Source organism: Sturnira hondurensis, unplaced genomic scaffold, assembly GCF_014824575.4.
Source record: "Sturnira hondurensis isolate 20B ecotype Veracruz unplaced genomic scaffold, ASM1482457v3 Scaffold0001872, whole genome shotgun sequence".
NCBI classification, from domain to species: Eukaryota; Metazoa; Chordata; class Mammalia; order Chiroptera; family Phyllostomidae; genus Sturnira; species Sturnira hondurensis.
In genome coordinates, this window is record NW_028074503.1 from 10,307,243 (window position 1) to 10,448,324 (window position 141,082).

A 141,082-nucleotide genomic window follows, 5' to 3' on the forward strand; every position below is an offset into this window, starting at 1 on the left:
ATGGTCGATGTACCTGTGGCTCGAGCTTGTAATGAAAATAAAGCCTATAATCTTTAACAAAGTTGGAAACTAAAAATAGGACAATTGTTGCCTTGGACAGATTTGGTTATAGGTTTACAGTTGACTCAGCCACTTGAATTGCATCCAATAGAAGGGCTTAGAAAGAGCATTCTCAAGTGGAATTCAAATGAACCAAGCTTAAACATAATAGCTTTAGTGACTATTTGCCACCTATCAGTCACTGAAGTAAGAAATTAATGGGATTAAGTCGTTTGCTCTTCACCATGTCCCATTGAGAGGGGAACTGCTGTAGCCACACAAGACAGATGAGAAAACCAAAGTGGGAGGTTGTTCTTACTTTCCCAAGGTCTGTATTTGCTAAGGAGTAAAGCTGTGGGTTCAGACCTGGGCAGGAGCCATTTACACCAGACCTCCCGACGCAGTCCTGTTTGCAGAGATTCCAGTCTATTATCCACTCGTGAACTTGTCAACTCCAAATCATACGCCCTTAACCTTATTACTAAGAACATATCACCACCTAAAGTATTTAAGCATTACACTTGATATCTCAATCCTGGTGTTGATTTTGAAATCAATGTTTTAGTTTAAAATTATAACTTTTGTTTTAAAATCTGAAAGATTACTTATGCCAAACTTCTAAACACAGTACCCGATTTTCATTTTCGGGGAACTGTGAGATACTTCCGCAAGTGGCCCAAGTGACCGAATCGAGCTGGTAAGTCTTCCTGTTCTCCACCGCCGCCTGGGGTCCTTCTGCTTTCCACCGTCTCGCTCCGTCACCATCGACCAGTAGCAAGAGCTCTCCAGACATTTTGAAACGTGTAGCTCACCCACTCATCATTTAGCCACGATTAACCACGTATTAAACACCACATTCCAAGCACTTTAAAGCCCGTTATCTCGGTTGAATACCATAAAAGAATCCTGTTATGAAAAGAGATTTGTCCATGACCAACAAGTGGGGACACAGGAAATCTTATCCACGTTTTATCAGAGGTTTTACTGATTTAAGGTTTTTTTTTTAGCCTCAATTTTAGACAGCATTGTGACAAACTAAAGGACTTTCTAATCAATAAAAATTTGTCCTAAATGACTAAAAATTTCAAGAAAACCCATCCATCTTGATTCTCTGGATAAGGTAAAGACTACTAAAAAATCAGCAACTGTTTTAATTAAGATGTATTTCCTGAATACCTTTAGTACCTTAGGTTAAATTTAGTACCTTAGGTAAATTATCATCATTAACTTGCCTGATTCTAATTCTCCTTAGCTAAAAAAAAAAAAAAAAAAAGAGTTTAATGCTAACTCCAATTCCACTGATACCTCATGACAAAATGCTAATTTCAACATTCTATAGGCAAATTGCAAAGATAGCATAGATGCAATATTGTACTCCTGACGCCCTCTAGTGGATGTAGTTGGCTTCAAGGATCACTTGCAAGGTTTTACTGACACCTGCCTTAGGAAGGAATGAGGCATCCCTTCACCCTATGCTCTGTCCCCTCCAGTTTCTCCTCCTTTACTCTCTGGTCTTGTCTAGCTTCCCAAGATATGAGGACAATGTCACTCAGTGTTAAAGCGAATAAAACTTTATTTACAGGAACAGGTGTTTATTTACAAAACAGCCACACCCATTTACTTACATATTGTTTGTTGGCTTTTGTGCTATAATGGAAGAGCCAAGTAGTTGCAATAGAGACTAATATATTATCTGCCACTTTGCCAAGTTCGCCACCAAGCTCTACTCTATGAGTGTAACACCATTTCTGGAAACACTTCGGCTAAGAATGACAGGATTCTATCAAATATGCTTGGGAAACTCCATGAATGCCCATGAAACCTCTTTATTTGAGCAATAAGGAAACCTCTTTAATTTCATTGCTCCTTAATTGAGTCAGGGAACTCATTTTTCACTAACACCTTTAACATCCTATTCAGTGGAACACATTTTGGGAAATAGTTTTATACTATTGTGCTTAAAGATGTACGTCTTATGTTCTGATCAATCTTCTGTCTTCACCTACTTACATTGTGATCAAATATTATATTGAGTGTACTCTAAAAACATTTCAGTTTCAACTCTAAAGAGCAATCATGATAGACACCAGTGCCTGTTCTTTCTACCCCGATAAGAATCATCTCGGTTTTGCAGTAATTTGTTTCCAAACCTTAAACTTCCTGACACCAAAGGGTCACAGAAACCCAAGCTTACCTTTTCTATACACTCCTTCCACTTGATGCCAAACTGTTCCTCATGGGACTGTGTGTCCCAGCTGAAACTTCTAAGGCGCCAGGTGCACTTTGGGCTTACTCCTCGGCCTGTATACAGACCCCTTGCCCCTCCTTGTTGCAAGGCTTCCTGAAGCCCTGCATAGAGCCCTATAGCCCCTCCCTGCTAGTCCCACCAGCATTCCTCACCCGTCTTGCAGGCCCTGTTCCTGTGTCCCATGCCATTTAAGCTTTGCCCTCACAAGCTGCCTGGCAAACCTTACATTTTAAAGATACTGTAGTTTTGGGTATGCCATTAGGGTACCTACATGTGTCTGCGGTTTCCTGCCATCTCCTGGAACTAGATCTCAGGGTATGATGCTCTAATGAAACAGTTTCAGTTGAAAGTTATGTGGGCTGCACAAGCCTCAAAATACTCCAGTTTTCTAAGCAGCGGATTCACAAGGTAATTTCTGTGAGAAGGCGTTTCCTTAGCTTTGTGCTGAATGGTCCCTATTCCTGGCTGCTCCGGCAAGGCCCTACCAAACAGCCTCAAATGTCATGCCCATCATCAGAGCTGTTTTGCCAGCTTCCTTGTGGAACGCTTTCACGGTTAGGGTCAATTTTGTCTGTTTACAGTGATTTCAACTCACCCTTCAGCTCTCTCTCGTCTCTCCACGCCTTTCTGGATTCCCGTGTTCCCCTCCCCCACTCACCGCAAAGGCAGAGGCTTGAGATAGAATTTAGTGCTACATTTTTCACTTACAGATAATTTGAGGTTAGTAGTAATCTCGTCTAGTTATGCTAAAAGCATGAGTTAGGTGGGATTTCACTTGCTCTTCTTATTTATTGATTTGCATAGTTATTTGGAGAATGAATGGAAAAATTTCCATTTACAGACACCACTGTCTTAAGGCAACCTGAAAGTACTAAACTCCCAGGTTTTGTCTGAAAATGTCTTAGCTTCACTTCCATTCTTAAAAGTTTTATTGCTGAGTTTGGAATTCTGGCTTGGCAGTTAAGTTTCTTTCAACCCTCTGAAGCTACCCCCCTATCTTCTGGCTTCCAATATTTTGGTGAAGTAAGTTTTGTCTTCTGTAATCAATACTATTTTCTTTTTAAAAAATATATTTATTTACTTTTAGAGAGGGGAAGGGAGGGAGAAACATCAATGTGTGGTTACTCCTTGAATACCCCCTGCTGGGGACCTGGCCTGCAAACCAGGCATGTGCCCTGACTGGGAATCCATCCAGCGACCAACCTTTTGGTTCTCAAGCTGGTGCTCAATCTACTGAGCCACACCAGCCAGGGCAAGACTATTTTTCATGTCTTTAATTTCCAGCAATTTCACTACAATGCATCTGGATACACAGGCTTCTTTTCATGTTGTTTGGAACTTACTGAACTACTTGAATCTCTAACTTGATATCCATCTTGGAAAATTCTGATTCTCTTCAAATACTGCTTTTGCCCCATTATCTCTCCTCTTTCCAGGGCGCCAAACAAACAGTTAAGACTTTCTCACGGAATCCCACAGGTCTCTGACTTTTTTTTCACCTCCTTTCCATCTTTTCCCACTCCTTGCTTCAGATTAGATGATTTCTCCTGACCTGTACTTACTGCTTCAAAGTACGTCAAGTACAGGGCTCTCTGCCTCTCAGATGCTGTTTCTTCAGTGGTCAAATACTGCAAGGCTACGTAGTCCCAAATGATGGTCTCATCTCTTTCAACTTTCTTCTGGATTTCAGTCTTCTAGTAACTGACTATATTGGCAACATTTTGTTTTTAGTAAGATTTTTTCTTCTATTTTCTTCAAATTTTTTACTTTTCTTCAGCAGGAATGCTAAATTACCAGTTCCATAACCAGCCCCAGAGTCTTCAACGTGGTAATTTTTAATAGGTACAATAAGCACTGATCTTCCTTTCTCCCAGGATTATAAGGACATTCAAACTTGTAACCGCACACCAGACATAACACATTTAAAGACAGTATTCATTTGCTCATGTATCACTGACCACAAGGACTGTAGGAACAACTACTTCACTTTTGGAGGCAAAAATGATAACGCTTTCTTAGGAAATTGGTTGGGTGCCTGCCATAGAAATACGATTGGCATTCATTTTAAATAAAAAATATATTAGGTCATCAGAATGAAAAAAGAGCATCTAATAATTCTATACAGTGAATAGCATGTCTTTATTCTATTTACAGTACATTTGTTATAAATATAATACACTTTTGAAAAGCTTATTTTTAATTAACTTGAGATTTATATTTTAAACAGATCAACTCAATTGTTAAAGTTACATAATAAAGAATATGATAATTTAAATGACAAAAATCTCATATTGTGAATAGTACACACTATGCTTAAGTGAAGAAAAAGTCAAACTCCTTTCAAAACTATATTCAAAGCATCAGGAAAATTTTTCTTTTTACAAAGTCATGTATAAGCCGGAAGAACCACCAGATACTGACGTACGATGATTCTATAACCAAAGTTCGAAACTGATTTTAGAGAACTGTGTGAAGCAGGATAGGAAAATTTGTATTTAATACTCCATTAAACTTCACAGTAAAGCTGGAACTTGACTAATGGCTTAACTGGAGTTTTCCCAACAAGGCTCTTCCTTCTGCAAAATCGCCTCCTAATATCCGCACACCATTGACAGTTTGTAACAGCAGACTTGGACGCTGGTTTTTAAGACGGGGCTTAATAAGGTGCATGGGTATGTTGAAATTCTGTATTATGAGCATGTAAATTATTACCAGGTTTAAAGAAATACAAAAAAAGGAGTATCGGTATTCTCAGTCCAACGCATTTTGCATCATCAACAAACTGTCAAGTATTTTGCAGTGATCTGATACCAACCTCCAGAACAAGTCAGGTTATTTCAAATACCACTGTAAAACCCAGTCATTAAAATAAAACTAATTCCTGTGGCTTTCAATACAACTTTACAAGTTGTCACACATTATTAATGATGATCAGGGCAGGCATGGAGTTCTGCTGACTCGTTTCAAACACTGTAACTTGGTCCGATAGCTTGGCAAATACCCTAAAGGTTCCAAGGTTATAAACACCAGTATGGACAAAGCATGCTTTCAGCTGCAAACTGTGAATCTCCTCGCCTTTAAGCTGCAGTTTATATTGTGTTTGTCCAAGCCACGTAAATGATCCATGGATTTCCAATGATTCTGGACTAAGAAAGGAGGAAAAGGGTAAGTTGGAGGGGCTTTTTCTTTATAATTTTTTCCCCAAAGTCCCAATAACACATCCCTTTCATCTAGCAATTTTATTTTTAGAAATCACTTTATGAAGCCAACTGCTTATTAATATAACAGCGATGGCAATGCTGTTATTACTATTGCTGTAACAGCTAACACTTATTAACAGTTACTATGTTGTAGGTATGAGACTATGAGTAAATCATCTTACTTAACACTCAAAACAGCAGTTAGTAAATGATGGAACCTGATTTCAAACCTGAGCTTTTAACTACCCCTTGGTTATCCACACATAAAAGTAAATGTGTATACAAGAATGCTTATAATACTAAAGTGTTTATAATACTGAGAAATGGAAAGCAACCCAGTATCTATAAGAAGGCAATAGTTACTTAATTTATAATACACATAATCATATACATTCTGTGTCTGGATTTCACAGAGCTGCTTCAGAACCTGTTTGGGATGTTACATAAAATCAGTATACATTTCACATTATTTTTCTAAATATCCAAAAATTTCTCAATTCCAAAAACCATCTAGCTCTTGGATTACTGGATATAGAAGTACGAGCCTGCATTTTTAAAAATTAAATATTATTTATAATCAGGAAAAAAAAACAAAATAATAAGCCTTCTCTCACAAACTTGCTGGTTTTCAATCTTATTCGAGTTCTTTCTCACAAACGAACTTGTACACAAACATTTAGCTCTGGCCACATTCATTCGCTGCTTTCGGAAATGCTTTCCCTTCGTCACCACGGTAACGCCACTCCACGCCTCTCCTCTCACACATCCGTAATGCCAAACAACAACAAATCAAGGGAAGCCTGGATAAACTTTCTCTCTCTATGTTAGTGATTATTTGCATAATTTCAAAATATTAAATTGTTCTCAAATCAATCTGAAACTACAAATAATCTTGCACTAAATAATCTGTACCTGGTGGTTTTGTGCCGAAGATCAACTATGACATCGACATCAGCCTTAGAACAATTGGAAAGTAAAAGGGTGACCGGTACTAAACAAAGGCTATGGAAGAAAAACAAACAAACAAACAAACAAATAAATTAGCTGTGTTTCTAAAACCCCCAAAGAGCAACTTTGAAGAAGATAACACTTCAGAGCACCTAACAGAGCATAAGCCCCTTGAAACAATTAAATTCAAGGAAGGAAAAAAACTGAGTTTCAAAATCACTTAAAACAAACTGTATAAATAAGAAGTAAAGCATATTCATACAATGTTGAATAAATATAAGGAAACATACATCCACGAAACCATTTTATTTCAATTTTTATAGCTAATCTTAAAAACCTAAGATATTTCTTGATGGTTATTTCTCAAAATGAAAAAGAGAAGTAAATAATCTCAATTACAAAAGATCAATGGAGGAAAAGAATCACAAAAATGCCAATAGCTAACCCTCTTCTCTCATGTTTCTTCAAAATTACTTTTTGAAGAAAAAAATTGTAAAACTTGTAAGGGGAAGCAAAGACATGACTACCAATTTGGGGGTGGACTAAGAGGGGAATTCTGAGTTGCTAGAAATATTCCATTTCTTCAATAGAGATGATTATGTGGCTGTTAGCTTTGTGGGGGGGGGGGGAAATCATGGCAGCCATACATTTCTGTTTTTGAGCATTTTTTTTACAATGAAAATGTTTAAAAATGGTTAGCACAATCAAGTTTCTTTTTAAATATTTCTAAAGTCGGGTCTCTGGCACGGTTTTAATGGGTCCAGTACCCTTTGCATGCGCCCTTGGCCAGCTCCTTCTCCTTCCTGTCAGTAGTTATCCTCAAATCTCACGTTTTAAAAATTCTGCACCCTGTATTCTCTCACCTCCTAATTACTCTGATTCGTTAACCTTGCGCCTATGACACTCCAAAACCCGTGAAGCTGTTGAACATTCTCCCTCCTTTCTTCTCTCCGTTTTGACAGTGGGGAGGCCACTTCTACAGCCCAAAGCTAATTTTGTCATTCTCTGGTGTGTTTGACTTTCCACCTACTAAAGATTCTATTGCTCTTCTTGTATCCCATCATTTCTTCAAGATCATACACATATCCATACATTAACTAGTAAGAAAATAGTAATGTTGAACGGATATGTCCTGATCACCATTCACAGACCAGCTTCTTGGAAGGGTGTCTACACCAAGTTTCTTTACTCACTTACCTCCCATTCTCTCCCCAACCATGCTTCCACCCCCACTATACAGTAACGTTCTTCTCAAAAATCATCAGTGACCTCTCTAGTGTAGGATCCAACGAACAACGCTTTGGTCCACTTTACTACTGGACATTGCTGCAGCATCGCCGATCACTCACCACCTTCTCCCTCCCTGAAGTGCTCCCACTCAACCTTTGAGATGCCACTTGCTCCCTCACTGGTCTTCTGTTTTTTTCGTTTCCCTCATTATTTGACTGCTACTTCCTGATCAGTCCTCTTCACAGACCCCTTTCTTCTTCCTTAACTCCCCTTTCAGATGTCATTCTGCAGGTCACCATTCTCTTTTGTTCTATCGCAGCCCAACTACACTTGCCCAGATGACTTCTCCAGAGTTCACACCACCGATGGTCACTTACTGACTGGCTCTAACAGACTTCTCTCCACATTTTCGTACACACGAAAACTAGCAACTTTCTCAAGTGTCATCTGATTTAGATATTTTTACTTTCAGAATCTTAAGTTTATGTAATTAAGCTATTTACGAAAATTATAAATACATCATTCTTCAGGAAGTGTACCACTTAATAAATCTTAGGTAAACAATGCTGTCAAAATATGAACTATTTGACATGTCTTATAGTAACGTCTTAGGTTTAATTTTTGGGTCTAAAACAAACCAAGTGACAGAATACTTTTTCCTTGTTTTTCACTTAAAGATAAACCTGCTCAACAAAAGGAAGCATGTGGCAACCGAAGTGGCTGAGGCGCTATCCATCTTGAATCACAGCAGCAACATATAATAATTGTGGTAAAGGGTAAATTACTTAAGATCAGTATCTATACACTTGATATTATTCTAAATTTTTCTTCAATATTTGTGTTAATGCCATTGTCAAAATAAATAAATGTGTGTTTGTATGGTATAACAATTTTTAACTAAAAAACCCTCAAACCTTTTTTGATGAAATGGATGATTAAACGATTCCGGATAGCGAAGACTTGTTTTAATGATATTAGAAAGCTGCTCTACTGATGGTCTCGAAGAGACTGTAGTGTTTTCTGGCCTGAAAAATTTCAACAGTTCCATTTCTGGCGGCTCCTGAGAAAAGAATAGGAAAAAACATATGACAATTAAAAACACTACCTTGTTATAATAAAGAATAATGTATACAAATAAAAAAGTTAAGACTCAATAAAGTAAAGCATGAAAAATACTATTTTTGCTGTTATTTAAACAAACAGTTGGAACCATTTGCAATATGATCTAGGATCAAGAAAGTAAGATGTGGCCCTGGCCGGACGGCTCAGTTCTTTGGAGCATCATCCCATGCACCAAAATGGCTGCAGGTTCAATTCCTGGTCAGGGCACATGTCTAGGTTTCAGGTTCAATCCCCAGTCAGGGAGCATGCAGGAGGCAACCAATCAATGTTTCTCTCTCACACTGATGTTTCTCTCTCTGTCTCTCTCCCTCCTCCTCTCTCTAAAATCAATTAGCATATATTGTTGGTAAGGATTAAAATAAACAAGTAAACAGAAACTATGATCTGAAATCATTCATTCATTCCCTACATATCATGTGCTAGAGTTAGACAAGTATTCCAGCAAGTTCACCTATTAGCTCTATGATTTCATATAAGTTATTTAATACATTAAGATAATTTCCTCATATGTAAAAAGGAGTTCTTGATCATTTCAAAAGTTGTGTTTCTCATATGGTAAAACTGCTTAGTACTCAGTCTACAATTATTCCATTGTATTGCATCTGTTTTAATATTTGAAATAGCCCTGGCTGGTGTGGCTAAGTAGTTTGAGTGCCAGCCTGTGGACCTAAGGGCTGCGAGTTCAGTTCCCAGTCAGGCCACATGCCTGGGTTGTAGGCCAGGTCCACATTAGGGAGGGTACAAGAGGCAACTACACAGTGATGATTCTGTCCCTCTTTCTCCTTCTCTTGCCCTCTCTATAAAAATAAATAAATTAAATCTTTAAAAAATCACTGAAATATAACTACCTTAAAACTTTATTTTGAAAATATATTGCTGTGTTTTATATGTTATAGTGCTTCAACTATTAACTAAAGGGTTACTGTGCTTGTAAAAGTATTAACACTGATGGTGTCAGGCACACTGTATACATTTCAATAAATATCATTATCATCTAAACGAAAATACAGAATAACATTCCATTTCTACTACTTATTTCCCTTGGCTACTCCATTTTCATTCATTTCCCAGGAAAATTTTGATTTTTAATTTCCTGCTAGTCAGTTTGGATTCTGATCTGTACCAGGGATTGGCAAACTACAGCCCATTAGTCAAATCCAGCTTGCCTCTTGTTTTTGTAAAGAACTTCTGGTTGAAACGTAGCAACAGCCTATCTGTTTGCTTTTGTTGCTTTTGGGCCCCAACAACACAGATGAGTAATTATGATAAAAACCTTTATTATCTGGCTTCTTTCCCAACCCGCAGAAACAGCTGATCACTGATCTATACAGTTGCAAAATCAAGAACTAAATTTGCTTTTTCCATTAAGTCAGAAAAAAAGTGACTAGAGGTCTTTGATTAGAAGAGACGAGTATACTTCTGGGGAGCTGGTTTTATTTTATTTCTTAAACTGGGTCCTAATATATTAGAGTGCCCTTCAATCTGTAAAATTCAATGAGCTATTCACTACTGTCTATTTATGTTATACTTTATCAAAAAGTTCAAAACATATATTATTTAATGTATTCTACTCGTCAAAAAACAATCTATTGTTTGAGACTTTAAAAATTATACTGAATAAATTCCAATATAACACCAATCAGGAGAAAAAGATGTAAACAATGGCTACAAAAGGAGACTAAAAACTGACAAGATATTCTCAGTTTATCTCTCTCCCAGCTGAAACAGCTTAAGAGTAGCAAGAAGTATATTCACAATTCATGCTAAAGAATTTGTACCAGTAGTTTCATAAGGATTTGATTTTACTTTATGACAGTTTAGCCACAAGAAGGGAAGCTGTAAAGTACTACTCTTTGTTTTATAAGTGAATAGGTAAGCTAAAGTTCATGAAGTTATGCAAGCAATTTGCATGAGGTCATCAATCTGAAAATCTTTAGACCTCAAATCTATTATTCACAGTATAATAAAACCACCGTATCGTCCAAGCTTAGTTATATAAAGAGACTATAAATACTTCAAAGGTAAAATACAAAGAAATAAAAAAGTTACATATACAGTATATAAAATGGGAATATAACAAGGTTAAATTTTATAGCAATCACTTTGTTTCATTTTCTAAGTGCCAACCTTGCTACTGTTTGAGATGTTCCAAATTATCAAGTTTATGGCATTTACAACTAAAACTCAGGAATTCTGTATTAATCAAAAGTAGAACAATTATTTTCTTAAAATGAGAAATAAATATGGGGCTAAATTTGATATATTCATTAAACCTAATGGAAAATTACCATTAGTAACTATCAAAATAAAAACTGATTCAAATTATAGAATCACCAGTGGAAGCTAACACTAGTGGACCTTACTAGTGGGCTAGTAAGCTTAATGACAAATCAGATATTTATATAGTCTTAGGTTATCTCTCCACAAATTCTTTATTATTACAAAAGGAAAAACAATAACTTTACCGGGGAGAAACATGGCAAACACTATTTTAATAACTGATCCATCACTGATAATGGGATAAATTAATATCATGTGCTTTGTGATGTAATAATACACTGACAAGGTGATAACATCACTTATGCAGTATTTCTGCCATAAAAATCCATAACCTTAATCTAATCATGATGAAGCACAAGAAAAATCCAGAGGTATTATTATACATTAAAATAACTGGCTCATGGTCTTAAAAAAACGTTAAAGTCATAACTGTCAAAGACACAAGAAATGATTCCAGATTAAAGGAGACTGAAGAGACATGACAACTAAATACAACGTGTGATCCTGAACTGAATGCTACACAGAAAAAACCAAACAGCTATAAAAATATTATTGAGAATTTTGGTGACATCTGAATATGGACTGTATATTAAGAGTAATGCATCAATATTAAAATTCCTGGTTTCAATCACTGTCTTTGTGCTTATGTGTAAGACATTATCTTTGTTTTTAGAAATACTAGAGTGACAGGATGTCTGCATTTTACTCGGAAGTAATTACTTGAACTTGATCAAGAAAAAAAATTAATTTGTATGTATATAGAGAAAGAATGATAAAGCAAATAAGGGAAAATGCTAACTATTTGAGAACCTGAGTGAAAGATATAGAGTCCTTTCTACTATTCTTGCAGTTTTTCTGCATTATTTCAAAATAAAAGTAGTCAAAAATAAAGGGGATAAAAGCTTGAAAATAAATATCTATTACTTATAAATACAGCATAAGGTAACTATTTGAATTAGTGGACTAAATGTGCTTAAATATTGTTCACAGTACTATGAGAGCTTTTTGGAAAGAGCACATAGTATTTCAGGAAAAAAAGAGAAACCACATTAGACACCATCCCCAGCGGCTGCACAACTCCAGAGTGGTGCCCCGGGAATTCTGCAGTGGCCTGGGCCGACTACAACAAATAAGGAAACACAGAGAACGATGTCCTCCCAAACAAATCAATTCTTTATGTAGTATGAATTCTAGATTCAATAAGAGTATATCGGGAAAACTCAAGTCCATAATTGCATCTTAATACTCTTTTAAGTGCTAACAAATTTTAAAAGCAATTTATGTTAATTTCTGATTTTAATCATCTTATGTCACCAACCCAATATAAAAGTTTGTGCAAACCAGTCCTCATCAAAAATATAAAACCAGCCAAATACAACTCTCCATAAGTTTATAGGAAAGCCCCAAAGCAAACTGTTATTACCTGTTTCTGAGGATATGAAAAGGCTTCTTTTCCTACAGTGTGAAGAATAACATGATGCTGACCTTCCAAAATAAGCTGCTTACTGTCTTCCACTACGTAAGCCTAAGATACAAAGCACAAAAAAACGTTACCCTGCTTAGCAGTAACCTCAAAAGCAACCACCAAGCTCTTTCCCAGCCACTGTGGAATTGCGTGAAGGTAGAGGCCGCATTCAATGTTGGGTGCATTCAACATTTGTTTCCACCAATAACCCACCGCTACGACCAAGGAGGCATTGCTGCTGGAGGTGTAATGGACATCGACACTGCTTTATAAGAGGTGCGAAAGACCACCCTCATCCACAATGACTCAGCATGCGAATTCGTGAAACTACCAGAGCCACAGGCAAGTGCCAAGCCCATCTTTGTGTACTTGCATCCAACTGTGATGAGCTATATATGTCACGTTGGCAGGAGCCCTTTGTGCTGAACACCAAATCAATACAATTACAGACGATGACAGGAGGGGAATAGATTGGCCAATGTAAAACTGACAGAAAGGCAAAGCCCCATAATGCGGTTGGTTGCAGTTGGGTGGTGGTTAAGGATTATGGCAAAGAGTCTCAAGCCAAGGATGTCATCGAGGAGTATTTCAAGTGCAAGAAATGAACAAATAAACTTGGCTTCTGTTTCTAAAAGAAAGAAAAGTAACCACTGCAGTATTTGATGGAAGGTAGAAATATTATGGCTAATATCACCTATCAATTACCTACACTCACGGTTGTGTCAGCATTAACACTTTACTTATTCACTGAATCTATAAAGTATGTGTCAAAATCTGTTTTGCATCAATGTAAGTGCTGGCTTGGGTATTTCAGAAATACATCTTGAATTCTTTTCCAATTTTCTCTAGAGCTCTTAAGAAACTGGTCAAAAAAACCCCCAACAGAACAATGTCATAGCAACAAGCTTTTTTTACTGGAATACCAACACAAAGGCAGAAGGCATCACATATTCTTCCTTTTGAAACACCCCAGGGTTTAATCACATAGAAGAGTAAGATCAGTGAGTACAAACATAAATATATAAACGGAAATGTCACACCCTTAGAGCTCTTAAGTGTAAGTACATATGCTTTTAAAAGAGGCTTTTTTCCCTACGTAGTAAACTGATTTCATCTGTATCAAAATACTTGTTCCAGCATATAACTCTTCTCCCACTTGAATTGCTTCTGTCCCCCCCAAAATATAATCTGTACATGGCTAATATATTGTTATTATCGCATTATGCAAACACAAAGCTTAATTTTTTGACAATTGCAATTTTTTTACTATTAGATTAAATAGAAAAATTACTATATGCTATATAGCAATGCCAATGCTGCCAGAATGCTATAAAAATTTCTAAGTGTTTACTTTCAATTTCTGTACTTGGAGTAGGGCTGCACAAAAGCACAGGACATCCAGGGTCTGCTCAGAATCTTTGCACGCACAACCCAGAAATGCAAGAGGAGTTAATCACCTGACGGGGTGACCTTTAATCAAGTCAAGAGAGGCTGACAGCTGACAGACGAGGTCCTTAGACGTGTCACACTTCTTTTCCGACAGTCTAATGGAACTAAGTAAAAATGACCCACAGACATGGCCTAATCCTGAAATGTATTCTCCTCCTTGCACAAAGGCTTAACTTTTTAAAACAAACCTTTATTTTTAGTTAAGATTGGTTAGGAGTTGTAATATGGCCCATTTTCCATTTTTTTCCACAAAAAGTCGCCACGCTCTGAAGTATTCTCCTGAATCACATTTTATTCAAGAGTCCCTATGCTTCCTGGGTATGCCATTCTACAGCTTACATGAATCCTCAGGGTTTTTTATTTAATAGTCATTTTTGCATAATCCAGTGCCCTGGTTAAAGAAAACCTACCATGTTTTCCAATGAGTAAGTAATAAACATTATCAGGTACCAGCCACTACCAAACTTCGAGTCTCACTCTTTAATCTATTGAAACTTCCATTTTCTACAGCCAAGGAGCATCACAATCTTCGACATGTTTCTTCTTCACGTGATCAGCAATACTAGTGGTGAGTGGGCTTTTATTCAGGGCTGCTTTTTAAAGAGGTAACACTTTTCTCCCCAACCAAGGTTACTACGGACTTAACAACGAGTACAGAGTACAAAGCATACATTACTCAAACTGCTGTCTCAGAAATACTACAAACTGTTACACGGCAGAAATCTGTGGAATGACAGCCACAAATGCCAAGGGTCTATTATATGTTCATTGAATGATGGGTAGTAGTTGGTTTACATTAGGGGTAATACTGCTGAGACTGAAAATAGGATTCTTTTGATTCTAAACTTCAGGAACATTTGATTTCAAGCTAATAATGTGTAGCTAATACTGTTATATTAACACCTTCTATAATCACCAAAAGCATCAATTTACATAAAAGTACATTAATTGAAACATGAAAAGGAATACTCATGCCTGCTTAATTTCAAAAATGTTTACTAAACATGTGATTGAGTAAAAAGAACACTCTAGAATATCTAAATCTGTTTAAAATACATTGATCATCTGCTATGGTCAGACCTTTATGTGAGCCCTTTTATCAAATAACACAGAACCAAACTTCACACGGGTCAGGTGAATATCACTCACTGCTCAGGATCCTTCATTTTACTGTAGAATCATTACATATACATACATATGCCAAACTGTGAACCAAAATGGCAGTGGATTAGGTGGATATTATACTCATCTCCTCCCAAAACTAAACTGGAATTACAGCTAAAATACAGAACAATCAACCTGAATAACCCACTGAAGACTAGTTGAACACAAGTCTTACAATCAAGGATTTATGGAAGAAGCCACACCAAGACTGACAGGAATGGCGGAGATGCAGGCCCCGCTCCCATGGGCTGCGGTAGGGATTTCAGAGGGGTATCTCAGCTGCAAAGGTTCCCCCGGAGGAGCTGGAGTTAAGACCCCATGCCAGGTTCCCCAGCCCAGAGAAAGAGTTGGGAAGACGTGCCCGCATAACATCTGGATGAAAATCAGTGGGGAATCTGTCTGCCAGGGAGACAGGAGTTTGCTAGCAACGCAAGTGCCCTCCTGTAGAGCTTATACACAAATCTCGCCTACAGCCTCACATCTGGGTTCTGGGGGAAGGAAGGTGAAGGGGAATGAAGGTGTATGGGGAAAGGCTGGGGTGTGCAGCTCTAGGGAGAGAGCTGATGGACCGCCGCCAGGCCCGGTGTGCTGAGATACACCACGGAGGTCATGTTCTTTAGGTGGAGCGCTCCCATCCTTACGGCATCACCCTGGGGGACACAGCAGCTCCCACCCTTTGGACTCCTTGTCACATCCTGCAGGGCTCATACCCTGCTGAGGATTCAGCTGCCTGTGTTGGGGTATATAGGTCTGGACACACTCGGGGGATGTCAGCAACTGAGAGAGGTGGCTTTGGGGTGCATCTCCCCTTAACAAAGATCTGCTAACCCTTCCCCTAAGGCTCCAGGTGGCCCAACCCTCTCTGCTGGTGGTACCATCCTGCCAAGGACAGGGCAGAATCTGAGACAGACTGAGTTGTATGGTCCTGGGGTGGGGATAACTCCTCCCACCTTCCCCCAAGCCTGACTGGCACCTCCCCCTACTGGGAAATCCACGAGTGCCACCCCACAACTTGCAGAGCCACTGTCCTGCTGAGATCAATCTCCTGATAAAATCTTAAGCAGACTGGGTTGTGTGGCTCTAGGACAGGGACACAAGGTCCATTCCAGGAGTCCCCAGATCAAGTGATCAAGAAGACAGTACCACTGGTTCTACAGGGGGTACCTACTACATCAGGCCACACTTCCAAAACCAGGTGTCATAGCAGACTGACTTAATACATAGAAACAAACACAAAGGGGCAGGCAAAATAGGGAGACAAAGAAAAATGCCCCAAATGAGCCCTGGCTGGTGTAGCTCAGTGGACTGAGTGAGGGCGCGAACCAAACAACTGTGGTTTGATTCCCAGTCAGGGCACATGCCTGGGTTGCAGGCCAGTTCCCAGCAGGGGACACACGATAGGCAACCATACATTGATATTTCTCTCCCTCCCTTCTTCCCTTCCCCTCTACAGATAAAAGACATTTAAAAAATCTTTTAAAAAACTTTTTTAGTTAAAAAAAAAAAAAGCCCCAAATGAAAGAATAGGAGAAACTTCCAGAAAAAGAACTAAATGAAATAGAGGTAAGCAACTTATCAGATATAGATGTCAAATCAATGGTTACAATGATGCTCAAGGAACTCAGGGCTTTGACAAAGAGATATCTAGCATAAATACAAAGGACATAGAAACCATACAAAAAGAACCAGTCAGAAATAAAGAATACAATGCAGTGGTACTTCGGTACTCACGGTTAATTCATTCTAGAACTCACAATGAGTGCTCAAACCGAGTACCGAATGCAATGAGTGATGAAGCGTTTTCCCTGGCAGGGAGTGTCATGACTCATAAAAGTTCTAGCAAGTATGACGAGTCCCAAACAAGCACTGAGTGCTGAAACATTTTTGAATCATCAAAATGTGATGAGTACAGGGTTTGATGAGTTTTGAAGCCAACGAGTACTAAAGTATGACTGTATCTGAAATAAATATACTAGAATGAATAAACAGTAGGTTGGATGAAGCAGAGCATCCACCAGCACTTTGGAAGACAGGATAGCCAAAAATAAACACAGAACCCACCTGCCACTCAAAAAAAAACAACCAAAAAACAAAAAAAGCTAGCCCTGGCTGGTGTAACTCAGTGGATTGAGCATGGGCCTGTGAAGCAAAGGGTCACTGGTTCGATTCCCAGTCAGGGCACATGCCTCGGTTGCAGGTCAGGTCCCCAGTGGAGGACACATGGGAGGCAACCACACATTGATGTTTCTCTCCCACTCTTTCTCCTTCCCTTCCCCTCTCTCTAAAAATAAATATATTTTTTTAAAAGCCAGAAAAAATGAGGATAGTATAAGGGACCTTTTTGACAACAACAAAGCACAGCTAACATCTGCACCCTAAGGGTATCGGAAGGAGGAGAGAGAAAGCAAGAGGTCAAGAAACTATTTGAAAAAATAATAATGGAAAATTTCCCTAACCTAGTGAAACAAACAGTCACAAACGTTTAGGAACAGCAGTCCCAAACTATACTACAAGGCCATAGTAATTCAAACAGCATGGTACCGTCATAAAAACAAACATATAGATCAATGGAACAGGACAGAGAACCCAGAAATAAACCTACACCTTTACTGACAAAGGAGGCAATAAAATACAATGGGATAAAGACAGTCTATTCAATAAATGGTGTTTGGAAAATTAGACAGATGCATGCAAAAATATAAATAAATCAGACTACCTTCTTACACCATACACAAGAATAAACTCAAAATGGATTAAAGACTTAAATGTAAGACTCAAAACCATAAAAATCTCATAAGAAAGCATAGTCAGTGAACTCTTGGACACTTCTTGTAGCAATACCTTTCTGGTATGTTTTCTTAGGCAAGGGAAAGAAAAGAAAAAATAAACAAATGGGACTACATCAAACTACAGAGTTTTTGCAAAGCTAAAGAAACCATTGACCAAATGGAAAAAACACCCTAAAGAATGGAAGAACATATTCACCAATGATACATCTGATAAGGGGTTTTTAATACCCAAAATTTATAAAGAACTTATAGAACACCAAAAACAACAACAACAACAAAAAAAACGATTCAACTCAAAAAATGGGCAAAGGACCTGAACAGGCACTTCTCCAAAGAGGACACAGATGGTTAAAAGACATATGAAAAGATGCCTAACATTACTATAATCAGAGAAATTCAAACTAAAACCCCCATGAGCTACCACCTCACACCTGTCAGAATGACTGTCATCAATAAATCAACAAACAACAAGTGCTGGCAAAGATGCGGAGAAAAGGGAACCCTAGTGCACTGTCAGTGGGAACGCAGACTGGTGCCGCCACTGTAGAAAACAGTATGGAGTTACCTCAAAAAAATTAAAAATGGAACTGCCTTATGATCCAGCGATTCCACTTCTGGGAATATATCTGAAGAAGCCCCAACCACTGGTTTGAAAGAATGTATGTACCCCTATGTTCACTGTAGCATTCGGTGGAATAGGCAAGATTTGGAACTAGCTCAAGTCCCCATTCATCGAAGAGTGGGAAAAAAGCTGTGGTACATTTACACAATGAAATATGACTAGGCTATAAAAAAGAAGGAAATCTTACCTTTTACAACACTGTGGCTGTACCTGGAGAGTATTATGCTAAGTGAAATAAGCCAGTCAGAAAAAAACAAATAGCATATGATTTCACTTACATGTGCAATCTAATAAACAAAGAAAATAGGAATAGGCTTATAGATACAGAAAACAGACAGACAGACTGTTAGAGGGGAGGAGGACTCGGGGGCTGAGTGAAAAGGAAAGTGGGGTGGGCGGAGGTAAAGAGGGTAAAGGAGGGGATAAATGTGGCAGAAGGAGATTTGATTCTGGGTGGTGAACACACAATACAGAGATGATGTATTACAGAATTGTAGACTATAGCATGAGTTTTTATAGAATGAACACTCACACTGTATACATTTTATAGAAACCTACACTATGTATTTTATTTGGATATGATTTTCAAAAGAAAAATAAATTATTTTCAAATAAGACCAACAGTCAGATAATTATTAGGAATTACTGTTAATTTGGTTGAGACAATAGTACTGTGGGACTGAATTAAACAAGAAAGCCTTTATGTGCTACAAGTACATACAGAAGCATTTACAGATAAAATACCGTATCATTTAAAAAATATGCTACAGCATAAAATAAAGGAAGGTAAAACTAAAACAAAGGAGAGGGAAATGGAAAGATGAAAAATGAATAGCAACAAATCAGTGACGGGTATCAAGAGGTTTACGGTGCTACTTTTCCTTTTTTCAATGTTTGAAAACGCCCGTAATAAAGAGTTTAATAATAATACTGGCTTCCATGAAGCTTATCATGTCTACAGTAATCTCAGCACCATTTCAAACTAACAATAATAGAGACAAAGGTGATCTAATTTGAATGAATTCTTCCTTTATGCAAAAAAGTCATTACAGAAATGTTAAACTATAAAACAACTTTAATATTGAAATGGAACATTTAAAGAGGAAAACATAAAGGGCGGGTTACACTTGTTCTTCAGCTTAAGAATCAAGTATCTATAAGCAAAGTTTGCTGAAATAATATAACAACATACCTTCCATAACACGACCACATTCAAATCCACCTCACTGCACTTCTGAATTAACCTCACCGCATCTTCTACTGACTGTTTCTCTGTATGCACTGACGGCGGGGCTTGCGCTTTCCTCAGCTCAGAGGATAAACTTCGATAAAAGAAATCTGCACACGGACTTGCTGAACTTATTATCTGTGAAGAGAAAAATCACTTGTCTACACAACTGTTCTCCATTAAAATACATCCTGCCAAATTTGTCTTTCTGTAACTTACAGAAAGGCTCACTCAATAATGTCTTGTCAATTTGTTGAATACAGGGGGGGCCACATTTAGATCTAAAATATCTCATCCAGATCACCCTAAATCTTAAAGGTGCTACTTCAAAGTAATCTACAATGACATTAGGTCTGACCTTCCAAGCATCCAGGGAGGATGAATGTGTAGGTCAAAGAAAACGAATAAAAAGATAAATTGTAGAAAAGTAGTTTTTTTTATTATTAAAATAACAGAAGTATTTCTCATTCAAATACTTAGAACACTAAGGCAATATCCAATCAAGCAGAATACATATAGAGCCACTGGTATTAATTTGGTTTTTATACTTGAGAATATGAGAAGAGAATTTTAAATGGGCTCAGAACTATGGTATTTCACTTAATTAAGAGAATACTGTATTTCATTGTAAAATCTCTTATAACGATTTCCTGAATTATATGCTACATTATGTAGATATTACACTTTAAGTTAATTAATTATTAATAAACATAGACATTTTCCTCATTAGGAGTAATTTTTTCCCCACAGTTTTCTCATTTATCTATATTGTTTGGTAAGCTTTATTTACTCAAGCAGGTGCATCAAAAGGGAAAAATGCCCCTGTTTCTGTCTTCAATTCTCCTATACAAAAGTATTTAGCAACACATACAATAAAAATTACAACCTGAATAAAAATTACAACCTGAATATAATTTAAGGGTCCTGATGATGTTTCTAGGAATGTCAAATTTAGAAATGAAATTAACAAAACAAAAAAATGAAATCCTGAAAGCTGAATTCAAACGTTCAGGAAGAACAGTATCTATAAAAGTCATACTTGTTTTGGAATTATTGGACTTTCGGGGCTCTGAGCTATTTCTCAATAGCTGCTTCTCCAAAATACCAAAAGACAGTCACAAAGAGTAAGTAGATGAAGGTAAATGATAATTAGGAATATGAAAGTATAAGGATGTTTGAAATTATCAATAAAAATAACAAAAGGAAGAAATAATTAAAATAATAGTGCATAACTACATGGAATTTCACAACCTAGGTCCAGTTTTCCCCTCAGCTGATTCCCAGATCACCTCTTCAGATTATCTGTGGGGCTCACAGAAAATGCAAATCCCTGTACTCCACTCAAGATGTAATGAATCAGAGGTTTTGCACATTTTTGAAAGCTGGAAAACTACTGCTCCAGGGGATTCCTATAAATAATGAAGTTGAGAGTATCACTGCTCTAGACAGTAATACATTTAGTATCACAAAACACCTTATTACTTGGGTCTCAAAACCATATAATATACCAAAATTCAAAGGATTATCATCTGTATGTTCCACTGTGACCACTTTCTCTGACAGTTTACTTCATATAATAATGTTTCTTTTTTTTTTAATCCTAAGGATTATACTTATTTCCTGTGATCAAAAGGAACTTATTTTAACTAAATAATTAAAATGGTATAAATCTATTTTTAAAAAAGATTTTACTTATTTTTCAAGAGGGGAAAGAAGGGAGAAAGAGAGGGAGAGAAACATCAATGTGTGGTTTCTTCCTGTTCAACCCCTACAGGGGACCTGGCCCTCAACCCAGGCATGTGCCCTAACTGGGAATCGAATCGGTGACCCTTTGGTTTGCAGGCCAGCACTCAATCCACTGAGCCACACCAGCCAGGGAAAAATGGTATTAATCTATATAGCATTTTTGCCCTGTTTTCGTGTATGAAGTCAAGCGTCAAAACCCAACAAAGTTCATCCACCAAATAATCTGGGGATTTCTAAAGCAACAGTTTTGCCCCAATAGGCAGATATTCCAGAACTCTGACTTTGAAAATCAAATGCTACTGTGCATATTTGCATACCTGTTCATTTCCAAAGATGATATCTGCAAAGGTGTATTTTTCTGAGGACTGTGTGGCAACTAAAAAAAAACAAGGGGGAAAATAAACCAATCATATCACTGGCATGAAATATAAAATGACCATTCAGAAATGTTAAAATAAAATAAATTTGTTAAAATAAAATACATTTACCTTCTTTTTCCTTACATCGTATTGCCTTGAAGCAAAACTTTCCCTTTTCCCTACTGCCAAGTTTGGCATCTAGAAAGAAAAGAGAAACTTTCAAAGACCTTTTTTAGCTTATAACATGGTAAAAAGCAACTAACTCACTATTCAGAATTCCTCAAACTGGAAAATAATGCATAATTATAAATAATATTTAATAAAAAGCACCTCTGATTTCATCTCAATGAAGTAAATCTAACTCTGCTCTTAAAAAGGATAAAAGGAACATGTTCTTGAAACACATGTTCACATGTGTCTGTGTGTCTGTACCTATCGATCTGACAGTACAGATCAACAGAAGTGTGAAATACAAGAACCTGGAGGCACAGTCCCACCACTCTACCATTTCTTCATTTCTTTTCATTATTTCTTCATAATATGCATGATTTATACTAGTACTATTCTATGCATACGCTTTGCTATGATGTATCTTTCCACCACTGTAAATACCTCTAAAATGCTCATATATTTTAATGACCACAAAGTACTCTTAATTGCAGCTAAATTTATAGTAAAGCCACACTGAATTTTGTACTAGTAAGCACAATCTTGCAATAAACTGCTTTGACTACATGGATTTTCCCATATTGTAAGTTAATTCCTTTGGATAAATTACAAAAATAAGAATAGCCATGAGGCTAAGGGTTTAAAAACATCTTTATACCTTTTGAATATGTATCATACAATACTTTTCCAGAAAGAGCAAAAATCATTTTCCAAGCTTCACTCTACATTACTACATAATCCCATTACTGGCAAGATAATAAACTGATAAATATTCTAGAAAATAACTTGTCAATATATATCACAACTATGCATATTCTTTTTTTAATGTTATGTAAGTATGGAAATACACAGAAGAGCCCATCAGTACATAGGTATGGTTATTCACAAAAAACCCTAGCTTTCCAATGGCAAAGGAAACAAAGAAAAACTTCCTTTTTAGTCTATATGTTCCTGTACTGTTTGAAACTTTGAAAGGGATCATGTATCCAGGCACCAATTTTACAAATGAATAAAGACAAAAAAAATGCAAATAGGAAGGTGTGGAAGGGAACAAAAAAGTGGAAAAGAATCAATTAAAATAAGTAATTTGATTTAAATTCAAATCAACTAATGAAGGCACAATTTAACACTTAATAATGTTAATTATAAGAGAGACACCCACAATCTTAGATTATGATACTACTCTGAAAAAAAAAATCAAGCAATGAAGGTATGTCAGAATTTCCTATTAAGAGAAAAAGACACAAACCTTTGTTTTCAGAGAGATTTACAGATTTCTGTAACCTCCAGTGTTTGCTACTACTTGATACTTGAACTATATGGAATTCCTTAACACCTGCTTCACTCTATGAAAAATAAATGAAACAATCATTGAGGATTTAAGAGTATCAACAGAGTATTCCAATAAAAATAATATTCACACTGGTACCAAACTCAGTATCGATTAACGTAAGATGAAAATTTAATTTTAAAATAAGTTAACAATATACATTTCACGAAGTTTAAGTTACTTAAATCCCCTTTTTAATATTCTTAGAGAAGCCAACATTTCATCTAAGAAATAAGTTTGGCCCTGGCCGGCATGGCTCAGTTGGTTAAAGCATCAACCACAGACCAAAAGGTCAGAGGTTCGATCCCCAGTTGGAGCACATGCAAGAGGGCAACCATTCAATGTTTCTCCCACTGATGTTTCTCTCTTTCACATGGATATTTTTCTCTCTCTCTTCCCCTTCCTCTCTCTCTAAAAGCAATGAAAAAATATCATCAGGCAAGGATTAAAAAGAAGTAAGAAATATGCTTATATTGCATTCCTAGTGGAAAATTTTAAAGCACTAGAAATATTCAGTTATTAGATCTATCATAATGAGTTACTGATAGTGTTTAACAAATCAAAAATTACTTGCTGTCAATATTTAATCAAAACATTATTATTGTCTTTTTATTTCTTCTGATCTTTCTGAGCTATCCCCTTTCCATTAAGGCAAAAACAAAGCAAAACAAAAAAACCCTACAATACAGAATCCCAATACACAGCCAATATACATAGAATAAAGTTATTTAAACTGCATATAATTTTTTTTCTCCTGAATAAGAGAAAATTTGAAATTAAAATTACCTTATTCTTACAAATAATGATTTTTTGGGAAAGATCATCAAAGCATTAATACATTAATCCTATATATCTAAAAAGAAGGAATCTTACATATCTATGAAGCTAAAAACAAATTACACTGTAGAATTAATAACATTTCAAATAAGTATCTGATCTGAATCAATCTGAAGCTAATATTCTATTTTAATTATAAGATCACATTCCCTTCTTCAAGAATTTTTTTTTATTTCAAATACATAAACAGGAATGGTAAAATGTTTGAAATACTTTATTTTTTCAAGATTTTTATTTATTTTATTTTTAGAGAGAGGAAAAGGGAAGATGAAAGAGTGGGAGAGAAACATCAATGTGTGGTTGCTTCTTGCATACCGCTGACTGGGGCCCTGGCCTGCAACCCAGGCATGTGCCCTGACTAGGAATTGAACCAACCACCCTTTGGTTCACAGGCTGGCACTCAATCCACGGAGCCACACCAGCCAGGGCTGAAATGCTTTGTATCAAGAATATGGTACTGTCAGAAATGTATGTGAAGGGTTATCAAACTAACACTGAATGTGAAATCCTCATAGAACTTCATAAATGTAATTACAGCAAGAGATTCTCAATGGTGAGACTAGAAAATACTTTATGAGGTCTCTTCTAGGTTGAATTACTGGCATGTGGCGCTATATATCATATGAATATGTGCCATGTTTATGCCACCAGGCCCTTTTAACTTAAAGAAATACTTAAAATTACAAAGCTAATACAAAATTAAGATGATTTCACACTCTATTCTATAAAAACATCAATAAATTCTTAGCTTACACTATATTGTAATCAAAGAAAAAATCCATTACTAAAACTAAAGAAATACTGCAAACAGAATTCGAAACAAAACTGAGTTTTAAACCAACTTACAGTATTGATATTTTCTACATCCACAAAGACTAGCATATTGCCTCCTCTGCCCTCCTCATCCTCAAGAGAATTACTTCTGCGGACAGTGGCTCGTACACTCAAAGATCGGCTGGTACAAATAACTGCTGTGTGTCTTAATATTCTGTGACTAAAGAAATAAAGAATTGCAAATTTAATCTAAAAACCTCTCCTTGTGTTATGATTCTTTAATTCCAAATAAAGCTTTTAAAACCTCATCACTGTTAGGACCAAGCAAACACACAAACAAAAAGAGTACAATAAAGTAAAATGATCTAGTTGGCTTAAGTTCAATTTCTTCTTCTCAATTTGGAAGGATACCATTAGTCTCCCTGACTCCAGGCACTTTCCCTGCTCATCAAACTCATCTGTGTAGCACATGAAAGTAACCTTCATGTAGTAATGTCCTGATTATGCCCCTTCTCTGCCAGTGGTTTCAAAGTAACTGAAGGTCTACAAAGTAAACTCCCAACTTTCACCTGGCATTCAAATGTACATTTCAAGGTTCATTCCCCTTTACTTCCTTTATGTATGTTTTACATTGTGGCCAAACTAGCTCATTCAGGTCGGAAATCTTGTAAATCTTCATTCATACATACAGCTTCGTAAAGACCCACTATTCCCTTGCCTATTTCCCTTGATATGCAAATTCTGAAACTTTACTTTACTCCTTGGAAGCTCATTTCACCTCTACTACATTCTACATAGTCTTTCCTAATTGCCTTGGCCAGAGTACTCTCTATCATCTTGAGGAAAATTAGTACTTACTGAGGATGTAAAATGTATTTATACACTTACAAATACTATTTCATTTCTCTAAAAACAATTACTTCTAGTAATTTTGTAAAAATGACAAAAGCATTATCACTTAACTAAAATATTCTGCTACATAATATAACAGCCTACAGTCCTTGTGAGAGCCAGTTAGATTTGATTTCTTCAGTGATGCCCATTATAACACCATGCTACTCATCTGTTCAGCAAATACATGTACACTTTTTCTCATACATTCTCGTGGGGCAGGGGAGGGGCGGGGGCAAGGGCATCAATATAGAAAGAAAGGTAAAATAATTTTCTTAAAACAGGATGACTGTAGACAGGTTGTCTTCACATACAAGGCGAATTTCATTATCACGTGGAAACTGTCCAGAATAGCTAATTGTATGAAAGAATCATGAAGTTTATAGATAGAGAAGCCACTAAAAAAATATAGCTTTTTTTCACTTCCAGCCTCTTAGAACTCACAGCTAGCTATATTAGGAACAACCTCAAATATAAACACTATACAAAACTGTGTAATTTCTTAATGAACAATGAATGACATGTTAACAAATATCGACGTTTATTTGAATTTGTGCATATACATTAGACGTAGAGGTTACATTTTTTAAAAAGTTTTACAACACTCACCGTACTTTAGGCTGCTTTTTAACACCTTCATAGTAAAACAGAAAGTTAATTTCATGGACACCTTCTTCATCAGGCCCACGTAACCACATTGGTAGCTGAACTGAAGCTCCAGGCAGAAGAACAGTGTCAGGAAGGGGAACAGGAATCACCTCTGGGTGACTCCCTGTGCCAATGCCAAAGTCTGTAGAAGAAGCTGATGATGTGAGTGCTGTACACACAGAGGTAGAATCTGTCACAACAGTCTTGTAAGCACTACAGTTCTCAGAAGCTGAGGGACTTAGTGGTGTTAGAATAGCCGTGTTACCACCAAAAGTAAAGAACTCTGGATGTTTACAAACAACCTTCAATCCAGTAAGAGGACATTTGCTGACATTGACAAATTCTACATATGCTTTTCGGATTTCTCCACAGAGAAGCCCTGTAGGAAAATGTATAAAGAACACCTGCATTGGAGGGAAAAAATATTATTATATTGTCTGTTAAAAATTCCAACCCCCAATGAATGACACTTTAAGATGCTGTTATTCTTTACAAAAGATTTGCAAATATTTTATTAACTCTCTTTGATAGTTCCATGAATATGTGGTAATTTACAACTCCATTTAAGAGGATGAAACAGAAACCTATGTTTCTCAGTCACAGATTTCAAAGTCATGAATTAAAGGTAAAATGTCAGTAACAAGAGGGTTACTGGCAAAACTTTCGTAACTGTATGGATTATGGACAAGAGAGGTCACAAGTAATTCAACATGGTTATATGAACAATCATGTCCAAAGTCCTTACCAATGTCAACTTGAAAAGTAGCTCAACTATTTATACACCATTAAAATGAAAAAATACATTATAGGTCTTAGAGGGAAGAATATGCACCCATCATTTCCTATCCAAAATCTGAAAACCCCAAAAGCTCCAAAGAACCTTAAGCTTTTAGTAACTCATGTGGAAACAAAAGCTGACTCAGTTAATGAGGACTTCTTATAGTCTTTCCCATTTAGTGTGAGATTCATATGGTTCACAGTTCCTCTGGGATTGCCAGCCATAACTTCATTAGAACATTTTTCCTCATACTGTTTGTCTTTATATCTCTCCATTTTCAGATGTTGTCAGTGTAGTTCTGACATTTATACTTAAGGATCCTTTAAATGCAAATAACTTACTGGGTGATTTTGTTAGCCCATGTTTCTGCCTCTTTAGTATAGGTCCACAATTCCTTATCTGAAATCCTGAGGCCAGATGTGTTTTGGAAGTCACCTTTTGTCTTAATTGTTAGAAATTGTGTGTATATCCATATTTATGCCTATAGTGTTATATAACTCTGTTGAGTTTGTTTTGATAAATACATAATGAAGAGATTATTTCACTAGACACTGTAGATGAGTAAATTCTTTCACTACTCCCTTAAACTCTTCAAATTCCATAAGATATCAGGAATAGAAATATTCTACTTTTTTAAAAAATCAATATTAATGCCTATCACTGTTTATTCAAACATAATAATAGGTCTCTTAACTCACCATCATGACATGTTTGAAAATAGTGAGTGATGTTTACAGAACTGAACGTTAGTCAGTTCACAGGCTTGAAGCTTTCTACTATGCCTGCTTTCCACCCCTTTTCAGGTCTCTATTTGTTCCCAAACCTTAAACTAAACATTATGTAAACTGCTTCCATCTATACCTGAAAGTATCATTTTTCTCTGTAGATAAAATCTAGACATATATTGTACTGAAGATTACTTGACAATTATCTTTAGATTCCCACTCAGAAGCAACCAAAACCGGCAATTAAAAATGACAACTAATGAATGTGGCTGAATAAATGAAAAACAAAATGACACTCTTATTAGAAAACCTATACCAACACAAACAATCCATAGCAACAGCCTCTGACCTAAATCCACTCCCCTCAAAATAGTGAATAAATGTGTATTTGTATGTTTTCAATTAAGGTAAAATATTTAGAAAATTGATCTATTGTGGTTTTTAAATCAACCAAACACCAGTTGTTATTATGTAGAATAAGATGTCCTCTGCTAAAATAGCCTCTTCAAGGAAAACTGCATCTATATCAATTAATTTTTTAAAAACCACTATGGTACACAAGAAAAAAAGAATAGGACTACCAGTACCAAAACCAAGATGAATTTAAATTGAAACATCATCTAATTCAACCTTCCTCATTTTATAAATGAAGAAAATTTCTAAGGTCAGTTAATTAGAGATGGGACTTAGGCAGAGGCCTAAAAGTAAAACTCTATCCATAACAACAGATTATCTGAGAAGCACTGCATTTAAAAACCATCTGTACATTTAAGAATCATAACTGAACATTTAATTGATACAATATAATGACTATTATAACCTAGCAGAATCAATAAAAACTGAGTACTTTGCTATGCTCTACTGACTGGTCTCAACTTTAACCAGAGGATAGAATCTTCCCTTTTGAAAGTAAGCTCTAGAAAATTCTTATGTGTATAATTCCAAGCAAAATGTTTTATTAGTGACTTCTAAACTAGAAAGGGTGAATAGCCCTAAAATAGTATTTGGATCCCAATTCATTTCAACCCATTTTCAGTCTTAGAACTCCTACCTGGAGTAATGCAATCCTACTAAAAATTCAATACATTACTGTGGGACTTGGACAAGCTTGGACAATAATGGCACAAGTATAAGAAAAAGAAAAGACTCTGAGAAGGACTGAGCTTGCTGTATTAAAAAAAAAAAGATGATAAAGCAAGAGTACGGTACTGACACAGAAAGGGATGAGGGAATAGCACTAAGCAGAATAGATATCACCCAAAACAAAACTAAAACTAAACTAAACTAAACTGAACAGGGTATGGGTACTTTCAGGATATTAGTATATTAGAAAGAAGGTATAACATCTTCAATTAATGGTCACTGAGACTAGAAACAAACTTTGATCCCTACCCCTTGACATTCAGAAGATTATATTCCCTTGAATTAAAGTAAAAAAAATAGGCCCTGGCTGGTGTAACCCAGTGGATTGAGTGTGGGCTTGCGAACCAGAGGATCACAGTTCAATTCCCAGTCAGGGCACATGCCTGGGTTGCAGGCCAGTCCCCAGCAGGGGACACACGAGAAGCAACCAAACATTAATATCACTTTCCCCCTCTCCTTCCCTTCCTCTCTAAGATAAATAAATAAAATCTTTAAAAAATAAAATAAAATAAATAAACATTAGAAAATAAAGCTGTATAAGTTTTGAACTAGGGAAGTCTGTGTAATTATAAAACTTAGAAGCAACAAAGTAAAAGACTCTCAGATATGACTTTTCATGTGTTAAAAACCTTACCATAGTGAAAGACACCAAATTAAAGTTAAAATATTTGCAAAACAGGAATCAATAAAAACTAGCACTGAAGTCAATAAGTCTTTTATTTGTTCTACACAACTCTAAATGCAGCATAATTCAGCAAGTGTAAAACCTGGGAAGAATATATGCAACTCAGCAATATCCTAACCTCAACAGGCACACAGCAGCATTTTCATGAGTATGGTACCTATACCACCACTTGGTACAGAATTAGTACCAAGGAAAACCATCCAATGTGAAAAGGGAAATAACAGCCAACTAAAAAAGCTATCAATAGGCAATTATATGGATATATGGAAGAAAAAAATCATAAATGAAAACTAATCAACTTTGTCAGTTATCACAGAAATGAAAATAAAGGCAGTCACTTTTCACCAATATAATTTGCAATGTTAAAAAACAAAACAAAAAAACCCTGAAAATACCCAGTATTGCATAGATATGAGGCAATGCACACTCCCACTCTGAAGAGCAGTACAAATTACTAAAGCCTTGCTAAAGGTAATGTTTTAGTATATTGCAAAATTTTATTTTATTTTAAAGAGTTTATTTATTTACCTTTAGAGAGGAAGGGAAGGAGAGAAGGAGAGAAACATCAATGTATGGTTGCCTCTTGTGAGTCCCCTGCTGGGAACTGGCCTGCAACCCAGGCATGTGCCCTGACTGGGAATCGAACTGCGATCATGTGGTTCGCAGGCCCGCGCTCAATCCACTGAGCTACACCAGCCTGGGTGTATATTGCAAAATTTTAAAATTACATACTCTATGACTCAGCAATTCAATCCCTAAAGTTTTATTTGAACTAGAACATATATAAAACATATACATAATGATGATTACTGAAAAACTGTCAGTCATGATGAAAACTAGAACCACACCTATCAATTGGTTGCAGGCCAATTCCCAGCAGGGGACTCACAAGAGGCAACCATACACTGATATTTCTTTCCTTCTCTCCTTCCCTTCCTCTCTAAAGATAGAGAAATAAAATCTTTAAAAAAATAGATAAATGGTTCAAATACATTACAATGTAAATAATGAGTAGCATATCCAGCTGTAAAAAAGAGTTTCTACTAAATGAGAACAAATTATGTTGTGAAAGACAAAAAGCAAGTCACAGGATAAAATGTGCAGTATGATTCTATTTATAATTACTAAGATTATATGTAAGTAAACAATGAAACGTCTGAAAAGAGAAACAATAATTTAGTATCACTTGCACTTTTTGAAGATAAATGGCTAAGCTTGTGACTCCCCTTGCTAGGAAAACTTGAGGGTGCAGGAGGAAGGACCGCCCTCCGGTGGCCACGCTTATACTTCTTAACTCTGCACTTGGCCTGCCTTTCGGGTAGGCCCCTGATCCAAAGGAAGCCAGAATGTCCTTCCAGAAACTTGAAATTTGTCTTAAAGTGGCACAAAAACTAAAAGTTGTAAGACTAAGGTCATATCAAAAGCAATTGCCTTTAAAGGCTTACGAACATTTATGCTACATTCCCTGAAGCTGCTGAGTCCTTATTTTATTTTGAGACTTATTTTATAATATTTTAGTTGCCATGAGATATTCCAGTACCCTTCATCTAAGTAATATATTTCTCTTTTGGGGCTTCTGCAAACTAGCCATCAGCTTGTCTTCTGCAACTAAAAGACCTTGAATTTGTATTGCATGTAAATAGGAAAGGGGTGGGATACAAAGAGGGTGAAGGAAAGACTGCTTTTTGTTGATATATTTACCTATATTGCTTAAATTTTTACAACACTAATTCCCACATCATTTTTAACTTTACCAAAATAAAAAAGCCACTGATTTTAATAACAGAATTGTTCTTTAAGAAGTGTTTTCCCAATTTCCATTTATATTTCAAGGGTCATGTTTTATAAGCAGGCCATGACTTAATGCCAAGTAGCATGATTACCTTAGCTTTGTGAATTAGAGTTAACACTACCTTAATAATAATTTTAAAGTACAGTACAATGTAATGTCAATAACCTCAAAGTCTAAAATTAACTTAAGTATCATATAAACTTATAAATAAATTATTAAACCCATAAAATTTTACAAAGCAAAATACCTCCAACAGTGGCATTTCCTCGGTGATTATGGGATCTAATCTTCGATCAGGACCATATTTAATAGATGTTTTCTCTTCTTTTGTGTTGTTAAGTCGAGGACCTTGAATTTCTAAATCTTGTCTCCCTCGGACTGACATACTCAAGGAATGTTTTCCTGAAATAAAAAATAATCAATACCCTAACAGAACTTGGTATGCTAACTGACATCAATTTAGCCTGATCCATGAATACTCTAAGTTTCAGGTTATTTCTAGAAAAATTCTAGACTAGTACTGATTAGCATCGTTAACCAGAGAATTGTGCGTATTTTCCTCTCATGTTTAAACACACATTTTATGCGGCTTAATTTCTCATTTTATTAGGATTTACTTTACTTTGCATAAAGACTACTATTGTTTCAAAAGACTACTACTGGTAATCTTTTACCAGTATAAAATACACCAATTTTAGGTTTCATAAGTTTTTTCAAACCTGTTCTTAGCCATAAAGGCTATTAACCAAAAAGATCTATCTGAGAGAACAGCTGTGTTGGGACCAGGCTATGAAAAAAGATCTATTCCATTCAGGCTAAGAAAAAAAGATCTATTTCCAAAGGAAAAAAAAATAATCCAAAATATTAAACAGATCAACAGTTCACTTTTACTCAGATTCAAATGTAATATTCTTATATATAGATAGTAATAATATGCACTAATGTTTCATGATAGCAGCTTTTCACTTTTAGTCATACTCAAATATATGCATTAATAAAATATATACTGATAGTAAATATACTAATATTTCTGAGTAACTACATCTTCTCAATAGATTGCACAAAGAAAATTAAAGTTACTTAATATTAATGTGAGATTCCCCTCAAAAGCTTCCAGTGTGTGGGGCTGTGAAAAAAGAAATCGAGGGTATACGACTATCTTTCCTGCAGGACTATTCAGAGCCTTCGATGTTCAGATGGTCACTGTGATATCCAGACCAGATTTGTAAGATGGCATTTCCTGTACTTTGTTTGATCCAGATCCCTATTAGCATTTTACAAAATAATGAACTACACTAAATCACAAAAATTCTGCTCATGGGATGCAACTTATTTTAATAGTTAATTCAGGGTTTGCTCCCACTAACATCCTAAAATAACATAAATTTTTATACTAATAAATATACTCAGTACCTTAAATAAAATAATGATCTATATTTTATTGACAACCATAACCTTGGTATTAGGTTAAGATCCTAGGTATGTACAAGTGGGAAAGAAAAGGATCTTCAAAAACTATTTAACCACCCAGTCAACTTACTTAAAATATGTAATAAATTAGCAAGATTATAAATGTTACTTGTCTGTTGCTTATCAGCCAAGACTTACAAATACAGTACTAAAAGGCAGAATACCATACTCAACTTCAGTGTAAACTTTTTGTTTTTAGTTTTTTAAATCTTATGGAGTCATTCTACTTCTGTCTGCTTTGAAAGAAAATTTTGTATTGACTGATCCTTGATATGCAGACAAATAGAAATATTAAACCAAAGACTAAAAGGACCAATAACATTTCCAAGAGTTCTCAAAAGTAATAATCAGCTTTTATAAATGCTAAATTCAAGTCTCTTAAGACTATAACTTTGTTAAAAAATAAACTTAAAAAGATAGCTACTAAAACAAAGGGCTGGAAAAGATTTCATGGTAAATTGCCAGGCATCTTGTCACCTAAAACTCAGATAACTAATATAAATTATAAGATAATACTTGATGTAGAAAGGTTCCCAGAATTTAAAGGGAAAAAAGTAAACTATGTTAAATATGTATCTTGTAGTTTTACTCTTATAAAAATTGTAGAACATATCACTGAGGCGCTAAAAATATCATTTTAACACTAAAATCCTACTCTCTTCACAGGATAGATTGCAGAATTTAAGGTGTTTAATATCCAGTGTCATTTGCTCTACATTTTATAAAAAAGACAGTATTCAAAAACAGAATATGCTAAAATTAATATGGTTTTTATATTGGCTGCAGAAATCTCAATCGTTAGAATATATTTGATTAGACTTTACTAAAATTGGATCAGTAACAGAAAAGGAATACACATAGGGTACAAACTAAGAATTACTAAAAAAAATACATTAGAAGGGAATAAAGTTGTTTATTTTTAAAGCAACAGCAAAGTTTAAAATAATCCAAATTATTCATTGTTCCAAGTACATTAAACCTAGTTTAAAAATACCTCATTTTCAATCATTTTATTCTATGGAGACTGAATTAAGTATTAGTTTCTAACTGTCCAGCAACGTTATAGCTTTACCTGTGTGGCATCCAGGAAGAGCACCAATGCCATCTACTGTCACGGAGCCCTGAACAGTGCCGAGATTATACACAACTCCCAGAACGTGCAGCTCCCCCATGTGATGGGGAACGAGCTTTAGTCTTGCCTGTGGAGATACTTAAGTCACTCTGATGGTCTGTTCTCATCATATCTGAAATAGTGTAATACCTACATTCTGTAATGTTATGGAAATACAAGCTCACAACTTAAAACTTTTAAATCATCAATGAATACCTCTTTATTGGAAAGCATTTTCTACAAAAAGAAAATCTCTAAGTTCAACAGAAGCCTGGATCTTCACCAATACTTTTAATAAAAATCAAAGTATTCTGGTCAACCAAATATCACACTGACCCCAAGACAAAAGCGAAAACTCTTCACCAGGCTCCTCAGGAAATTAACAAACCAAAGACCACCGCAAATCTACTTTTCCCACCAATTTCCTCCAGTACCCTAATCTTCCAAATTTCAGTTTTTAAGTAAACTAAGATATAAAACAAACTGAATACACTGATTTTTTAAAATGTTTTAATCTTACTTCTAGAAAGGCTTAAGAAAGAAAAAAAAATCAAACAATTACCACTTTAGATTCTTCACTATTAATTAAGAATTCTGAAATAACTTCAGTTCCAATCATTTCAGGTTCACTTGTTACCTAAAAAATGAATTATTTTGTAAAAATATAAATTCCAATGAATAAAGTATCGCATTATAACATTCCTATATATCAATACTTAAAAACAGTAACAGTAATTATAGTTAGCATTTACTAGATTCTTAGTATGTACTAAGCAAAATGCAGTTTATTTTTACAACTGCAATAAAACCATGTAGTAGCAGCAAAAATGTCCATGTAACAGTGGCCAAAATGTCCATTTAATTTAATCTTGCAACAAGAGCAAATTTCTCCATCTATTATTTCAACCAGCCTCTTTTCTCAAATCAGTTAACTACACAGAGGAAGAATACTGCAGCCTAAACAGGATACATAAAAGACCTCTGGCCCTGGCCAGTGTGGCTCAGTTGGTTGGAGTGTCATGCCATAGACCTAAGGGTTTCGGGTTTGATTTTCAGTCAAATACATGCCCAAGTTGCAGGTCCCACCCCATGGGGGCTCGTCCTCATGGGTGTGCATAGAAGGGAGCTGGTGGATGTTTTTCTCTCTTCCCCTCTAAAAAAGCAATGAGCCCTGGCTGGCGTGGCTCAGTGGATTGAGTGTGGGCTGTGAACCAAAGGGTTGTGGGCCAGATCCCCAGTGGGGGCCACGTGAGGGGCAACCATGCACTGATGTTTCTCTCTCTCTTTCTCCCTCACTTCCCCTCTCTAAAAATAAATAAATAAAAATATTTTTTTAAAAAAGCAATGAAAAAAATGTCCTTGGGTGAGGATTAAAAAAAAAAGGATTAGTGGACACTAAGGGCCATAGGTAGAGCAAAAAAGGCCCGTCTACTCCGGATCAGTGACATCTGTGAGCGGCTGTAGTCTGCTCATGCACCAAAGCAGAATCAACTGGCTCAAAGTAAACCTGATCCTCAGGACCACCGTTTGATTTTTACCACGAGATGAGTTATTTGACAGAAGAAATAAAGATTGCATTTCCCTATATTCCAGCTCAGCATCTTAGTCCATAACTAGAAGAAATTCATGAAGAAATCCAGAGCTTTACATTCATGGGAAAAAGTATAACTTCAATATACACAAGAAAAATGTTCACTTAACTTTAATAAACATCCTATAAAATCTAATTATTAAAAAGGCGAATGTACTTAAAAACTAATAAATTAAAAAAACTTTTCTACGAGTATTCATAGTATTCTGATTTTTATTCTAGGTATCCATCCATAAACATTAGAAAAGTGACTAAGGTTGCTAAGATTCAAGTCAAAACAGAGTCTGATAAATCTCAGTATTTCAAACTATTCACAATCGGTATAAATAATCCCAAAATGTCTTCAGTTAAACAGCAAAACTTTAAGTAAGGCCATCTTTAAAAAATTGAAATACTTCAAAAGAAAAGTTCAAACAGTTTAACTTCAGTACAACAGATGTCCTTCAAGTTCTCCCTTCATAAATAAGCACAAAAATGTTGGGATCTTTCCCAGTCCCAAAATCACTTTCACCACATTATTAAAGTGCTGTATAAAGGCAGTATAAAGAAATAAAATTTATACAGTAGATAATATCGGTGAATAAACTAATAACTAGGTAAAAAATGTTTTTCTGATATACTCAGTTGGGTAACAATAATTCTTTGTTCAAGTCATTCCTGCTTCAAAAATAACACCTTAAATATAAAAAGAATTGATCACAAACGAGTAAAAAAAGAAACAAATAAATATATATGAAGGGTATAAACAGATAATTCACAATAAAAAAGATACACACATATAATAACTTCACTAGAAATCAATATGGAAAATAAAACATTAAGATGGTATTTTTTTAACCTATCAAAGAAACTTTTTTATATAATTAAGAACACGTAATGTTTCAAAGATGAGATATCCAACCCTATATTTTGATTATGAGAATCTCATTTGTATAATTTGAGAAGCCAATAGAATATTAATGTTTGTGTTCCCTAAAACATTCTAACTTCATGCCTAGGAATCTTTCCTACAGAAATAATCACAATAAAAAACTATGCACCCAAATTTTCACCACTGAATGATTATGAGAGTAAACAACTATGATTATGAGAGGAAACTTCCAACATAATTACCAACAGAGAGAAAGAGACTAGCTTATAGATCATCCATATGATGGAATATTATGCAAAAAATGGAATATTAAGACATTTTAAAATCGAATATGCACATAAATCAACAGAGAATTAAAAACAATATACACAACATGAGACAATCCCATACATGAGGGAAAAATAACAAATGGAAATGACTGGATATACAGCAAAGTATTAAAATGGTTATTTCTAAATACTAAAAAGACAGCTATATTTTTACTCCTCATGCTCTTCTGTATTTTCAATTTTAAACAATAAGCATACAACATACTTTTTATAACTAGGAAAAAAGCATAAAAAAGAGTAAGTATAGCTCACTAAACAGAGAAGTTGAAATGTTATTACAGCATCTGTTAGGCTACCACTAAAACAGGCTTATTTACAAATACCTTTTAAAAACTTACTAGTTCTTTAACTTCTTCACTATTCTTTCCAACGAAATCTTTAGGGTGAAACTTCCAGAGCAATGACAAATCAGTCAACAAAAGTGGAACCTTCAAAGGGTTTCTAAAAGCCACTTCTACTGTTATTGGTTCTATAAAAGAAATGCCTAAATTAATAACTTTAATAAACTCCACACTTCATCTTACACCTGAATTCTCTAAACATATCTTGCTTTCATAGCTCTGAATTTCTGCCTAAACTACCCTTTACCAACTTGTAGATGTCTATTTATTCAGGATTCAGTTTTAAAACTACCTCCTCAAAATAATGCCCCCAATTCCTCTGTACTAAAGAATGGCGTCCCCTCTTTCAAATTCCAACAACACTGCGCATATACCTGTATAGAACCCCCGCTGCTTTGTTTTATAAATGCAGCTCACTACATTTTGAATTCCTAATTTATTTCTGCATCCCCAGCTCTCAGTGATTTGGGGCATACAGAAGATTATCTTGAATCTATGGTAAATAAAATAAACAAAAATCCATGTGTAAAAATTCAAGTGTATCACCTTCTACAACTGCAAGTGGAAATCTTGAGTTATCTGAGTAACTGTTCAAACAGTACTGCGTAGGATGGAAATTGGATGGAATTACTCCTTTGTTAACCAAGGCCACAACTTGTTCCTCAAGTTCTCGCCACTGCTGGGAGGATTCATAGTCATATTCTTGATCAAGACTGACATGAGTAGCTGCTTGCTTTTCACCTAAAAAATTGTGTCAAAATGAAATATGCATTTATTAATACCTGCCCTCAAATGAAACATTTTACATAAAAATCTAAGTTACCCAAAGAAATACATGTATACACTCACTCTTGCCTATTTCCAACTATATGAGAGAAAAATATGCTTTTATTAACTTCAGCCTAACTGGAATTCTTATACTGATGCTCTTTTCCTTCCAACTCTGAAAGAATATATTTTCTCTAGTCTTCCACAATTTTATATATAGTATTTCAAACACAAAAAAAGCATGGAGAATAATTCTCCACTGGCACCACTCTGGAACTACTACGAAGTTGAAGCATAGCATTCTCATCCACTTCTTTCTTTACTTCACCACATATGAGTATATACATAAACAATGCACAGAACTAGTTTGTATGTTTGAAATATATAAATGAAATTATATTTGATCTATCATTCTTCAACTTTTATCGCTCAACATTATGTTGTATTATCCATGTTGAAATTTAGAGAATTCATTCACTCGTGTCTTACAGCATGAATCTATTATACGAATACACCAAAATTTGTCAACTCATATGCTATTATTTCATTTTTTGCTATAAAAAACAATGCTGCTATACACATCTTGATAAATACTTTTTAAATAAAATATTAAATCAGTCAAGAAATATATTAAGCTCAAATATAGGACTATTCAGAGTTACTTTAACATGCATCAACGGTCTTGATATATTTTTATTTTTACCGTACTACTGTCATTCTAAGGCTCAATCCTAAGGAAAAAACTTGAATTTTAAAAAGCCTTACAACAAGAATAACAGATAGCCCTGGCTGGTGTAGCTCAGTGGATTGAGCGTGGGCCTGCGAACCACACGATCGCGGTTCAATTCCCAGTCAGGGCACATGCCTGGGTTGCAGGCCAGTTCCTAGTGGGGGACTCACGAGAGGCAACCATACATTAATATTTCTCTCCTTCTCTCCTTCCCTTCCTCTCTAAAGATAAATAAATTAAAAAATCTTTTTAAAAAAATTAAGAAAGCAAGTTTTATACACAAAGATTTCTCCTACAATAGGATTCTATACATGTGTGCACACATGTGCTTTTACATACATAGAGGACAGAAACAGCCCAACTATATAACATGCAAATGTGAAAATAAAGTACTTTGTACACATTGAATGTCGTATTTTACAGCCATTTAAAATGCTCATCAAGCCCTGGCTGTTGTATCTCAGTGGAATAAGTGTGGGCCTACAAACCAAAGGGTCGCCAGTTCGATTCCCAGTCAGGGCACATGCCTGGGTTGCAGGCCAGGTCCCCAGCAAGGGGTGCATGAGAGGCAACCACACACTGATGTTTTTCTCCCTCTCTCTCTCCCTTTCCCTCCGTCTAAAAATAAATAAATAAAATCTTACCAAAAATGCTTATCAAGCCCTGGCCAGGTGGCTCAGTTGGTTGGAGCATCATCATGTACACCAAAAGGCTGTGGGTTCAATTCCCGGTCAGGGCACATATATGTAGATTTCAGGTTCAATTGCCAGTTGGGACATATATAAGAGGCAATTGATTGATGTTTCTCTCACATCAATGTTTCTCTCTCCCTCATTACCTCTCTAAAATCAGTAAACATATCCTCGGGTGAGGATAAAAAATGTTTATCTAGATTATACAATAACATGAGCATTCTTTCCTTTAAGAAAATTAAAATTCAATTTATTCTAATGACTTGGGTTTTTAAAATTTTTATTGCTGACACTGTTATAGATGTCTGCATCTCCCCCTCCTTTGCGCATGTTCACCCAACCCTCAACACCTTCTCTCTGGCCATCACCACAAGGTTGTCTGCGTCTATGGGTTACACATATATGTGAGAGCATTTTTTATATTACATGAGAAAAGCCATTATGCTATAGTTGTTTTGTTGTTAGTTTTTAGTTTTAAGGATAAAGAAAACAATACAATAGTGGTTATCTTCAGGTGGCAGGAAGAGAGGTGATATGATATAGAAGTATTTATTTTTCAAATATTCTTTAACAATTACACATTTTTAAATGGAGAAAAAAAACTTTAATATAAATAGTCACTAGGTAACAAGACCAAAAAAACTTTTACTAACCATCAGCTGGTCGTCTGTCATGGCCAAAGAAAACCCGTGTTGCTGAACTATTAATGTATGGTAAAGGAAGCTGTGGTAAGGGCCCATCTGGTGATAGCTGACTTACATTCTAGGAGACATACAAAAGAAAATAAATTTCTGAGAAAACTCCATTTTATTTATATTTGCTTTCTTATTTTTTAATACATAGGTATTAAAATATGTAAAGAAAAAATTACCAGTTTTACGAATACATCAGTCATAAAATTTTATAGCTGAGAAAAACTTTACAGATTGTTTACTCTGGCCCAAGAAGTCTTCCTAAGGGTATTCAGCCACGTAGCTCTCTTCGGATATTAAACTTCTAAACATTATTTCGGTATGCATTTTATTTCCTGTAACTCATTATACCATCCTATCTGCCAAAATTCAAATCCACATGATTTCAAATGAATAAAGCACATGGGCAGCTACTTTCTACAGGACAGAAATACAATACAGGAGTGGGCAAAAGTAGGTTTACAGTTGTTCATATGGAAAAATATATAATGCAGTAGGAAATAGTAATATAAGAATTAACTATTTCACATATCACACTACAAACCTACTTACTTTCCCAACCCCATCTTCACTATTCATACAACTTCACAGAAAAATGACACCTTCTAATTCTTCCCATAAACAATGCTTTACATTTCCTATCCTGTCTCAGAAATGTTTTTCCTTACTTTAATTTTTTCGGGTCACACCATAATAATTTGCCTATTTCCCACAGATCCATACCTCATCTTTCATAGAGGAAAAAAGAGGAATGTGCTTTCCAAAGGATGGTAAGAGGTCCCAATAATTCAAATAAGATTAAAGATCAAATAGGATTTTTTTAAAATCTCAAAGACATAATAATGAAACAGTCCAGAAAGCATCTAATTTCTTTAAGATTTCAAGAACAGCCACAAATCAAGTCTTTACTGGAATATTAAAATTCTCTTTTAATAACTGTGGAAGGGCAATGCAACTCAAATCTACAACTAACAATCCAAGCTTTCTTACATTTTATTATGATAGACAATTATATACAACCAAATAAAATCATTTTATTAGACTCCTGTCAGATAGTACTAAATAAGCCTTTTTTGTTTGTGCTGAAAAGAATGACTTCAATGCAATTTTATTATCTAATCCTGAAACTATGTGCTCACCTTGTAAACATAAAGATATTCTCTGAGGAAGGCCCCTTGTTGAGCTGCAGATTGTTTACTTTCATTAATTAAAATATGCCTAAAAGCAGACACAGCATTGTCCAGTTGCCTAAGAGTATAGGACTGGCGCCCAATAGTGAAGTTAATGTGATCTTCTGCAAGAGACCAGCCTTTTCCTTTGTAAACTTGCATGGCTTGACAGTAGCAGCGTAAAGCATGCTTTTTCTGTAAGAAAATAAACAAAACAAAGTATTACAGCCTAAGTTTCTCTTGGACTGAAAAAGATACACATACACACACAAAATCAAGTAACTAGTAACTGGTTCTTCCAAGACTAGAATAATAAGGAAAATGAAACTAACATTTTGGAAAGCCTCTTAACAATAATGACTAAAAACCAAGAGGTCCTAGAGCAAGCAGCTGCTTTGTCCAAGGGCAGGAAGTCTAAAAGTCAGGAATAATAATGACTTCATGAAAAACCACCTGGGTTCCCAAAGCAGTGGCACATGGTTTGGTTAGAGGCTTGTTGGCCTCCAAATGAGAACTGTCGTATGAAGTCTCAATTTTGTTACGGTTCTCTCTCTCTACACCACTGTACTGGGCCGAATGGAAATACTCCCTGTGCACTCAAACTGCACATGTAAGTAAACACATACACACAGACACATTTTAAAACTACTGTTCTGTTTGGTATTCTTTTCTTTTGCCCACTGCTGGCTCTATCCTGCCACATCCATGAGCAGATATTTGGCGTTAATCACATATCACTGCCCCCTGCTGAACTCAGACAACTTCTGTCCTAAAAATGGAATTTGGTACAGAGAAAGAGGCCTCCCTCCACTAAACCTTTTGTTTCACAGTATACTCTTCTACCCACTCCCCTGCCCTGGGGAAGATTACTAACTTTGTCCCAGGTATAACCAGAACTGTTTGGTTTTTTTAAGAAATGTTTTCGTGATAAAGAATGAAAGCAAATAAAAATCATCTACCACTTGACAGCATGCAATAGGAATATAGTCTCTTTTTGTGATATTCCTACACAGATACCCAATTTGAATCTCATCGTGAGGAAACATCAGAAAAACCTAAATTAAAGGACACTCTACACAATAATTGGCCTGTAATCTTCAGAAGTGTCAAGGTCATAAAAGCAAAGGATCCTTCTTCTATAATACAAAGATATTTATGGACCACTGTCAAAACCTGAATAATGTCTGACAGGAGTAATGTCTGAGGACTAAGTTCTTGGCTTTTTTGTATTATAGTTATGCAGAAGACAAGTTCTTGTTTCTAGGGGAGAGGAAACATGCCCTAGTGTAAGGGGCACTAGGTAGGCAACTCTCAAACGGCTTGGGTAAACAAAAGTATTTGTAACTATTCCTGAAACTTGAGCCTGTTTCAAATTAATTTTAAGTGACATTTCTTGGGGGGGAGGGGGAACCCTAATCTCCATTTTGCATTTAGTGAAAGAACAAATACTGAATCTTAAAAACCGATACAGAGAAATAATCAAATGTGTATAAATGTCAAGTTCGAGCACACTTTTGAGGATTTTGTGGAAAATCACCTGAAGAGATTTGAAAGGCAACAAAGATCTAAAGTCTGCTGAACACAAACACAATCACTCTTCCCAGAACTTTCCTAGTATTATTTTTACTGATTTTAATATTTTACAATGCTGGTTCTATTTTTAAATGCCTTGTTCATATTCTTAATATAAAAAAGAACTATAAAAAACAACTGGGGACAAGAAAAACAACTCAGCATGAACTCTCAATCAGAAAAGACTGAGAGAAATGGCATTACTATCGAATCTTCTCTGCCATCCTCACTCATCACTGCGAACACACACATCTGTTTTTAATGGCACTGTCACGAAAAGCTGGTACTTCTCAGAAACAACAGCCTAAGAATTGTGTGTGCTTTATGTGCCCTATCTTCCCAGGGAAGATACTGTCCCTGACCAACTTCAGTAACACACGTATTTGCTTTTCCTACAAATCTGCATTTCTAGTCATACTTGTAAGTTTCTACATACTGTTTGAGGAGACTTCTGGGATTGAGGTTTATGAACAGTGGTCACAAAACAGCAAAACCAGCTACCTTAAAATCATTTAACTCTGTGAGATGACTACAGTTAGAGATGATTATTAGGCCTGATGGCAAATCTTTCTCAACCTACCACAAGTGTAGGATTTTAAACTTGTTAGGTATTTGCTACATGCTCTATAATTTCAAAAGGTAAATGTAAAACCAGCCATTTCCAGTTCCAATGACAAATCATTCTGACAAATGAAACCATTCAGGAAAGATGTGGGAAAAGGATGACTTTTTAAAAATAAGACACAAAAGATCACTCCTAATGGGGTATACAATTTTCCGTTTAAGCAAAGGAAACCATCTGTTTAATACATCTCGTGAATTTTGGAACAGAATACTGTACGCACGACAAACACTGGGGTGATAACATGTTTCAGACGCATCTGCACCAACTCTGGAATAGGTCTGTTAAAAATGACAGCTTTTCATTTTTTTTCCACTTTTAGAGCTTGAGAAATTCTAACTCAAGGAGTAGATCAATTATTATAAAAATACACTTAATTTTATAAATATTTTTACAGTTTGTATTTAATATATAACAAGTTCACATATTTTCTAACACAGCAGTTTCCAAAAATAGAGGATGAAACTAAATCTCCAAATGTTGGGTTTTTAAAAAAAATACAGCATTTTTATACGAACTGTCAAGTAATTTTTGAACACCTTTATTTCTTTGTACCTTTAATATATAAAAACACTAGCATGTTTTGGTTAGCACAGACTTCGAAAAGTATATGCCCTAAAAACTCATATTAAGTACATTAAAAAAATACTCATACTCCCCTACCAGTTAAAAAGCTCCCTTATAGAGAAGCCCTTGTTGGTTTTAGGGGGGTATGCTCAGCTCCTAGCACAGTCCCTGAAAGACAGAAATGATTCCTGAATCTACACTTCTCTCTATATTTACAGTAAACCCCCACGTCACTGCTGCTACCACTCTCTACCTCTAGCAAAGCTCCAAGAGAGCTAAGTCAATAAAGATGGCTCCAACCCAAACGCTTCCAGACAAAGACAGAAGATTTCTACTCATTTCGTATTTAGTAAATGCCATCATAAAGCACTCGAAGGAACAACGGAGAAACCAAGGCTGAAGTAGGGAGAGTTCAACCTCTAAATAGTTAAAACTGCCTGAATGCATTCATTATATTAGGACCTTCACATGTACGATTTGGTTTAACCTTACAAAAATTGGGGCAAAATTCTGAATTTTATAAAATAAAATATAAAAAATTTTAAATGGAAGCTCAGACAAGTAACTTCACCAAAATCAAGGCGTAAGCATAATTAAGCTTTAAATACAGATTTCTCTAAATCCAAATCTCATGCCCTTACCCACATAAAATATAACACATTACCTTGAAACGAAATTTGTAACCACTTTTAGGATTAAGTCATAAAAAATTAACAAATGGCATGCATTTATAAAACAAATAACAAATTATAACAAATTATTTTCTTTAAAAAAAATGCACTCACCTGCCCTGCTTTACTAAACCGATGGCCGGCCAATATCATATGAAATGCGTATTTTCTAACCATGGGACTCTTCATGTTTATAAAGCAATGTGCTGCCTGTTCCAAAAGAAGTGCACTTCGAAGATCAGAATCCTATTGAATGTTTAAAAAAAAAGGTTAGTTTCACAAAACTAAAAGTAAAAATATAATTGGTGGAAAACATGTACTTTCTTAAAATATATAACATATTCAATGTTTAATTTAGAGTATCTGAGGGCAACGATCAAGAGGTAATCCAATCTTAATTATTCTTTCTTCCAATATGCACGCTTTAAAAAATTCTCTACCATGAAATATATACATATATATTTTACTTTTCTTAAAGTCAAATGTCAGGTTGTGGTATACACCATGTAAATAGTCTCTGAGGAAATATAATCCCTTTTCAAGTAACAAAAAAGTATACAAACAGAGAATTTAATACAGGTATACTGATTAAACATAAACCAGAAAACAGAGCCCAAAAAGAAAATAGATTCACGCCAATCTAATTTCTTCTGGAAACTGATCTGTGACATCCAATAGCATATTTACATCCATCCAAGAAAAAAAGGAAAGATAAAACAGAATGTGTGTAAATTATAAACTAATTTAATCTATTATTTTATTCTATATAAAGCTGCACTGTATTTGAAAGGCATTCTCAATTTTTGCTTTAATTCAAGTGAGCCAAATAGCTATTTCATTAAAAAGTCCAGAAGGCTTCCCCTCCAAAGATTATCACCTGTTATTAGTATATTAATAAACGGTACATCTCAAGTTATTTCTGCCTGAACTGATTCTGACAACAATGTCTACAAAAAACACATCCTGTATTTATAGCCTCATCCCCAAGGACAACCTTTCAACTGAAAGAGCCATCATTACTTTAAAAATAGCTGAGAAAGTAATTAAGGTTACTGATCAAGCATCAACATTTTTGCCAAAACTCTCTCTAGGTTTTTCGGCTGTTCTCAATCTGAACTTACCATGCCCTTCCATGTGTTCTGCTGCCATTATTTTCCCCAGGGAAAGTTGAAAACAGAAAACATTGACTTTAAATGATATCATTTCAACATATTATAGTTACATCAAAAAGTGTCATAGATCATTATTACAACTATCTCTGTGGCAATCATAAAATATTAGAGCCGGAACAGATCTAAGGAAACAATCTAGAAAGCATTCAGTATAAATGGTAGATATTATCTACTTCAACTCCCTCATGACAGAAAGTAATAATCAGATAATTTTTCTGGTGACTAAGATCCAAAAGCTAATAAGTAGGAATCATCAAGACTATACAATTAACAAGCAAGTCTATAACAATTCATCAGATTTACTTGGGGGAGCTAAGGAGCTTACATTATGCTTTTAATTTTTTAAAGAAGTGTTTTCATGAAGATTTTCTTTACTTATTTTTAGAGCAAGGGGAAGGGATGGAAGAAAAGAGGGAGAGAAATGATGACGCATAAGAGAAACATCAATTGGTTGCCTCTCACATGCCCTTCAACACAGGACCTGGCCTGCAACCCAGGAATGTGCCCTGACTGGGAATCAAACCAATGACCTTTCAATTTATAAGACGATGCCCAACCCACTGAACCATACCAGTCAGGGCAACATCTTTATTATTTTTGGAAAATATTTTCTTTTTAAAAAGTTAATAAAGATACTTTTCCCCTTAAAGACTACATGTTTGAAGGGAAAAAAAGTGAACATCTTTCTTTCCCACTCCATGCTTCATCTGATTTGCCAGCTTAGTATATATTACATATATATACATACATATGTATGTAGTATGTGCATGTATTATCATGAGTGCTTAATAGATTTTTAAAAATACATATACTTTTTAATGTACTATACATATGTACATTATTTAATGTACTATATTTAATGTAAAATACATATACTTTTTATATGTAAAAATACATACACTTTTTAATAACAAAGTAGTCTTTATTTTGCTTTTTAAACTTAGGATCATGGACATCTTTCCAAGACCTCTACATCTCTCATTTCTTTTAAAGCCACATGCATTCCATTATAAAATGTACCATAATTTTATAGTCTCCAATTAATACTGCTTCAAGCTTTGTAACTACAAAAAAAGTGCTCCAATAAACATGCTTCTAAACACATTTGGGTAATTATGAGAATATTTTTATTAGGCGAATTTCTGGAAGTAGAACTGCTGAGTTAATGAAAGGGATACACATGCTTCAAACCCTAATCAATGCAGCCAAACTGCTACAGAAAAATACTGCCAATAAATATGGTCATCAGCAGAGAACGGGATACATATTTTCTTTTCTACTCTATTCAGCCCAAGATGATTTTTTAAATCTTTACCTCTTTAACAAAAGAAATAAATGACTTTGTTTTTCAACATACATTTCTTGAATAGTAAGCCTGTTCATCTTTTATTATGTTTAAAAGTCTTTGTACTTCTTTTGTGAACTGCCTGTTTATACCCTTTTGTGAATGAGTTTTTGTGACTATATATTTTATAAGAACCCTTTGTACACTTAATCGATATCAGGACTTTGTCATATATTTGCAAACAGTATTTCCCAGTTTTGACATGAAAGAGTTTATTCTTTAGCAGCCAAGCATACTGTCTTTGCTTTTATGACTTCAGGATACTGAATCAAACTAGGAAAGGATGCTACTATTACTAGATTTTTTAAAAATGCTCCCCTATATTTTCTTCTAGGCTTTTTTTTTCAGATTTTATTTTTCACATTATAATTAATCCAGCTATAATTATTGTGTTGGCCAAAAAGTTTGTTTTGTTTTTTTCTATAAGATGGCTCTAGTAGTACTTAGTTTTCTTTAACTTCATACAAAACAACTTTGTTAAACTGTATTGTGTCATATCAGCGTGCATTTAAAAAATATCAGTGAATTTTTGTATAGACATTTTAATACTAAAGATAGACAATAAGCAACATTTTGGTATATTATGCCTTATTATTTCAAGGAAGGTAAAAACGCAGCTGAAAGATTTGTGTAGTGTATATGGTGAAGGTGCTGTGACTCATCAAACATTTCAAAAGTGGGTTGAGAAGTTTTGTGCTGGAGACTTCTCACTGGATGATGCTTCACAGTCAGGGAGATGGGTTGAAGTTCACAGCGATCAAGTCACTAATTGAGAACAGTCAACATTATACTATGCAGGAGATAGCCAACATACTCAAATACCCAAATCAGTCAAGTTACTGTGAAAATGAAAAATATGTCTTTTACCCTGGCCGGTGTGGATCAGTGGATTGAGTGCTGGCCCACGAACTAAAAGGTCGCTGGTCAGGCTCCCAGTCAGGGCAGAAGCCTGGGTTGCAGGCCAGGTGCCCAGTCAGGGGCATGTGAGAGGCAACCAATCAATCTCTCTCGCACATCAATGTTTCTCTCCCTCTCTTTCTCCCTCCTTTCCCCTCTCTAAAATAAACAAATAAACAAAAAAAAATGTGTCTTTTATATTATGAAAAAAAACGAAGCAAACTTTTTGGCCAATTCAATGTATTATCAGGTAAAGAATAAGACAGGAATCCAACCCCAAACAATTAATTAGATGTCACAGTAGCATTCAGAGAATTACCTAACACATCTCACTAAATTAAATGACACCTAATCACATGTAGTATTTAAATTTTCATTCTATTACTTTACTCTGCCTATTCTTACCAGTATAAACAGTTTTAATTTCTAGAGCCTTAGAATATATTTTAACATATACAACAGGTACATCCTCCTAATTACTTCATTTTGGAATTTTATTCAGAATTTTTTCTTTTAGTCCTATAAATTTCTTAGGTTTATTCCTAGCATGCGTGCACACATAACACACAAACATACACACAGCATAAATATATATTTTTAAATTGCCAATGAAGCTTCATTAAATTGCAAAACTCAGATGGGTAGCAATCCTGGACATTCCAATTAATATATGATATAAGAAATATGCCATAGATATCTTTGATGGTGTGTGCAATCCAGTTTAAGAACCAGCACAGTAAACCCTCAGCACTCACAAACTTAACACTGAAGGACTAACCAATTCAGGAGAGACCTGGAAGTCCATGGCACATATTAATTTAGCTAAAGCACAATCTGACTCTGCACTCAGTGAAGTGTTGTCTAAGAAAGAATCAATTTGCAGATATGAATACCCCATATTCATATCTCATCGCACCTTAGTCCTGTCTCTTACAATGACACCTAAAGTAGAAAAAACATTGCTTTGAAACAACAAACAAAAAAAGCCCTGGGACTTCAGGTTGAGATAGAGGCACAGGTAAACACGGCGTGCCTCCTCATACAACCACATCAAAATTACAACTATAACCATCACTCAGAAATGTCAGAAATTGAATGAAGTTGGACTACTTCATTAAAGAAACTACATCCATCCAGTGTGGTAGGAGGGGCGGAGACATGGAGAGGCTGAACTGGCTGGTCCCACACCCATGTGTTTTGTATAAATATTCAGAAGGGGTATGTCAGGAGAAAGGAGTCTCAGCCTCACACCAGATCCCCCAGCCCAGGGTCCCAGTGCCAGGAAGATAAGTTCCCGAAACTTCTGGCTACAAAAAACAATGGGGACTGAGTTGGGTGAAAGAGACGGCTGGACTCCCCAGCACCTCTTCAAGAGGTTCCTCTTCAAGAACCTACACCCAGACTTACTCAGACTCACTCCCTCTGAGCTCCAGCAGTGGGGTAGCAGCTTGAAAGGGACCAGAGGCATACAGGCAGGAACTGAAGCGTCTGGCATCAAGGAGAGAGCTGGGGGACAGCTTTCCCCAGACAGAAAGGCAGGCAGAGGCCACTGTTCCTTTGCCTAACCTTCCCCTCACAGGGTCACAGAGCCTGCTGATAGGTGCCATTGTTTGACCCCCTCTGGAGATCTCCAGGGGCTCTGCCCCACCCACTGACACCCACTCAAACTGTTAACAGTGACTTTTTCATATGAATGGCTGGTGTTGGCTCAGGTTTCACAAACTTCCTAAATCCTCTCACACTCTCACATAAGCAACAGCTGGCCTCATCCCTCCTGGAGCCCCCAATCCCTACACAGGGCCCCAGGACTGACACTAGCAGTAGCTAGCCTATGTTCACCGCTTGGCTTTGCCTGGGAACCTCCAAACCCAGCACAAGCAGCAGATATCTGCAGATGACTTTGTAGCTCATGCAGGGTGGCCCTAGTCAGAACACAGGTGAGGGTTAACCTTGGCCTGTACCACCCAGGAAACCCCACAGCCTGTGCACCAAGTGGAGAGCGACAATGTCAGAGCAACGCCACTGTGCCTCTGCACAGCTGATCCTACACAGAGGGCAGAAGTTGGTGGTCAACGGCCACAGCTAGTCCTTGAAGCTGACTGGCCTGTGCCAACAGCAATCAAGGGTCAACTACAAGAGGACGGTACGCTCAGCCCACATGCATGGTATCCCTCGAGTACTCAGCCTGGATGACAGGGGAGGCTGTGCCACTGGACTCTAAAGGACAGCTACCTCATTAGGCCATGCTACCAAGACAGGGAGGCTGCCAAAATGAGGAGACAAAGAAACATGGCCCAAATGAAAGAACAGATCAAAACTCCAGAAAAAACCTAAACAAAATGGAGATAAGCAATCTATCAGATACAGAGTTCAAAACCCTGGTTATAAGGATGCTTAAGGAATTTAGGGAGGACCTCAACAGCATAAAAAAAAAATCCAGTCGGAAACAAAGGATACACTAATTAAAATAAAGAACAATTTACAGGGAAACAACAGTAGGGTTGATGAATCTGACAATTAAATCAATGATTTGGAACATAAGGAACCAAAAAACAACCATGCAGAACAACAACAAGAAAACAGAATAAAACAAAATGAGGATATGCAGCCTCTGGGACAATTTCAAACATTCCAACATTCACATCACAGCGGTGCCAGAGGAGAAGAGAAAGAGCAAGAAATTGAAAAATTTGAAAAAATCATGAAAGAAAACCTCCCTAATTTGGTGAAGCAAACAGACATGCAAGTCCAGGAAGCACAGAGTCCCAGACAAGATAGATGCAAAGAGATCCACTCCAAAACGCCAAAGTTAAAGACAAAGAGAGAAGCTTAAACGCAGCAAGAGACAAGCAGTCAGTTACCTATAAAGGAATTCCCATAAGACTGTCAGATGATTTCTCAAAAGAAACTTTGCAGGAGAGAAGGAATTGGCACGAAATATTCAAAGTCATGAAAGCAGGGACCTATATCCAAGACTGCTCTATCCAGCAAAGCTATCATTTAGATCGAAGGGTAGATAGCGAGCTTCCCAGACAAGGAAAAACTAAAGGAGTTCATCATCACCAAGCCATTATTATATGAAATGTTAAAGGGACTTAAGAAAAAGAAGAAGATCAAATCTCTGGAAAATAAAATAGGAATAAACATTGACAGCTGAATCTAAATAACAAACTAAGCAAATGAGAAGAACAGACTAAATCATGGATACAAAGAGCATGTTGATGGTTGCCAGACTGGAGGAGGATGTGTAGGATGGGAAAAGGTTGCTGAAGGGGAGGATAGTTGAGGAGGAGTTGAGGAGGTGAGGGGATTAAGAAGTACAAGTAGGTAGTTACAGAAGAGCCATAGGGATGTAAAGTACAGGAAATGGAGTAGCCAAAGAACTTATACACATGGCCCATGGACATGAACAAAGGTGTGAGGATTGCCTGAGGGAATCTAGTAGTACTAGATGGAAGGACAGCAAAGGGGGGAAAATTGGGACAACTGTAATATCATAACCAATAAACTATAATTTTAAAAATAGAGAAAATACCACAAAGAGGAACCTAATGTCACAGAAAAAGAAAAAAAGGCCCTGAAAAGAATGACAACTGCCATTGGTGTTGATGAAAGAATAACAAAAGAATTTCACAGTGATAGTTTTATCCAGAAAGCAGAGGCTATAAAATTATATTTTCTGGTAGTTTATATCTATACTATGACAAGTCTATTATATATACTCTATAAGGAACTAAGAAAAAACATGTGATAGCACTTTAACAAGAACTCCGGCCTAAGAACTTTGCCCACAACCAAGAGATAATTTTAACAAAAGCTGAAAAGGCGAACATTAACTTAAATTACAAGGACAAACACAGGGGGAAATCATCTAAGCTAGAGGCTTCAATAAACACTTCCATAAAAACACAGCTGATAAAGGCACCAGTTGTACAAACTTAACTACATAAAATCTCAAGGGTGGCTGTAAAATTTTTTTTTCTTTGCACAATTGTGAAATAAATAGGAAAGGTGTTATCAGCTGATCAATTTAAGACAAGAACAGTTTCCCCCAAGCTGGAGAAATTTATTACAATGGCTGCTATTACTATACCTGAGAAACTGATTTAATGTATTTAAATGCAGTAACAAACAAAAAGGGCTATAAGATAAGAATAAATGTTCAACACAGAAACAGACTCAAGTAGAGGAAAAGTATCATGTCTTAAACACCAAATTCAGACATACTACCCCACGTGGTGGTGAATGTGGCATGCTTTGTCACTAAGGTGGGACTGCGCCGCCATGCTGGGAATCCCAGGGCATAACATAAGATGCACTTGCCCATAAACTCGCAGTCCAAAATACAAAGTCGAAGTACAAGTCTTTTCACCCAGGCCTCAGAGCTGTCTTTTGCTATAATGGTATTAGCAAAAATCCAGGAAACACAATTCATGAATGTCAAAAATATGTAACTCAGTAGCCTGTTCACAAGATGAAGTGAACTTTCCATGATATTATATAGCCTTTCCAGTTAATAATATTCATATAATATAAACTATTAGTTAAAATTTAACATAATTTTATTTTTTAAATATTTAGTTGTTTATTTTTAGAGAGAGGTGAAGGGAAGGAGAAAGAGTGGGAGAGAAACATCAATGTGTGGTTGCCTCTCATGTGTCCCTTACTGGGGACCTGGTCTGCAACCCAGGCACATGCCCTGACTGGGAATTGAACTGGCGACCCTTTGCTTCACAGGCTCGTGCTCAATCCACTGAGCTACACCAGCCAGGGCAAAATTTAACATAATTTTATATACATTATGCCTAGAATTCTTCACTTTCAAGTTATTGCAAAGATATATCTGAAAGGTATTGCAGAAAAGGCCACTGAGAATCACTATTTCTAGGGAAATAGACTCCACGCATAGCCCCAAAGCAGTAAATAAGAATGATAAATTTCCCAGAACTTCATGACAAAATAAATCACAGGTTTGAAAAAGAAAGGTGAAAACAAAGAGTTGAAAAGGAAAAGAGAACATTGACAGAAAACAAGGTTACAATGTAGACAGAAGAATTTCCTCTTACTCAAGTTCCTAAACCACAAATTCCTTTACATTCACTGATAATCCCTAGGATGAGAAACACAGCAACATATTCAGACCCAAGTTAAGATTACTTATTATAAAACAGACCACCAATACACCCAAGAGCCTACATTCAGCTCCATCAAAGTTTATGTTTTGCAACTGTTTCTATAGGTCAGTGTTCATGCAACATCAATTATTAAACACTATATTAGCATCTATTAACCTAATTAGTTGTATCTTACAGAAACCTTTTTAGAGTAATTAATGGTTCAGTTCAAAACAACATTTGTAAATCATATACCATGCGACAAGCCCAGGGTTAGGCTCTAGGGATAAAAGTTTAGAGGGCAACACAGTCCCCTACTCTCGAAAGCTAACCACTTAAGTGCAATTTCCAATCTAACATGACAAGTCAAGCCTTACAGCATTATATGAGAGGGCATGACAGAGACACTTAGGACAAACTGGTGTATTTCGGTGACTATATGAAGGACGTAACTGATATCCGGACTAGCAAATCAGGTGACGAAAGAGGGAAAGGGCCATAAAGCACATGAACCAGGACAGTAGTAGGAAGGTTTTTGTTTTCTTTTTTTAAAGAGAGAGAGAGAAGTATAATAGTTGGAGATATAAAAAGAATACATATTTTAAAAGTTCATCAGCACCCTCTAATTATGTTACTGACAAGTAAGAGAATATGGGAGCATCTCAACTAGTTTGTGCCCTGAGCAAATGAGGAGCCAGGTGGTTATGACAACTTAACATCACAATCTATAAGGTAAAAAAGCTGATGAAGTCAGTAATTGATATGTCAACTTTAAGGTACACTGGAAACACCCAAGCAGGTAAGTCTAAAAGGCAGTCAGCCATGCAAATATAAAACTCGAGAAGTCAGGGCTGTAGACAGATCTGAAAATCATGACTGTGAATAAATCACCCCCCTCCCCAAAATGTATAGAGTAAGAAGCAGAGTGATCCAAGGACTGAAACCATAGTCTACACTACATTAATATTTAAGGGGCAAAGAGAAGAGGGGTTTGATTTTGTTCTTTTGACCTTAAGCGTTCATCTAAAAATATGTCTTTAACTGTACTTTAAAGCAACTACAACCACTCTCTACAAGCTTGTATAGGCAATTCAACTTAATAATGCGTTATAAACCTTCAAGAACAACTCTAAATGGACTGCTTTTCTCCCCTTTTAAATATTCACAATATACATTTTTTTAATGCTTAGGTGATTTTTTTTAAGCTCATACTAGTGAAATAAGATTAAAAATTCCTGAGTGATTAGTCTTTTTAAGTACCAATTTTAGGAATGATACACATGCTTATTACTTTATTGTTATGCATAGGTCAGAACCTAATTCTTAGAAGATGTTACAACATGTGTCTGTGGTCAATAATAATGTAGACTTAAATCTGCAAATAAAATACAATCAGTTTATAAAATACTGCATTTAAAATTAATTTCAACAAATAACTAGAGTAGCCATTTTATAAGTTCCCAAACTCCCCTCTAACTTTGTTTTGCAAAAAAAGGAAGCACTTTCTAAAAGTTATCAAGTAGCACTAATTGAAACAAACACCACACAGTCTCAGTACCTCACTGGTCAGCCGTATTAGAAGAGCTGCAGCCTCTGAGTATTTGCTTTGGCTTTTTAGGATTTCAGCACTAAGCAATACACATCTTTCAGCCAATACCATATTCCTTAAAAAATAAAATAAGACAAGAAAAATATAATTAGCACTACAATATTATCTTAATAAATCATAGTAACCATTTGTTCAACAGAAGTTTTCAATTCTAACTTTCAAGTAAAAAGAAATCCATGTTCTTGTTTTTCATTTACCAAAAAGGTAAAAAAAAAAAAGAACTAAGAACTGTCATAACTGATCAGAACCTTCTATCATGTAATTTTGTGGTAAGAACACAATGCAAAGTCACATTTCCTATATGCAAAAAGGTAAAACCTAACTAGTATGTCTAAACCAGCAGCTATTTACCAAATAAAACTTGCTTTGAACAGAAATTAATACAAACATTTCACTCATATTTCTTCTCCTTCCTTATTAAAAACTCTTGGCTATAAGGATTTACAGGAACAATTATAAAGGGCATATGGACAATAACAAAGGGGGGTGGAAGTGGGGGAGGGAGACTGGGAGGGCTGGGATGGTGAGGAGGGGTGGGGGAAGAAGGCAGAAAACTGTACTTGAACAACAATAAAAAAAGAAAAACAAAAAAAACTCTTGGTTATGTGTGTTTCATTTTACTGGCTAGTTTGTGGAAATATTTCTTTTGTGGAAAGACTTTTTCCCCTCGGGTAGTTCCCACTGAGAAGTTTCAGTTACAGACAGCATGGGGCCAGTGGCACCTGACTGATTCCTGAGCAAAATCTTTGTGAGATCACAATCTTGATTTTTCTCAGTGGACTACTACCATCAATAATCTACAGCTGGATTATTCATTCTTGAAAAGAATAAATATACATAAAAATAATCTTACTGTGAAATTACAAGATGGAACCCTTTTGTTGAGAAATAGCAAAGTTTTTCTCTTTACTTTCTAATCCTTACATAAAAACACCCCTTGCTCTTAAAATTACAACCAAAAATTACTAACTTGAAGGTCATTCTGCAGAGTGATTATTTTTAAAACAGAATTTACTAATTTCAAAAATTATAAAAAATACTGTAGATCCTGCCATAAACTTTCCACAAAACATGCTTTTCTTAGAGTTATTAGTTATAAATTAACTAAGAATGTATTAATGAACACAAAAGACTAACTCCTACTCACATATTATATGCTCAAATATGCCTCAGTTGGGAATCTTAACACTACCATTCCACTTACTCTAGTTTGCTGTGTATTGATGTACACCCATGTTTTTGGCTGAAACTTTCGGGAAAAAAACTTTTGTTTTAATTTTTAATTCAATTATTTATTTATATTTACATACATGTTTTTGTATCATAAAGGAATTTTAGCATTCATTTTTGATACAAAAATTTACCCTATTAGGGTACAAGAAATTTTATGTAACAAATAATTACAAAACACAAGAACAAACAAAGTATTTCAGGTACTACTCATGTATAATGTGCACCCTTATTTTTCCCTCAAAGATTTGGGCAAAAAAACTGCACATTATACACAGCAAAATATGGTATTTGTGTTTGATTCTGCACCTATTTCCCCATGTGGTCAGTTATTAAGTCACAAGGCTACCAAGTCCAGGACTTCAATAATTTGTTAATTCAAGTGACATTTTAAAAAATCACGTGTGTGACAATAGAAATGCTGAGGATTCAAGAGTGTCTATGACATAACCCCTATCTAAAAGCACAGAATAAACAGGACCTCTCATCAGTTAGAAAGTGAAACCTGGCATGTGAAGAAAGGGCACTGCAGAAGTAATAGTATAATCCATATTTTAAGAAAACTTATTTACATCTTCATATTTCTGAAACAGACCTTCTTAAAAGTGACATATATTATTAATGTGGTGTTCCTAGTTATCCCAAAATATCTATTGAATTCATTGTACAACTTACCAATATGGTAACTTAAAATGAAGATTATTAGGTAAATGCATAACAGTAAGTGTATATTTAGACATAAATACAGTCTGTTGTGGACGAGAGGACTAGACTGGATTGTCAAGGCTGTTTTGGCTGTCTGGGTCATAAGGTATTATCCTCTTTCTTTTGCATCATTCCATGTGCATCTCTCCAAATGCTCTGTGTATTCCTAGTCAAGGCACATGCTTGGGTTGCGGGCCAGGCTCCCCATAGGGGGCACATGAGAGGCAACCACACATTGATGTTTCTCTCCCTCTCCTTCTCCCTCCCTTCCCTTCTCTAAAAAAATAAATTAAATAAAATAAAATAGTAGTACCCACCATTTTATAGGCTTAAAATTAAATGAGCATGTAAATTACTTTGGCATACTGGTAAACGCTCAACACTCAATAAATGTTAACTATTGTTATTAGTGCTGTGCCGTAAACATAACATCATGACTAATACTACTTACATTTGGACATTATAAAGGACAAAACTGCAACTCATCTTCCAACCCATGCATGCTACATAGAAAAGTCAGAGTAATCTTCCTGAAAAGCAACTTTTATTATGTCCAGACTGTCCTGTAGCCCTGGCTGGTGTGGCTCAGTGGATTGAGCATGGGCTGTGAACCAAAGGATCGAGGTTTGATTTCCAGTCAGGGCACATGCCTGGGTTGCGGGCCAGGTCCCCAGTGGGGGCCACATGAGAGGCAACCACACACTGATGTTTCTCTCTCTTTCTCCCTCCCTTTCCCTCTCTCTAAAAATAAATCAATGAAATCTTAAAAAAAAAAAAAGACTGTACTGTATGTAATATTCAGTAACTCCCCATTTACTACTACATAACTCTTAAGTACAGCCTTAAAAAAAATAGTAAGAGTGTTAATGCTCCCCACACTGATTCTTTCAAACCATCTTTCCAAATTTACCACTCAACACTTTTCATATTCTCAAACCCCCAACCTAGCCAAGTGCTCTATTCCCTTTATCTAGTAAGGCTGCATCCAACCATTATTATTCTTTCCAATCACATATTCTGAATGGCCTTTATGCCTATCAAATCCCAACCATCTCTCTTTCAAGGTCTATTCTCCAAACATCCCATGAAACTTCCTGACTTCTGGACCAGTTCATAGTCCCATTATAGGTAATGGGTTCTAACGGAACTCACTACATGTACAAAACACTTCTCATTTTCTTGTCTGGACTATTATTTAACTGTTTGCATTTTGCCTATTTAGAAATGACAGTTCAAAATGACTAACTCCTGGCTTAAGAGTATTAAGGTTAGATGTTCCCACAATACAAATCACCTTCAATATAACATGTAGTCTCAACATAAATTCCTAACCACAAATCCAAACAAAATAGGAAAGGAGAATCTGGTGAAACACTAGTTTTAAAAGATTACCTCATTTTGTCTCTGACTACATTAACTTGATTTGGGAGCTTGTAAGAAAAACAAAGAACCATTTATATCCAGTAACAATATAAATGCCTAATTTACTTCTGAGTGGAAAGAACACAGTTTTCTAGGCACCTACTTGCAGATATCCCTGTATGTCTGGATTGCTGTATCCATGTAATGTGCAGGGTAGGGCCTAGGTGCACCCGGCTGAAGAAACGCAGACACAGCTGCCATTTCCTAAAGGAAAACAAATTACTTATACCACTTCAAAAGGAGAGAAATATTCTTGTGGCTTTACATTCACAAAACCTAAAAAATGCAATGGAATTTGATGGGATTTTTTTAATACATGTACACGTATACTACGTAAAGACTTAAAATACATTAATATGCTTTTAATTTTTAAATTCTCTAATCAAATTCCAAAATCTATTCAGTATTTAAATGAGATTTCCAAGAAGACCTAGTAAACACTTGGAGTTAGGGCATATAAAGCTACCAAGTAAGTCTGGCTTAGGATTCCTGCTACCACCTCCTCCCTAGTATTTCCTATTCCTCAGTGAGTAGAGAACAGACCAATGATAGCAGCACACACAGAGAGACAAAATAAAATAACATATCTTTCCAATTGTTGGTATCAAAATATGAAAACAAAGTTCACAACAGCTTGCACTATATACATTTTCAATTCACACTCTAGTTTATACCACACTGTACCATAACAAAAGACACAAAAACCATTTCAAAACTATTTCTTAGACCTATATTACTGTCAATTTTCTAGGTCTTTTTATTTCACCTTCAAAACCTATTTTCTTGTCAAAGCCTGTAATTTTAGTTAGTAATTCAAATAATTTCCAATGGCCCTGGCTGGTGTAGCTCAGTGGATTGAACTCAGGCCTGCAAACCACACGATCGCAGTTTGATTCCCAGTCAGGGCACATGCCTGGGTTGTGGGCCAGTTCCCGGCAGGGGACTCACAAGAGGCAACCATACATTGATATTTCTCTCCTCCTCTCCTTTCCTTCCTCTCTAAAGATAAATAAATAAAATCTTTTAAAAATAATAAAAAAATAATTTCCGATGGTACTAAAACATAAAAGACTTAGAAAAAATTAAAATACAGATTTGGTTTTCTTAGTAAAATACCCTATGTCCATACTTGCACTCTCATACAAAGTTTTAATGAAAATTTGACTAGAAGTAAATAAAATCTTCATAAATTAAGAGAAAAAAACTGTTAATAACAATCTACCTTTAGGATGAATAAATGTATTTCTCTGCAAAATTTTGTAAAACACACATGCAAAAATATATATAAATAATTTAATTATCTAAAACTTGGGGTATCTTTAAAGCTGTTAACCTGATACACTGAGTTTCCGAGCGCCTCTCTATCCTCAGCACCCTGCGGTGTGTGCTCCAAAATTTCCTGAACCTAATGAAACTTGTGTCATACTTGTGACAAAATACTCTACAGCTGAAACACACTTTCTTAACTAGTTCACATTTTAAAATACATAATAAATTTACATATGGTTCTGTATTGCATAAAAGTATCAGATACACTGATTATACAGTATACTACACAGGATGAGGCAAAAGTGGGCTTAGAGTTGTTTGTGTGGAACAAATACAATAATTAATAAATAATAAGAGAATAAATTGTGTTTTATGTACTCACAACTCTAAACCTACTTTTGCCCTACCCTATACTGCACAAAAATACATATTTACTATTTATGTTATTTGTGTTCTGGTTACAAAGATAAAGATGTTATTTTCCCCCTAGGCCTACTGTTTTAGGGCAGCCATTACAGACTAAAAGGATTTTCTTGTGTGCATATATTATAACAGATACATCCTTATTTTCCAGCGCTAAACTATTCTCTCTCATAGAGCTGCTAATATCTTCATCTAAATGGCTTAAATGCAATATTTATCATATTGTAGATAAAAATGAAAAAGCATAAATGCCATAAAATCATAGAAATTTTTTGTCATACTTTTAGAAGATTCGACCTATATACATACATTCAATTTGCAGGTGTATTAGGTAAAATTTAATCATTGTAGAGGTACACTTATGTTTTAAGGTATTAATGAAATAACATTATGTATGTGCAATTTCATATTATCTTACATTTGATAACTATAGTAAAAGACCAGAGAATGTCTAAACAGGGACAGTTCGTATAATTTTTCAAATACTTGAACACAGCATATTTTCCATTCCTGAACAAGACAGTTAAAAAGTTAGTTCACAACAGTATTTGAACAACAAAAAAAAAGTTTAAAAATATTTTTTTAAAGTTAGTTGGCTTTTTCACTGAGAAATAAAGAGTCATATAATTTTGCTATTTTAGCTTCTCATTTTTAAGTTACCCACTTTAGTTGTATACATACACATAATATTAAAAAATGCAAACAGCAATCAACCAAATACCTACATAACCATTCAATGGAGTATTTAGAGTTCTCACACATTTTGTTCTTCATACTTCTGCTTATAAGCTTACATGTTTTAAAGACTAAGTAAAAAGTTACAGTGCTAGTTTTACTTTTTTCTAACCACAGAAAGCAGATTATACATATATTTACAACTTTTCAAGAGTATTAAAAGATTACTATCAACAAGCAGAGAAAATTCTGCATGTTTACACATCAATTACAAAAACTAACATAGCCAATTCTTACAGACAGTTTATTATTTACAAGATGGTATGCCAAGCACCTTACATGCCTTATACCTTCGCTAATCCATGCCATTAGGATTCACATTTAACAGACAAGAAAACTGAAGCTCAGAAATATTAAGTAATTTGCATAAAAGAACAGTCTGTCTTACACCACAGTACGTGTTCTTAACCAATATATAGTCTTACATCAGGAAAAAAACAAAACATTTCAAACAAGTTTTAAAAACTTTTCAAGCCTGGCTGGTGTGGCTCACTGGACTGAGCACTGGCCCGTGAACCAAAAGGTCACCAGTTCAATCCTGGGTGGGGCACATGCCAGGGTTGTGGTCCAAGTCCCCAGTTGGGGACACGTGAGAGGCAACCAATGGTTTCTCTGACACACTGATGTTTCCCTCCCTTTCTTTCTCCTTCCCTTCCCCTCTCTCTAAAAATAAATAAATAAATAAATAATGAACAAATAAATGATCAGATTAAAAAATATAACGAAGACTTTCCAAGGGGTCTAAAAGCACCTTCTTAAAAAAACTTTACATGCTGAATATAGTAATTGAAATTCAAATTAAATTTTGAAAGCACAAAAATTAGAAGGTACTAATCAAAACTAAGAAATCAACACTCATACATTACCATGTTTAAATGCACTAGTCTGAGGAAAATCCATCGATTCAGCTAACCTAATTCAAAATCTATAAAGTACTGTGTGCTGAGTACATTTCATAAAGAGAAATTTCTACATCGTGTTATAGTAGCAGAAATAAATTATAATACACAGAATACCGACCAAGGCACCAGCTGCATAAAGCATTGCTTGATCATTAAGAAAATCCTTCTTTGCAGTATGATAACAACTGTAAGCCAGATCATAATGCTGCACCAGGAAACATAAGTCGGCCATCTTCCTGATCTGAAGCTCCGGTGCTTCTGGTGGGTACCTATAAACACAGCGTAACGTAAGAAAGGAATTTGTAATTTGTGAGCCCTACGCCATTATATATTATAAAATGTTCAACAGCTGCTTAACTGCCCAGAACACGAGGAAAACTGATCCTGTTTGACAAAAATTCTACCTCCAAGGAGATATCTCAAAAGATATCTGGAAAAATATACTTATATCTTTATTTATATAATTTATATACCTATACTGAGAACTTCTCAACAACAGGCAAGCATTTTCTCTATGGTCAAATTATGAAGTAAATGGTTAATTCCAGTTTTATATATAAACAGGAAAAACAAAATGAGTTACTTTTACTTTCCCTTAAATGAAGATTTTATATTAAAGAAAATTTTCTAAATATAGGCTATCTTAGAATCACAAGACCACAAATTTACAATAGAAGAGTCATTAATGAACACCTAATCTTTCTCCATCTCTTTACCAATAGGGGAACAAGTAAAGTGACTTTTCTGGTTATTTTATTTTTGAATATCAAATTAATCTAAAAAAACTATTTTAATTAACATAATTTACCTACAGTCACTATTCTTAACTGCCTGAGTTTTGACCAATATGAAAGTAAGAAAGTGAAGAAATGGTCGTTTTTTACAGGACATCACAGAGTCCAACGCTAGTCAGAGTTAAGCACAGGAAAAAAAAAGATATTTCACTCACAGCAATCCAGATGTATTTTTCAGCTCATTAATGCTCTTCTCTGGAACTTTACTGCCACTAAACCACTTTTTAGTTGCAGAAAACAGAGATCGACTCAAACCTTTTCTTGATATTAGCTAAAAAATGAGATTGAAAAATGTGAGAATATATTTTCTTTTACATACAAAAGAAAAAAATTCTAAGTAAAAGGCTTTAATAGTGAGCAAATGCTCATTTTAACAACATTGTTTTTTTTTTTTTACAAAAACTTTCCAATATGCTGGCAAAATTCCCAGTGAAAATGCATAAGCTTTGTTTAAGACTTAATAGAATTTCATTCAAGATAGTAATGTTGGTAAATTCTAACACTGGTCTAATCTTTTTAAAAAACTTCAAACACTTTAAATAACTTATACTACTATATTCTCAAGTTTACTATTCACTGACATTTTAAAAATACTAATCTAAAAAATTAAATCTTACCTGATCATTTAATTGCCGAATTGTTTTCTCTATATGTGGCAAAAGGCCCCGAAATGTGAATTCTTGTATAAACTGCCGAATTCTATCATGATCAGTGAGGGTTAAACATGCACCATGAATTATTCCAGTATTTGCTTTCTTTGTGTCATGTAATGAAGAAGCAGACTTTACACGATCTGAGCCATCAATGCTGTTCGAAGGGTCACCGGATGGGTCCAAGTGAAGTGGGTGAGCTCTAAAGTTATTTGGTAAGCCATCTACTGAAAAACAGATCTTTCTTTCACTCTCAGAGACAGTACTACTACTAAAGGAAAAAACAATGTTGGAATCCTGTATTTTTCTATATATCTATATCAGAGATGTCTATGATAAAATAACATTAATCTCTTCCCCTTTAAAATTACAGGTCTTGGGCACTGGCTGGTGTGACTCAGTAGACTGAGCCCCAGCCTGCAAACAAAAGGGTCACAGGTTCCACTCCCAAACAGGGCACATGCCTGGGTTGCCAGCCAAGTGCCCAGTAGGGGGAACGTGAGAGGCAACCACACATTAAGGTTTCTCTCCCTCCCTTTCTCCCACCCTTCCCCTCTGTCTAAAAAAGAAAAATCTTAAAAAAAACCCAAAAGATTAAAAACTACAGGCCTTGTGTTAATACTTGTTATACATAACAGAAATTTTAAAATTCATATACACAAATCAAAAACAATTTTTAAATATAAAGAATTACTTTCAAATAGCACAAATAAGCAATGAGAAACACTAAAATAAAAAATTTTAAAGCTACCCCTACTACTGAAACCATAATTTAAAATACAAAAATAAAATCATGTGAATTCTGGAAATAAGCATTCTGCACATCCTATCTTCCCTTGCTTAATACAAAAGAATTTTTAAGTGTATTACTCATACAAAACAAATTTTACGTGTCAAATAAAACTTATTTTTTTATTATGAAAATTTCTCCCATCTTTAATCTATAAAGTTTAGCATGCTTTGACAATAGTGCATATTTTCAATCAAAAGCGAAATGTAAAGAAAATATATCAAGACCTTTGACTTCATTATCTAATCCATCCAATGAAAGCAAGTTACTATCAGAATTCTTATTTGAAGTTACAGTACAAGGGCCATCTTCATATGATTCCTATCAAAACAAAATAAAAGGCATTAAGCATTTATATTCAATCACGTTTAGGATAACACTAAATCCATCCACAAGTATGGTTGCTCTGCTAACTGTCCATCTCATTTATTTGCTTCAACAAGTCTCTCTTCTTCCAATCTCCTGTTCCTTAACATCTGCCATGTATCTTTTTCTAGCACTCTAGTCCATAGCTACTGTCATCTTAAATTCCCTTTCACACTGAATCTACTCTAATTCTTCTGAATTCAAATTATCTCTAGCTCAGTTAAATCTGTTTACATGTCAAAGATACATGCCAATTATGAATATCTGTACATGTGTCCAAGTAAGGAATAACAACAGCAAGAGTCTACTAGAGTCAACCCAGGGGAAAAAAAGAAAGATGGTATGGAACCTCCTGGTCATGAAGCCAGTGTTAATATGCTGTGGTCATCAAAATGCTCTGGAAAAATATCCAATGCAATGTTTATTTGTACAAAAGCACTCATTTCTCAGTCAACAAAGAAAACTAAAAACACCTAGACTTGTCCATGAGACCATAAGTATGAGATATTATTCCAAGTACCATACCTTAAGGGAAATATATAAACTAGAACTTAGTAACAGGGATGTGATCATGACAAGAAATGGTCTGAAGCCACCATTTTAAATTTTAAATTTTTTTGAAAAAAATTGGGTATTATTTAGCCTGGAAAAAAAATAAAAGGAGACATGAGTACTATCCTCCTATATTTTAAAAGTTGTCTTAACAGAAAATTGATACAGTCTTCACAGGACTAATGAGTACAAACAAAGAAAATTTTTAGTTGATCCTTGAAGTTGTTCAAACACGGAAAGTGTCACCTGAGAAGGTAATGTGTACTGTCACTAGAGGAAGTGGTTCATAGGTTCAAAGGAAATTAAACCATTATAAAACAGCAGTTGGATTTGATAACCTTTCAAGTATCCTCCAATGTTGGGCTTCTGGGTTATAAGCTATAGAATTGCTGACATCTCTGGTCTTCTGTTAAATGTTCTGAAACTGAACAATCTGACTGATGTTGCCCTTCCCAACCCTAAGATAGCTGGGCTCTAAACTGAGCATTTCAACACTGTTCCTATTCTGAGTGTGGCCCTGAAGGACCATTTTAAAAATAGAGCCCCTTCACAAACAACTGCTTCTTTCTCTCACATTTTCCCCTTGCATTATCTTAAAGGTCAGCAATCATCTGATTATTAAAATGTCAGTACAGCACTATATATGCCCTGCTGATATATAAAATAGAAAAACAAGGCAAAGAGACTACTAAATATTTACAGAACACCAAAAGTTACATAAACTACATTATAATTGATATATTTTTAAATGTCACATAGATACATAATATGGTTTAAATGTATCAAATATAAATATTATTTTCCAATTACTTAAGAAATGCTACCTCTAAACAAAAACAGTCAACTCCTGATTATCTGAACTAATCTGAGGAACTTGTCATCTGACTACTACTAGGTAGCATACAATGCTATCTTAAAAGTTTAACAGTGTGAAACCAACCCACTTCAGCCAACAGACAATAGTTAACATTAGTCTAAAACTCTAGATTAAGAAAATAAATTAGGAAGACACAAGACTTCCTGAAAATTCAGAAGGAAAAAAATCAGAAGAAAGGTAGGTGTTGGGAACCACCCTGCCTGGTTTCAGAAGCTGTAACCCCCATGGCTAAGGCTGAGTAAAGAGACCTTGGGACCATAAGCCACTAGGGAGACAAAGCGTAACTCCCTGGCAGGGGGACCGCCTCTGCCCACTCTTACTTCACTCTGCTTGACCCCAGGAGGGATAACTGAAGACAGGCATGGTCACAAAGGGGCCCTCAGGGAAGGACTGGGCGGGGGGGAGCCTATAGAAAAAGGAGGTGATGGACCCTCACTCTTCCACTTTGACATAGCCTGAGTCCTCCTCATTCTGTCTGCAAGAAGTCTCCTAATTTCTTGGCTGCTTTACTTCCCCTGCCTGAATTAAGCCTGAAACAATGCTGGAGGTGGGTGTGGCCCTGGGCAGGAACAGGCAGTTCCCTGAGCAATCCTGCCTAAGAAAGAATGCATAAAATCCTGTGAAACCTGCTTTGCTAAGACTGTCCTCAGTTTTCTGATAAGGGTCCAAGCATGAAATGAGTTTGTTTCCCAAAGTTTTACAGCCCTTTAGCTAACTGACTCTGACTCAGAATAAGCCCTCATAGTTCTCTGAATCTTATCTACTGTTTTTGATCCTTACTGCCTGACAATGATTGAACTCTACCTGTATTCCTGTTCAAACTGAATCCAATAAAAACCCACTGAGGAACAGGCTTCTGGCCCTTCTTTGAGGGATCAGCCACCTTTCCTCCCCAAGCAGATCATGTCTTGGGAGACTTATTCTCTCTCATCCATGGCGGATGAGGTGGATGGCTCTGTAGGTGGAGCTCCCCCACAGTTACAGGGGAAAAGACCTACCTAACAAGGTATGAGCTCTAAAATGTAGCCCTAAGAACAGCATGTGGAAAAAGAAAGAAGGCAACCCCAGAGCATGTGAAAAACAAAGAATTGACTGCAAGCTTTCATTATGAATGAAATGTACAAGTCAAAAATACTATCCTCTATATGTCTAGCCAATTGAATCCAATTCTTAATGTGTATTCACTTTTCATCTTTTAAGAAAAAAGATCAATTAACACTGATATTATGTACCTGAAAGGAGTACATATAAGGATCATTAGTTAAAAACAGCTTTTCAACCACTCATTTAAGAGCTCACATGGTAAAGTATGAAAACCAGCCAGATTCCAAAATAAATATTATTGATTTTACTAGTTAAACCAAGACATAAACAATTCTACAATGAAAACAATGTCATACAGCTTTTGTGGTTTGCTTCATTGTTTTTTACATATACCTGGTTTTGAATACTATTTTTCTGAAGATACTGACTCCAAGGATCTGGTATCTGTTCATCTGATGCTCGATTCGACGTTCGAGAATTAATTTTAAGCAAATAGCAACCCTGAGTTCCATATTTCTGTTTCATTTCTTCATAAATGGATTCAGCTCTAAATTTAAAAATGAAAAAAAAAAGTGTGTAGTAAATAGGGGGCAGACCTTAGGCAATAAAAGATACCAATATAAAAATAATACAAAAATTATCCCCCGAAAGACAGAACAGAAAATTAGAATAACTTTAAAATGAAAACAAAGATCATGATCTTAACTGAAATTTAGCTTGCTTGGATAAAGCAGAGTTTCCAAAGTGTGTTTCATGGGATAAAATTTGCAAGGTATTCCTACATTATTCAAAGAGAGTTCTGGTGGTCACACTAGTATGGGGAATACACAGTAAACAAACTCAGTTTCTTTGCAGCAAACCATCACTGAGTCTTCCCTGTGCTACTGTAAACTACAAACTTCCAAAGAGTAGCTGCAAACTTATAAATCAGTAACTCTTTCAACTGTGGGGATTTCAGGAAATATGCCTGAGAAATTCTGTCTTCAAGAAAAGACATTTTTCAAAAAACATAAGCGTTAAAACAGAAAAGTGTAGCACCCAAAACTCAGAAAACATTTTTTACTGCAAGTTTACCCTTCATTTAGCTTCCTCTAAAGAAAAACAGTATGGAAGAAAAGAGGAAACTCAAGAAGAACAGCCACAGTATTTATTACATAAAATTCATCCATTTTTCTTGCAAAATTTGTAATAGTTATACCCATGAGCTATACGGGTAACTAAAAGCATTTTGATTTCTGTTCTTTAAATTAACTGAAGTTTCTAGTTGGTGGGAAGTAACATAATTCCAATTTATCAAATTCAAAACAGCCTAAGCAGCAAACAGTACATTGTAATAGAAAATGCAATTTTGGTACTCAGAGCTAATCTAGTTTAAATAGGTACTTTTTAAATCAATCAGCAATCTAGTACAAAAAGAAAAACCTGTAAAATCTTATATTCAAATTGCTAACACTATACAAATAACAAGCCTTGCACAGAATTAAATCATATTACATGCTATAAAATGAAGGCTCAATAAGTAAAACAGTTACGTATTTATATAAACACAGATGAGTATATATACATATGTACATACACTCAAGTTCAATAAGCTAAACTTCTTATTTACCAATGATACTGCTAAACATATGAATTACTGGCCTAATACTTGAATTACTAATTAACTATCTTAGAAGATACATAACATATTCAAACTGATAAAAACTAATCTTAATAGCCAGTTCAAATTATGTTTATTTGTTATTCTATAGGCTACAGACTATTTATGATTGCAAAGATTACTAAAGATTAGTAATCCTCAAAATAATTCTTTGGCTTTATAGAGGAAAATTTATTAAAAAGATGGTTTGTGCTCAAAACAAGGGCAAAAGTTATTTAACTGCATATTGTAAGTGTCACTGAGACATCAGAAAACTGTAAAACAGATTAATTTGATACACATCTTGACCCAAAAGTCAAAGTAAACTAAAGCATTTTGGAGTAAAATTGCTTTAATACTGCCTTATTTTACAAGAACTTATTTTTAAAGTAAGTTATTCACATACCCAAAGATAAAAGAACTACAGCAAATTATTAATAAAAATATTAAAGAGAACACAACAAGTTTGCATGTTTTTGAGGTTGTAGAAAACACCAAGGCTAAAATGTAAAGTGACAAAGAGTGAAGAGTGAAAAATGAAGTGCCTTTAAGGCTTTAAGCAACAGCTGGGAAGTGAAAAGTTAGGAGGAAAACTGGGAAAAGTGAAAAAATAAGAAATAATTGTATATAAAGCAAGGAATAACACCTTAAACCTATAGGTGTAAAATGCCAAGCACCTTTGTACAAAGATTGTACTAAAAGAGATTTATAGTGAAAGAAAAGTTTGGGTAAGCATTTGAAATCTAATGTAAAATGACTCAGCTGCTGAATATAACTCTCAAATAAAAGATACAGTTAAATATTTCATTAGCAAGTTTTTACTTTCTGCTCTGGCTGGTGTGGCTCAGTGGCCTGCGTGCTGGCCTGAGAGCCAAAAGTTCACTGGTTCAGTTACCAGTCAGGGCACATGCCTGGGGTGGGGGCATGTGAAAGGCAAGCATTCAGTGTTTCCTCTCTTTCTCTCTCCCTTCTCCAATCTCTAAAAACAAATAAATAAAATATTTAAAATAAATAAATAAAATGTTATTTTCTTAGATGAAAAGCATTATCTGAAATTTACATGCCCAAATTAAAGTTAAATCACTTAATTAAAAAATGTTCTTAAAGAAAATGGAAAGCTTACCTCTGTTCATCTCCTGCACTTACATCATGTAAAAGTACGTAATATTTAAGTGTATTTGGTATAAACCACTTGGGGTAGGTATAATCACTGTTGTGCTGAATTCGATGCTGTTCTTGTGACAACTTTGAAAACTGTTCCACGGGGTCAGCTTCTCCAGATGATGCTACCAACATGCCTTGTAAACCGTATTATTAAGGTAATAATCACTTATCACTCAATGATAAAATTATCCTGTTAAAATAAACTTAGGAAAACATTTTCTGAGCTAAAAAAATTCTGATTTCACAGATTTTCACAGCAAGCACAAGATAATTTCTCCAGCACTTCTAAGTAATTCAAAGTGCTAAATCTTGTTCAGATTTTTTGTCAACAGATTTTAGGTTATTTACGTATCAATACGGAAGTCCAAGGAAATAAAAATGGACAACACCAAAATTGTACAGCTATCAACATACTGAACAATTCTGCTAATCCTTGCTCCCCTCCATTCCATTTCCCTGTAATTTCATACTCTATTCTACCTCTTTTCTTTGTAACCTCATTTAAAAAACCATTAACTGGCCCTGGCTGGTATAGCTCAGTGGGTTGAGCATGGGCCTATGAACCAAAGGTCACTGGTTTGATTCCCAGTCAGGGCACATGTCTGTCTCTCCCTCTCTTTCTCCTTTCCGTCTCCTGTGTTTATAAATAAATAAAAAATTTTAAATAAATAAATAAATGAATGAATAAAATTTAAAAAACCATTAACTGTCAAAAGAGGTTAGCAGTTATAAAAGTTACTAAAACACTAGAAAACTGTTTTTAAATATGAGCTTTTACAACAGCAATTAATTTTGAGGCAATCATCATAAAGAGTTAACACTGGCAGTCTTTATTTTCTCTTTCTAAAATGGCTAAAAACTTACTAAGTATAAACTACTTGAGTTGGAGGATTAAAAAAATAAGCCCTAAATATTCTTATTTTGTAATCAAAAATCCTGTCTCTAGGATGCCACTTGACAAAACAATAATGAAAACTTGAAGAATCATCAATTTAAAAAAATTTCTCCCTTCTTTACATCCTTTCAACAGTTTTGCCTTCATATAACTATTTCTGAAATTAGTAACTTCCAAACCATTTGATTTTAAGAGAACGCAAACAGCAAAGGATACATGCTAAATAGTGGTTCAGAAATTCATGATCTGATGCTGGCATTGACTGAAGGAAGGTCTCTCTGTAAGACTCAAACCATGGAGTAGTAGCTAAAATTAACCATATATAAAACAGTTCAAATTTCTCAATAGACTCAGTTTACAACAGACAAAATTTCAAGTCCACAATTCTTAAAGGCATAAGATAGTAATTTCTAGGGAAAAACAAGCATTTTTAACTTGTTCTTAAAGATAAAAGATTTTCACCTGTGCTTTAATATATATATCATGATGTGTATGTATATAGTCATATACACAAATATATTCATACATGAGTACCTATATTTGCAAAATAAAACTGATTTATTCCCAAACCTACACAATAAGCCCACAACTTACCTATTAATGTTTTAACTATTACCTACATGAGTAAAAAGCTTTTAAAACCACAGTTTTGTGTCCCTGCCACTAGTCGTGTTGACACACGTAGCTCCTTTCCATAAATGATATTATTTATGGAAAGCGATTTTTACCCTCAGGAAACACTCAGCAATGTCTGGAGATACTTCAGGTTGTCACAACTAGGGGTGAGGAGTGTGTGCTACTGGCATCAAGGCAAAGAAGATAGGAACGATACAAAACATCCTTCAATAAACAGAACAAGACAGCCCCCCACAAAAACAAAATTATTTGGCTCCATGTCGATAGTGGCAAGGCTGACAAAGACTACTTTACAATTTCATTACTTGAGTATGAAAGTAACAAAACCTCTTTAAATGGTATTTCAAAGCATGCTTAACTTATAATCAAATGTAAAGATGTGTGTTTTTGCTTTCTATACACGTATATTTCTGTACACATTTTAAGAAATGTGTAATGTATATTACACATTTCTTAAAAATCTCTTGCTCCATACTAATGATTTTACATTACAATCATTCTAACATTTTTAATTTGAACTTAAACTTAGTTATTTCACTAGGTTTAAGCGTATTATCTTAATCAGTTTTACTATAAAAGGACATTCCATTCCTAGCTACTTATGCTGATTACCAAGTCTTACTGTATTTTGTTTTCATATTAATCGCTAAACATGGCAAATAGGTTTTCTGTTTATATTATAATATTACATTAAATGACTGGGAAGGTTATAGTAAAAAAGGTATTCAGTTTGACCAAACAGCGTATTTAACCTGGCACCATATACACACAAAATTTTACAACAAATGCCTTACAAGAATAATCCATATATTGTTTAGAAGGGCTATGAGTGTAACAATTTCATGTTCATTCCCATAGAAGAAAAATGTATCCACAAACATTACAATCTATATGAAAAGTGGAAAAATTTAAGAATAAATGACACAGACTAGTCTGTTACCTACCATGCAAAATCAATTTTCTTACCAATCAACAAATACATCGTCCCTCCAATCTGTCAAAATTAGTCTAAAAAGTAATGTATATTTTCATTTAGTACCAACGACAAGAAAAGAAAGGATAGGGATTTGTTTCATGGTATGCTGGAGAGTTCTGAACAAATCAGATCTTCCAAAATGGCTATCTGCTGCAAAACTATCTGAAATAAAAGACTAGAAAACCATTAAGTCCATCAAGAGAGGACATTCATTAAGTGGATGTACTATACAATTGTAAGAGAAAAGAGAAAATCTCTAGATATTACAGTAATGAACTCTCTGGAATATACTGTTAAGTGAAAAAAAAAGACAACAGAAAAACATGCATTTTTGTGTAAGAAAGGGAAGAAAAGAACCACACAGGTAGTATTTGATTACATTGCCATGAAAGTAATAGAAGGACGAATCTAATTAGAGATGAGAAAGGGGGTGAGGGGCATTGATAGAAGCTGTACCTCACTGAATGTAACTTGTTTTACAGTGTTGACTTTGGAAATTTTCTCAGAAAACTAAAAATGGAACTGCATTTTGACCGGGCAATTCCACTGCTGGGATCATACCCTAAGAATCCTGAAACACCAAATCAGAAGAACCTAGGCACCTCAATGTTCATAGCAGCACAATTTACAATAGCCAAGTGTTGGAAGCAGCCTAATTGCTCATCAGTAAACAAGTAGATCAAAAAACTGTGGTACATTTACACAATAAAATATTACACAGCAGAAAGAATTAACTCCTACCCTTTGTGACAGCATGGATGGATTTGAAGAGCCTTATGCTAAGTGAAATAAGCCAGCCAGTGAAAGACAAATACCATATGATCTCACCTATAATTGAAACTTAATCAACAAATCAAACAAGCAAGCAAAATATAACCAGAGATATTGAAATAAACAACAAACTGACAATAACCAGAGGGACGGGAAGAGGGTGATAACAGGGGAAAGAAGGACAAGGAAGGTCGTCAAGGAGAGTATGTATGAAGGACACATGGACAAAGCCAAAAGGGAGTAGGATCAGGGGTGGGAAGGGGGGGGTGAGGTGAGGACTGCTGAGGGGAAAATGGAGACAAGCGTACTTGAATGACAATTAAAAAAAGAAAGTCCTCCTTCAGTTATTTTACAAGCCAATAAATCAAGGGCACCCTTCCATTTTTTTTCAAATGACACTCTTACAGAAAGTAGAAAAAGAGTAGTCTTTAAATGTTTTACATTAACAAAAGGTTTCAACATTTAGTGACAATTCTCTCCCTTTAGAAATCTCTTATATTTCTTGTGGGATGAAATCAGTATTTCACCCATATCCCTTTCCATTTCTACATCTTCTTTTTTGGGATTGAAACAGCAACCACATGTCCTACCAGTCACTATGCAGAATGTATTTTGTCTTGGTAAAGAAGGGTAAGGAAGGCAGCTAATGGCCAAAAAACATATTTTTGGAACTGCCTTGCCTGGTTTAAGAAACTGAAACCCCCATGGCTAAGGCTGAGTAAAGGACCTCGGGACCATAAGCCACTAGGGAGACAAAGCTTATCTCCCTGGCAGGGGCATGGCCTCTGCCCACTCTTACTTCACTCTGCTTGACCCCAGGAGGATGACTGCTTAGCCAATGTCAGGAAAGATTCCTCAAGGGAGGAACAACCAAAGACAGGCATGGTCACAAAGGGGCCCTCAGGGAAGGACTGGGTGGGGGGAGCCTATAGAAAAAGGAGGTGATGGACCCTCACTCTTCCACTTTGACATAGCCTGAGTCCTCCTCATTCTGTCTGCAAGAAGTCTCCTAATTTCTTGGCTGCTTTACTTCCCCTGCCTGAATTAAGCCTGAAACAATGCTGGAGGTGGGTGTGGCCCTGGGCAGGAACAGGCAGTTCCCTGAGCAATCCTGCCTAAGAAAGAATGCATAAAATCCTGTGAAACCTGCTTTGCTAAGAATGTCCTCAGTTTTCTGATAAGGGTCCAAGCATGAAATGAGTTTGTTTCCCAAAGTTTTATAGGCCTTTAGCTAACCGACCCTGACTCAGAATAAGCCCTCATAGTTCTCTGAATGTTATCTACTGTTTTTGATCCTTACTGTCTGACAATGATTGAACTCTACCTGTATTCCTGTTCAAACTGAATCCAGTAAAAGCCCACTGAGGAACAGGCTCCTGGCCCTTTGAGAGATTGGCCACCTTTCCTCCCCAAAGCAGATGATGTCATGGTAGACTTATCTTCATCGACAATGGCCCGGGGACTCTGCTAGACAAAACTCCCCCACAACAATGCTCTATCCCCCAACCCCCCTTCTTTGTTCCCTTCTTAGTACCAGTAATTTGGTACACAACTTGTTAATGTTCCCAATAAATATCTAACAAGGGTTACAGCAGTGTGCTGAACCTAGACCAACTCTGGTCCTCATCCTACTGAAACCAAAGTACTTAGTAACCCCAAATCTTCAGGTGAAAGAGACCGAATGCTCTAAATATAAACATTACCTGTGAATCACATATTTTCCCTTCCTAATCATTCTCGAAAGCTCAAAGTGCCAGAAAATCACAGTTAGACTAAGAAATATTAACATACTACAAATAATGTTGGTACTTACTACAATGCAACTTTAGATAAATAGTAGATATACCAATACTAATTTAACAGAGTGGGTCAAAAGTAGGTTTACAGTTGTGAGTATGCAAAAGTTTATGCTTATGTTATTATTGTATTTTTTTCCATATGAACAACTGAAAACCTCCATTTGCCTCACCTTGTATTAAAATATCCAAGTAAAGGAAAGGAATTAAATAAGTAAATGTATATTACTTAGATAAATGTACAGACTCTAAAAAATATTTGACACTAAATTCTGGGATTATCAGAATATATAGTTTAATACAGAGGATCTTAGAATACAAAAGCCACAACAAATTAAAATCAAAACTCATAAAATTTAACAGTTTGCAAGTCATAAAAGATCTTAGATAATATGAAGAAGTAAGAAATACTAACATTTTAACAATAAACATAGTGACTGTTCTTGAGGGGACTACTTCTAATCAAGTGTTTTCAGCAGAATCAGCAAAAATCAAAGTATTCCAAAGACAGTCATGATTACATATGCCCAATTTTTAGATTTCTCAGACACCACAGTGGAAAATTAAAAAAAATAAATTGTTCTCTTTTCAAACTATATGCCTTTGAACCCACAGCATATCAGGGGGAAAAAATTAGTCATTGTCATTTAACCATCTGAATCTAACCAGCCCTTGATATTTTATTTTTAATTCACTTTACAATTACCTAAAGAATTAAGAATAAAGGAACAGTAAAAAAAAAAAAACAACTTTAAAAAAATTTAGTAAGAATTTAAACACAGCAAACTCCAATTGTATTCCATATTTTCTTGGTTTTTAAAGGTATATGCCTTAATTAGGCAACATTCTTTGAATGCAACTAACTGTCCATTGATGCATGTCCAACTGTCATGAACAGACCTGGAGCACATCCACTTTGTGACTACTGATTCCATATTTGAATACATCTCTAATAAATTCTAGCTTATCATTACTTCTGGTTCTTCTTGTACTTGCATAGTCAAGGTACAACATTTTGGAAAATTTGATGGCTTATAATTTTGCTCAAGAGAAAAATGTCATCTTATTTGCTCCAACACTAAAAAACTTTCATATTTTTAGACTTAACAGCAAATAGTACATTAAACCCAATGAATTTTTTATTTCTACATCATCTTACTCTTTCCAATCATCTTCATATACATGCCTGCCTTCAGCATTTGTCGCTTACAAACTGCATCAAGCAAATTGTTAGAAAATCATCATAAAAGATGAAAGAATACTGTTACATGTCCTTTAACAAAATGAAGTGGTCTAGGTTCTTCTCTCATAATATTATGTGAAATCCCTCCTGTTAAATTGCTGACTAGCTAGATGAGAATATTATGTTTATTTTTTGTCCTTAGAAATACATTGCTCAGTTATTAATTTTTGAGTTATAGAAAATTTGGATTAGATATTGTCATCTGAAGACTCATAAGGTGGAATTTCTGTACATGATCCACTTCATCACTAGAGCCAGGCTGTCCAATAGGTAGGTAGCCACTAGCAGGCACCTGAAATGTGGCTTATCTGTGATCTAGGTGTAAAATACACATGAGATTTCAAACACAGTACAAAAAATATATAATTTTCTATTGCTTACATGTTGAAATGATAATATTTTGTATAGTCTGGGTTGAATAAAATGTAGTATTAAAATTAATCTCACCTCTTTCTTCCTTATTTTTATTGTCGCTACAGAATATTAAAAAACTAGGACTTCCGCCAAGATGGAGGCATAGGTGGAAACACTGTGCCTTCTCCCACAACCAAGTTTGAATACAACAAAGGTTTGGAGAACAAAGACGCAGCCAAAGAACAGAAAACTGAACTATACGGAAGTCCAACAACAACGAACCGTTCAACCGGGACTGGTAAGAGGGGCAGACCCAGCAGCGGAGCAGGATCGGGCAGGAAAGATCCCCCGACCCAGGCACGCAGGCAGCCCGGACCCAGGCACGCAGGCAGCCCGGACCCAGTCGGGGTGCGGGGCAGACTGACCGTGGTCGCACATTCGTGCAGTGAGATGGATGGACTGCACAGGCCCCAGTGGGCGAACCCAGTGGCAGAGGGCTCACTGCGGTTGCACATTCGCATGCAGTGAGACGAAACTCGCAGGCGCCAGCGATGGTGGCAGCTGCGGCACCTGTGGAGGCCTCGGCAGGAGGTGGCAGGCGGGACGCCATTGCTCCTCTTTGACCCCGCCCCCACATACAACGTCACAACCCAGCGACTGAGTTGCTCTGCTCTGGTGAACACCTAGGGCTCCGATCCTGCTACTTAACAGGCACAAACAGCCCAAAAGTTGGCGGAAGAAGAACTCAAAGTCCCAGAGCCAATAACTCTAAGAGACCGAGAAATTGCCAGCCTCTTAGAAGCACAGTTCAAGACACTGTTTATCAGGATGCTCACAGAACTGGTTGATTATAGTCACAAATTACAGGAACATATGAAGGCTAAACTAACTGAAACGCAGGGAAATGCACAGGAAACCAATACTGATGGAAAGGAAACTGGGACTCAAATCAATGGAATGGACCAGAAGGAAGAACAAAACATCCCACCAGAAAGGAATGAAGAAATGAGAATTCAAAAAAATGAGGAGAGGCTTAGGAACCTCCAGGACATCTTTAAACGTTCCAACATCCGGATTATAGGGGTACCAGAAGGGGGAAAGAAACAGCCACGAGTGGAAAACTTATTTGAACAAATAATAAAGGAGAACTTCCCCAGTCTGGCAAAGGAAATAGACTTCCAGGAAATCCAGGAAGCTCAGAGAGTGCCAAAGAAGTTGGACCCAAGAAGGAACACACCAAGGCACATCATAATTACATTAGCCAAGACTAAAATGAAGGAGAGAATCCTAGAAGCAGCAAGGGATAAGGGGACAGTCACCTACAAAGGAGTACCCATCAGACTGTCAGCGGATTTCTCAAAAGAGACCTCACAGGCAAGAAGGGGCTGGAAAGAAATATTCTAAGTCATGAAATCCAAAGACCTACAGCCAAGATTGCTTTATCCAGCAAAGCTTTCATTTAGAATAGAAGGGCAGATAAAGTGCTTCTCAGATAAGGTCAAGTTCGAGGAGTTCATCATCACCAAGCCCTTATTATATGAAATGCTAAATGCTATAAGAAAAAGAAGATGAAAAATATTAACAGTGAAAGGACAGCAAACTCACAGTTATTAACAACTACACCTAAAACAAAAGCAAACCAAGAAGACAGCTAGATCAGGAGTGGAACCATAGAAATGAAGAACACATGGAGGGTTAGCAACAGGGGAGTGGGAGGAGGAGAAGGTACAGAAAATAGCATAGACAGTAGATAGAAAATAGATAGGGGGAGGGCAAGAATAGTAGGGGAAATATAGAATCTAAAGAACTTGAGACATGTGGTTATAAACTAAGGGAGGGGAGAATGGTGGGGGAGGGGGTGTGCAGGTGGAGGGGAATGAAGGGGGGAATAGAACCACTGTAATGATATAATCAATATAAGAAAAAAATAAAATAATAATTAAAAAAAAAAAACCTAACGTAAGTGCCCTGGCTGGTGTAGCTCAGTGGAATGAGCATGGGATGAGAACCAAAGGGTCGCTGGTTCAATTCCCAGTCAGGGCACATGCCTGGGTTGCAGGCTAGGTCCCCAGGAGCAGATGTATGAGAGGCAACCACACTCTCTGATGTTTCTCTCCCTCTCTTGCTCCCTCCCTTCCCCTCTCTCTAATAAATAAATAAATAAAACCTTAAAAAAACTATATAAGTGGCTCACATATTTCAAACAGACAGTGCTAGGTTAGAATACTGCTGTTTCAGTGTATTCATCTTCTTATTTGTCTAATAATTGTCAAAAACTGTATCTTCCACTGTCAGATTTCTTTTCTTTGCCAATATGGACTAAAATTAAAAAGTTCTCTACTCTCAACTATGTTCAATAAAAGGAAAAAGTGAAAACAAAGATAATGGCTACAAATACAGTATCTCCAGTCTTATAACTAACTTCTTAAAAGAATGCTCAGAGACCACTGTTGAAAAATATCACCTACACAAGCCAAAACTTTCAATATGTTTCCAATGCTTCTTTTTTTGCCCCATTTTACCCTGTAAGCAGAAAACCACGAATTAGCAAAAATTTTAGTAGAGCAACTAGTATGAAGGAACAGAGATCAAAACAAAAAAAGGAGCTAGAAGAAAGAGATTATTCTTGGATAAAAATTTTAAGAAGTCATCAATAATATCCTCAATTTTGGTGTGTGAAAAAAAAGTCAACACAATAAACTTAGGAGGACACAAATTTGAAATTGAAGGATTTCAATTTCACTACTATATCATCCTCCTTCCTACCTTCTAGGCATTTTCATCATTTCTTCCACTTTCTTATAGTTCAGAGTAATTGATAATAAATAATTCACAGGGTGGTAAAAAATGGCAAAATACTTCAAGATACTGGAAAAATAAGAATGCTAAGTTCCTATATTGCACTAAGCACATTTTAAATAACTTGCTTGTCAAAGAGTTCTTTATGCTTTTTTATTCTTACATGAAAATTTAGGAAAAAAATATTAAAGAATATTTAAATAATCCTTTAAAATACTGTTACACATGACTATGCTCCAAAATATCATGGCATTTTATAGAGTAATAGCAATTAATATAAAAGCAATCAGAAAGAGTATACTACACACTTAAAGGTGGAAAAAATAACTTTCTTCCTTATTAAAACAAAGTACAATCCAAATTATATTAAAAAACAATGCCTGGATTTAGCAGAAAATGTAAATCAAGAGTAAAGACATTAAACAATAGATGACAGGGCAGATAACATAAATGGAACACACCAGTTTGCCTGTTTTAGAAAAATCAGACATGTTAGTTGGGACAAATACAAAAAAAGTAGTAGTTGAGTAGAAAAAGGGAAACAGGGAAGGAGCAGAGTGAGAACAATCTGGCGAACTGAAACTACCATAGAAACTACCTGTACATAACAAGGATTCTGTCAATTCCATCACTGTGTCTTTCCAATCACTGTACCAAGGACCACTAGCTTTAACTGACCAATCTGATGAAAGCAGCATGGCTCTGGTAACTGGTCTCATGAGGTGAACATCTAACATGTATTTTTTAAACAGACTGGGTAAAAATTACAATGATTCCCATTTTTGGCAAAAACTAGAAGTGTATTTCTAGACATATAAAGAATATCTTACTTGAAATGGAGAAAAATCACTCATAAATCTCCAAATAGTATTATCGTTTTAATGGAATTTTATTAAAATGAATTCAGTGCTTCAGCATATCACATTCCTACTCTTCAAGACCAACATAACAATAAAGCTGACGAGACATGTCTTAAATTAGCAATGAAAGAAGTTGAAGAAACTGTTTTCTTCTGGTACAAAGTTTATCCAAACCACTTGGGATCCTTTTAAAATCTGTCAAAATGAATAAAAATTAAAAAAATTTTTTTAAAAAGCCCTGGCTGGTGTAACTCAGTGGATTGAGCCCAGGCCTGCAAACCACACGATCACGGTTCAGTTCCCAGTCAGGGCACATGCCTGGGTTGCAGGCCAGTTCCCAGTGGGGTACTCATGAGAGGCAACCATACGCTGATATTTCTCTCCCTCTCTCCTTCCCTTCCCCTCTAAAGATAAGTAAATAAAATTTTTTTAAAAATCTGCCAAAATGATTCAGCTAATATAGTAGTAGTTCCTCCACCTGCATTTAAAGACAAATAGCACTCACTCCTTCCTCATGTAGAGATGTTGCAGAGGCCCGAAAACATAATACAGCTGGATAAGATAAAATAATTTCTCACACTGTTGTGAAAAAATCATAACCACCTTGTTCCTAGAAACTATTTGCCAAACCACTTTAATACACTGTTGAAAAAAATAAGCCCACCTCCAGTACACGGACAGCCAGACAGCAGACTTGAAAAAGTTACTCTGGAGAAACTAAATGATCCCATGTAAAAGAACTGTAAGTTATAAAAATTGGGCAAACTTCAAGCCTATTATATATTACGGTCTCACTACACAATAAAGAAGACCACTAGCTGACAAGTTTTGTTATACCCAGGCAGGGTTTTAGTGCTTCAATTACAAATAGAAAATAATGGCAAGGGCTCATCAGGCATTTGAGGTAAGTTTCAAATATAAAAAAAGAGACCAAAACAAACTGAAAAATAATACAAATGAGAGAAAAATCACAAAACAGAAAACTTAAAAACAACAATTTATTCATATCCTTGGAGTTAATAAGACACTATAACAGGAAACAAGAACTATATTGCTACAAAAAGAAAAATCAAGAGAGCAAGGGAAGTTAAAAAAAATGACAGTGAATATTAAGATTTCAACAGAAGGGTCAGAAAATTGCCCTGGCTGGTGCAGCTCAGTGGACTAAAGGCCAACCTGCAAACCAGAGGACTGCTGGTTCAATTCCTAGTCAGGGCACATTCATGGGCTGCAGGCCAGGTTCCCAGTGAGAGACGACCACACTGATGTTTCTCTCCTTCTCTCCCTCCTTCTCCTCTAACAATAAATAAGTAAAATCTTAATATGCCCCCTGGCCCCCCAGCCAGTTAGGGGCATTTGGGAGGCAACCAGTGGATATATCTCTTGCACACTGATATTTTATCTCCTTCTTTTTCTCCCTCCCTTCCCATTTCTCAATCAATCAAGTGCTATGTAAGAATGGACCGAAAGCCCAATACTTGGCTCAGTGATAAAAAGGTGAATAATATTTAATCATAATATTGAAAATAGTAACTAGTAACCAAAAATTATGAAAGCTACATTAGAGATGGGGAAAGGAGGAAGAGGAATAATTAAGCTAAATCTTCAACAATTAAAATAAGAAAATAATGAATAAATTTAAAATTGATTAAGTTACTGATAGCCATATAAAAATATTACTTAGAAACACAAAATAAGTATCAGGAAATCACTAGAAGAAATGGTGGGCAGGGGCACAGGGCATAGATCACTGTTGTTTTCTCTTTAGAGTCTTTTTAGCATTATGTCTCTGTGCATGTATTATTTCAATAAATTAAATGTTTTTAAAAAAGGTATTATGAGCTTCGGAGGTTAGGAAGATATTTGCAGCATAAATTTATTTATTTGTTTTTAAAATATGATAGTTAATCCCTCTCTCTGCCCCCTTAGCACTTGGGCATATGCCATATCCCTATTATAATGTATTGTGATTAAAAGGTATTGGAGATAAGAACGTACTATGACTGTTGATTTACATGTTTGTCTCCCCACCAGATTACAAACTCATACAACATGTCTTATTCATATTTATATCTCAATTCAAAGAATGTGGTAGGAATCAGTAATTATTTGTTACATGAGTAACAAAAATAAAGACCATATCTATAAAACAGAATCACAGGATTTAAGGTCTCAGAGACACCTCTGAGAAACAACGGAGCCAAATTCTCTGGCTTCCAGAGAATGAAACCAAGTATGAATAAGTGACTTACTCAAGTTATCCAATTAACTAATGGCTATGGTAATATAAAAACTTGGGCCCTGGCTGGTGTAGCTCAGTGGATTGAGCGGGAACCTATGAACCACACGATCGCGGTTCGATTCCCAGTCAGGGCACATGCCTGTGTTTCGGGCCAGTTCCCAGCAGGGGACTCACAAGAGGCAACCATACATTGACATTTCTCTCCCTCTCTCCTTCCCTTCCCTTCTAAAGATAAATAAATAAAATCTTTAAAAAAAAAAAAAAACTTGGGATACTCTGGCATTTGTTGGCTGCTGTTCACACTTCAACATTAATTTCCTATGGTAACAAGAAAATAGTTCAAATTTCATCACATTCTCCCAGAAAATCCAAAATTTTGAAAACATGCTATGCCAAGAACTGTTCAAAATACGTATCTTGAAATTCACATTCTTTTGATGTGAAAAGACAGCCACAATATTCTAAACTTAAAATTACCAAGTTAACTTATCTTGCTGGAATTAAAATTAGTAACATAAAAAGAAGAAAAATTATGAACATTTAAAACAAAATAATTCTACAAATATTTCTAACTATACAAATACAACCAACAAACTTCGTGACTTAAAACACACTACTTAAGTTTCCTCAGTGCATTTAGGAAAATCTTTAAATATGCAATTTAAATATTTTAACTATGTTAAAATATATTATAAATTACAATGACTAAAAAGATTATTTCATTAGGCTGCTGAAATATCCTGATAGATGATACACTTTTAATCATTTCCCTCTAAAAATCTATCCCATGTCCTTCTCTAGTAAGTCTTTTTCATACCACACCAAATACTGCTCACTATCCATATTATTATTTGACCTACCAATCTGGTCATGAAAATATTATTCAAAACAGATTAAGAAGCACTCAGAAAATATTTACTCATATAGTATACACATTCCCTCCACTTAACACTAAGCAAGATAAAAAATACAATAAAATTCACTTTTTAAATTTAACTAGAGCCAGGCCTGTGAACCAGACAATTGCGGTTCGATTCCCAATCAGGGCACATGCCTGGGTTGCAGGCCGGTTCCTTGCAGGTTAACTACCAGCAGGGGACGCACAAAAGGCAACCATACATTGATGTTTCTCTCCCTCTCTCCTTCCCCTCTAAAGATAAATAAATAATAAAATAAAATCTTTAAAAAAAAATTTAACTATAGCATTACTTATGTCACAAAAGAATATGTTTTTTTAAGCTACTATTATTTCATTCAAGAAATATTATATACATATTCTAGGCATTGCCTTAGGTACTAGAAATAACATAAAGGGCCAAAGTTCCTGCCCTCATGGAGCATCTATTTGCTTTACAGCAGACCTATAAAAACAATTTTATTATGAAAAAACAAAATGAAATCTAATTCATATTTTGAATTCTTACTCACTTGATTATAACCTCCTTAAAAGCAGTAACTTTTTTTCAACATGTGTTCCCAATCTATCATTCAGTAAGCACTGAAGTGTTACATGAATTCCAAGTCACAGAACTACTTTTATTAAGAAAGAAAAATTCCTTTAAAAAGTAATAGTAAACCTTAATACATACCACTGATGTTGAGGTCATAATCTCCGGCTGTGATCACGTTAGCTACCAACCCTTCTGCAGGCTGACTGCAAGAAACGACGTCACTCAAAAGCTTCCGAATGGCTCCAGGGTGAGGCGGTTGGGTGACAATGTTGCTTACTGCTATCTTCAGATTTTTAATGATGTGAAGCTGATTATTAGGATCTCTCATATGAACTTTTAAAAAAAGGAAGAAAACCTTGAAATTAATACTACACAATTCATGATAACCCAACCATAACAACAATAGTAAAAAAAAAACTGGGTTACTGGTTTACAAAGATGATGACCAAATCAGAAACCAGAAATTCTACGTGGAACAGTCTTCCATAAACACAAATGACTTACATTCCCTTATAACCAAAAGGGCTAGCCAGTCTGAACTTCTCACGCAATGCTACTATTCATGTCTCTCTAGTATGTATTTTCCATCCCTCCTGCTTGGAGTTGCCAGGCACCAACCACCACCATCCATACCACGCCTCTAATTCTCACCTAAGGCTGGCCCAGGGCAAGGAGAAGTCTGTAGGATCAACACTGAAAATAGTAAAGGGCTTCAAAGAAAGGGGAATTAAATGCTAAACTGAGGATCCCTCTACTTCCCCTAGTGTGCTACCTGCATTCTCGGCCACTACTATTCCGCTATCATAAAAATCAAAGCCCATTCTGATATGTGATGTCGACAGTCGAGAAGTACTGGAACCAAAGGTATGAAGGAACTCTCCATACTTTCTGCTCAATTGTGCTGTGAACCTAGTCGTGTCCTAAAAAAATAAAGACTATTAAAAAAAAATCAACACCCAAATCCCTTCTCTCATCCCAGTATCTCCAGCATCTACCCTGTAATAGGCCTTTCCTCAGGTCTACAGGATTTATAATCAGTGGTTCAGAGTCTCAGGACAAAAGGCAGAGGTTCTCAGGAAATTATAACAAAACAGTATCCACTGTGCACAGTGGGAAATGTGAGCATAGTTTTTCATATAATCAGGCAATTTCCACAGGAGTATTAGAGCAGCCCATTATACTGAGGTACCCAATTTTGGAGTCAGACTTTATTTTAAATTCCAACCCACCACTTGAGAACTGGGTTATCCTAAATAACTTTTTAACTTTTCCCTTCTTCAATTTCCTCACCTACAACATGTGATTCATACTTATTTCATGGGGTTATTTCAAACATTAAAGTGAGATATTGTTATCTAAGGAAGTGTAAAGCACTGAGCACCATGACTGACACTTACATAGCTATATAGTTAAGCGCTCAAGAGATGATGGAGGCAGCCAGTATTAACACACACTCTTTCAAGGACATCATGGACCATCATCTACAAATAAGAGGCAACTCTGAAAAAAAACTGGCTCTGGGTACCTACCCATAAAAAAATGACACTTTTCTTCCCAATGTGAAAAATGCTTTATACCAAACGTCTAAGGTCAGGCCTGCCTCCATTTTAAAAAGTTACATCTGTAAAAACTGTCTTCCTAAATTTCCTGTGTGTTCTCTGTTGATTTCTAAATTTTTAATTTAAAATCATAAATCATACACAAAAATAGTTTAAAAAACTAGATATGGAATAAATGTTCACTTGTATTATAAATATATGTACAGAAGTACAGATAAAATACATGCAAATTCCATTATACAGGCTGCCTATGACGGAATGAAATGGGCCTAAGGAAAGGTAGAAAGGTGATGTTAACTGTATCGATATGTTTGATTTCTTGTTAAAGGAAAAAAAGACATAAAACAAATTACGACAAGGTTAGTATTTGTTGGTTCTGGGTAGTGGGGAGCTGGATGTTTCATGTATTACCTGCATTCTTCTGTAATTGTTTATTTTTTTAAATTTAAATACAGACAGGACTCTTTCCCTAAACTTCCCACCTAGTCTAACTATGAAACAGAGAAACCAAAAAACATGAACACACTATGGTGCATTTATGATACGTTTAGAAACAAGCATTTTCCATAAAGTTGGTCCTTAATTATTGAATGACATAAGTAGCCATGTGTCTATTAAACCTCTCACAAAATTTTAAACTGGCCAGTTATCTTTCAGTATCTCTAAGTGTCATCATAAAAAAGGATACTCTAGTTTTTCCCTATACTCAGAGTGGGCTTATCAGTTGGGTAATCCTACTCATAAATCCAGAAATGGGTTGCTAAGTATGGCAGCCAGCCTCGGAAATAGCCCCCCAGTGATCTCACCATTTCCTGTCCCACAGGCCCTGGTGCAGCCTGCTCCCACAACCCGGGGTTGTGACCAACAGAACGCGGCTAAAGCAATGGTACGGCACTTCTGAGATAAGGTTATAAAAGAGTACAGCTTTCATCCTGGGTTCTCTCTCTGATCACTCCCTGTGGAAGAAGCTAACTGCCACATCGTGGGGATACCAAGGGAGCCTATGGACAGGCCCACACAGCACAGAACTGAGGTCTCAGGCCAACATCCAGTGAGGAAGTGAGACTTGCCATAAGAGTGAGCTTGGAAGAGGATCCTCAAGCCCCAGATGACTGTAGCTCTTGCTGACAGCTCCACTGCAACCTCAACATAGACCCTGAGCCAGAAGCATCCAGCTAAGCCACTCCCAGATTCCTGAGAAACTGAGAGATAATAAATGCCTTTAAGGTGCCAAGTTTGGGGGTCATTTGTTATACAATAACAGAGTAAGTAATACATTGGAGGATGATTAAGAGAAATGCTCTTAAATCACACACTAAAAATCAAAATCTTCAGAACTAAAAGGTGATTATAGATCGCAGAACATCTCAATTTCAAAATGAAATTCAAATCTACCATTATCTTACTTTTGCAGGTTACTACACAGTAGCTTGCATACTGTATTAGGAAGTAATATTTCCCAGTATGTGCTGCTCCATGAAATACTGTTTCCTCAAGAAAGTTAAGAGTTGTTTCTGAAAAACTGATTCTATCTTCAAATAAATTTGGGAAATACTGGATTAAGTTTTTAAGTAGCCTCTTTATAACAGATCTTCCCAGAGCTTTTCATATGCTAAATGACACTGTGATTCTACCAAACACATGCTATATTAAGCAAACTTATTTGATGACAAAATTCATTTTTAGAAAACATATAACACATCTGGTGTTCTAAGAAATACATTTTGAAAAATGAAATAGTATCTTTCATGTTTTTATCCAGCACAAAAACTTTATAAAGAAAACCTCGATGGCTGAAAAAAAATCAAACTTGTACAAAAACAACACAAACAACATATGTATCTAAATTTTGTAAAGCTGGCAAATTTTATTCAAAGTTTGGTACCTGAAAAACTTGGAGGTTAATTACCTAGTTAAACCAACGTGGTGGGCAAGACTGGTGAAATATTTCTAACTTTTTAAAAGATACTTAAAAGGAGAAACATTAAGTATTCTTTAAAGGTCGTTTCCTAGTCTAATTTACCACTTTTGACAGCTCACTCAGAAAATATTCAAGATTTACATAAAAATTGCATTCTATTCCTACCTTTTTAATCCCTTAAAAGTATTTTACAATAAATTTTAAAATGTACTTTTCAAATATGAAAGCCAAGGACTTTCAAAAGTAAGTGGTTAAATGAAATTCTCCTCAATCTTATAAATATCAAAATGCCAAATTTCTAATGCCACCACCATGGTCCATGTCCTAATCATCTTAAACTTCAAAATTTATATCAACTCTTACTTCTCCCACAATGTCATACCCTTGCTCAAGAATCTAAGACTGCCACACATTTAACATTTGATATGAAAGCTAAAAATCCATTCCCTAGAATTCAAGATCAAGAGTAAGGCATTTTCCCTTACTCTTCAGTACTCCAATAAGGACAGTTTCCTCACCATTTCCTGACCACTCATAATTCTTAATTTACACCTTTTGCCCATACAATTCTAACTACCTCATTCCCATCCTCAATAGGTAACGCTGGCTATTTTTCTTCCAACTCTCTATCTAGCCAGAAAAGTCCAACTCATTACACTCCTTTCCTAAATCTTTCAGTCTACAGAAGGAAACCATAACTGAGTCTCTATTCACTGAGCTGTCCAATACAGGAGGCTCCAGCCACATGTGGCTACCGGGCACCTGAAATGTCTGGCCCAAACTGAAATGTAATCTAAGTGCAAAAGCACAGCAAACTTCAAAGACTTAGAAAAAAAAGTAAAATATCTAATTAAAAGTTTTAATATTAACTACATATTGAAATAACATTCTAGAAATACTCGGTAAAATAAATCAATCATTAAAACTAATTTCTCCTTTGCACTTCTTAATCCTGTGACTACTAAATAATTCAAAATTATATGTGACTCACATTTTATTTCTACTGGGTAACACTGCTGTCTAGTGTGAATAAATAATTCTAAATATTGCCAGGAGATAAGATGACTTAAGTCACACGGACTGTTTTTAAATCTTTCCTACATGAAAGATTGTGGACAAGTTAGTATCTTTGCCTCAACATCCTCAAAGGTAAAATGGTAATACAGTGTCTACTTCATAAAATTCAAAAAGGACTAAAAGAGATAAGCTACAGAACACAGGTATCAGGTATTAACATTATTATTTATTAACAAAGCAATAAAGAGCACTCACACCTTTCAAAGAATTGAAGAATGTAGAGCACTTAGCTGTCTTGTTGACTTAGTACAACATCGGAGGACCTAGCTATGGTATAGGCTGAAGAAATTCCAAGAGTTCTCGAAACTCTGTTTGTTCTGCAGCTTCCTCTCCCCTCTAAATACGTAAGTGAACTTATAAATAGAACTATTTTCCCGAGGAATACACACCTGTGGCATGTAAAAACATGCATTTACGGCACAGCTTTTGTGCAGAAGTCATCATAACCAAATATCATAGATGTTCACCTGAAACAGGTAGCTCCTCATTAAAAGACTTGTTCCTACTGTTGATTTAATTTTAATCTAAAAAACCAAATTTTAGGACATTTTCTTTCCTATAAATCTAGGTAACCATGTATCTTGTTCTTACTTTTTTGTCCATTAGGCAGAGGCTGTTTCAGGTTTTATTATTTAATATAATACTTTCTTTTCTTAAGAGGTTAAGTAAAATATCATATACCTCTGAAAATGTTCAAAAAATTTTTAAGTGAAATAAACAGAAACTTAGATAGCAATGAGCCTCACTGCTGGGAGAAGGTAATATTCAACACAACTGCGAAAGTCCAGTTTAACACCCAGGGGATAATGATTGGTCGTCTTTACCAAGACCTCATCGTTCTAAGAGGGAGCATCTTCCTATCCTTACAACTTCCTACTTCTCTCCCTATGGCCGTTAAGGACCGTCTCTTCGCCCTTCTCTGGGGCTCACATTTTTTATAGTAATTACCTAAGAGTCCGGCTTGTTCGAGAATGGCAGTACCAACAGAAACTGGTGATTTCGACCGCGCGGTCTTTACAACCTCACTTACGGCCCCTCCGCCTGCAGCCACAGGAGACATGCGAGGCCCCCAGGCCCCAGACTACACTCCACCCGCTCCGTTTTTGTAAACATCACCCTCATCGTCCCTGCCCGCCCCCCACTTATTCTCCCAGCCCCGATTTGCTGACGCTCGGTGAAAAAGGGAGAAGACCACATACCCTCGGAAGTGAGGCGAGAGAAGGGCTTAAGCAACTCCGCGAAGCTAAGATGATTGAGACGAGTGAGCCGCTCCGCTTCGTCGCTGCACAGCGCGGCGACACAGGGGACGAAGGAGTCTGGGATTAGTTCCTGCACCGACTGTACACACTGGGCCATCGCCAAGGCAGAAGCAGTGGAGGCGCCAGACCTCCGGCCCAGTCACAGAGCTGGATCCTGCGGCTGCAGCAGCTACTGCCGCCGCCCGCCGGCCTACCCCGGCCGGGCGGGGCACCGCAAAGAAGCCTTGGGACCAATATAAGGGACAGACTTGTCGCCTCAGCTCCCAGGATACACAGCACCGACCCCCGCCTCGTCACCACCGCTCCTCGGCGCTTGCCGCGGTGTCCTCACATTCCACCCATCAGGTGGAGAAGTTGACAATCTCCACTTAATCCTTCCGAAATCAAAACCTTGGTCACTGCCCTACCGGAACCGCCATATTGAGGCCGAACCCTGACCCACCGGCAGCACCGGTCCCGACAGCCCCAGCGCTTGCCCCTCACGTGATGGTGCTAAAGAAGGCGATAGGGGCAGTGAGAGAGAGCGACGGAGAGGGAAGTGAAGAGCAACAGAGGCTGATGAAGAACATGCGCCGGAAGTGGTGTGCGGTAGTCCCTCCCACGGGGGCAGCCCCTCCCAGTAGGCGGGGCTGAGCAGGGCAGCAAGTGTGGTGGGCGGGGCCAAGCGAGGGAGGCACGTTCTGCTACGCTTAGTTTTTTCGCAGCTACTTGGCAAAGCCTAGGGAAGCGCGAGGGCTACTGATCAGGCTCACGCTGAAGATGAATCCTGTCCTAGTAGAAAAGGCGCTTGTTCGCCTTCCACGCTGACCTGGCCTCTGCGGAACGCCAAAGACTATCTGGGAAACGGGGGGCAAAGGACGTGGCTGTTCGCGCTGCTTCCTACCTTCTCTCCTCTCCCAGTCCTTTCCTTGCTCGCGGTAGAGTGTTGAGGAGCATCGCTCACTGGAGAGAGGGTGTTGCCCCTCCCTTCACACACACACTCACTCACCCCCCTAGTACTTGGGGGCTCCTCTAGAGCTGGCCTGAACAGGCCATGTATCGTTTGAACACAGACTGCATTTTAGAAACAGACTGCCACGAATATGGACTCAACCAGAGAACAGAAATGTGCGCTTTTGTGTGTCCTGCAATTAATAATAATGTTAGAGAAACGCCTACCCTACTGCACTTTTGTTGGTCGCAAGGAAAGGGTGTGCCTGCAAACATCGGAGTCGTCCGTCTGCAACCGCATCCTTTTTACCCTCTGCTCCAATGTTCACTTCATAGATGGAGGTGGAGGAAGATAATTACATACCTAGAGTCCTGAACTGGCTTCCATTCCTAGAAGATGGAAGTGAAGATGGCTTCACTTCCTAGAAGTGAATGAAATGGATTTTATTGTAGTGTCACTGAATTGTTTGAATTCCTTCTGAATTATATGCCAAAAGTATAATGCAAGGAAAAATGTAACACTCCTTGATGTCAAGAAGACTTCCCCAACATCGGTAACTGAAACTGTCAGATTGTTGGGCATCCCTGAGGTTTTTGCCATGTTAAGAATTTATGGCAGGTAAGAGGTGTGACTTTTGAGAAATGAGAGGTAGGAAAGGACTTTAGGACATAAAGACATGGCAGCTTTAGCCATAGATCAATTTAGAAAAGATAATACCTGCAAGTTGAAGATTGGAAATTGACTTTCTTAAAATTAGGTGCACCTGAGCGCCTCTTAGAAAGTTTTCTTGTATCCCCAAGGGTACATATATTCCATTTTGAATACGTCTGATGTCAATCCCTTGCATTTTATAATGTAAGAATCTCATACAACTAAGTATGCCTTGAGTTATAAGATATATTTTTCTTCCTGGAGTTCCTAAATACATGCATACTACTTTAGTACTCAACTAAAAGTTAAAAAGGCAATTTATTTTTTACACTAAGAGTAAAACTAGCTGCATTAGAGTCTTTAAGAAAGACTTTCAGGGGCAATTTAGCTTAAATGAATTTTGTGAGATATAATTCACATACCATAAAATTCACCCTTTTAAAGTGTACAATTCAGTGATTTTTAGTGTACTCAGAAAGTCATACCACCATTACTACTGTCTAATTCCAGAACATTTTCATCACCACCAAGGAAGCCTAGTGCCCATTACCAGTCACTCTCCACCCCACACCAATTCCATCCCTGGCAATCACTAATTTACTGTCTATAGATTTATCTATTCTGAGCATTTAGTATCATACAATATGTGACTTTGTGTGTGATCTCTTTTACTTAGCATAACGTGTTCAAGGTACTTCTGTGTTGTAACACGAATGAGCAAATCATTCCTTCTTATGGCTGAGCTTAAATGAATTTGTCTTCTGCATTGACTTTATAATCTAACACCACATCCACACTGTGTTTCCAGTGAGAGACTTCACTTTAAAAATCTGTTTCTTTCCTAGTTTATCTAGGGTGTTCATTTTCTAAGCTGTTGTTCTCATCTAAAGATTAAAGCTGAGTCACTGATACATTTGCTTTCCAGAAACATAGAAAAGACAATGCAGAAGCATGTGACTACTGGTTTAAGACTGAATTGTAGAAATGGCATTCACTCACAATGTCACTCACATCCCACTGTTCTCGGTGAATCTATTGGTCATACCTATCTCCAAAGGAGAATGGAGAACATAGGTATGTGGTTTCTGTTGCTAATGAAGAAGAAAATGAATATGGGATAACAGTAAAGGGCCTCTAACAGGCTTTATTAAAGATGAGATACTCTGCAGTATCTCAGAGGATTACATAGGATGAAAGATATCATACTCCTCTCGTTTCTCTGACATCTCCAGACACTGGCTCTTTTTGCATCACATGTCCTCCAAACTATTCACCGTGCTCAGAAAAAAATGCGGTACTATGATTGGCCAGGCCTTGGCCCCTTGGCCATGCGCATACCCTCAAGACTAAGAGGACAGAGTCTATCATCAACAGAAAAGAAGTTTGCTGGACAAATTAATAATACAACAAGAAATTAAGGACCTGTTTTCCAAGTACCAAAGATGAGACTCAACTTCCTTCTTTCCCCCAAATTGAAGAATTCCATAGAACTTATGCTATGCCAATGGGCTTACATTTGATATACTGTGTTATCAAATGGTCTTGAATTGTTTTATTTTGTATGTATAATATGGCCAGTTTTTTCTGGTGCTTGGTGCAGTCAAGTTTAAAGAACACAGACATTGAAATCAGAAATACCTGGATTCAAAAGTGGTCCCATCACTTGTGAGTAAAAATAATGTCAACATTAGTGATCACCGAATATCAAGCATGGTGCTTTATATAAATTGTCTATTACTTCTGTTTCTCGCATAAACCCTGAAAACTACGTGTCACCAACCTTCAGACGTAGGAATGGAAGCACAGCAGAGCAGTTAATTAACTTGCCCAAAGATAATCAGCCCTGGAGCCTTAAACAGAGCCAGCTCAGTTTTCACCCTAGAGATTTGATCACTAGGATAAATTGCTTTTCCGTATGTTTCCTTGCTTTGAAAGTACCTACAAAAATTTTAGTCTACAATAGCTTATATCATCTTAGCAAGAAATCTGTGACTTCTGGCAAGTTACTTATCTTTTCTAAACCTTGCATTCTTTACCTATAAGCTTAGGAAGTTAGGACTAGAATGTTTCTTGTATTCATTTCAATGTCTAACATTCTTCCACTATTATTAAATTTCACTATGTTACTGGTAGATGGCGCTATTGAGTACTGGCTTTAAAACCCAATAAAAGCAATTCTAATTACTGAGTACAGTAGTCCTCACAAAGGAGATACCTAACTGTACATCAGAGCATCGGAGAACAAAGGATGCCCGGAAAATTTGCACATTCAAAGATTCTTAAGCTGGAAAATTTTATGTTATGCTACTTTAAAACACTAAAAAAAGGATAGGTTTAAATATATAATCTGCATATGGGCCCACCCTTTTTATTTTATTTACCTTACTGAAAGCTTTAAGACAACTTGTTAACATTACCATTCTGACTACAACAGATGGCATCCATTTTTCAATTATTTTAAGGTAGATCAGAACCATAATTTTGCATTCTAAAGCTCATAATTCTAATTTATAATTGTTAAAGGTATTTAAGCTCCATATACATCTTTCTCTAATTTAATCTGTAGCAAGTAAAAAGCTTATATAAATATTTTTTCTTTGTGCTTCTCCAGTGGGGGAGGTGGCATGGAAATGCTGAACATTTTAACTCCAAACAAATTTATAAATGTTTTATTCCTCAAAATTTAGTCTAAAAGTAAATACAGTTACATGCCATATTGTAAACTGATAGCATAGACCAATGATTTCCCATTTAGAAAAAATTACAATGTCATTTTATACGTGAGAAAACAATTCTAAGGGGTAAAATAATTTTCCAAAGGTTATATGCTTACAGATGAGGCACAAAGCTAGTAAAGCTTCCCAATTTCCTGACTTCCAATCTCAAGCATTTGTCATTATACTTCAACAGTTTATATGTTAACTAAAATTTGTTTTTATTGATTCGTCTCTTCCGATTCCAGAAATTACTTAGGGGTAACAGGTGCTTTTTTAATCCTCTCCTTAGGACATTTTTTTTCATTGCTTTTAGAGAGAGAGTGTGGGAGAGGAATAGGGAGAAAAAGAAACATCCATGTGAGGGATAAGCATGGATTGGTTGCCTCCCATACACGCCCAGATTGCGGATCTTACAGGTCCAGACTGAGGGTCTCACACACCAGTGCCCAGATTGACATCGAACCTGCACCCAGGTATATGCCCTGACCAGGAATTAAACCCACAACCTTTTGGTTATGGGATGATACTCCAGCCAACTGAGCCACGCCGGCCAGGACAATAGGAATTTATTATATCTGCATAAAAATAAAAGGAATAATCCTAGTTGTTACGCAGTTCCCAAAAGGTATGTACTTTTTCTTTTAGCTTATTAACTATGCAAGTTAAATATATATATTCAATTTGAAAAAAATTTAAAAAGACCTAAAGACATGCAGTGATATCTCATGTTCATGGATCAGAACTCTTAACATCATTAAGATGGCAGTACTCTCCAAATTCACCTACAGATTCATATTAAAATCCCAGCTGGCTTCTTTGTAGAAATTGACAAGCTGATTCTAAAATCTATGTCAAAATTCAAGGAACTTAGAATAACCAAAACAATCTTTAAAAAGAACAAAGTTGAGGGACTCACAGTAATTACAAACTTACTTCAAAACTACAATAGCCAAGACAATGTGTTTATTGTCTGCTATCAAGATAGACATAAAGACCAATGGAATAGAATTGAGAGTCCAAAAAGAAACCCTCCCATTTAAGGGCAATTGGTTTTTGAAATAGTAGCAAGACAATTAGAGGAGGAAAAAAAATAATCTCTTCAACAAATGGTACTGTGTCAACTGGATATCTACATTAGAAGAATAAAGTTAGGCCCTTATACCATACCATATGCAAAAACTAATTCAAAATTAGTCCAACACCTGAATGTAAGAGCTAAAAATATAAAAGTCTTAGAATAAAACATAGGTATAAATCTTCGTGACCTGGAACTAGGCAAAGGTTTCTCAGATATAATAACAAAAGCACAAGCAACAATAATAAAAAGAGATAAACTGGACATAATCAAATTTTAAAGACTGTACTTCAAAGAGCACCATTAAGAAACTGAAAACACAACCCACAGAATTGAAGAAAATATTTGCAAATCTTATATTTTATATAATCCCATAAAAATCTGATATATGTAAATATTGCAAAAAAACCTGGTTTTGAATATCAAAAATGTAGATATACAAGGGAAAAACTAGTGTATGTGAAAAACTCTTACAGCTCAATGATAAAAAAGGACAAATAATCCTCTTAAACATGAGCAAACTCTAGTTAACATGCATGATTGTACATAGCTATAATTTTTTTCTTGTGATAAAAATTTTAAGAGCTATTTTCTTAGCCAACTTCCAAATATTAACTAGATTTATTGTGGTGATCTCTTCAACATATAGACAAATATTGAATCATTTATATACTTGAAAAAGATATGAATTATACCTCAAGAAAAAATAAAACAGAAACAAAAGGAAGCCCTTAACCAGATAAAGATTATGTAGCAAAACTCATAATATTATACCTAATGGTAAAATGTAAGAATCATTCCCTTTAATATCAGAATGAGACAAGGATGTCCATTATCATGGTTTCTGTTTAATACTTCTCTAGCTTCATCTAAAAGCAGGTAGAGAAGAAAAAGAAACAAAATTTGTAGGATTTCAAAATGAAGAAACAAAACTGCACTATTCCTCCCTTATCAGCAAAAGATATGTTCCAAGAACTCCAGTGGATGCCTGAAACCACAGATAGTACTGTCCTATATATACTATGTTTTTTCCCTCATACATACATACCTATGGTAAAATGTAATTTATAAACTAGGCACAGTAAAAGATTAACAATAACAAATGACAAAATAGAACAATTTAAACAATATACTAACAAAAGTTGGAGCTGTGGTCTCTCTCTCTCTCTCAAAATATCTTATCTGTACCTACCTTTGTCTTGTGACAATGTGAGATTGCCACAATGCCTATGTGATGAGATGAAATAAGGCAAATGACATAAGCATAGTGACAGACTTTTTAGGTCACTCCAAGGGTTACTTGAACACAAGCAATGCAATATTGGGACAGTTGAACCAATAACAGAGGGCTACTAAATGACTAATGCTGGACAAAGGAATGATTCACATCCCACCCAGAAAGGATGGAGTGGGATGGAGAGAGATTTTAACACACTACTCATAACGAGCACAATTTAAAACTTATGAATTGTTTATTTTTGAAATTTTACATGTAATGTTTTTGGACTGCAGCTGACTATGTGTAACTGAAACAATGAAAAGTGAAACCACAGATAAGAAGGGACTGCTATAAACTTATTTAGAAATGATATAATGGGTTTAATATATAATGCGCCTTCATCACATTTATGGGGCTGTCCATCTACACAAATTGCCCTTCCCAAAAATAGAAAGCAGAACTCAAATTTTCAATTTCTCTTATAACTCAGACATCACTATTTGACTGGGATTTTGTAAACTACACACATACACGAAAGAATCTTAATTGAGAGTGGCAGCAACACCATTAAAAAGATGGCAATTCCACCAAAATTAATCTAGAGATTCAGTGCAATTCTAATCAAAATATAGAGATGTTATAGAATTTGACAAACTAACTCTAAAACCCACAGTTAAGAGCACACTTTTAAGTCCTGGCTGGTGTAGCTCAGTGGATTTGAATGCAGGCCTGTGAACCAAAGGATTGCAGTTCGATTCCCAGTCAGAGCACATGCCTGGGTTGCAGGCCAGTTCCCAGCAGGGGACACATGAGAGGCAACCATACATTAATATTTCTCTCTGTCTCTTTTTCCCTTCCCCTCTAAAGATAAGTTAAAAAAATATTTTAAAGAGCATGCTTTTAAGAATAGTTAGGTAATTTTGAAGATGACTTAAAAAGTAGGGGGATTTAGCTTACTAGCAAGCAAGACGTATTAAAGCTGTAATACAGTTATTAAAAAAACAAGGTGTACAAAATGGGCTAATGCAATAGAAGAAAGGGCTGTGGGATGGACCAACTTCAAAAATAAACAAAGTAATGTAGAAAGATCAGATTATTCAATAAATTGTGCTTTAATACTTAGTTATCTGTATGGAACAAAAATCCAATTAGTTTTCTATTTCACAACATATAACCAATCAGGTCAGGTGAAATAAAGGGGCAAATAATGATAGCAAACACTTCATGCTAATTGTGAGCCTGGTACTATTTTAAACATTTTACATATGCAAACTCTTTTATGTATTATAACAACCCCGCAAAGTAGTTAATATCATTTCCATTTTATAGATAAGGAACCTGGGGAAAAGAGGTTAATTAAATTGCCCCAGGCCACAGAGCCATTGTGATTTGAACTCAGGTGACCTGCCTCTAATCCCTTTTTTAAAACACTGTACTGCCTCCCTTTCACAAAGAAAGTAGGAATTTCTTAAACAAGATTCAAAAAACACAAGCTACAACAGGCAAATGAAACACGTGAAGAATAGGCAAGTAACAAAAAGTTATTTCACAAAAGAGAAAAGTTTTGAATAGCCAATAAACATTTAAATATTCTGAAAGTTAAAAAAATGGGCAAATTATACGAACAAATTGTTCTCAAAATAGGCAATAATAAGATGAAAAAGATGTACAAAATCATTAACTCTCAGGGAAATGAAAATCAAAATCATAATAAAATACCACTTCATACTCACTAGGATGACTATAATCAAAAAGACAAAAAAAATAGCAAGTGTGACAAGGAATGAAAAAATGTGAACCTCCAAAGACAGCTAGTGGGAATGTAAAGCTGTATAGCTAGTTTGGGGAAAAGATGTTCTAAATTGTTACAGAAAAGAAGTTACCATATGATACACCAATTTTTTTCCTAAGAGGATGAAAACGTATATCCACACAAAAAGTTATACGTAAACATACATAACAGCATTATTCATAGCAGCAAAAAAGTGGAAACAACCCAAGTGTTTATCAGCTGATGAATGAATAAAATGTGATATAGCCATGCAATTGAATATTATCTCTCAGTACAAGATATGAAGTACCAATACATGCTACAATATAGATGAACCTTAAAAACATGCTAAGTAAAAGAAGCCAGTCACATAGCCCTGGCTGGCGTAGCTCAGTGGATTGAGCCCGAGCCTAGGAACCAGAGGATTGCCGTTCAATTCCCAGTCAGGGCACATGCCTGGGTTGCAGGCCAGTTCCCGGCAGGGGACACATGAGAGGCAACCATACATTGATGTTTCTCTCCCTCTCTCCTTCCCTTCCCCTCTAAAGATGAGTAAATAGAAAAAAAAGAAGCCGGTCACAAAGAAATACGTATTGATTCGAATTACATGAAAACTGTATTTGAAACACTTGAATTTTCTTAAATATTTCCATCAATTTCTTTTAATTAGAACACATTCTCCTTAAGGCTTTAGTTTCAGAAAAATTGAAACCCACTCAAAATAACCCAAGTATAATACAGGGGGAATTTTCACAACATAAACTTTTCATTAATTTTTAGGGCATAAACTGAAATGCAACTGGGATTCATACAAACAAGAAATGCTAGCGCCAGACTCCTTCTTCAGTCACGGTTCTTCCTATTCTTTTCATCTCAGCCTTGATTGTTATGGAGTTTGGGCTTTTTTTTTTAAAGCCCCCACCCCTCTCCTTTTCCTTCTTTTTCTTACACACACACACACACCTCTCTCTTTACTTGTTTTGCAGCATACTTAAAATGATTGTCCAAACCTCAATTCTACAAGATATAATAAACAATTTCCTCTCTTTTCCTGGTCCAATTTATTAAGATGGATAAGAGGATTAGTTGCTTTTCAGTGCCCATCCTTGCTTCAATTGTCGGTGAGAAACAATCATGTACTGTAAAAAGTATTAAGGCGCTCGGGCTACAAAGCCTATATAAAATTTTCCTTTAATCCCACCACCACTTCTTTATTATCCTCTTTTCACCTGATTACTTCTTATTCTTTCGACATTCAGCTCAAAAATGACCTTTTCATGACATAGAGTTCACTGATCTTCAAGTGTAGTGGTAAGATGTTCCTCTACATATCTCATAGCATACCTTAATATAGAATGTATCTCACTGTAATGTAACTGTTTCCTCATCTGTTCCCCGCCTAAATTTTAAGTATTTTTTAGAGCAGGTAGACACTCATTTTATCATCCATTAAAGGTAAATGACTAAAGTAGCAGACACTTCAAAAAATTAAAAATATAACTACCATGTGACCCAATGATTCTACTTCTTGGTATTTATTCAAAGAAAACGAAAACATTAACTTGAAAAGATATATGCATCCCGTGTTCATTTCAGCATTACTTACAATAGCTAAGACATGGAAGCAACCTAGCTGTGTACTGACAGATGAATGGATAATGAAGAGGTGGTATAGATATACAATGGGATATTGACCAGCCATAAGAACGAATGAACTCTTGCCATTTCTGACAATATGGATGGACCTAGAGGGTTTTATAATAAATCAGACAGAAAAAGACAAATGCTGTAGGATTTCACTTAAATGTGTAATTAAAAAAACAAATAAAACAGAAACAGATTCATAGATACAGAGAAAAAACTGATTGTTGCCAGAGGGAATGGAGGTTGGGAAATGGGTAAAGAAGGTAAAAAAAAAAGAGGTACAAACCACCAGTTATAAAAAAAAAATAATAAGTCACATAGATGTAATGTGCAGCATTGGAAAAGTAGTCAATAATATCATAATCTATATGGTGACAGATGGTTACTAGAACTACTATGGTGATCACATCATAGAGAATATAAATGTCAAATTACTATGTTGTATACCTGAAACTAATATAATATTGCATGCCAAATACGCTTTAATAAAAAGATAAGTGAGTGATGAATATAAAGAGAAAATCAAATAAGTTTTACCTGGTGGCTGTGTAAATTAATATCCTACTTTTTAAAAATAGATTTATTTATTTATTTTTAGAGGGGAAGGGAGGGAGAAAGAGAGGAAGCAAAACGTCAGTGTGTGGTTGCCTCTCACACGCCCCAGTCTGGGGACCCGGCACGCAACCCAGGCCTGTGTCCTGCAACTGAAGAAGCAACCCTTTGGTTTGCAGACAGGCACTCAATCCACTGAGCCACACCTGCCAGGGCTAATGTCCCGCTTTTGAAAGGCAACTTGGTGGCATGTATCAAGAGCTACAAAAGTGCTCCTAGTCTGGTGCAAATTGATTCCACTATGGAGAATTTGTATCATTTCATTTCATTCAAGAAATACTTATTGACTTCTTTTTATATGTTAGTCATTGCTCTAAACTCTAGGGTTTAGCCCTGGCTGGTGTAGCTCAGTGGATGGAGTGCTGGCCTGAGAACCAAAGGGTCAAAAGTTCAATTCCCAGTCAGGGCACATGCCTGGGTTGTGGGCCAGGTCCCCAGTTGGGGGTGCACAAGAGGAAACCACATATTGATGTTTCTCTCTCTCTCTTTCACTTTTCTCTTCCCTCTTTTTAAAAATAAATAAATAAATAAAATAAACTTTAGGATTTAGAACAGGGCCATCAAAGACCTGCCAATATCAGATCATGACTGTTAAGAGGTTTGAACCATGTGGGCTGCTCTCCGTGGTTCTGAACCATACTTAACATCCATGAAGACACAGGTCTACTTCACTAATATCTCCTGTGTGTCTTTCCCCAGGATTGTGAAGCAGAGTAGGAAAGAGAGAGTAGTAAGAGAAAATGTGGAATGCAGAGGAAAAGAAAGCATTGCAAAGGCATAGCCACTGAGAGATTGACGCAGAAAAATGATATTTCATTTGAGATTATTTTTCAATAGTTTCAGTTGCAAGGTTCCACAGTAAAAAAAAAAATCAGTAAAGTAAAAAGGCAACTTTTTACTTTATGGGATGGCAGAAAATATTTTTAAACTTTATGTCCGATAAAAGATTAACTTCCAAAATATATAAGGAACTCCTACAATTCAATAGCAAAGAAACCAGTAACTAATAGAGTAGGCTAAGGGCATTTCTCAAACAACAACAACAACAACAACAACATACAAATGATTAAATGACATATGAAAAAATGCTAAACATTATGAAATCATCAGGAAAATTAAAATGAAAACCACAATGAGCTAACACTTCACACCTGTCAGGATGGCTATTATCAGACAAACAAAAGACGAATGTTGGGAATCATGTGGAAAAAATGGAACCCTTGTACATTGTTGAGGGGGTTGCAAAATGGTGCAGCTACTATATAAAACAGTATGGAAATTCATCAAGATATATCCAAGTAGAATTGCCATATAATCCAACAAGCCTACTTTGGGGACTTTATTCAAAAGAATTCAAATCATCATCTAAAAGAAATGTTAGCACTTCAAGTTCATTACAGCAGTACTCACAATAGCCAAGATGTGGAAACTACCTAAATGTTGATCAGCAGAGAAATGGATAAAGAAACTGCGGTGTATACATACAATGGAATGTGATTCAGCTTTAAAATGAAGGAAATTATGGCCCCACCAGGGGCAGGGCCACCAGGCCAGCAAGGTAGAGGCCTGCACTCAGCCACACCAGAGGCCAGTGCCCTGACTTTGTTTTACTTGGGGAACCTGTTTCACCCTGACCCACCTTCCCTACTTTATTTCCTACAAGTTCAGTGGCCTGTCCGAGTACAATGTCTTTTGGAAGTGTGTCCAGGCTGGGGTCACCTAACTTCTTTGTGTAGCTGTGCAAGTTGCTGTTCCTGACCCCTTTCTTTCTCACCTGGAAAGGCAGTATCTATGACTTCACTGGTGTCCATTTCATCATCCCATCCATCTAGGTATAGATGACAGCACACTATGACCTTTACCACACTTCCTAGCCCATCATCTTCCTTGCTGGCTGATGTTCCTCATTGTCTACGAGGCCTCTATCATGTAGGCCTTCATCCACCCTTGAACCCTGTGCAGCTGGACAGCACTTCTGGCCCAAGCAGTGGTGACCAGGCTGCTGACCTTCAGCACCCTGGCCTGGTATGTCACCATTGTCAACATGCACTGGTAGGCTTGGTGTCCCAGGCATACCCTTTTCTTTTCTCCAGGTTTTAATAAAGTAAGCAGTATTTGTGGGGGCTGAGGAAGGAGAAGGAAATTATGCAATATACAACAACATGGAAGAATCTTCCCTGGCTGGTGTAGCTCAGTGGATTGAGCGCAGGCCTTCGAACCAGAGGATCGCAGTTCGATTCCCAGTCAGGGCACATGCCTGGGTTGTAGTCCAGTTCCCTGCAGACCAACTCCCAGCAGGGGACGCACAAAAAAAAAGGCAACCATACATTGATGTTTCTCTCCCTCTCTCCTTCCCTTCTAAAGATAAATAAATAAATAAAATCTTTAAAAAATAAAATAAAAAATAAAGAGAAACTTTAAAAAAAAAAGAATCTTGAGGACATTGTTAAGTGAAATAAATCAATCACAGAAAGACAAATACCACATGATTTCACTTACATGACGTATCTGAAACCACCAAATTACAGAATCAAAGAGTGGAATGGCAGTTGCCAGGGGCAGAGAGGAGGAAGGGATGGGGAGTTGCTAACTGATTGGCATAAGGTTCCAGTCAAGCAAGATGAATATGCTCTAGAGGGCTGCTGTACAACATTGTGCCTACACTCAGAAATAAAATGAAATAACCATAAAGTTGTTTGCCTAATAATATAGAGAGCTAAAACTAGAAGCATTTTTTAAGTGGACAAATCTTTTTAATACTTGATAAAACAAGCTGAAAAAGATAGTCATAACAGTATTTAATATTTGGATAAAACTGACCTCGTTGTTATATAAAATATAATACAACCAACAACTGCAGAATACATATTATTTTCAAATGCATGTGGAACAGTTAATCAAATTAACCACATGTTAAGTTAGGTCACACATCAAGAATAACCAAATGTCAAAGATCGTGAATATATTCTCTGACTGCAAAGAAATTGAGCCAGAAATAAATAACAGAAAGGTCGCCAGAAAATTTGCAAGTGCATGAAAATTCAGCACTTGTGAATTTTCATTCTTCTAAATAACTCTTGGCCAAATAAGAAATCAAAATATAGTTAGAAAAATTCTGAACTGGATGCTAATGAAAGTATATGTTTCAAAGTTATGGGACTCAACTAAGTAGTGCTTAAAGGGACTTATATTAATATTTAAGAATAAAAAGAGCCCTGGCTGGGAAGCTCAGTTGGTTAGAGCATTATTTCAATATACCAAGTTTTCGGTTTCAATCCCCAGTCATGGAACATACAAGAATCAACCAATGAACCTATGAACGCATGAATAAGTGGAACAACAAATTGATATCTTTCTCTGTCTACCCCTCTCCCCCTTCCTCTCTAAAACGAATACATTTTTTAAAAAGGAATAAAAAGAATTGCCAAAATTCAATTATTTATGCACCCATCTAAATAAATTAAAAGAGCCCTGGCTGGTGTAGCTCAGTGGATTGAGCACGGGCCTGCGAACCAGACTCTTGAGGTTCGACTCCCAATCAGGGCACATTCCTGGGTTGCAGGCCAGTTCCTGGCAGGGGCCAGTTCCCAGCAGGGGATGCAGGAGAAGCAACCATACATTGATGTTTCTCTTCCTCTCTCCTTCCCTTCCCCTCTAAAGATAAATAAATAAAATATTTTTAAAAAAATAAATTAAAAGAAAATTAACAAATTAAATGTAAAGAAAGTAGGAATGAGCCAGTGTGGCTTAGTTGATTGGGTGTCATCCCACACACTGAAAGCTCTCCAGTTTGATTCCCAGTCAGGGCAAATGCCTGATTGTGGGTTTGCTCCCCCGTCGAGGCATGCTTAGACACCTATGAAAAGGCAACCAACTTGATGTTTCCCCCTCACATCAATGTTTCTCTCTCTCCTTCTCCCTCCCTTCCCCCTTCCTCTAAACCCTCTCTTCCTCTCTCTCTAACAAAGCAACAGAAAATGTCCTCCGGTGAAGATCAAAAATATAAAAATGATAATTTTTAAAGAAAATAGAAAAATACAGAAAAAGGTGGAAATCAAAAAATGAAAAACAAATGTACGATGAATAGAGATAACAACAAGCAAAGTGTTTTTCTTTGAAATATTTAATACAATTAATCTTTGCAAGGTTGAATAACAAAGGTGGTAAGTGCAAACACTGATGTATAAAAGAAGACAAAAAGGTGCTGGAGACATTAAAAGGGTAATAAAAAATGAACTACTTTATGTCAGTAGTTCATTTATATTTGAATATTTAGCACCTTTGTAGAAAATCAGTTTACCATATATGTAAGGGTCTATTTCTAGATTCTTTATTGTATTCCTTTGTTTCATGTCTGTCTTTACGCCAGTCCTGCACCAATGGATTACCACAGCTTTGTAGTAAATCTTAAACTCAGGTCATCTAAGTCCTCTAACTTTGTTCTTTTTGTTTTAATATTTCTTTGTCCCATAGCACATATCAATGAATACTTTGTGAGTTAACAACATTAAAAAATTACTTTGTTTATTCTAGGTCATTTTTAAGGTAATACTTAGATTCAGCTCATCAGTTTCTACAAAGAATAACCCCATTAGAAAGATAATTGGGATTGTGTTGTATCTATAGATCAGTCTGGGAGAATTGAGATCTTAACAATATTGGATGTTCTAATCCATGAACGTAGCAAATTTCACCATTTATTTATGTCTTTAATTTTTCTTAGGAATGTTCTATACTTTTCATTAAAGGGTACTACACATATTTTGTTAAACTTATTCCTAGGTATTTAATGTTTTGTAGCAATGTTGTAAATTGGATCTTTTATTCCGATATTCAATTGTTTTACTAGTAGCATATAAAACTGTAATTGACTTTTGTGTATTGACCTGTACCTTACAATCTTGCTAAGTTTATTCATTATTTCTAGCCATTGTTTTCTAGCATTTTATAAGTAAATAATGACATAGTTTGCAAACAGAGCTAGCATTACTCCTTTCTGATTTTTATGATTTTCCTTTCTTTATTGCAATGACTAACACCTTCATTACAAGATTGAATAAAAGTAATCACCCTGGCTGGTGTAGCTCAGTGGATTGAGCGCGGGCCTGTGAACCAGAGGATCGCAGTTCGATTCCCAGTCAGGGCACATGCCTGGGTTGTAGTCCAGTTCCCTGCAGGCTAACTCCCAGCAGGGGACCCACAAAAGGCGACCATACACTGATGTTTCTCTCCCTCTCTCCTTCCCCTCTAAAGATAAATAAATAAATAAAATCTTTAAAAAAATAAAAATTAAAAAAAAATAATAAAAATAAAAATAAAAGTAATCATAAAGGATACTACTCCGTCCTGAACCTTGGGAAAACATTCAATATTTCATGACTGATTATGATTCAGTTGTTAGCTAAATGATGAATGGGTATTGAAATTTGTCTGACTTCTTATCATTTATTGAAATGACATTACTTTTATTCTTTATTCAGTTACTGTAATGAATTATAGTGATTGATTTTTCAAACATTACATCAGTTTCCATTCCAGGGTAAAACCATACTTGATCATGATATATTATTCTTTTTATATATTGTTGGATTTGATTTCCTGATATTTTATTTAAAATTTTGTATATGTCATGAAGAATACCAGTACATAATTTTATTTTTATATTTATCATATATAATTTTATAATATAATACATTTGTTATATTATAAAAGTAAAACAATGCTGGCCATGTATAACAAATTGTTAATTGTTTTTTCCTTCTCTAATTCTGAAAATATTTGTGTAAGATCGGTTATTTCTTCTTTGAATATTTGAAGATTATCACTGAAACTCGAGTTTTCTTCATCAAAAAGTTCTTGATTTAAAAATCATTTTATTTATTATATAGGCTATTCAAATATTGTTTAATCTTTGCCAATTTTAGTAAATTATATTTTTCTAGAAAATTTTTTATTTCATCTAATTTTTCAGATTTATTGGTGAATGCTGTAACATTATCTTATTATTATTTTAATTTCTGTTGGGTCTACAGTGGTAACTTTGTATCATTCCTGTTATTTTTTTCTTCCTTGATTAGTTTTCTAAAGTTTGACCAATTATGTTAGCCTTTTTAGCATAATTGGTGAATGATTTAAAATCAGCTTTTATATTTATTCATTTTCCCTGTTATTTGGCGTTTCCTGTTACATTGATTTCTGCTCTTAGCTCTATTTCCTGCCTGCCTTCTAAATTTTAGGGTTTACTTTGCTATTTTTAAGCTTACTAAGGTAAAATCTCAGGTAATTTTTTTAAAAAAATATTTTATTGATTATGCTATTACAGTTGTCCCATTTCCCTCCCTTATTCCCCTCCCCCCTGCACACCCCCTCCCCCCCACATTCCCCTCTTTAGTTCATGTCCGTGTGTCATAAGTTCTGTAGCTTCTACATTTCCAGTACTATTTTTGCCTTCACCCTAGTTTCTACCTACCATCTATGCTACTTATTCTCTGTGCCTTTTCCCCCTCTCTCTTCCTCCCACTCCCCCCTGTTTCTAACCCTCCATGTGATCTCCATTTCTGTGAATCTGTTCCTGTTCTAGTTGTTTGCTTAGTTTGTTTTTGTTTTTGTTTTAGGTGTGGTTATTAATAACTGTGAGTTTGCTGTCTTTTTTTACTATATATGTTTCTTTTCTTCTTTTTCTTAGATAAGTCCCTTTAGCATTTCATATAATAAGGGCTTGGTGATGATGAACTCCTTGAATTTGACCTTATCTGAGAAGCACTTTATCTGCCCTTCCATTCTAAATGAGAGCTTTGCTGGATAAAGCAGTCTTGGATGTAGGTCCTTGCCTTTCATGACTTGGAATATTTTTTTCCAGCCCCTTCTTGCCTCCGAGGTCTCTTTTGAGAAATCCGCTGACAGTCTGATGGGAACTCCTTTGTAGGTGACTATCCACTTATCTCTTGCTGCTTCTAGAATTCTCTTCTTCATTTTAATCTTGGGTAATGTAATTATGATGTGCCTTGGTGTGTTCCTCCTTGGGCCCACCTTCTTTGGGACTCTCTAAGCTTCCTGGACTTCCTGAAAGTCTATTTCCTTTGCCAGATTGGGGAACTTCTTCTTTATTATTTGTTCAAATAAGTTTTCCACTTGTTTCTCTTCCTCTTCCCCTTCTGGTACCCCTATAATTTGGATGTTGAAATGTTTAAAGATGTCCTGGAGGTTCCTAAGCCTCTCCTCATTTTTTAAAATTCTTGTTTCTTCCTTCTTTTTTGTTTGTTTGTTTCTTTCTTCCTTCTGGTCCACTCCTTTGATTTGAGTCCCAGCTTTCTTCCCATTACTATTGGTTCCCTGTGCATTTTCCTTCATTTCACTTAGTGTAGCCTTCATTTTTTCATCTAATTTGCAACCAAAATCAACCAATTCTGTGAGAATCCTGATCACCAGTGCTTTGAACTGTGCATGTGATAGGTTGGCTATCTCTTGGTTGCTTAGATGTATTGGCTCTGGGCTTTGATCTGTTCTTACACCTGAGCCATTTTTTTTGTGTGTGTGGTCACGCCTGTTACGTAGTGAGGGGTAGAGCCTTAGGTGTTCACCAGGGCGGGGCAAACCCCCATCACTGGATTGTGATGCTGTATGTGGGGGTAGAGTCAGAGAGGGAACAATGGTGCTTGCTCTGCTCTCTCAGATTTCAGTCACTTCTGCTGTTTCTCACAGGCAAATTGAGCCCTTCTGGTGCTGGCTCTCAGGTAGGTGGGCTTGTGTGCATTCTAGGACCCTGTGGGGCTCTCCAACAAACTCTCCTGTGAGGCTGGGAGTCTCTCCTAGCACCTCAACCCCCACAAGTGTTTTCAATCAATACTTTTAGGCTTTATTTCCAGGAGCTGGGACCCTGGGTTGTGTGGTCTGTCTCGCTGCCCATTTTTGTCTGGTTTATCTGCATGTGAATGTCGGATCGAGGTCAGACAGCTACCTTACATGCCTACTGGGTCTGCTCATTGCCACCCCATGCCCGGAATCTGCTAGCCACTGCCTGCATGCCTGGAATCTGCCAACCACAGCCTGCACTCCCAGGTCTGCGCAGCCACCACTTTTTCCTGACACGACCCCTCTTTTCTGGCCACAAGCTCCACCCCTCTTACTGGTCTGGATGAATGCTTATCGGACTTCCATACAGTTCAATTTTTTGTCAGCTCTGGTGGTTTTGTTTGTTTGTTTGTTTCTAAATTTTTGTTGTCTTTAATTTTGCTTGTGTGAGGAGGCACAGTGTATCTACCTATGCCTCCATCTTGGCTGGAAGCCCAAATCTTAGGTAATTGATCTTAGAGTTTCTTCTATTTTATGTTAAGAATTTAAAGCTATAAATTATTCTCTGAGCACTCCCTTAGTTGCATTTCCTTCCCTTCACCCAATGAACATCTTGTGTTTTCATTATCACTCAATTTGAATATTTTCCAATTTCTCCTATAACCCATGGATTACTTAAAAGTTTGTTGTCTAACTGCTAAATATTTGAGGTTTTCCAAGTATTATGGACCTACTATTTATGTCTCCCCAAATTCATATGTTGAAGTCTCAATCCCCAGTGTAGCTATATTTGAAGATGGGGCTCTAAAGAAAGATTTAAGGTTAAATAGGGTCCATAGGGGGAAGCCTTCATCTAAGAGAATTAGTGTCCTTATAAGAAAAGACACCAGAGCTCTCTCTCTCTTTCTCTCTTATTCTCTCCCCTCATGCATCCAGTAAGGAAAGACCGTGGGAGGACACAACAGAAAGGTGGCGATCCACAAACCGGGAAGAACATATTCACCAGACACCAAAATTGCTGGCAACTTGATTTTAAAATTACAGCCTCCAGAACTGGGAGAAAAGAAGTTTCTGCAGTATTTTGTTGCAGCAGCCTGAGCAGACTAACACACCAAGATAGCTTGCTTGTGATTTCTGTTTTAATGCTTTTGTAGTCAGATAACATGAGTATGATTATTTTCATTAGATATTTTTTAATGAGAGTCCACATCTTTCAGTCAACATTCATGAGCCAACATAAATTTGAAAAGGAACTGGAGAATTTGAGTGGTGCAATTGAAGAGAACAACTCTGAAGTTGTTAGGTGTAGTGTTTTGTCAATATTAGATGTGGTAGTGGATAGTTTCGTTCACATCGAATATGGGAACAAATACATTCAAGAGGTTTCTATATTTTTAGGAAGTGAAAAGTAGTATTTAATTTTGTTCCAGCTACTTCATTTCTATCCATAATAACTCACTTGATTGGTTTCATATTAACCGGTGATTCTTTGGTTTACATTTTATACTGATTCCAAGTCATGCACATTATAATATGGACTTTTTCCCCAACACTTGTGGGCCTACCCAAGCTGTTTTCAGTGCCTTTTCTATAAATGGCCTGTCTTGGCTCATGATTCTTACCTTCCTAAAATCTCTAAAATAAGTAGCATGTGGCCTCAGCCTGCCCCATACTTCTGAGTGGCCCCAAGCCAGGTAATACCAGCAGCTGGCCATGGTTGGCAGCTTGGCCTCTCCCGGGCACCTCCAAGCCCAGCACAAATAGCAGGCAGCTGAAGATCACTTTACAACACAAGCTGGGTGGCCTGGGCAGAATACAGGTGGTGGCCAACCTTGTTCTTCATCTCCCAGGAGGTCCCAGAGCCAGCGCACCCAGTGGACAGCTTCAGGACATTTTGAAACACTCCCAACCAACTCCACATGTGAGAAACTCAAGAAGGGGACTCGGAGGGCACCAGAGTCCCACTGAAATAAGTCCTTCTCTGTGGGACAACCCCTACACAAACTGATCCTCCAGCGTGGTGGTAGTTTTGGCAAGTCCTTACAACAGATCAGCTTAGGGGTAAAGCCTTCCCATTTATAAGCCAACAGTAATCAAGACTCAGCTACAACAGGATGGAATACACAACCTACATGAGGGGGGACACAACTGGAATGATTGGGAAGGGTGCGTCACTAGACCCTGTAGGACACCTACTATATTAGGCCACTCTACCAAGCCCAGAAGATACCACGTCTACCTATTACATAGAAACAAATACAGGGAGGCTATCAAAATGAGACAAAGAAACCCATTTCAGATGAAAGAAAGAACGAAACTCTAGAAAAAGAACTCGGCAAAACAGAGACAAGCAATTTACTAGATACAGAGTTCAAAACACTGGTTATAAGGATGCTCAATGAATCTGGGGGAAGAATTGTTGCATAAAAAAAGGGCACGGAAACCATGCACACACACACACAAAAAAAACAACCAGTCAGGAATAAAGGATACACTAACTAAAAGAAAGAATAATTTACAGAGAATAAACAGTAGAGTAGATAAAGCTGAGAATCAAACTAGTGATTTGGAATACAAGAAAAGAAAAAAATAGCCAATCAGAACAGCAGTTTTATGTTTTAGTTTTAGTTTTATGTCCTTGTAAGCAGAGGACATAAAAAGACCTTCCCAGATAAAAAAAAAAAAAAAAAGCTAAAAGAGTTCATCACTATCAAACCAGTATTACATTAAATGTTTTAAATGGCCTTCTTAAGAAGAAAAAAAGACTAAAAATATGAAAAATAAAATGGCAATAAATACATACATATAATAAATAAATGGCAAATAAATACACATCTATCAACACATAAATCTAAAAAAAAAAACAAACTAAACAAAGAAGCAGAACAGAAACTGATTCATAGACCCAGAGAATGTTTTGATGGTTGCCAGATGGGAGGAGTTTAAGGGGGATGGGTGAAAAAAGTGAAGGGATTAAGAAGTGCACAGTGGTTGTTACAGAATAATCATGGGGATGTAAAGGACAGGATAAGTAATACAGTCAACAATATTCTAATAACTGTGCATGGTGTCAGACGGGTACTAGTATTTATTGGGATGATCACTTAGAAAGTTACATAATGTGTAATCACTGTTAAAATGAAATGCCATACCTGAAACTAATGTAATATTGTACATCAACTGTGCTAGAAAAATAAGAAATGATTTAAATTAAAAATAAATACACTTTCAATCAGTCAATCGATTTTAAAAGTATCATTAACTAAAAGAAAAAAAAAGACCAATGGGCCCTCCTCTCTCGCGTTTCTCGTTGGAGCCCTTTTTCTCCCCCCAGACGAGCATGTAGAAATCAATGTGCTGGCTCTGCTTTTTGCTGACAGGCAGCAGGGACACTGCAAATGCAGGTTTTGGTGAACTAGCTTAAAGTAAACACCTGAATAGTGTCAATATTTTTAAAACAAAATTTAAATAGACCGTATGCTAAAACAGTGAAATGACAGGAAGTACGGTTCTTGTTTTCGGGCAAAACACACAGCACTTCACATGATCTATTTTAAGGGTCTACATTGACTGCCCCTGGGTAGTTAGTTAATTGAGACAACTGTCTGGATAATTTGTTTCTTTCTTCATCTACTTTCTCTACTGATCCCACAGTTTCCAAAAGGAAGCAAACAAAATAAAACAAAGGACCACCACCTCAGTCATAGTTATTTGGATAGTTCAGACCAAAGGCAGTTTGAATTGTATGCTTCGCTTTCCCCAGTTAATCATTCTACCTTGCCTATGTATAAATACTGTCTTAACGTTGCTGGCATAGAAAAGCAGATGAGTACATTTTCCAGAAGATAAGATGACTCAGCTCACTCACGCAAACTCACCCTGGACTTTGACCTTACCTCTAAAGCAGTGTTTATAAAAACACCACATGGTACAAAAGTGGTAATAGTATCTATGATCCAAAGCTGGCTCTGGGTTTATTTATTTTTGTTTGCAGATTGTGGTTTACATGTTTAAGCAATGCTTTAGAGATTATTAGAAAACAAAATCCCTTAATATAGTCTTCCTCTTTCCATATCCAGCAAGTCCCTTAATCTACATATACCTAAATTCTCTTTTTAAAAAAAATGACATTCTTTCATTTTAAATATACGAACATTATTATGTCCACATTTGTTCACTGGTTTGAAATTCCAAAAGTACAATTTCTAAAAAGGTTTAAGTTCTGAAATTCTTTCCCTACACTTCAAAATATATGGTAAGGCTAAGGAAATGTTAGCTTAATTTTAGTGCGCCAAGTAGAAATCCTTGAGTAATGATAGCTGGCACTTGCGGAGCATTTACCAGAGGTTAGACATTGTTCAAAATGTTCCACGTGTGTTCATTCATTGAAAATGCACGACGATGCTCAGAAGTGGGTTCTGGTATTGTCTCCCCTTCACAACTAAGAAAACCGAGGCACAGAGCAATTAACTCATTTACAGCGTCCATTGTAACAAGCGGTAGAGTTAGAATTTCAACTCTGGCAGTGTGCCCCTGACCCCACAGTTTCACCTATCACATGCTGTGTCCTTTCTGTTGACTCTTCACAGTATCATAACTTGTATTTTTACTTTCTCCGTGATATGTACTTCCTAAGTGGGTCTGAATCAAATTCTTAATATTACATTTGAGAAATAATAGAATGGATGTTTTCTGAGAAATACCACACATAAAGAATATTAATTTGAAAAACAGTACTCAGCCCTGGCCAGGTAGCTCAGCGTATTAGCAATATCCTCCAGATGTTGCAGTTTCAATGCCTGGTCAGGGCACACACAAGAATCAGGAAATGAATGCATAAGGAGGTGGAGCCACAGATTAATGCTTCTCTCTCTCTCCCCCCCATAAATATAAAAAGTGTAGTTTCTTCTTTTAAAAAAAGAAAAGTAGTACTCAACATTTCTGCTTTAGTTTGAAGATTCACTGGCACAGGCCCCAAAACAATAACATTTATTAGAATAAAACAGAATAAAGTTATAAAATGCATCTTGGACCTGATGTTTGTGCTTTTGAGTGATTGCATCAATTACCTAGTCAAATTTCCCTCTGGACAATATTATGCATCACAAAACTAACTCTAACCTCACAAAACTAACTCTAACCTTCCAAACTACATAAGTGGCCAAAATGTGAAATACAGGAAGTGATCTTCGTATTAGATCTCTGCAAAAATAAAATGCAAAATCATCACTGATACCCACTAAAGTCACTGGACTTACAAAAACATTTGATAGCCCGAATATGGTGGTTGTTAAACAGGTTTGGGACTCCAGACATTTCGAGAGTAGTTTGGAGTTTTTACAATGTTATACTTGGTCCCATAACATGTGAACAAACTTTGAAAAATATAAGATCGTATTACATATAAAGTAGTGACTTTTACCATCAGCAGAATCTGCAGGCTTCTCTGTTCTCCAACACCAATCGATTGGAATCTGAGAGTATGCAATTCTCCCGTCACCCGTCTAAATGCCCTCTGGAAAGGAAAGGAGACTTTTTCCCACAGTCTCCTTGCATGCATTTGCGCATAATCTTAAGTGCCCTGCTGCATGCTGTAACCACTGCTGCTAGTGACACTGTCAGTCCCTCCCCCCCTTTGCTGGAGCTCCGCCTGTGTCATGTATTTTCCTCCTCCCCCTCCTCACCCTACATGCATTCAGTGGCTCTGTCCTGTAACCCACGCACCCATCTCTCACTCAGAGTAATGCATCTATGAGTGATACTTTATAAAGAAAGGCACCCTACCCACACACAGGATGTGACACGCACGAGATGTGATTTTCATCCTACTTCTGAACGTCAGAGAGCATTTCCTGGGATGATTCTCTGACAATTGATAACAGGTTTTCATCCAGAAAATTGCAGGGCAAGTTGAGCTCACCCTATTCTAAGAAAATACTCTCGAAATTGTGGTTTTTGAAAAGCTCAAATGTCACATTTCTGGCTCTGCCACTTATTTGTGTCTTCAAATTATGTCCTTGAGGTCATAATATGAGCTATTTTATACTACTTGTGCTTGAAATATACATCAGAAATATGATTGACATCAGGCGCAATTTGGCAGTTGGGTTAGGGCTGAGAGGAATGTGATTCCGAAGACCTTCGTTCTATATCGTACTGTACCAGCTAAAGTTTTCAAATGGATTGTAGAATTCTACAATGTGGCCTAATTTTTCATCAAATTCTGGGTTCCACATTGACCAAACGGAAAGGAGGGACATAAAATCTAATACTCAACATAGAAGAAAAAGCTACAGTATTCAAGCCAAGTGGTAGTCCAACCTCTGCTTGCTTACCTCCGGTGATCAAAGCAAAGACTGAACCCGCGCCTTGGGTTGAGCCGAATAATGCCTCCACATGACCTCAACCTTTCGTCTGCACTTTGCTTTCCAGAGCAATATGTGTAGTAAGAATATTACCTACTTTTACATATTTGAAGAGAGATACCTAGCTATTGTGTGTCCTTATAACCTACTCTTTTCTGGTAAAAAAAAAAATTACCAGATTTTTCTATGGTTTTTAAATTCCCTCTCCATTTTCCCCTCACTTCTCTGAGAATACTTCCATTTGTCTGTGTTCCTCTAAAAACACAGTGCTTAGAATTGAACATGGTGTTCCAGATGTGATTTGACCAGCACAAAGTACAACACAACTATTGTCTTCCATCATCTGGAGAGTATACTTTTTCAAGGTCACTTAAATAGAAATTTAAAAACAAAAAACAAATTTGACAGTCACTGCCATGTATGTAGCAATGCTCCGACAAAATGCCTGGATGTTGTTGAATTAAAACCCAGCACATTTTGCTTGTTGTTGTTTTGTCTTCTGTGTGTGTGTGCGTGTGTGTGTGTGCATGTGTGTTTTTAACAGGATATACGCTTAAAGGTTTATTGGACATTTAATTTTGTATCCCTCTTCTCAGTATATTGGATATTTAGGTTTAACATGGACATTCCACTATTTTAAAGGAATAATTGTATTAGTATCAGTAACTACTTTCATTTAACTCAATTTTAAAGCAGTCTAGCGACTGCTTAGGAGTGATTCTTTTTTAAAAAAATTAATTTATTTTAATTGTTGTTCAAGTACAGTTTTCTGTCTTTTACTCCCATCCCAGCTCAGCCCCCCAGTCCTCCCCACCTCCCTCCCATTTCTACCCACCCTTAGTTTTTGTCCATGTGTTTTTTATACTTGTTCCTGTGAATCCTTCCCCTTTCCCCCTGAAATTCCCTTCCTCTCCTCTCTGGTCCCTGTCAGCCTGTTCTGTATTTCGGTGTCTTTGGTTATATTTTGCTTGCTTGTTTGTTTTGTTGTTTAGGTATCAGGAGTGATTCTTGCCTGAACAGAGAATTCCACCAGAGAGGACTTATTCAGAGCATGAATATATTGCGGACCTTGGCCAACTGTTGTGTGGGCAACACTTACTGATAGCATGGTTCTCCCCCAAGGGAACAGAGCAGGATATTATTGGTGGAAGCCCCAAGCAGGAAACTGGCATTATCTATTTTCTCATGTAAATATGAGCTTCATATTTCTTTTTTGAACAAAGTAGATGTTTCTGTGAAGTGAAGAAATGTTTTCTGGAGCTTCCAGTCAAGATGGAGATGTAGGAAGACATGGCTCACCTCTCTGCACACCTACATCAAAATTACATCTAAAATACAGAACACCAAAAATAAAAAATAAAAAATAAATTAAAAAATTAAAAAATAAAATACAGAACACCATCACTCAGGAATGCCAGAAATCAAGTTGAATGGAAGCCTGACAACTATGAAATTGAAGAAACCACATCCATCCAGAATGGCAGAAGAGGTGTGGACACGGCATGGGCAGGTCCCACACCCACGTGGATAAAAGTTCCAGAGGGCTATCTTGAGAGCAAGGAGTCCTGGACTCACACCTGATTCCCTACCCCAGGATTCCAGTGCCAGGAAGATAAGTCCCCACAACTTCTGGCTGTGAACACCAGTGGGGGTTGAGTCAATGGAGGAGGCTGCTGGAGCCCTAAACAGTTTCTCTTGGGGAACCTACACACAGACTCACCTAGTCAGCAAAACTCCCTCTGATCTCCAGCACTGGGGTGGCAGCATGAAGGGCACCCGTGGTACACAGGGAGAGACTGAAGTGCCTGGCATCTAGCAGAGGGGCTAGCAGAGGCCATGGTCCTTTTGCTGAGCCCTCCCTCTGCAGAGCGGATAGTCTGGTGCCATATCTGAGACTCCACCAACCAGGGTGACGCTGTTAGATCCACCTTTGAGATTCCCAGAGGTTCTGTCCCACCCAATTTATGGGCCCACCCAAACTGCTTTTCCATAAGAATGGCTGGTCTTGGCTCCTAAATCCTATCAAACAAGCAACAGCTGGCTTTACTACTAGCAGCAGCCAGATTAAAGTCACAGTTTAGCTTCACCTGGGAATCTCCAAGCCTAGTACAAGTAGCAGCCATCTCAGATTGCTTTACAGCTCAGGCAAGGTGCCCCAAGCAAAACACAGGTGGCCTTGGTCTATACAACCTGGGAAAACCCAGAGCCAACAAACCTAGTGGACAGCTACAGACCACATCAGCGCACCATACTCTGTCCCTGCACAGCTGATTCTCCATGGAGGGTGAAAGTTGGTGGTCAGTGGTAACAGCCAGTCCTTGCAGCTGACTGGCCTGTGTAAATTCCTCCTATTGATCTGCTAATAGCAACCGAGACTCAACTGCAAGAGGAGGGTGTACTCAGCCCATACAAAATGCATACCTCAAGTACCCAGCTTGGGTGATAGGGGAGGCTGTGCCACTGGACCCTACAGGATGCCTACTACATTAGGCCACATTACCAAGACACAGAGTCAAAGCAGCTCTACCTAATACACAGAAACAAACACAAGGAGGCTGCCAAAACAGGGAGACAAAGAAGCATGGCCAAAATAAAGGAACAGATAAAAAATCCAGAAAAAGAGCTAAACAAAATGGAGATAAGCAATCTGTCAGTTTTAAAGTTTTAAAGATTTTGCAGAGTTCAGACCTGGCTGGTGTAGCTCAGTGGATTGAGCGCGGGCCTGCGAACCAGACGATCGCGGTTCGATTCCCAGTCAGGGCACATGCTTGGGTTGCAGGCCAGTTTCCGGCAGGGGCCAGTTCTCTGCAGGGGATGCACAAGAAGCAACCATACATTGATGTTTCCTTCCTCTCTCCTTCCCTTCCCCTCTAAAGATAAATAAATAAAATATTTAAAAAAAAAGAAAAAAGATTTTGCAGAGTTCAAAACACTGTTTATAAGGATACTCAAGGAACTTAGCATAAAAAGACCTAGTCAGAAACAAAGTATACACTAATTGAATAAAGAACAGTTTATAGGGAGACAACAGTAGAATGGATGAAGCTCAGAATCAAATTGAAGATTTGGAATATAAGGAAGTAAAAAACGACCATGCAGAAAAACGAGAAGAAAAAAGAATTAAAAAATGAGGATAGTATAAACAGCCTCTGGGACAACTTTAAGAGTTCCAATATTTGCCTCATAGGGGAGCCAGAAGCAAAAGAGAGAGAGCAAGAAATTGGAAATCTATCAGAAAAAAAATAGTTAAGGAAAACTTCCCTAATTTGGTGAAGGTAACAGACATGCAAGTCCAGGAAAGCACAGAGTCCCAATTATGATGGATCCAAAGATGCCCAGTCCAGGACACACCAATATGAAAAGGGCAAAGGTTAAAGATAGAGACTCTTAAAAGCAAGGGAAAATAAGTTAGTTACCAGAAGGTTGCTGGGGGTGAGGGGGAAGAATGGGTGAAAAGATGAGGGGATTAAGAAGTACTAATAGGTAGTTACAGAATAGCCATGGGGATATAAAGTATAGCGTAGGAAATAGAGTAGCCAAAGAACTTATATGCATGACCCATAAACATGAACAACTTGCCTGAGCAAGTTGGGGGTGAAACGTAATAGCATAATGAATAAAATATAATTTTAAAAAAAGAAATGTTTTCTGTAGTAATGATAATGATCAATTCAAAAGCTGTCCTTATGAAAATGCTCTTGGGCCAAGTTCAGACAGTTTGGAATCACCATTTTGTCCAAGCAGGTGATTGCTGGGGACAAGATGTAAAAATTATTTGTTCACCATAATTTCTGCAGCAGTTAATACAATGCTTGGCAAAGAGCGGACCCTCAAAAAAACTTGGAAAGTAAGTCAAGAAAGGAAGAAGGGAGAAAAAGCTACAGAGAAAAATTTTCAGGATTACTTCAAAATAAAGAACACCAGATTAAAAACCCAAATACTGATACAGTATGGGATCTCCAAAATCAGTGTCCATCCTCCTTATTTTAGATGTGGTAACTGAAGACACAGAAGAGTTAAGTAACTCGTCCAGCATTACAATATCTCAGTCTAGTTAGTTACCAAGTCATTTCTAGATTTTAAGACTCTCAGTTTTGAGCTCCTTACGTAACACTTGGAGCTGCAGAAAGAATTATCAAGGGAAGGCCCTGGGGTCTCACACTCTGGCCCCAGGTTAGTTATCACAGTGTGCCTGGATTGGAGGAAACTTGAAAAGAGGTCTTAGCCACAGATCTTCTAGAAGAAACCCTGGGTTTTAAACAAGTGATCACAAGCAAGGCACATGGAGCAATGTGGTCCTGAGACTGAACGACTGACATATGCTCTATTTCCTACGTCAGTGGTCTGTACTTCTCTCCACGTACACGCCACAGTCCTTTCTTTGTAACAACCTCAGTTACACTGAAGTAGATCAAACTTGGGGACAGGAGTTAGCACTCCCAGAGATGACAATTTACCAGTAGAAATCAGAGGCCATGAAGCACAGATGATGTGCTTCTCCCAACGCCAGTGCTGTTAATAGTTAACAGGATGTTAATAGTTGTCTCTGGAATATGGAAAGTTCTGTGCCCCATCTTTGGAAATGTTTACTTTAACAGGTTTTTTTTACTACAAAGAATTTACAGGGTTTTAAAATGCTAATGTGAGGTTCTTTTTATCTTGTTTTGTTTTTTTCTTTTTGTTTTTAGAGAGACAGGGAAAGAGAGGGAGAGAAATATCAATGTGTGGTGGTTGCCTCTCACGTGGCCCCCACCAGGGACCTGGCCCGCAACCCAGGCATATACCCTGACTGGGAATCAAACTGATGACCTTTTGCTTTTCAGCCCGTGCTCAATCCACTGAGCTACACCAGCCAGGACTACTAATGTGAGTTTTGAAACTCCAAAAGGCAAATTGGTTCTCAGGCTCTGCCAAAAGTAACTGACCATTGTTAAATTAATTAGCCCATTAGTATGGCTCAGTCAATTGAGTGATGGCCTGCGAACCAAGGGTCACCAGTTCGATTCCCAGTCAGGGTATATGCCTGGGTTGCAGGCCAGATACCCAGTAGGGTCCATGTGAGAGGCAACTGATTAATGTACCCTCTTGCACATCAATGTTTCTCTCCCTCTCTTTCTCCCTCCCTTCCCCTCTCTCTAAAAATAAGTAAATAAAATCTCTAAATTAATTAAACAAGGATGCTGTTAGACCGGTGACTCTAATCCTTGTGGTCCTACTAAGCAAATCAAATCCCAGTTTGTAAATGCCTCAAAATTAAAAAATCGAAATCTAAGGACAATCAATTATGAACAGCCTCTAAGACTCTAGAGTAGCCAAGTCTAGAGTCTAAGACTCTAAGCTGTAGCCAATCAGTTTCCTTTCTTTGCTTCCTCACTTTCTCTACAGAAGTCTTTCCCCTGGCTCCTGTCCAACGAACACTCTTAACCACTTCTGATGTGGCCCTCTTCCAACTGGTTTTTGTTTAAATAAACTCTTCAGATTTTCAGTATGCCCCAATTATCTTTTAACACCACAAATCTCCTACATTTTCTAAGATTTTAAAAAAGATTTTGCTTATTTATTTTTAGAAAGAGGGGTAGGGAAGGAGAAAGAGAGGGAGAGAAACATCAATGTGTGGTTGCCTCTCATGGCCCCCTACTGGGGACCTGGCCCACAACCTACACACGTGCCCTGACTGGGGAATCAAACCAGCAATCCTTTGGTTCACAGGCCTGCATTCAATTCACTGAGCTATACCAGCCAGGGCCATTTTTTAAGAGTCAAAGGAATTATTTTCCAAGGAGTACACTTCCATACAATGTTTTTTGCTGCAATGTTTTCAAATACGTTTTTGCTGTGACTTCATATCAGATACTTGTAAAACTGAAACAAATGTTTCATAAAACAATACTTACCTTTTCTATATGTGCTACATATATTTTCTAGTCTACTTTCCTTTTTGCCTAATATTCACTGGATTTTAAACCCACCAAACTGGTTTTACAATCTACCTATAGGTCACAACCTGCAGTTAAAAAACACTGCTTTAGCAAATATTATCCCTTTACCTTTTCTTTTGCCTGTGAGCTATGCCATATTGATTGAACCTAAAATCTACCTAGGATGAATTCAAGTGATAGAGTGGGGTTAAACAACCCTCAGCTCTTCTATTGCTTCTATTGCTAGAGGTATGCTTCTATGTCGGAGCATACCTTGAAGGACGTGTAGTTGGGAAAGCCTGGATCAGGGATCGCAGTAATCAGGGAGGTCTCAGTGTCTTTGCAAGGTACCTTTTGACCCGTGAAGTGGAGAAGGGGAAGTCAGAACTACATTATAGTCTAACATAGTGGATATGCTGTTAACGAGAATGAGGTACTCATTTTCAGCGGTTTGTAAGGTCTATTGTTTAAATAATGAAGCAAGATGTACAATGATGTGTACAGTGTGCTCTCATGTGTGTACAAAAGGGGGGCTATAATCTGTGCTTGGTGTGCACAGGATGTGTCTGGAGTATAAATTGGCCACAGTCGGGTGTCATTGGTTGGAGCTACTATGAGAGGAGGCAAGACTCCAAAAGGAGAAAGCAAAAGGAAGCTATCGGTACTTGGGGCAGTTCAAGAGAGATCACAGCACTGGTTTTCAAAGTTTCATATTGATAAGAATTACCAGGGATTTGCAATGGTTTTCAAATTTTAATGTTGGTGAGAATGACCAGGGATACTTGTTAAAAATTTAATCTCCTGGGCCCTCACCCAGATTCTGATACAATGGGTCTGAGGAGTCAGTTAAATTCTCCTTTCTGAAGCTTTTGGGATTAGACTCAAGTAAAATGAAATGTGACACACCCCTTGAGAAATGCACGGGCACACAAAGACAAAAGTTAGAAAAAAGAAAACCAAAGACCATTCCAGCTTTACTTGTATTCCAGCTATATGGTATTCCAGCTATACCATTCCTTGTATCAATGACACAAGGACTGCTTGCTTGAGGAAAAGGTCTGTTCTTTCCTTAAAATTTTCACCTGTAAGCAGATTTTCTTAAGTAAGTTAACACTTGAGGAACAGTGCCTGCCCAGAATATAGGCTGAGTAAATGCAAACTATTCTCATGATTGCTAAAGGCTATATCAGAGAACAGTTGTTACATAGATGAACCAACTCTGTAAATGAGACAAGGGTGGGGTGTAGCAACTTGTATTACGAGAAATATTTCTTTATAAGTTAGGGTTCTGGGTCTGAGAATGCTAGTTTTCCAGACAATGAGCCAAGTAAATACTTGAGAGGCTGTACTGTATCCAAACAATGTTTGAAATTAACGATACAGGCCTGTTCAAGCACTCCTGAAGAAAAAGTCTAGTTGCTTTCAAACTTGTATCTAAATCGTCAACAACGGCACAACAACCATATTAAAGTACATCTTCACAAGTGTGTAAATGTACCTATGACTCTTTTCCTTACTTTATCTCAACAGAGTGTTTTCAATTTTATTTTGTTTTCGTTTGCAAAGTTGATGAATACCCAGGCACTGATCCCAGTTTGGGTTTAAACTTTGTTCTAAATGCCTGAATAATGTCCCAGTTTTTCTTTTTTAAAGCAACAGTGTTGCGGTCCAAAATGAATCACTCTTCAAGCAGATGTGAGTTTTCCAAGTTGGCAAGTCTGGGGCCCCAATCCACAGTCCTAGTGTTAACACCTCCTTGAGAGTTTGCAAACCCGGCTAATCACATACAAAACGCTGTGTTTTATCAAGTTCCTTCCAGTCCCAAGAGAAAGAGGTTCATTCAATGACTATTTCCTACTAGGTAGTTTATTTGATTTTTTTTCAAACTCGGTATTTTAGAAGACAGCAAAAAAAATAGGAGGTCTTCAAAGGATTCAGTTGGGTTTGAACTGGCCCAGCATCTTCCTTCCTGGAGTATAGGTCATAGATGCCTTGTAAGAAATATATGGGTGTCCTCATCTTTATAGCACCCCTTTCAAGAGGTTGGCTATCTTCAGGCTTGTTTAAAGCTGGTAAGAAGAATTCACTACCTGTCAAGGCAGCCCATTCTGTTCATAGGAAACTTAGTAATTAGAAGTCTTTTGCTTATGTTCCTTCTAAATGTGCCCATGGGTGCTTGCCCAGACTCATGTGCCCTTTGGAGAAAAGTAGAGTGAGTGCGCCTGTCATGCAGTGGGCAGCTTTTCAGCTTTCTGAAGATAGCTGTGATACTCTGTACTACTATCTTTGTCTTTTCTCTGGCTTCTAAAACAGGTAGGAGGGCATTACACCATGGGATTTATTAAAATGTGAATCTAGTTGTACTTAAGTTACTTTATACAGAGTCTCAACCCTCAAAAGTCTCTAGAAGACATAGAGAATTAGAATGCACTTGCAATCTACTGAGAAATGGTCCTTGAAAGAGGCATGTAAAATTGATTCTTTTTCAGTATGTATACTGGAGTGACAGATCATTTTTAGAGTGATTCTTTTGTTTTTCTAATCGTGTGTGTGTGTGATATTTAAGTGAAATAAAAACAACTTGTGGGGGCTGAAAATTTGACTGAGTGGGGTCAGATAACAAGTTCTGTGGAATACATAATTCCTTCTCGAGTCGCACACTGAATCCAGGATTACTTCTTATTCTTCTCGGTATCACCGGTGCCTAGCACAGCACATGCACAAAATTGGCCTCAATAAATGTTGTGGAACTGAATGTACCTGAATGTCCAGAAGCGGAGAGAGCTACAGACCAGGAAAAGGGAACTGAATTAACTTCCAGGAAGATTTTTTAAAAACTGGATTCTTCTAATCTTATCCTCCTACTTACCAAAAATAACCCTCATGGAGATGAAATTACACTGATAGCCCTTTGGCAAATGATGTCTAGTGACCCCCACCTTAAACATATTGGACTTTGAAGTATCAGTATTATTATGACCTAACATAATACGTTCTATGTGTCATAATTGGCATTCTTTCCCTTCAAGTCAGTATGCATTTTTAACATGGCATTCTACGGAAAGTGCTTTGAACTACAGGATAAATTATAACAATAGGCAGAAATGTCTTGGGATGTATTTTGGTGCCAAATTGTGCCTCAGACTAGAAACTGGAGAAACCAAAGTCAATGACTTGGCAGAGAGATTAAAAGAGACCCCCACCCCGGGGATAAACTGGGGAGGGAGAAAAACTGCTTGGGAGTCACAGCCAAGGCAACAATGTGGTTTGCTGGAACTCAGAAGAGCATTCTGACCCAATGACCCATTTTGTGCAGGGCTGGGAGTGCTGCAGATTACAACACAAGTGAAATTGGCAAAGGCCTGCGAGTGCAAAGTACCCTGTATTTATGTTCCCTCATTTGAGGACTGCTCGTTCTTTAACCAGATAATTGGATTAACAGCAGCATTTGCCCTGTGGCAGGAAGCAGAGCTGTTTTCTTAGAGTAAAATAGGCACTAATTTGGGGACTTGGCCAAACTCACTCCTCTGGGAAGGGGTGGAAGTCTGACACAACGGACAAGAGAAGTCCAGCCAGGAAGGCACAGTACAAGTGCCCTTAGGTAAAGTATCAGTGTCTGGGAGATCTGGTGTTTGGTGGCAGCCTTCACTTACCAACAAGTGGGTTTCACAGGCCCTTGGTCCTGCATGAGAACACAGACAAATCAAGACAAAGCTCCAGCACCAGGAAAGGTATTGATAGGTAGCCTGGAACGGTACTGGGTGGTCCTTGTGGTCTTGATACGAGCATAAATAACACCCTCTTTCATGCTGAACAGGGTCCTGATCAGAATGATAAATTATGCCATTCTTCATGTGAAATGCTTGGAATACCAGGAAACCCTAGAATACCAGGAAAACAACTTTTGCAACAGAAACAAAAACAAAAGTCACCTTTATAAACTTGGGTAAAAGGACCTTAAAATGGGACCACCTGGAGAGTGGGTGCTAAGCAGGATCCTCTTGCATTCACTGGGAACCTCGGAGTCAGTACTAGCCACATCCATGTCAGAACAGCATTAAGGATTTGTGTCCTTATTCACAATGCCCCCTAGAATCCTTCCGAATGCAGGGGTATATAGTTTTCTGATGTGTGTTTCTTTCATGAGCCTCGTAGTTGAGAATGGCTGCTATTTACTTAGCGCGTTAAAGTAGTGTTAACTATCCCTAAAGAAGAGAAAGTTCTGCATTGGGTATTCTTTCTAAATATATGGGCAAAACAGAGCTACATAATGCAGATTGCAAGTTGCTTATAACCTAATTGGAAAGTTAAATATTTAAGTGTTTTAAATAGCCATCAACAGAAGGGTTATCACAACAGAAGAGTTATCACAACACAGCACTTGGCTAATAATCAAACTAATCCTGTTAGCTGTGATTTTAATGACAGTTCAGAGGACGAATAACAACTTTAGGAAGATAAAAGGAAACTTATGAAGGAAGTGGAACTTGAAGGTCTTCCCACTTATTAAGTACTTATTACTTGTCAGGCATTGTCACATATGGATTCTGATTTCTCAGAATAACCCCATGAAATAGGTATTAGTATCCACAGTCTACAAAGGAGGACACTGAGGTTCAGAGGGTTTAAGCAACTTGTCCTAAGTCGCTCAGCTGGGAAAGAACAGAAGGGACTTAAATCCTTTTTTGTAAAGAAAAAAGCCATACTCCTGTGTGTTTCTCCCGCTCCCAATACTCCTTGGGAATACTGCCTCACCTCTGATACCAGATTTCCACATACCAAGCACTTCTGGGACACCCGCTGGGTGTCCTACAGTTTTACTCAATTCTGACACATCTACCTAGAGGTAGCATCAGATCCCACAGTCTAAGGGCTGTCAAATAACAAAAATAAAACAACTTGGTAACCAGTTTGATGGACAATAACCTGTGGACGGGAAAGTGCAGAGCCTCACAAACAGTGGAGCCCTCTTCCCAAGGGATATTTGAGCAGTAGGTGAGTTTTCTAGAATGTTAGGACAGGCAACGTGGAATGATTGGCTTGGAGGTTGAGCTTTCCTTACAAGGCTAGCAGGTCAATCTGGAAATAAGGAAAAAAATATTTGACTTAAGCTGATTGGCTGAGGTTGCCTATCTAACCTCATTTAGAACAAGGAAATCATTGCAGAGTCTTGGCAGATATAGATCGCCTGGCTGGATATTGTGTTTCTGGTCAAGTGCAGCATTTATAGGGACTTAAAAGTGTTGAGTTTTTGTTTTGCTGGTGTGACACCCAGGCAGGAGTCCCTCCATCTTGAGCCTAGATATTTATTTCAATAGTACTGAGTCTCACAAGACTTCACCCTCTCACACACACACACTTCGTATGCCAGTTACAAGTCCAGGTCGTCACCTGTGCTCCTGATTGACCAGCTGTATATTAGAGGTTCCGGTGACCGCCTCCTCAGGTTTGATTAATTTACTGGAGCAGCTCGCAAAACTCAGGAAAAGAGTCCTGGCTAGATTACTGGTTTATTATAGGTGGATATAACTCAGGAAGAGTCAAGTGAAAGAGATGGATAGAACAAGGTGTGTTGGAAGGGCCTCCAAGCTTCCATGCTCTCCCTGGGCACGCCCCTCTTCCAGCATCTCCACATGGTGACCAAGCCAGAAGTTCCCCCAAACCCCCTCTTGGAGTTTTATGGAGACTTACTTACATTGGCAAGATTAGTTAAATCATTGGCCATTGGTAATTGACTCAACCTTTGAGGTTGACCCTTCTCTCCTTCCTAGAGGTTTAGGATAGAGGATCTTAAAGGTTCCATCCTTCTAATCATGGTTGGTTGCCCTGGCAACCAATCCTCATTCTTTAGAAGCTTTCCAAAAGTCACCTCAGTAACATCAACTCACGTGTGGTTTAAAAGAGCTCGTTATGAATAATAAGACATTCCTTTTACTTTTATGGCCCTGGAGCTATTTCAGGATCCCAGGGTAAAAAAAACAGAAGATGTTCCCAGTGTTTTTATCACTTAAGAAACTCCAAGAGTTTTAGGGGTTCTGCAAAACAGAAACAGGGATAAAAACCAAATATATATTTCTTATAATAAATCACAATACGCCAGCCTCTTGTTTAAGTTTCTAATTTTTTTTTCCACTGGGAGGGTCACAGAATCCAGTCAGAGACCTGCTGTAAGGTTGAACAGTGCAAACGAGTGCAGGGAGATCTAACGATGGAAGGAAGGTTTTGGAGTTCTGCAAGCAGCTGGATTTGACACCGGTGGAGATTTCAGGAAAGTGAAGGGTGATACTTCACCAATGAAGCTAAGTGAGAAGAACTTAAAACACCTTTAAAAAGTAGGAACTTTGTTTCAAACAGCCTTAAATAGCAGTCCAAAGAGCAGTGGGGAACTATTTATGTGTAGGCCTGGCCTTCCATGCCTGGAGCCCAAGATGGGGCATAGAGCTCAGGATCCTGGGTTGTCCACTCAGGATGCAAGGGCCGGGGCAGTGTATCTGTTATCACAGGAGACACTAGCCTAAACTAGAATGAACAGATAAACTGCAAAGTAAAAAGCAAACAAGAAACATTAGTGTCATGTTGCTCAAAGAACAAGGGCTTTAGAATCAGTTGAGCCCTGGCTAGTGTGGCTCAGTGGATTGAGCACCAGCTCATGAACCGAAAGTCCACTGGTTCAATTCCCAGTCTGGGCACATGTCTGGCTTATGGGCCAGGTGCCAGTTGGGGACGTGCTAGAAGAAGTGGAGCAATATTTCCCTCCCTCCTTTTCTCTCTCCCTTCTCTTCTCTCTAAAAATAAATAAATAAAGTGTTTAAAAAATCAGTCATGTTTATATCTTGGCTTTCCCACTCATTATAATTATGAACTTGGCTGGTTACTTAACATGTTGCAGATTGTTTCCTCATTTTCACAATGTACCTACTTTACTGTGGACTTTGTGGTTGGTCCCCTCAAATTCTTTTCACCTCAGCTGATCTATCTAAGCCAATCACCAGAATCAAATTCTGCTCACGAATCATTGGCCTAAGGATGGCTAAGAAGATATGAAGAAGGATGCTATGGACTGACTTGTGTCTCCAGAAAATTCACATACTGAAGCACTAACCCCCAATGTTATAGTATTTGTATTTCCAGATGGGGCCTTTGGAAGGTAATTAGGGTTATACGAGGTCACAAGGGGTGGGACCCTCATGGTGGGATTAGCGTTCTTGCAGGAAGAGAGCTTGTAAACTCTCTCCCACTCCACCTCTCTCTCTAACGTGTAGAAACAAAGAGAAGTTGGCCAGTTACAAGCCAGGAAGAGAGTTTTCACCAGAACCCCACCATGCTGGCATTCTGATCTTGGACTTCCACCCTCTAGACTGGAAGAAAATAAAATTCTTTTGTTTAAACCACCTAGGCTGTGGTATTTATTTATGGCAGCCCCAGCAAAATAATACAAAGGATTTAACGGAGGCTTCTGGGAAATGTTTTCCATGCTCTGCTAGACAAACCACAGTAAGTTTCTTTCTTATTGCACATGTCAAAAAGCATATTAAGTAGCCCCAACTGCCTCCAGCACCCATTCCACACCACCAGGGAAATCAGCTTTGGAACACAGCTGACACAACTGAACAGCATCGCAGGGAAATGGAGCCAGAATCCTGATCAAATTATGCCTGAAGCCAATACTACTTTTGAACTTCCTGCTATATGAGTCAGTACAATTTCTTATTATAAAAACAGGTTTGAGTCAGGTTTCTGTTACTTGCAGATTACAGCAACCTAGGGCCATTGTGGGGATAATGAAAGTAAATCAAATAATGAAAGTAAGGACCTTACTCCAGTGCATGGTATATACCAATGATAACTATAATATTATTATTTTAGGCAGGAAGCTAATTTGTATGTCACTCAATTTAGTGGTCACGACAGAGAGATCTATCTGGATTTAGAGAAATTTCCTATCAGTGAGTAAAGGTTATTGTGAGCAGAACTAGTCTCTGAAAAAAAAAAAGAAGGGCCCTGGATGGGTAGTTCAGGTGGTTAGAGCATCAACCCTATATACCAAGGTTTCAGGGTCAATCCCTGATCAGGGCACACACAAGAATCAACCAATGAATGCATAAATAAGTGGAACGACAAATTGATCTCTCTCTCCCCCCTTCCTCCCTCTCTCTAAAATTGATAACAAAAAGAAAGAAAGAAAGAAAGAAAGAAAGAAAGAAAGAAAGAAAGAAAAGAAAAACAATGAAGACTGGAATAAACCATGTAGAGAATTGACCTGAGATTTGCCCCTAGCAAACCAGATTTAGTTATGGCTGTTACGGTTGACAGAGAAGAACCAGCACAAGAAATAAAGCAGAACTGACATAAATGTTGAGAACCGCAGCCTCCTTCCTAATTTTCATTTTTCAGCCGATAATTTTCCTATGGTCCTAGCAAGTCAAACAGCCAGCTCTGCTCTACAAACTTTCTTGTCTTTTCTTTGCTCTTATTAGAGCTCCCATTTATTAGTGTCTCTGGAATGTGCTTTTATATAAACTCTATGTCTCCTGTTTAAATGTTTATATGACTTAACAGTTAAAAAATAGCACAATTGAAGAAAGCTCATCTAGTTTTTCTTTAGCTGTACTTTTCTTCAGATTCAAATGAATTAATTACACACTTACAGCAAAGCAATAAAACATCCGAAAATTATTCCAAAATTACATTGTTTACTTGATGGTAAGCAGTTTCTAAACAAAACCAACATAGTCAGGAAGATACTCTCTCTAGGCCACTGATCAGCTCTTCCTTGAATTGTTGTGGCTGGTAATTAAGCTGGTATACATGGTGTGATTGTTAGTGTTTTCTATTTTTATCAGTTGGTCTTCTACATTCTAAAAAACCATTCTGGTCCTTGAACTACTTGTAAAATCATTTCCTCGTTTTTAAGAAACATGGAAGCCACCACATTAACTCTTATGATTCTACAGCAAAAATCAAGGAATGTTCAATGTTCAACTGCAAGGATGTTCACTGCAGTAATTTATTGTAGCAAAACATAAAATAACCAAATGTTCAATAATAGAAAATTGGTTGAATCAACTATGTACTGTACATATAATGCTATTAAAATATATAATAAAATTATATAAATATGTAGTGATATGTACAGATAACAATATGAACCAAGAACATTATTTTATATAGTTGTATTTGTTCATATGGAAAGATACTCCTATCAGTGGTAACAATCAACAGAGACAGTGTGTTAGGCGGAATATTGGCGCAGGGCTGCCAGAGTGTGCCCCAGCCCCCAGCGAAGTGTGATGGCACCTGGCGAAGGAGTTACTGTGAGTCAGTGATAGTGCCCAAGAGGAGCAGCCTCTTTTGCAAGCGTATGCAGGCTACCTCTGATAAGCCCCAGAAACACCTATGGTCAAACTGGAAGAGGGTGGAGGAAGCCCTGAGTCAGTGATTGTGGGGCTGACAGTCCACGCAATTTAAATGACGTTTGTTAATAGGTCTCTACGTCTTCCATAAACAGATAAAGCCTTGGAAAGCGGGCTCATTTTTACATTTCCCATAAACAGTATTTATCACGATATCACAAAGATGGCATATTTATACATCTTAAGCAAATAGTTTTTAACTACTTTCAAATTATTTAGATTTTGTTTGCTTATAAAATTATGTTGGCATTATTAATAATTTAATTTCCCAAGAACCCTCTATATATTCCTCATTTTATGTTAGTTATGTAGATAGATGAGAGAAGTAAAAGTTTCTTTCCAAGCAGAGCTCATTTTAAAATTATGAGGAAATGTGAAGTAACTTTGAGTGGCCAGTTACGAGACACTTCCACTCACCATTCAGTAACTCTTACCATGTTCCTACCGTGTTTAAGACCACATGCCAGATGTCACATCTACCAGGTTGAATGAGATCAGGCCCCTAACTGGGGAGACAGACAAGACCATCAATTACTATATTTTTAGTTAACCCTTGACATTAATAATTCTTTTTTTAAATTTTTTAAAGATTTTGCTTATTTATCTTTAGAGGGGAAGGGAAGGAGAGAGGGAGAGAAACATCAATGTATGGTTGCCTTTCTGGCGTCCCCTGCTGGGAGTTGGCCTGCAGGGAACCGGCCTGCAACCCAGGCATGTGCCCTGACTGAGAATCGAACCGCGATTGTCTGAGTTGCAGGCCTTGCTCAATCCACTGAGCTACACCAGCCAGGGCTGACATTAATAATTCTAAAACCAGAACATCTAACTTAAAGTGAATAAGCCAAGTAAGGGCAAATAAATTAATTTGTTCATTGTCCTCTGCTGCAGACATAATCCCCCATTAAGCCTTTACCTCAACTATTTTCTAAAACATCATTTCCTTTAAGCAACTCTTAGGGCTGAAAGTACAATTTGGGATTCTTGAGTGTGATTGGGGAAAAATCAGCCTGCACAATTTTCAAAATTCACTACTGCTCTATTTAGCTTGCTCATTCAACCAGTCCTTCCAGGTGAATTACTAAAGGGGCAGTGTTTGGATCACTGCCCGGCATCAATTACTTGCTTCCTCCTGGTAGAGCAGCCGGACGGTTGGGAAACCAGTGACAGCTGTAGGGCTATGCCCCAACCTGACAAACCCACCCCCTGCCCCAGTTACTGCTTCAGGATCCCAAGCCTAAATTATTTAGACCATTCTTGTTTTGAAAATGGATATGACTTAACTCAGGCAAATAAGGGAAGTTTGTTGAGGATCTTGGGCAACATCACTTTCAACATCTTGCCACCATTCAATCCCCAAGTAATCCCATGACCTGGGAAGTTTACCATCAAGAGATAGGTTGCTGGATGGACGGAGCCCTTAGCAGAGGATTTTGGACTGATGCTCACCCCTGATATGACCGAAGAGGACTTTGTATACAAGAGATGGGTCGTCCCAGAGGGAAGCAGTAAGGCTCAATTAGGGCAATGAGAAAAGTTATCCAGTCAGGGCTATAGCCCCAGATTAGTTAACCAAGTCTCTCTGCACGGCAGAGAGCTCTTGCTGTTCTTGTCCAACAGGATATGATGTGTTCCGAACTGTATATTGTTGCTCTGCCTCTCATTTCCCGACATTTTCATCAGTTCTTTGAATATCAGGGTGCTGGGAGTGCTTTATCATTCAGACATAGGTCTCCTGAGGAACTACAGCTAGAATTAATAGAGAGAACATAATGCACAGATTGCTGAACTTAGCACCGATACCACAATTGGATATCTTTGGGTTGACCTAGGTGAATGCATTTCATATTAGAGGGGTCGTGCATGAAGATATATGTAGAAGCTGCAGTGCGCCACTCAGCTCTAAGCCCCAAGGCCAAGGCACTCACTCCTGCCAGCTGCCAGGAGTGATGTTTGCAAGTGGCTCATGGGCACTAGAAATTGTCCTACCTCTGGATTATACTTGTCCTCAGGCAAAGCCTGCATCTAAAATTACAGGAAGGCAGGGATGTGAAGTTTTACCCAATAACTTTCCTGTACCTATATTCCTATTTCAGAGTCTATTTCCTAGGAATTCAACCTAGGATAATAAATGATAATAATAAAAATGTCAGGAAATGCTTAGAGAGGGCTTATTACGTTCCAGCCACTCTCCAAAGTGTTTCACATACATTAACTCATTTAATTCCCATGAGGCTATGCGGTAGATGCCATTACCAACTCTGTTTTACAGGTGAAGCAAATGAAGCACAGAGAGGTTAGGTAAGCTATGCAAGTTCACACAGCTGGTGAGTGCCAAAGCTGGGATCTGAGCCTAGGCATTCTGTTTTGAGAGTTCTGTGTTCTTAACGGTGCTGCCTCTCAGCCACTTGCATAGTACTTACTATGTGCCAATCATCTTCAAGTTCGGTACCACTGCTGAGAAATAAAAGGCCAAGAAAAATGTCAAGTTGCTGCAGAAGCAGATGCATCCCAGATAAAATTTGGCTCAGCTTGCCGATGGCTAAGAGGATCACCTATTGCAGGAACTCTGTGGCTTATTCCTGGCCTTCCTGGCTGTCTCGGAAGGGGCAGTCATCAGTATCGAGGTGCAGACAAAGTCTCCAGTGCCTTCTTTAAGCAAAGCATGTGACAGGGGTAGCTGCTATTGAGGACAAGAAGACTCAAAGGAAAACCAAGAATCTGAAAAATCTCAGACAGTCTGGCTCCACAGCAGCGCTGTTCATCTTGTACACACTGCTTCTCAGTGGGGGTGGGGGTGGGGGGGCATGTGTAAAGATGCCAGCAAGCCCAAAGGGAAGGACAAGAGCAGACTCCAGCAGCTGTCCCACCCCCACCCTTAGTAAGTAGTTGTGTTTTCCCGGAAAGTGACCCTGATGAATCTCCATCCTGATTTCCAGATATTAGTTCAAGAACTCAGGCCTCACCTCAATATCTTACATGGCCCTCGCCACCGGAATTGTTGCAAGAATTAAGGACTATGAAAATGCATTGGGGATACTAGGAAAGTTACCTTGAACTCATAGGTGGCAGTTATCTTACTTCTTCCCTAAGAAGGAGGTGGCCATGGAGAAGGCAAGGTAGTGGGAAATGCTGCTGGCACCCCTGGATGAAGTTAGCCCAGAAGCCCGCACTTCCTCTGGGGTTGTAGCTGCGTGCATGAGCCAGTGAGTCTCCTGACAGTGAGGTTAAACAGTGAGATTGTCTGGGAGCAGCTGATGGCAGGGGTGTCTCCAGACTTGAGTCACTCCACCTCCCCTTTAGACTTGTCAATGTTCTTGTGAGACAATTGAAAAAATGCTTAGAGCATTTATAAATTTTTTATAAATTATTAGTTCAGATTCTCCTGGTTACAAGTGACAAGAGCCAACTTTAGCTATCTTAAGCAAAAGAGAGAACTCTTTAGAAAATTGGGGCTTTTCACAGAATCAAGGACAAAGTCCCAGCTAGGGCTCAGAGATAAACCAAAAGCTGTAGAGAATCCAAGGGCCCTCGTTCTCCACATTACTCTGGTGCTTCTTCCTTTTTCTCACTGCCAAAAGGCTGTCTCTATTCAGCAGTGTACTATAAAGAACAGGACTACAAACAGGTTCTGAATTTTGCGTGCTACAGCTAATGTCGAGAGAAACGGATTCATTTTCTCTTCCTCCCTCCCTTTCTCTCCTCTATCTTTTGAAATCTCTCTGGATTTCGAAATTCCTAGAAACAGACTTCTCAGCCCAGCATGGGTCAGGTAGCTATCCCTGAGCAAATAAACAGTGGCTGGTAGCTGGGGGAGGTGTCCTGGGTGCAAAGTCACTTCCAGGAGAGTGATTACTCTTGCTGAACTGAAAAGACCGAGTGGGTGGGGAGAACAATAAACAGAAAAGAACTTTCCAGCAATATTGCTATGAACAACAATGGAGGGGAATACACAAAAATGAAAGCAGTTTTACCAGGGTTAGAGGTTATTTGTGAAGTTTTTCTTTTCAATTTTGTAATTTTAGAACAGAATACAGGGTGCAACCGTTAGAAATGGAAACTGGCGTCATACAGCTCCACCACTTAGATGCTGCACGACCTAGTGCCAAGTGTTTACCTTCAAAGTGGGATGATAATGCCAGTCCCAGAGTTTAAGATGAATATGAGTTGACATAAGTAATGCACTTCATACTTGATTGGCACCTAGTAAGTGCCTTTATCAGTAGAAGCTAACGTTATTTATGAATTTTCTTTAACTGGCAAAAATACCATTTCAACACAAATAACAAGTGGAAAAGGAGGGAAAACGTCCACCGCTTTGTCTAAATCAAGTCATAAATCATTGGTACCCTGAGAAATGCTTGTTGCTGGGCCTGTGGGTGAGACTGAGCTAGGCGGCTTCCTCCAGCCGTGGAGGTCAATGGTTCATGAGATATAAAGGCTACAGCCCTTGCATCGCTGTATTGATTAACTGTGAAGACATTTTTTTTCTACATGGGATTTGACAATAGCAGAACCATTAGCAACCTTTCTTTGAGAGCCATCTGGCATTGATTTTTCCACTGTTTCCTGAAGGAGAACTCTCAAGAGCCTGAAAGTGAAAGAAAGGATTCTTCTCTTTACCTTTGCAACTGCTGGCTTAGATTCACCTGATTTTTCTACATTCGCTTGAACACAGAGAAAAGCTAAAAAGACAGCACCACTATCCCATAGAAAAGTCATAATTTCTGTGTTAGGCCTTGTACGTGCCGGGGGCACTGTGATTTGGTTTCAATTTTTTGTTCAGTTTTTATTCCTGTAAGTTTTATGTTTGGAGTAGAGTTAACCCACAGCTAATGTTAATTTCATTTTACTCTAACATAAAAATTGTTTGATTTAAAGTCTACTTGTCTTTTGTGTTACTGATATCTACAAATCACTATTACTAATTTCATTTTTTGACCAGTCTTGTGACTATTCATTCTCATTTGGCACTTCTCTGAAACAACTTTAATAAAGTAGTGTTGTCATTAAATCTTTTGAGTTTGTTAGTGTATATATTATGCCTAGCAATTATAAATATAAATAAATAGTAGTATTATAAATATAAAGAATATTTACAAGTGTTAATAAATATAATTCAATATTTAATTACAAATATAAGGAAATAAAAATAGTGATTATAAATATAAACAATGGTTAAATCTAAGCAAATTTAGAGCTGCTTAGTTTTCGAGTACAATCATCTTTGATTAGGCTCATATGTTTAAAAAATTAATACCTTCAGATTTGACAGACAGTGTTTATGTGTATCTGATCATGAAGTTATTCACCTCACCCACATTTGCCATTTTAGTAGAACCAGTTTAAATATATTGGAAGAGAAGTTAGTTTTACATTGGGATCAATAGAAAAGAAAATAGGCCAAAAGAAAATAGGCCACTAAGTTATTAGTGCTATATACATACACTAAAAAACAATTGTGGTGCCCTGACCAATGTGTGGCTCTGTTGGCTGGGTGTTGTTCCACAAAGCGAAAGGCCTCCAGTTCAATTCCCAGACAGGGTACATGCCTGGGTTCAGTCCTCCAGTTGCACTCAATGATCCTCTCAGATATTTCTCTTTCTCCCTTCCTTCCCCTCTCTCTAAAAATAAAGAAATAAAATCTTACAGGACAACCTCCCTGCCCCCCCCCGGCCCCCCCGCCAGCCATCATGACATGTTCTGACAGGCTAGAGACAATTGCCCAGTGCCTTGAAGAAGGATTTGTGGATTTAAATTAATTATCTTCTTATGACTTTTGTATATGTTGAATAGTGTGCCATTAAATAAATTTTTATCGCCAGGGATGACATATTGTTTTGGTATACTACATTGAAGTTGGAGAAATGCTATACTCTTAATAACCCCAGTTGAAGTCTTAAAATTAATAAACTTAATTCCAGTGTCCATTGATCCATAACATCTCTCCCTTTAACATCTGTTGCCAATTGCAGAGGATCAGAGAGTGACCCCATCCAGCCATCACACCACCTAACCTGGACAGGAGAGGGCTTTGTACACCTAGCGCTGTATTTGCCAAGCCGCCGCACAGCGTACCATCATCCCTTCCTGCCCAGGTGTGTGTACCTTCTTCTGTCGGTGGCTCCTAATTCCTTCGTGGACCATGACTCTAGCCCTGTCCCACTTCTCTTGTTTGTTTATACAAAGGCTCAAAGAGCAAATACAAATGGGGAGGAGAGTGGGGGCAAGGAAGAGGAACAAAAACAACACACAAAATGTTTTGGTCCTGATCACTTTCTTAAAGACAACCGCTGATTTCAACATCTGAAATCACCGTACTTCTTTCACCTGGTTCAGCTGATGTGAATTTTGATATGCTTTCAAAAAATGATACTCACAACTCTTTACTGCTGTGCTCTTTTTTGGGAGGAGAAATTGCTCTCTTAGTCTGAGACTAACTCTTAGGGCTAATCTTCCCAGAAATGTATGCATGAAACCCGTATACTAGTTGGTGGCACTCCAGATCGTTGGAATTTAACCTCTACTATAATTTCTTTGTGTCTATTTTTCAACTGACCTACATTTCAAACTGTGAGGGCATAGGCTAGAAATTAATAGTGTGTGAGGCCTATTTATATGCTTGAGTTTTCCATTTGTAAAATGGAAATAATGAAGTTTACATCTGCTTTAGTCCAAGGATATCTTATTATTTATAATATTATCTATATTATTTGCTTATAAAGTAGCACAGAAAACAACTAAATTTTTGTAATTAAAGTCTAACGCACTAACATTCTTCTGTAATAAAAAAATTCAGTTGTGTTGCTCATAAAATAATGTCCAATGGCAAACTATATAATTGTTGTGCAAAATCACAAAAAGATCTTATATTTGTATGCTATTAAGCTTGGATTATTTTGTTATATTGCTCTAATTTTGTTTTAAACTACTATATAAATCATTTATTGTTGCTTACCTTTTCATCATCTATGATCTTACCTCCCCAAATAGATATCTCTTCTAGATAGGCCAGTGCTTTCCAAGTACTAAATGACTTCATTTCTCTTTCAAATGTGTCTATTTGAAATTTTGAGGGAGGCAATACAAATGCCCTCAACTCATTGGGAAGCCGTTTATTTGTCCGCAAAATGAGAGAACTGGGTCAGATGCCTCTATGATCCTTTTCCATTCTAGGCTTGCCATGGTTTCATGTTAATTGAAAGGGAACATCTCAAAGGTGGATTTTGTTCAAACATTACCCGGTTGTGCTGCCCACTGAGTTATCCTGGCACGAGACGGCATGCTTTGAGGGCATGCTATAATGTGACTGTCCGTAGTTGCAGTAAACTGCAATGATCGCAATGGCGTGGAGATGGCTGCCCCTGACATGCTATCTGGGAACCTAGCAACAAACAGCAGTGAGACCAGCTAGCAGGATACACTGAGGACACTACTCAAGTTTGAAAACCCAGTTATGCTGAAACCAGGGCAGAAGATCCAGGTCCTGGACTGGCTTCCCAGATGAACTCACTCCTAAGTTTCGTTTTCAGCAGAACAGTGATGAAGTCTTTCATTTGTGATGGTGGAATAGTGCCTCGTTTTTTCATCAAATGACAGTTGAGATTGTGGAGGTGTGCTAAAGACTGTGCAAGATCACACTTTGGAGGTTTGTGTTTCTATAGAATACTATGAACATTACTCTCAAGAGGTTTATAGATAGGTATTTTTAAAATTGTCTTTGTAAATTCAGAAATATGTATGTTTTGGTACGCGGGCATTCGCCAGTGTAGTGTCATGCTGTGTGAGAAGGCATAGCCCTGACCAGTGTGGCTCAGTTACTTGGTGTTGTCCCACAAAGTGAAAGGTTGCTGGTTCAATTCCTGGTCAGGTCACATACATGGGTTGCAGGTTCAGTCCTGGTTGGAACATGAATGAGAGGCAACGGATCCATGTTTTTCTCTCACATTGATGTTTCTCTCCCTCTCTTTCTCCCCTCCTTCCCCTCTCTCTAAAAATAAATAAATAAAAAATATTTTTTAAAAGAGAAAGCCTGGTCAAAGGTGAGGACAGATTACCTTAGAATGAAAGTAAGTAACTCTCCCGGCACTTGACGTCTCTGCTGTTGTCAAGGGAACCTGGAGGGTCTGCTGTTGGCCTACCATCTGGAACTGTATTTCTCAAAGAATTGTCCATTAACTCCTGCATCAGATCAAGCTGTTAAAGCATCAGATCAAGGGGACTGTTAAAAATTCAGCTTCCATAGCTCACTCCTGGCTCACATAATTCAAATACCTTGAAATTAGGCTGTTCTGATGCAACCCAGATATGTGCCCTGACCAGGAATTGAACCAGTGACCTTTCTCTTTGCGGGACCCACTAAGCCTTGCTGGTCAGGGTTAACCTTTATTTCTGATGCCCTTCAGGGACCACAGTCTGAATTGTACATTTATTCTCCAGCAGACACCACAATCATCATTTTCTTCATTACTGCTACCTTTATAAGTTTATGAAGAACCCTGTAAATAATATCAGATGCTTAATTTTTATCTACTCTCCCCAAGTCCCATTGTCCTGCACTATTTTATTTAATTTTGTCTTATTTTTTTCCTAAGATTCTTAGTACTTCTCAGCTCTTTAGAAGTGTCTTTGTGAAAAGCATATGGATTTCAAAATAAAAAGATTTAGAATTAAAACATGATTTTGCCATTTATTGGTTATGTGACCTTTTCCTAAGTTAAATTTACTGAGACTATAAAATGGGAACAATATCTACATTATGAGATTAGTATTGAGTTACATAAATATATATATATATCACCTCCTACATGCCAGGTACTTTATTTGCATTATCTCTAACTTTTGGAGTAGCCCCAAGCCGTATTAATTGGAAGGCAAACTCTGAAAGAGCAGACTCTGGAAAGAATCAAGAAGATAGTATGAGATGAATGTCACCAACTAAGATCTGAAGAAAGTTGAGAGTGGTGGATGTTTATAGAAGTATTCAGGCAAAGCAAAACAAAGCAAAGCAAAGCAAAACAAAACAACTATAAAGGCCCTGAAAATAGCAAGAACTCAGTACACTCAAAGAACTGAAAGTAGTAGAGGATTCGGAACCATGCAGGGTAAGGGGGAGAGTGATAGCAGTTGGAGCCCAAAATGTTATTTTGGGAGACCCTATTGTTCACCTATCAAACTGCCTTATCCTCTTCTTTCTTGGTAAAAGAACCCCAAATTATATTGTTCAGATCACCGAAGGGCCAAGACCTATGGGATAAAGTATGAGTTTAAGCCCATCGGAGCACCCTCCCTGTCTTTTGCTAATGACTGTTTAAGAACGGTCACAGAGCCCAATTTTGACGAACAAGATGTGAGGGAAAGCTGGAAGAAGGAGGCCTCTAGGAAATATTTTCACTTTACTTAAAAGGAGAGAGCTAGGGAGAGGAAACCTTATCTTTCCTTTTTGCGTTTGGATATTTTTATGTGGAAACGTGATCATTGCAGCAGTTTCTGCCATCTTTCTGCCTTGAGGAAGACATTACTGTGGGAGGCACACTGGGGCCGGCAGGGGCTGCAGCCTGGAGGACATCACGAGCTGCTGAGCTACCTCAGGAGCTGCTTACCTCCAGACTAATTCACTCTATTTAATAATAAACATCCTTATCAACGAAGGCACTTTCAGCTGAATTTTTATTCCCTGCTGTCAAAAGTGTCCTAACTGATTAAAGTTATTAAAGAGCAAGATCTGCAGGGCTTTGTAAATCATGTTAAGGATTTGGGATTTAATCCTAAGGGTTATGGAGAACCATTAACTGGTTGTGAGCATGGCGTGACATAAGATATTTGCTTTTCAAAAGGTCACTTTAGTTGCAATGTGGATAATAGCTTGGGCAGCGGCAACAGTGGATACGGGTAGAATGAATAGGAACTATGGCAACAGGTCACACGAGAATGCAATGATTTAAAGGAAGTGCCAGTTGGCCACGGGAGTAGAGAAAAATGGAACAATTCAAGAACTACTGAGCTACATATTGGAGGCAGAATTCTGACTGTGACTGGCTGATTCGATGGATGTGAATGAGAAAGAGGAAGATATCAAGGATGGCTCCTAGGTGTCTGGGCTGAGCTACCAGGTAGATTGTAGTGCCATTTACTAAGAGAGATAAGTAACTGGAGATGGGAGGTTACTGTAATGAGTTCATTATTGAACATGTGAGCTGAAGGTGCCTAATGCAACTAGGCGGTTATGTCAAAGTAAGCAGCTGGGCATTTGGGTGGCCTAGAGAAGGTCTTTGGAATATAGATGGTTAACAAAATCTATGTGGTTTTTGAGATTCTTTAGGGAAGGAATAAGAAAGGAAAAGATCCTAAGACAGAGTCTTTAGATCTCCATCACTTAGCTTTTCCATGAAGAAAGAGAGGCCTGTGAAGGAGACTGAGAAACAACTGTCAGAAAAAAAAACAGCCATAGAGTGTTTCTACAAGGAGGGAGTGGTCAACACGATAAATATAATTGACAGGTCAAGCAAGAAAAGGACTAAAAGGAGTCTATTGGATTTAGCCACATCCAGGCCGCCTACCAAGGACCTCGGGGATGAAATAGTTTCAGATAGATGGAAGTAGAGCACTTGGTTCGGAACCCAGGTTGGACTGGATAAAGAAAGGATAATTAAGAAACCAAGACATAAAAGGTTGAGAATCAGGTCAGCAAATTTGGCTTTAAAGAGGACATAGGGTGGGAGCAGAGGGACATGTGGCATTGAGAAACAGTTTTTGTTTTAAAGATATCCAATTGGTGAGCAAGCACCTTAGGTCTTTTCCCTGAATATATCTCAGACCTGTGCATCCCTTACCTTTTACCCAGTTAACTCCTGGTTCAGGACTTTATCATTCCCACTTGGACTAATTCAGTGGCCTCTTAACTGGCTTCTCTGCTCTTGTATTTTGTTCCTGTCTTTTTGAAACCACTCAGCAGTTGGACTAAGTCAAATCACGGCATTTGGAATAAAATTCAAACTCTTGGTCCAGGCCTGTAAGATTGGATATGGGCAGGCCTGTCTCATCCCATCTACACCCCTGGTCCTAGAGGTGCCAGCTCCACACTGCTTTTTTCTGTGTTTTTGTTGTTGTTGTTGTTGTTTTGTTTTGTTTTTTTGTTCTTGCCTCACTCATTGTGCCCAGTGCTTAGCAAGCTTCTTTTCCTAAATCTTTGAATGGCAGACTCCTTTTTATTATTCATGACTCTGCTCAAATGTCACCTCATCCAAAAAGTCTTCTCTGACCTTCTTATCCAACCCCCCTCTCTGTTTGATCTTCTTCATGGCTCTTATTATCTGCAATGATTGTGTTCATTTATTTATTTGTTGATTACTTATTTCTTTTCATTAAAATTCAAGTCTAGGGAAACTGGGTGAAGGTTATGGATTATTATGTGTTATATGTATTAGTATATTATGTAGTATTGTATTATTTCTTAGTAAGTATATGAAACTCTATCTCTAAATAAAATTTTTTATTTTTATTGATTTTTTTTGAGAGAGAGAGAAGCATCGATTTGTTGCTCCACCCATTTATGCATTCATTAGTTGATTCCTTCATGTGCCCT

At 37.0% G+C, this 141,082-nt stretch overlaps 1 protein-coding gene and 2 pseudogenes across 4 annotated transcripts; 2 read left to right on the plus strand and 1 right to left on the minus strand.

Moving 5' to 3' along the window:
• Positions 1-4,410: 4,410 nt before the first annotated feature.
• Positions 4,411-89,916, minus strand: TRAPPC8 (trafficking protein particle complex subunit 8). Of its 4 annotated transcripts, none has more exons than XM_037032524.1 (30): positions 89,335-89,916; positions 83,717-83,911; positions 70,667-70,756; positions 69,515-69,689; positions 67,146-67,299; positions 64,141-64,234; positions 63,091-63,347; positions 62,629-62,744; positions 61,798-61,948; positions 58,454-58,554; positions 54,943-55,048; positions 45,978-45,998; positions 44,971-45,102; positions 41,395-41,619; positions 40,217-40,325; positions 37,920-38,114; positions 37,371-37,501; positions 34,804-34,878; positions 34,203-34,329; positions 31,908-32,062; positions 26,499-26,941; positions 25,071-25,218; positions 23,307-23,403; positions 22,019-22,087; positions 21,848-21,906; positions 19,749-19,922; positions 12,491-12,592; positions 8,580-8,725; positions 6,400-6,489; positions 4,411-5,433 (listed from the first exon to the last, which is right to left on the minus strand). In XM_037032524.1, the coding sequence occupies exons 1-30, from the start codon at positions 89,489-89,491 to the stop codon at positions 5,199-5,201; spliced, it is 4,329 nt and encodes a 1,442-aa protein (XP_036888419.1). In that variant the 5' UTR covers positions 89,492-89,916; the 3' UTR covers positions 4,411-5,198. The 4 variants fall into 4 exon arrangements, with proteins under 4 accessions (XP_036888419.1, XP_036888409.1, XP_036888438.1 ...); XM_037032514.1 differs by having other exon boundaries at positions 63,091-63,350; XM_037032543.1 differs by lacking the exon at positions 45,978-45,998 and having other exon boundaries at positions 89,335-89,915.
• LOC118980003 (40S ribosomal protein S12-like) lies at positions 12,705-13,175 on the plus strand (annotated as a pseudogene).
• Positions 89,917-101,629: 11,713 nt separating the features above from the next.
• On the plus strand, positions 101,630-102,070 carry LOC118980115 (transmembrane protein 147-like; annotated as a pseudogene).
• Positions 102,071-141,082: the final 39,012 nt, after the last annotated feature.

Bases quoted from the DNA above. Each gene is read 5' to 3' on its own strand.
- TRAPPC8 (XM_037032514.1), bottom strand. From the start codon at position 89,491: ATGGCCCAGTGTGTACAGTCGGTGCAGGAACTAATCCCAGACTCCTTC. The intron at 69,690-70,666 runs GTATCCTTTGCT...ACGGTTTACAAG, and splicing joins TCTGAACCACTATTTAGCAT to GCATGTTGGTAGCATCATCT. The intron at 45,999-54,942 runs GTACTGAGACTG...AAATAATGGCAG, and splicing joins TAATACGGCTGACCAGTGAG to CAGAACACATGGAAGGGCAT.